Here is a 122,725-nt window from a genome sequence, read left to right on the forward strand (position 1 = left end):
CAAGTGAATATTTGTGCCAAAACGGAATTAACTCCTTTAAGGTGTTCTTGAGATATCACGTTGACGAAAAAGAAATGTACAGGTTCACAGTGACCTTGACCTTTGACCAACAAATTCATATTCATATTTCATGCAAGAGTCTGACAGCAGCAAGTAGCATCTTAAACAGTGTGTCTGGGGGTGCAGTTGCAGGTGTGTCCTGTGGAGCACTGAGCTCATCAGTGGTGACAGGGCAGCAGAGCTCACAGAGCTGCAGAGAAACAGCTTGGTCTGCAGGACGGGCGCTCTGTCTGTTGAGCTCACCGTCATTCCTCACATTCCTGCTGCCTCTGAGCACGAACTGTTAAAGGGCTAATCCGTCTAAAAATTACACTCAAAGCGAACTCTGACACAAAATCAGCTTTCATTGTATGCACACAGAAATGATCAGAGATGACTTTTTGCTACATCACAGAACATTAATAGCATGCTGAGAAAAAGCAAAAAAAAATCTATAAATATGCTATTTTTGAGCTTTGAGTGTCCGGTGTGAACATGGTTATAGGAATACATGTTGGTATAAACATGGTATAATGGAATTGAAATTTCACTTTTTTTAAATCTCAAAAAGTATAAAAGAGATTAAAAACAGTTCATTTTACTTTGTTACATATTAACCCATTGAAACCGGAGCAAATTAGCTCGATATCATTCAAAAACATGACAAAGCCAGTGAGGAACTTGACCCAAAAATTAGCAAAAAATGAGTAAAAGTTATAAGAAAATTCCCTGAGAAGTAGCAAAAATAGAAAAAAAGGTAATAACAAAAATAGTTGAGAAAATTATCTGAGAAATAGCAAAAATATAAAGAAAAAAGCTAATAATAAAATAAATAAGAAAATTCCCTGAGAAGCAGCAAAAATAGAAAAAAGTAATATTTGAAATAAACAAGAAAATTACCTGAGAAATAACAAAAAATAGAAAGAAAAAAGTAATGGCAAAAATAAACAAGGAAATTGCCTGGAAAAAAGTGCCGTATATTAAATATATAATTGTAATAATTAGAATCACAGTTTGCCAAACATGTTCCTTATTTATTTGATAATTTTGTAATAATTCTCTCACCCTCTTTCTTCATCTTTAACAAATTTCTTTACATTTTGCACATTTCTTGTCAAATTGCTGATAGCTTTCCCCCCATGTTTTTGAAAGAAATCAAACTAATTTTCCCACATAATAAAAAAAAGATTATACTTCACTTTACACATTTTGCTGTAATGCAACCACTTTTATTGTTTTAGTGCAAAGTTTCTTAATGAATGTGACAGCCTGTACTGTGCCAACATACCATCATATATTACCTTCAAAGTAACTTTCTTTTGAAGTATTTTCTTTTAATGTGAAATTTCTGCATGACTACTTTTTGTTTGAAGCCTCTAGGCTCTATAATAACTATATCTCTTGAAAATCATATTGCTTTGAGATGTAGGGCACATGCCAGAGGTGTGGTCTCAAGTCACATGACTTGGACTTGACTACTTGGACTTGTTAACACTGTTCATTCCCACTTATCCTGCCGTCACATGCTCCTCGTAAATATTGTATTTACCATATTTACGAGTTATGAGCACATGAACGTCCCTCCAAAGGTTTAGTTGGAGTAGAAAATTGGGAAATTTTGATGATACCTGAGTTGCTGAGTTGTGACGTTTGCATAATGTTTCAGGGCAGCAGAAATGGCGGAAAGCATGCAAACAGTGTCAACAATTGATGGGAAAAAAATATTTTGTTATTTTGTTCCTAGTAGTTATCATTTACTTTTAGTAGCTGCACATTTTAGTATCTGCATCTATTAGCTGCAGCAAGCAAGCAAACTTTAAACTCTCAAGCATGCCATGGGAGTATACTAACGTTGTTAACGCTAATTTTATAACCAGAGTTGCCAATTTGACGCCATGAATGCATAAACATGGACCAATATCACTTTTCATATGCAGTGTTTACAAGTATTTAAACCTTTTAAATCTAAGCAGATTGGATTGTTTTCTTTAAAAATGTTAGAAAAAAAAAGAACTGTACCACAAATTGCAAAAAAAATTGGAAAATTACTTTTAAAAAATGCGTGGGAAAAATGCTATTTTCAACATGATCATAATTACTTATTTAGATTTAGTTTATGGAATTATTATTTGTTTAAGCACTTTTTAAGTTATTTCCTTGTTTGTTTGGGGTTTTTTTTACCATTTTCATCCTATTTTTTTCTCATTTTAAGGAAATTTGTTGTACAAATTTCTTTTTTTTTTGCTGCTATTTTTTGGGATAATTTCTGTGGACACTTCTCCCTGTTTTTTTTTGTTTTTTTTGGATGATATCTAATAATATTTTCAGATCAACTCCTTGTCTCCTTTTACTGTTTCATTTGCAGCCTGCTGGACGTTTCTTAACAAGTCACCATGTCCTTATTTTTTTCTGGTGCTTTTGAAAGAAATCAAGAGGTTTAAATGCATGTCAAGGATGAGTGAAACACAACAAAAGTGATGTCAGTCTAGGTGTTAAAGGGTTAAACAGGGAGCTGAAGTTGCTGATGTCTCCTAACACAGGGTGGTGGGTTCAAACTCAGTCCAACCACAAGCTGTGTGTGTGTGTGTGTGTGTGTGTGTGTGTGAAACCAAATTACTGCAGAGCATGTCAAACTGTTGTTGAGGGGAGCTCTGGGATCTATAAAAACCTCTGCATCGCTATGGAAACTGAAGCCTCGCATCCAAATGAACCCGGTCCTTCACTTAAACCGCACACACACACAAACACACACACACACACACACACACACACACACACACACACACATACCTCCAGTGAGATGACTGTTCACAGAAACAGGCCATGGTACTGACGCTGCTGATGATCGGAGGTGCTTTTGGGACAAATTCTCTCCACGTCATTTGTTTCTCCAATTACCCACAAATCAAAGCAACGCTCTCATCACATCCTCCACTAATTGTTTCTTCTTAAATGGTCTGTTTAAAGATGTTCATCAAACCGAGCATGAAATTAGAAAAAGATAATTTTTTTGAATATATTTTGTGTACTTGAAATAAAAAAAATTAAAGCTATCTGTCACTAATTGCTACATTTTTTGCAGATATTCTTTTGACATGATTTGAATTTCAGCTTCAAAGATTCAGAGACTAACAGCATTTTACCAAATAAAACGTATGCACTCCACATCATGAATTTTAACAATTAAAAAGCATCAACACTACAGCTCACCACAGAGCCACAGAGCTCCATCTTTATCAGAAACCCATCAGTGAGCCATGCTGTTGCACTCAGTGACATCTTTCTACATCCCCATGAACACACACTCTGTAGTTTATTTTTACTCAGCCCCACACACACCGTCCTGCTCACCACAGCCCCAAACGTGGATTAATTCATGTTTGGGGTTTAAAGTCGTGCATGGGGACAGTAGAATGTCTTGAAATCAGAGCATATTGACTTCACCTCTTTCAAAAACATGTCTGAAAATGACCAACTTCACAAGAAATAACCCCAAATTAGCAAGACATTAGAAAAAAAAGTCCTGATGATTAGCACACAAAAAGAAAAAAAAATGGCAATAGAAAAACAAAACAAGGAAATGGCTCTAAAATGTGCTAAATGCTCAGGTTTTAAAGGTTTTAAATTTGCGGGGATTTGCTTTAATGCGTTAATCACCGTGTGATTAACCCTTTGAAATTGGAGCAAATTAGCTTGATTTCTGTCCCAAAAAATGGATAAAGGTCAACGAGCAACTTAAGAAATGATCAAAAATAGCCAAAACATTGCATCAGAAGTTAGACCTAACTGAAAATTACCTGAAAATGTAAATCACACACACAAACACACACACACACACACACACACACACACACACACAATTAAATAACAAAAAAAAAACCCTAATACGATAATATTATTAAATAGAAATATATTTTTGTGTAACACAATATTAATTATATAATTTTCATAATTATGAAAATTGTTTTTATTTTTTGGGATAATTTTCCCAGTGATTCTCTTCATCTCTTTTTCACTCACACTCTCGACTATTTTTCAGGTCAGTTTCTTGTCACCTTTAATTTATTCTTGCCAGGTTGATTACTGCCTTCACTCCCGTGTTTTTGAAAGAAATCAAACCAATTTGCTCATGTTTCAAAGGTTTAAATGCTTGTGAAGATGTCTGATTGCATGTCTGATTATTTTTTTGTTTTGTTTTTTTTAAATTGTGTTTTTCCTGTCTTAAAGAGGCTAAACTGGGCTGAGTTTTAAAGCTACACTGATGATACTGGTATCATATGAAACTAGAAGACCTGAGAAATCAAGTGGTACCAGCCATAGCTTCTCAGTAAGGGGGCTGAATAACGCTCCAACTTTAGGCTAAATTTTGCTGATGGAAAAATGGCATTACCATTTCGCAGGGTTCCCTTGACCTCTGTCCTCAAGATAAGTCATGAGTCATTGGTGTAAAAGTCCAAGTCAGGTTGCAAGTCTTCTTTGATTTTGTCAAGTTAAATCTAAAGTAGGGCTGTCAGCTTTAATGCGTTAATCTTGTTGGGATCAAGGTCTGTAATTAATTAATTAATGCTTTTTCTTTTTTTAATTGCTGGCCGACATTTCTGTCTTTAAGAGGCTGCACTGGGCTGAGGTTTGAAGCTACAGTGACGATACTGCTATCATCTGAAACTACAAGACCTGAAGCAACCGTGTTACGCTAGCTTCTCAGTAACAGGCCCGAATAAAGCTCCAGTTTTAGGTTAAACTTTGGCAAAGGAAAAATGGCTGCCATTTCACAGGTGTCCCTTGACCTCTGACCTCCAGATATCTGAATAAAAAATGGGTCCCATGGGTACCCATGAGTCTCCCCTTTACAGACATGCTCACTTCATGCAAGTCCCATACAGTTTCTTGCTGTTATTTGATTCCTGATCAAGACAATCTGGTAAGAATTGCTTCACTTCGTTAGTTTGGACTTCATGGATGTTTTTAATACAAAATAATAGCATTGAAAACATGTGAGTAAATAATATGATTGATCACATTAAGTATTGAAAGTCTGTGTGATTAATGGCGTTTTGAAAAGATGAACTGTTTGACAGCCCTGGTTTAAACGCATGTGAAAGGCATCCGGACGTAACACAAGAAACTGATGCCAATCAAGGTTTCCAAGGGTTAAAAGCTGGATGAGAAAATCAAGCCATGGGACCACCAAAGCAACAATAAAATGAATAACCTGCTTTAAATGAAGTGTGAGATGTTAAAAACATTGCATGTAAGAAAATGCCAACTGATTTTCACTTTATACCCTAAAATCAGATTAATTACGACCCTAAAGATTGAAATTCTTCATTTGACACTTTGAGTAATCTACAGTGATAGAGAAGAGCCCTGTCAGTTTGATCTGAATGCAAATACAAATAATGTTCTGTATCTCCAGATAGAGACAGTCCAGTGTACATGTGTGCTTTCAGGAGGCGACCGGCTCGTTCTTTTTTTTCCCAGCTCTCTCAGGCTACCCATGGATCCATCCTGAGAACACGGTGTCCCCCCTGCTGTGCTGATCTTAGCTGCCAGAGGAGCTGTACAAATCAGTTCTGGCTATTTATAACATCTTGACATTGAGAATGTGGGCTGATCTGAATCCAGCCGCTCCGAATGAGACCCGAGAGGTGCCTGTCTGTGGCAAACTGATAAAGTGTAGCAGCTCTGCCAGCTCCCGCCGGATTACACTCGGCATTAGGAAGCGTGTCGTACCTACTGTCCTGTTGGGATTGGCCTCAGCACACTGCAAACCCACCGCCTCCAAATACATTTGATTTTCATTCAGTCAAGAATTATTCTCCACTTAATCCCACTTATCTCTTTCTGTTTGATTGTGATTTAATGTCATGTAAGATTACAGAGGCCACTTCCTTTTGTTCTTAGTGCTGTCAGATTGTTCAAAACGGGATTATCAGTTCATATCATTCTCACTAGAATATTGTGAGTTTTTCTGGTGTCAGACAAAGTAAACAATTTAGGGACTGTCCTTTATCATAGGAGGGGGGTGGCTGAGGTGCAACTTTTGTTCTTTTTTAAAAAATTTCTTCACCCTTCCCAAAGCTGGCAATATTCTTCCTTGAGCCACTTTGCTCCTCCACCATGAATAACTATATATATATATATACACACTCTCCTAGGAACAATATAACCAAATATATAATTTTTTTCATGATCAATGACTGTTAACTCAGTTGTCATCGAAATTTCCGAATTTTCTACTCGTCAAAACCTTTCATGCCGTTCATGTGCTCGTAACTCGTAAATATGATATTTCTGAGGAGTGTGTGAATTGTACATATAGTCTATAATGCTCTTCTGCTCTTCTAGCTCTTCCATCCAGCTCTTAAAGAACAGTGAATCCAGTTCACAGAATAATGTAGCTTTCTATCTCATTGGCCCTCTAAAAATTTGGTGAAGTAAGAAAGCGTGTTCCGAATTGTCTTTTACAGGCTGTGTGTAAATTTATTTTGGATATTGCATCATGAAAAAAAAGCCAATAATAATAACAAAAGGTCCATTCATCCTTAGTTTCATGACACATTTTCCATCATTTCATGATCATGTGCACACCCCCTTCCCTCCTCCCACCCCTAACAATATAGGGCAGGAGGAAAACCACGACTTAGTCTGAATCCTTCAGGAATTCAACAGCATCAGTGGCCGAGGCATCCCTCAGGGATTCAGAGACTCTGAGAAATAAGGGGCCACCTTGAAGAGGCTTCAAGGTTCTAGTTTGGAGTTTTTAGCTGGCTGTCCTCTAGGATGTTTCAAAGGCCATCAAATGATGAATTTCACCACTTTAATTAAGCAAAACATAATTCTTATACATTGGCCAGAAGATTAACCCCTTGAAACCTGAGCATATTGGCTTCATCTCTTTCAAGAAATGTAAGGCAATGAGCAACTTCACAAGAAATAACCAATGAATTAGTAAAAAGTTGCAGCAAAACTACCTGAAGATTAACATGCGAAAGAAGAAAAATAAAATGGTTTTAAGAAAAAAAGACAAAACATTAAAATAAAATAACAATTTTCAAAGAATTGGTTTTGTTTTCTTTTTTGTATTGTTTTCTTGTTTTGCTTGCTTCTATTACCATACATACATACATACATATATACATACATATATATATATATATATATATATATATATATATATATATATATATATATATATATATATATATATATATATATATATATATATATATATATATATATATATAAATGGGACTATGGGTCAAAGACGTGACATGTCCATTTTTGTGTCTGCTTCAAATGAATTTAACATAATATTCCAAATATATATAAATAATATATAAATCCACTCTACCATATCTGAATTATTGTTTTAGATAACTTTTTTGGAAGATAAAATATGGCTGAAATAATACTAAAACCTGCAAAAATGTCATTCATTGTAATGGTCCACTCTTCAGTTTTAATATTAAAGTATTTAATTACAAATAGTTTTTCTATTAGGAGTGTTGGCTATGTCATACTAAAAACACAGCATCCTGCTTTTTTAAAGTACCTGGGGGACTGGTCCCCAAAAATAATTGCTTCAGAAGTAATTCAGTGTAACAAAATCAAATTGAAATTGAAACTGAAATCATATCAAAAGTGATAATCATGTGACAGTCTGTGACATCATTAAGAGGACGCCAAAGACCCCTGTGGTGCTGCAGAACATGCTGCACAAAGGTTAGCTCTTCTTCTTAAATATTTCTCCCATTCACAATGTGGTTGTCCAGGGCACAAAACAGTGCAGTCATTCAGTGAAATGTAAAAAAACACTTATAGTGATAGATTTTTAAGAATTCATCTTTATCTTGTGAAAAATTATGATGAACTTTGTTGGTAAAAGTCATTGTTTGATATAGGTGGCCATGTGATTGCCTGCAAAATGTATTGAAGTAAAAGTTTTGTCATTCAGTGTCATGTCTAGTCATTCATTGTTCCACAACTTTTCTGTTAAACCACAGCATCTTTCATTACATTGAATGACTCATATGTGTACTCATATGTGCAATTTTAATATATTGTTTTTATTTCAAATACATTTTATTTAAGACATTTAATGCTTACATATATGTGTTAAATATAATAAATACCGTGATTATTAATGCATTTTTATTTATTCTTTTACAATGCCCTCTGATAAAGGCAGGGTTGCAAGGCACAGGAAAAAAATCATAAATCAAAACTAAAGCTGTTATATCCACCTCTGCTCTCTTAAAGCCACCAAACTCCTCAGACCAATAATACATCCATGCCTCAGACAGAAACAATAGTTTTACCTGACAGAAGGTGGGAGTTTCTGGCATTGCTGCCTCAGTTGGTTAGTTTTCTTGTGTTATTGTGAAACTTTGCTGAATCCAAAATAACTTTTAAGACAAGAAAGACATGTAGGTCAGGGATATTCTATTTTAATATCTGTAAGGCATTTATTTGCTCAGTATTAAGAGATGATAATTTAAAGGTTAAAATTATGGGGGCGCCACAAATGTGTACCTGTAAACCTGGTGGACAGAGTTTCACCAAACTTAGAACACATGCTCTGGGGACCGGTGTAGAGAGCCCCACAGGTGAGTAAGGCTACAAACAAACTACACCACAGTCACATGACTGAATGTCTTCACCACAGCGAGGCTGTACAACTGTGTTCAGCCTGATGATCTTCTGTAGTCTTATTTGGCCGTTTGTTAGCAATCGTCTTTTTCAAGACCCGTAAAAGCTTCAGAGTTAACATTGGGGGATTTACTGATGTATTTTATATCAGAGAATAAAATGTGAAAATCTCTTCAGACTTTCCCATATCCACAGACCTTATTTCACACATCCAGCCAAAACACATTCAAAAAACACAACAACTTTGAGATGAGGGAAGCAGAGATGCTGAAATGCGAATGTTTTAGGACTCATTCCTGGGCTCTCTATTAACCACGATCTGATTCATCTGAAGGCTCATAATGATTGGTGCATGTAGGCACCGGCCTTGTTAGCAATTTGCTAATGCTTTCCCAATGTTGGGGATCAGGTTTGCCTGATGGTGGTGTATGAATATACTTTTTTTTTATAATTATATATTATTTTATCTCTGTATTTAATGGTACAGACTAATACTAATAGCAATGCAATGATGACAATAATGATACATTTTTATGACATTTACACAAAAACGTCATTCAACGTCAAGCGTGAAGCGTCTTTGAGTTCCCTGAAAAGCGCTCTTTAAATAAATGTATTATTATTATTATTATTATTACTATTATTATTCAGAGTCACAAAATGGTCAAGCATATATTTATGTAAAAATGAAAAATATACTTATTTTGACACAAAATTATAGAAACTCTCTGGCTCAATAATTGAGCAAACTAATTTTGATGGTATTGTAAATGAAATCCAATCCCTTATAAAAACTTGTGAACAGACAGGATAAAACCAAAGTATAAAGGTCTACAATAAAATAAAATAATTTTCGGGGGTTGAATTGTGATTCTCAAAATGTGTATTTTAAAATGCTATCTAATTGATGTAGCTATTAACTTACCTCACATGATTAATTGGTTCTAAGCTGTTGTTACACTGTATGACATTTTAGTGGGGTGGTTTTATGTAAATCATGTTATAAACGTCTAATAGTTATTATTTTTAGTTAAAAATAATAAAATAGCACATATTACATCCCAGTGTACTGTAAAAAGCTGAAATGGTAAAATGTGTTTGACTTTTAATTTTTGGGTGCTTGAAAACCCAATTATGTCTGTGACTCATATATATACTGTATATATATATATATGTTCGAAAAATAAATGTTTGGTAGTAAAGCAGTGAGGCTGTGTGTGTCGTAGTGAGAGCAGCATCCTGTGCACCGTCAGGCCGGGGCGGGGGGCTCCGGCACCGTCAGAGCAGGGGGGCTCGGCCGTTGTTGTGAATGAGGGCCAGCATGACGTCAGGAAGCCAATGTCAACAATGCAGCTCCTAGAGGAGAAAAGGCGTTTCATCCTAACACACACACACACACACACACACACTGGAGACCCTTCCACCACACACGGACTGATGCCTGCGGTCCACTAAAAGCAGCGGTTCTGCATGTCGGAGGGCTGCGGGAATAAAACAATGTGGACTCACTGTTATTTCTGAGGAATTGAACGCAGACGAGCAGGAAAAACGGGTAAGTGAGTCCCGGCGTTACCGAGATAATAAGCAGGCACCGGGCTTTACTACGCCGGGATAGAGCAGCCTATGGGAGCCGCTTGTCAGCCGTGGCTTTGCTTAATCTGTCTGCTCCTCACTTGTTTGTGTTGTCTGCTGTTGTGTTTCAGCACGGTGTGAGTGTTACTCAGGAGTGTGTGTGTACCCGCTGTGGCTCGGACACCGCGCTGGTGTTCTCGCAGGTTAGCAGGGATGTTGTGCTCGGCGGCGTGTTCAAGCTAGGTGTTGTGTTTAAATGTGTTTCCCTCTAAAACGTGTCGCCGTACGTCGGCAAAGTGCAGCTGCAACAAAGTGCTTTGTGGACTCTTGAGCTAAGTGTGTTGCTAACGACTTTTTTTATATATACATAAATATAATACAAAAAAAATCAGACATTTTAAAGAGGAAATATTGATAGCAGCCGAGGGAAAGTGTGGTTGTGGTGTCAGCGAGCGGCCAGCCGTGTTTGTGGTGTCATTAAGACAGACCGCACGCGATTGTTACATTCACAAGGAAGTTGTCGGTCTTTATATTACTCCGCTTATCATTTTTAGCTAACTATATGTCACTTATGTCATAAATAACACAACAGATATTGGCTGAAATCTTACAAAAGGGGGCACATGTTTTGCACGAGAGACAAATGCCACAACCGGGGCTCGCGCTGCTGTCACGCTGGGGGAGGAAGGGGCTGCAGAGGGACAAAGGAGGCAGCCTCCCACCCCCTTATTCCCGCCCTCAGCCGCTCCACAGCCGCTCAGTAAACACCCACCGCGGAATAACGCAGATTCCTGCATGGATGGACTATATCTTTGTGTGTGACTCTGAGAATATACGTGACAAAATGCCACTGCCGTTACCCAAATGACAGTTTGCCACCTTAAAGGTCTAAAATTAAGAAGATACATTTCAAAAATCGAGGTTTTTCACTGTAGCTCACACAGAAGAGACCTACCCTTTTAGTTTAGTTTTACCTGGCTACTATATGGTATATTATTTTATTATTTTTATCTATTATTATTTCTGCTATTTAGAGTATTATTTATTTATTTATTTATTATGTATATTATATTTTTTTCTTTTTATCTGTAGCCTAGATTTTAACCTGCCTCTGGTGTTTCATTACTTTTGGTAGTTTTCCCCAGTTCCCATTTTAAATGAGTATTTTTTATTTTTAGTTCTTTTATTTTACCCATGTGCCTGTGTACTGAAATATTTGATATCATATTAACACCCGTTTCTTTAAATGTAGGCATTATCCTCAGTTATTGTGTTATCTTATGACTGGAGGTAGTGGCTGATTGTGTGACTTCTTTGAAACCTCAGCAAATTGGCTTGATTTCTGTCAAAAACATGGGAAGACATGAGCAACAAAGGAAGAGATGACCCCAAAATTAGCAAGAAAATATCAAAACATACGAGGAAAATATCTAAAATTGGTGGTAAAATGCACAAACAAAGCCAAACAACTTGGATTTGGAAAAAGTGCTCAATCCTTTAAAACCTGGAGCCGTAATGCTTTTCTTGTGCTGCTTTCAGATGCCTTTTACAAGCATTTTAACCTTTGAACTTTGAGCTAATTGATTTGAGTAAAAAGTCAATGAGGCACTTGGGAAGAAATATTCCTGGAATTACATGAAATTAGCAGATTCAGAAGATGCTTTTTTCTTCAAAAATGTGTTTATGATTAAAATGATTACATATTTAAAATTATATTACATGTTTTTTTTTTTTTATATACATTTTTAACCCTTTTTTTCTCCTTATTTTTTCTTTTTGTGTGCATGTGTGTTTGTTGGTTTCTTTTTGGTCATTTTTAGTAATTTCTAGGTAATTTTTGTGTACTTTTTACTAATTTCTTGCTCATCTTTTGATCATTCCTTCTTTAATGGCTCATTGCCTTCTCGTGTTTTTTAAGAACTCAAGCCAATTTGCACATTTCAAAGGGTTAAAATATTTAAATAATTTTGTAACATCATTTAATTATGATAATTCTAGTTTTTCTCATCTTTTTCTTTTTTTCCCCTCAACATTTTCCCTTCCTTTTTTTAAATATTTTTTTTAATATCTCAGTCTACTAGTTTCTTGCAATTTGTGGATCATTTCTTGCCGTGTTGCACATTGCTCTTTTGGGATTTTATTCCTTTATTGAAATTTGATCTGTTTTTTAGGTGTCTTTTTGTGTATGTATTGAAGATTACTTTTGTTCTCCCTTAACCTTAAATTAATACAAATTTGAACGCAAGAAGACTGATGATGAATTTAAGTATGTTGATATAAAGATAAATTTGATAAAATAACAACAACAACAACAATATTTTGTATTAATTGAGATATGTTTGTTTGGCCTCAGCGTCATTGTTTTTCTTTTCCTACATACTTCCATGTGTTTCATATGTACTTTATTGAATTGCTGATTGTCAATTGTTTTACCACCCTGAGTGGTTCAGATGGTTAACCACACTGCCACCACAGAGCTTATATTGCTGTGCATAATGAATAAATATAGGTGTGGTTTCATCCTTTAAGATTAAAGATGAAAGATGGGATGAAAAAGATGAAAAGGTCCAAGCAGGATCGAAACGTTGACTTCACTGAAATTGTGTGGCATGGGGTGAGTGTGCAGGCGTCACTTTTTTCCTCAATGCATGTTTTTTTAAATAAAATGCACACATTTCCTTAGATTTCAAAGGGTTTAATATTTATGAATGGCATCTAAAAGCAGCGCAAAAAAAAGTGACATCGCCCCAGGTTTCAGAGGGTTAAACATGGCTTTATTGTGAACAGTTTGTTATCCTTCCTCCAGAGCCACTCTCTCCTCTTCTCCCCTGATGTGAAACAGCAGCATCAGAGTTGCCCCACAGTTGATCTGAATGGAGCACATGAGAGGTGACTGAGGCCAATGAAATATTTACCACCACCGCTTCCAGACAGTCATCTTGAGCAAAGAGTACTGATACAGCTCTCTTGCTTTGCTGTGGATATTGCCTGCTTATTTAACCATAACACACAGAGAAAGAAAGAGATCATGTACAGAATTATTGAAGTAACGCTCAACTGATTTTTAACATCAAGATCAGTTGTCGTCTCATGGAGGGACACTTGGCCATCTTGTGAACACAGTTAATGTCTTGTATGGGTCATTAAATACCATCGCCTTGTCACATGGCGCACAGGATAGCATCCCTATAGCCCTTCTCTATGCCACCTTTACATTTTTACATGGAGCCAAACAATGGCGACATCATTTACAAAGCCCATTATCACAAATCACAATTTGCCTCAGAGGGCTTTACAGCATACGACATCCCTCTGTCCTTAGACCCTTACATCGACAAAGGACCCCCCCCCCCAAAAAAAAAACAAAAACCTGATCAAATATAACTCTGAGGTTCCTTACAGTAGTGCTGAGGGCCAAGGCAATGCCATCTACATTACCCTGTGGTTCGTCTTGTTTTCCGTTCTAAGTTTTACAGTTTAAACGGGGCTCAGCGTTGGGTGGCAGCAGCATTCACGTTGTATATCAAAAAAGCTTATGGTGCAAACAACAGATCGCAAATGGACAACAACACTTTTTGCTTCTGCTAGATGTCAAACAAAAGCCAGTGAAATTTCTAGCTATTTATATATCATTTAATCTCAGTGTAAAGTCTTGCTGTGGATAGGTTTACAGTGGGGTTAGTTCAAAGCCGGTTGCATCTTAACATGCTAAAGGCTGCCTTTGGCGTCGATATTACACACGGAGGGGCGTGACAAATTATCTATAATATTATCTATAACTGATGACCTGATAATGGGAACAAGCTTGATAGAAGATTATGGGAGGTGTATGGTCAAACATTTTGGACCCATACTAGGAGCTACATACCATAAAGTCTTGGCCTCTGCTGCACATATTTCTATGTTTTGGGTTTTTTTCTCTTGCAATACTTACCATAACTGTTGGAGTGCTCCTCATAGCAAAGCAATGTCAAGAATTACAAAGTAAAAGCACACACCTGAACAATACGTCAGTCATTCTTGGTGCTGCCACCTAATGACTCCAGAGAGAGCATAAAAAAATGCACATGTGGCTTCTAATGGATCATTGTAATTAAATATTATGTAATTACTTTGACATATTTTGTGTATTTAGTTGTCTTTTTGGCCTGTATTTGGGCCAAAGAGGCAGCTAATGGTGTCCAAATTTTAGTTCAGCCTACTCAGATCAATGTGCACGGCAATCTACTCATTTCATTTTTGGGAGCTGTTCCGGTTCCCTTCAGGAAGGACCCAAAAGTTACTACAATCATTAGGAATCCTATTGAAAACTGAATACATCAATTTTAATATCCTTATTGTTCAAGATGAAGTTTTGTCCAGATAACTGACGTTGAAAGACCATTGGTGTCATTAGGAATCCTCCTCTGGGGACCATGAATATCCGTTGCAAGTTTCACAGCAGCTGGTCAGTTCTGGTTGAGATTTCTCACTCTGGAATAAAGTGTTGGATGTACTGAGGGACTGTGGTGCAAAGAGGAAGATTTTATTTTTAGGAGTCAGAAGAGAAATGTTACTCCAAGAATCTACTCAAGTACAGAGATGCTTTTGTGTGCTTTCATTTCGTGATTGATTTAAAGTGACAAGAGTTGTTTTTTAGTGTATGGATGTATGATGCGTTTGTGTGGGCAGAGTGCCATTTTTGTCATTCTGTGTGTGTGTGTGTTTGTGTGTGTGTGTACCGTCTGTCTGTGGACGATCTTTGCTGAATGAAAGGACAGTCTGTGGTTTGCATCCTGTGAGGAGTGTGAAATGTGTTTTCTGCGGTCTGTGCGGAGGCGGTCAGTCCCGAAAATAACTGCTTTTCAATCTACTGTGTTCATGTAACACATGAAGAGTAAGTCATTTATGAAATGAATAAAGTCTGGCCTGCTGGTGAGCTGAGACATTAATAGGGGTGTAAATCACAAGTTTCATCATGATACGATATTAGAGTCATTATTTAGACAATGATATGATATTTGCTGATTCCTCAGAGTTTCAGTTCAGGGGATTGTGTTTTGAATGTTTTGCATCTTTTGCCTGGTACTACTGAGACATAGATGTCTCATGGGGATTTCAAACTAAAGGCGTATATTAAGATGACGATGAGTATCGTTGGGCCTCATGCAAGAAACGAGATAAAAGCAACTTATTTTTGTTTGTATCCGGGATTTGTTTTTATTTTGATAGTACCCACTGATTTTTTGGATTCATCAATGTTTTTATTTATTTTTGCTTTTCTCTTAGGGAAGAGATAATTTGACGAGTGGTCCAGAGCACTCATACCAAGATGAGAGAAAAACATTGCATCTTTACAAACAGGAAGCGGGGGGAATTTGCCTTTTCAGTTTACTTTTGATAGTTTAAAAACTAACTTAAATTTCTATATTTTGTTTCAGCAACACACCAGCTTTAGTTTTTCCACATTTCCAGAACAGAAGGGATTTTAGAGCTGTGACGGATTCGGGAGATGTGCTCTCTGACCCTGTAAAGACATCTTGATCTGTTGATGCACAGCTGTGTAAAAAAAACAAACAAACAAACAATAGAATTTTAGAATTCAGCCATATTAATATTATGATTTTACCTCTGCTTTTCTTCCTGTGTGAATTCAAGATGTATGCAGGGAAAATGGTCCCCTGCAGAAAAAAATAATATTAAAAATATTTAATATATATATTATATATCACATGTTGAAAGTTTATGCCATAGTGTATATTTAATCAATTAATTTGATGCACTGATTTAATTTCACCATCTGCTTCTGTCTGCACCCATGTGCCATGTTTCTAAATGCATGGACTGCACATGCCAGCAAGTGCTCCAGCTGCATAAGTGTGGAACACTGTGCAGATTGAACAGATCTGCTGGTGGATCTGCTGTTCACCCTGCTGTCTGGGTCCAACCTGGTGTCTATCAAGGATTTAAAGGGATAATTTCGATCTTTTGAGGTGGGGTTGTATGAGGTACTGAACCATAGTCAGTTGGCAGGTTTCAGTCTCAGATTTGCGCAAAACTTCAGCGATATTTTCAAAATGTTAAAAAAACATAATTGCAAGAGGACTGCGTGTCCTTTGAGTGATGTTCTGCGACTTCTTTTCTGGAGATAACATTCCAAAAAGCATGGGGATGGATGTTCAAAACATTAGCAGTTTTTTTTCTATTGCAGCCACCACACTAGCCGTCATTATTTCCAATCCAAGGCCACATAGGTGTGTTATGGAGCCATAATGGAAAGAAAAGCCCCTTATATGTGGGAGTGGCTTCATATAAGGGATTTCTAGGAGGTGATAGTCCACGATTTCACAGAGGAATTGTGGATTCAAGACTTCCATATGATCCGTTTAACTTTTGAAGAGTTATGTGATGCAGTTACACCTCTTGTAGCTCCTGCTGCATAATGAGGGAACTGGTTCCTACCATAGACTGTATATAAAGATGGACACATGATAGCTCCCCCAAAGTGAGGTTAGTCAATCTGGATCGCCCCCTGGTGTCTGACTGAAGTACAGGTCCTAAGACCCGCCCCGTTAGTAAATGGTCATAGGCCAAACTAAAAACTCAAAGTACACGCCAGATGAACTTTTCCCAAAGATGGTTTCTGTCTCTGAAGGTAGTTCTCATCACACTGATGTTTGTTCAAGTGTTTGTTTTCATGATCAGTTTGGTTTTAATGAGTTATTAAATTATATAATCAGCTTTTCTGCCATGATTGACAGCTGTGACAGCCAGTCCGTGCGCTCACATTCAATGGAACTGCTCTCAAGTGGTCGGACGGGTGTTTGGGCGGGATCTCCGCAACTGCGGATATCGCTACTGTGCAAATACAGGGCTCCCAATAACATCACCCTCGCAAGATAGCAATGCTCGTATCCGGGACATTTTAACCTCATTCAGCATAGCGGGGGTAAGCGAGTTTGCATCATCCATCTTTATTTACAGTCTGTGGTTCCTACTGACAAGCACATAGCCATAGCATCATGTGACCTAGAAAAGCCAAAAAATTGTTTCCTTTGCAGTTTGGCGAAATGTAGCTTTTTCAAATCGCCTGAAATACTGCCTCGTGTGAGTGTAAAAACATTTTGGCAACAAATCTTTTTTTTTTCTAAATTAACATGTTTTCATCAGGTGGAATTTCTATTCACAATTTCAGTTTGCGCAATTTGACGGTTGATGGAAACCAGCCTAGTGTGTTACATAAAGATAGTAGCTGGTAGGTCCCCAGTTTAGAGAAGCAGACAGGAGCACCGACTTGGAAGCTAAGCAATGTACTACTGTTGATGGGAGCAGAGGAAAACTATCTAAAACACCTAAAAATATCAGTATCAGTTCACGTGTATCCCATATTGAGAATATTTTTACCGCTTTACCCTGCGATCATGCAGCTCTTTTTTAAAGTGGAAGCTGTAGTGGCTTAAGTCCTCCAGCTATTCTGTATCTTGTTAAAGCCACCAGACTCCACTGGAATAAAAGAAAGAATGGAACACAGGAGCTGCTATCTGTTAGATAGTTTGTATAATTGTGGGACTTTTGTGAATCCAAAAAAACAAACAAACAACAAAAAAACAAAGGCGAAAGGCTAAAGTCACAAATTAACACAAACTAACTAACTGATGGAGTCAGCAGTAGAGCAGCAGCTCCCGTGCTCAGTGATGTTAAATCTCTGTTTTTCTCAGTCTGGCTTTGAAGAGGGCGATGTACCAGCTACAGCACTGTCTGAAGGCAAAGTAAAGCAGGGAGCGTATGCTTAAACTGATATTGATTTTTAGGTGGCTAAAATATGTTTTGCTGCTGACTCTTTTACAGCAGTATATTGCTTAGCTTCTGTGGAGCAGGTACCTCATCCAAGACCACTTCAAATGATCTGTCAGTAACACGTATGTGCAGATTGTTCACAGCTTGATCGTGATTTCAGTCCCACTTCCATAGGATTGCAGGATACAATTGGAACGTCACTGGTATTGGCTGATATTGTCTGTGGTATGCATTATGATGCCAGTTGGTAAAAAAAAAGAAAAAGTTTGTATGTTTTTTTGTCATGAAATAGAATAAGTAGACAAAATTTGAAGAAATAGAAAAAAAATATATATTTTTTTTGAGGGTGCACTTTTGGTATATTACCTTAAAGCAAAACCATACCAATGAGAAAAGAGAGTTATGGTTTAAAATACTTTTGGAAAATATTCAAAAACCTTAAAGATTAAAATTCATATAATTTGAAATAGGAAAAAAAATGAAAAAAGTACCTCTTGTCATAAGTTTGTGTGTCTGACTGTTACCTTCACAGTGGAACGGCCCAGAGAAAAATGTTAATGAGAGTAAGCATTTTTCAGCAAACTGTAAAGAATTTTAAGAAATAGAAATTAAACTTTACTCATCTGTTATTTGGAATCCTTTCTTTCCGATTGTAAAATGACAGAAAAAAACATTTACAGACTATCACCACCAAAGTGGATACGTTGGTATTTGTATCTGTTTTCGGCCAGATGAGTTGTTATATATCTGCATATTGGATATGGGCAAAAAAATCCAACATCGTGCATCCCTAAACTCTTCCTGTTTTTTGTCTGCGAAAGCACAACTGAGGGTTAGTCATGAACATGGAAGTAGGAATCTGAGGAACGTGGAGAGTAGAATGAGGAGCATGCTTGGAGCTTACAATATTTTCACACCTTTGCACACCTCATAAATCACTGTTTGAAGCAGCAGTTACAGTCAGATTGCCAGTTTTGCACCATGTGTTGTAAACCGAGACACAGATGAACCTAACTTTTGCAGACTACCTGAATATGCACGTCTGAAAGGGTTTGTAACCTTTACAGTAAGTTAGGTAACCTGTGTAACACCCGATGAAGATAAATAGATTAAGACATACAGTGAGAGTGAGAATGACGTCATTTGTTGGCTTGGCATATCTTCAGTCTAACAAAGAAGCTTTACTGTGAGTCATCACCTTCACTCTTCCCATCTTTTCTGTCAAAATACCTAAAATCTGTAAAAACAGTCATATAAAGTGATGCCACTGTGTTTTATAAGGGGTTAAACACAGCTAGCACTCAGTGTAACTCCATCTATTTTCATCCCCACTACATCATGTGAGGACATACTCCCTAAGGGGTGTGTGTGTGTGTGTGTGTGTGTGTGTGTGTGTGTGTGTGCTTACTCACATGACTATACTATGTGTTTGCTGTATGCTTATATGTTCCCTATATTAACATTCTTCTGTGTGCATACACACGTGTGCTCAGTCAGAAGCAGTTAGTGGTGTTTCAGGATGTTCAGCACCTTGAAAATGGGCCTCCCACCCAGTGTGTGACAAACACACACACACACACACACATACACACACACGCTACAGCAGGAGCACAGTGAAGTCATGTCAAGTGAAGCACAAGACAGAGCTGATTTTAGTGAAGTGTCTGTCAAGGGGCCTCACTGTACTCTGCTGCTCCACATTCTTCTCTTCACAGACAAAATATAACAGCACAGTTGGGCTGGGCGATATGGCTTTAAAATAATATCACAATATTATAAGGCTGTATTGCTATACAAATGTCCTCTCAACAAATGTCAACTACTTAAATGCAAAATTATTGAATGAAATGCAGTTACATTAAAGTTAAAATACTGTCATATAATAATGTTGAATACACTACTGTTATATAATATATATAATAATAATAATATAATATATAATAACATTTAATAAATACTCTTATAAGTATCTTAAAGTACTTTTATAGTGATTTTTTAAAAAGTGTTGTTATAATTTAATAAATAAGAGAGGGAACCATGATGCTTTTAATTTGAAGGACCTGGTTAGTCTCAGGCAGGAAGTGTTGATGTTTTTGTTGTGGACTTGAAGCTTTTGGTTAACAGTTGGATGTTAGCAATAGCTAACGTTGGCAATAATGTTAATGTTAGCAATAGCTAACATCCAACTGTTAACCAAAATACCGTTAAACCTGATGGTGTATTTTTTGTAAGCCGGAAACAAACTAAAAGCTCTTCAGTTCATATATTAATAGTATTTGCAAATCAAAGTATGGTGGCAAAATGTAACTAATTTGTCACGGTCTGGGGCTCTGCAAAAGCCCTGCTTGTGTGTGTGTGTGTGTGTGTGAGGCAGAGAGCTATTGAAGAGAGCAAGAGAACCCAAACGCTGGTGACTTTAAAAAAAAACGTGACGATTTATACCTGATGTTCGCGATAAAGTCATTTTATGTATTGCATGTGGAACAAGCTGCAATACATATTCAACATATATTCGATGTATCAGCCACACCAACAGCACAGCCTGGCTTCCTCCACAATGTAGTTATTAGAAATAAATAAGGCTTTGTAAAAACTTCATTTTATTGAGTTTTTTTTTAAAAGAAAAACAAAGAAATTAACAAAATGGTAAATTGACTTGATTTTTCTAGATTTCTACTATACCAGGTGCCACATCCCTAACAGTCACACAGAGACTCACACCGATGCACAGCCATCGGGGACAATTTGGGTTGAAGTATCTTGCCCAGGCTAAAAGAGAATCGACCTGGCAATCTTTTAATTAATAGACGACCCGCTCTACCTTCTACATTCAGCCTGAGGACTGCCACTAAAACAAAGCTGAGGCCTCCTTTCATTGGGAGTGTGTCAAAGACAACATAAATGAGCCCTTAGTAAAGCCCCTGGGAGTTTTTTTTAATGTGACACAGATTTGAAGTACAGGTAGATTTATCAACAGTAACTTTACAGCAATCAGACCATGAATTATCAAGCGAAATAATTAATGAATGAAAACACTATTTCAAAAAAAGATGAGAGAAAGAAGACAATCAAGTGTCCTCAGCATAGTGGTGACATGTTGTCAGGATCAGGTCTGTTTGAAAGTTCATGCAGGGATTTCTGAAAATGGACATTGATAAAGACAACAGGTGAACATGAAGGATATTCTGAGTCTTGAGGTTTGTCAGATTTAAAGTGACAGCATGGCAGAGGCATTGAGTGACTGACGCTGGATCAGTGTGGAGTGTGGAGACTCTGTCATGCCTTACAGTGACCACCAGGGAGCAGATGGACTAACCCTGGCTGACTGACTGACTGACTGACTGACTGACTGAATGAATGAAGTAATGTCTTCATTGTGAGCTTAACATCACAGCATGTATAGAAATGCAGAATGAAAAACAAGGAATTTGGTTGATGGAGTTGGAACATCTTCCTATTTGTAAGACTGCATCTCCATGGCAGCATGTTTGCTTCAGTGTGATGACAGCTGGTTGAGGTCTTCTTCACTGCTGTTGTCTGTCTGAGAGACTGTTTGTGTAAAACCGATACATAATTCACACAAACAGCACTCTGTGTGTGTGTGTGTGTGTGTGTGTGTGTGTGTGTGTGTGTGTGTGTGTGTGTGTGTGTATGTGCAGGTGAGAGGAACTGATCAAGGGCAGCCTGACCATGTGTGTGTGTGTGTGTGTGTGTGTGTGTGTGTGCGTCTGTGAAGGTGATGAGTACAGACTGTCCCATGAGGCGCAGCACGGCTCGAGGGCAGACAGAGGAAACTAGACTCAGAATGTCTGATGGATTTCTTTCTCTATCGCTCTCTTTTCCTTCCTCTCTTATTGTCCATATCCCCCTCTCTTTCTATCTTTCTCTCTACCTCTCTCTCTCGCTAAATTCTTTCTACTCTGTACACTCACTCTCTTAACACGTCTATTTTTATCACCTTTGCCTCAGCAGTCTGTCATGCTGGAGGATGTGTGTGCAGTTGGTGTGAAGCAGGGCTTTCTGTCTCGTCCTCTCGGCACTATTCTTTTGTGTTTTTTTTGGTTATCACCCGAGGCTGAGATCACTTTATGATTCATTGATTAGGCTGTGAACTGATCAGTTATGGATTCTTAGTCATTAACAAATAAATGTTCTGCACACTAAAGACACAATGTGGTTTTGAAACTACACTTTGTTTCTTATTGATGATACAGTGCATGGTATTTATAGAGGATTTTGATTGAAATGTTTTTTGCTGCGTCTCACTTCTCTGGCGTAAAGTAAAGAATATGAAGATGTTACATATGTAGAGTTAAAATACAGGGTTTCCCACGTAATCATTTCATTGTTGTTTGATTTGCCGCCACAAATACTTTTTCTATTTTTTGGGCTGGACTGTTCTTTAGAAGTGCTCTTGAAATATATATATACCAATATCATATTCAGTTACTCATTGTACCACATTCCTGGACCACTGAGCGTACTCTGGGCACAGATGGAGCAGCTGAACATCATTGAAAGTAAAACTTAACCGTTTATTCTGCTGGGTTTAAAAGTTTGTATTCTCTCATAGTAGAGGAAATATAAATCTTTAAAAATAATTATCTCTGAATATAGGAGGATATCTCATAATTTGTAATTTTTAGGCACAGTGGCGAAATAAATGCTAGCATCAGCTTGCTAACATGCTCACAATGGCAACATGCAGATGCTTAACCATATTTACCATTTTATTTAGCGCATTAGCACACTAGCATCTTCTAATTTGCACTGAACACCAATGTCATATGTAGACATGAATGGCATTGACCAAGTGGCAATATTTGATGTTGGGATGGGAATGTGTTGTTTTAACGTATATCAGAGTCAACTTGATCTGAAATTCCACTATAGTGCTGTGAACAAGATTTATAATCAAATGACTTCAGTGGGGACGCTTCTTGAATGAGTCTGAATTGTCTTTAGGCACCAAAGCATATTTTAATTTTGCCACCATTCATGGCTGAATTCCTCTAACTGCTGCCACAGACATAGACAATGGATTCTGTAATCACTTGGATGTAGTGTTTTTGCATGACAGTGGCCGTGCATGTAGACTAATTTCACTGCTTTCACACAAATAATTGACACATTATGCCTCACTCATTGTCTCATTAGTCCTTGAACCAATGTGCAGCTGCATATTCTCCAACATTTCTTTTGGTTTGAAATTGACATGGTTTGTACATAGAAAAGAATACACAGCTGCCTTTTTTGTACTATTTTGTATTCAATATTTCATAGATCCATCTGTTCACACCTTGCAACAATAAAAAGTGTCACCAGCAGCAAATTTGTCATGGCAGAAAACCATTTTCTAATCCCAGTGCGTGAGATGGCGTTCCTGACACTAGAGCGCTTCATGGAGCGCCAAGCCGCTGCCATGAATTTGTGTCTTGGAACAGATTTGAACAGCCATTGTTTGGACTTCTGTGAGACACACTGAGAATTCTTGATGAGGAGACAATCTGTACATGAGAACAATGTTTGTATCCTCACAGTGCAGAGGACGTTACTGTAATTAGGTGATGATATGTGAAATTTTAACAGTTTATTACTATTGAACCAAAAATCCAAACCAAATTACCAACAACAAAGAATGGAGACATGTCTCTCTGTTCTCACTGCTGAGGGTGTTGTTGGCATTTCTGGTTTATCTGGTGCATAACCTTGCCACAGATCTGGCAACCCATCTGGCATGGCCGGCGGTGATTGGTGTAGACAGGGGGGCAGATGGTGAGATGATGGTCAGCTGTTTTGGGCACTGCTTAAATCCACATATGCCATGTAGGGGTTGCTAAAGTAAAGCTAAATCTGTTATTGAGCTTATAGAGTGTCCCATCAGAGTGTCTGAGGGACGCAGCTCATGAGGAATGAAAGTAGAATTAATGAAGTCAGTGATACCATTCTTTAGCTGCATACTGCTGCCTTAAACCTGCTCTGTGCTTTTGTTACAGCCATGAACTCATCTCTTTTGTTGAGCTGTGGCCTTTAACATGTGATTTTTCAAGGCTTATGGGAAATTGTGTTTGTTAAAGCTGAAAACAAAAAATATTAAATAAAAAAATAAAAACCCTTAGGGAATGTTTGGTGCGTTGGCATGCTTTTCATTCTTCATTTTGATCATTTTGGTTTTGTTCATGCATATGGCATACATTTTGGAGATTGTGTATTTTTGTTTAATCTTGGAATTTCCAGCTCAGCTCCTACAATAAGTCTAAAATACACTCTGGAAACGAAATTGTTACATTCAGACTGTTAAGAGCAAAAAAAACAACCCCAAAAAATGCACCATCGAAACCCATTAAAACTGCAATTTTTGATCCCACAGCCATCATAAAAACATGCATTGTATTGCTTTTGCCTTGGAATTTGTCATTTTACTAGTTTCTACCTGATGATGTCATTTTTTAACCATATTTGGCATATGGAGAAAATACATGCTATTTCCACTGGGTGCAGTGTCACAAACAATGTTGCTGCAAATTACTGACATATCCCATGATGTGATGATAATAGTAATAATAATAATAACAATAATAATAAATCTATTCTAGATTTTGGTTACTTTGCATGTAGTAATGTAGTAATGTAGTAATTTAATTTAAAAACATAGTGGCATCATGACAAAAAGGATTAAATTCTGGAAATTGCTGAATATTTGATATTTACGATTAGGACTGATCTTGGTTAAAAAAATGAACTCAGTGAAAGTGGAAAATAATGTTAATGTCATATTTTGATTTTGAAAAGCACATTTTGTGCACAGAGTAATACGAGTGTATGTAATATTAAAACAGGCCCTAACCTAAAGCAGCATTTTGGTAGACAGAGTACTTAGACTGGAAGGGTCTGTTCAAAACAGTACAGAACCCTAACTGCAGGCCGAAAAATCAGTATTTACTTTGACATCTGTTTCATGTCACCTTTAGTGTTATTTCTATACTTTTTCTTCTCAATGAAAGCCATTTTTGTCTGATAACTCAGCAGCCTGAATGTGTGATGTAATCCTTTTTTGTCAAATGACCAAGTAGCTGCAGCAGCTCTGGTGAATGAGGTTTACTCTTGAAATGTGTACAGACTCGCGCTCAACACCCACTGACTAAGTGAAGCCATTGAACCTGAAGGGACACGAGGGAGGGAGCGGACGGCATTACTTCACCTCCATCTCTGCTGCTCTGCTGCTCTGTAGGGCTGATCCAGGGAGGACGACAATGAGCTGCGCATCAATACTTGACAGTTTGTCGTTGCCCACGCAATCGAGGCACACACACACCCTGAGTTTGTGATGGGGCATCATGTGTTGTGCTTTGAGGGTTACTGATCTTAACCAAGCGAACAAAAACACACATAATCCTTGGCTTTCTTTTGAGCACACAACCAATCAGCTGCGTCTGCCACTGTAGAGGAACCAGCTACACACATTCAGTAATTCATTTTATTCAGACTGATGCGGAATTTCAACATTTGAGCTTTCAACATTTATCACATTTGTGGGAGTGAGCTCCAAACTTCTGCTTTCAAGCTTAAAGGGAGAGAGTTTTTAACTGTTAAAGCATTGATTTTATGTCCCCCCCGATTCAAATCTTGTGTTGTGAGTTGAATTATTAGCCATTTTTTTCACCACAGGGTATTTAGAAATCCCAAAGGTATGTTTTTCAATACCATAAATACAGGTGCAGCTCTCTGTAATAAACTCATTGTATGTAGTGCACAGCATACCAGAGCTCAGTCTGCGGTCTCTACTGGTGGAAGAGGCAGCTGAGCTGATAGACACAGCAACACCTAGTGGTGGAGGGAGTTACAGGACTGTGAACAGCTGGTGGCCAGCAGGCAGAGAGAGACTGTGGGGAATAGCGGCATGTTTTTACATTTAACTTGCGGAATTAAGGATTTATTTGGACCAAACCAGAGCTGTTGATTGCTGGAACAGTGGACTTACTAGATTACTATCAAGAATAACAAAGACAGTTTTGGTAAGTTTTGTTTTGTTTCTGCAGAGTTTGAATGAAGTGTGTTTTATGATGAATTAACAGGTCAACTTTGCCTCATCAGTCTTCTGTGACTGAGAGAAAGTTGAATTCAAAACAGGTGTATTTATATCTTTAATTAGAAAAAAAGTATTGAGAATATTATTTTTCTTTAATGTTCTTAATGATTATACTAATAATAATAGTTAATGTTCTGTATCAGTCCAGTGGCCTGTGTTTTTGTATGCTCAACCAGCAATACCAAGAATGGCGAGGTGGGGTCGATGCTACACCGTATGTGGGTGTAGTGTTCAGAACTACAATCACGGTTTGATCTCATCTTACAGAATTTCATGGATATTTAAAATGTTTTTTTGGTTAGCTGCCTGAAATAAGGTCTGTGGTTTACACAAGCTGAGGAGAGTTTCACGTTTTGTTCTACGACTTAAAATATGTCATTAAATACCCCACGGTTAATTTTGAAGCCCTTACATGTCTTAAAAAGATAAAAAACGCCTAAATCTGACTACAGAACGTCATCACACCGAGAATGGCAACGTCATGCCACCGTGCTGTAGTTTTTTCATAGGCTAACATTAGCTTTTTACCTCTGGCAATTGCAATTGTGGTTCAAAAATCTTGAAATTTGTGTTCATCTGTGAAGATTATTTTGATGAAGAAAACATGCAAGTATTATAACATTTGTTTGCCATAGAGCTTATTTTCTGCATTATTTCAAAATCAAGTAGAAAAATCCCATTGGCTTTTTGATGCTAACTTTTGTGTTGGCCTACAAAAAAAAGAAAGAAAAAAAAGTCATCCCTGGAAAACTCTTTTTAGTGCTATCCTTACAGTTGTGGTCTTTACCAGTCTTGAAAATAGATCCTGAGTCCTCTTTGTTTGAGACAGAGATGAGATTGAGTAAAAATGCAGCTGATTCTGAGACAAGTTTGAAAATTTCAGAGAGTGACTTTGAAACAGATCTCAAGACCAAGAGCAGTCTTGGGTACTAAAACAGCGAGAGAGAATATCGTAGTATTGGACTTATTAAAACTTAGTGGTGATAATGGCACAAGATGGAAGACTGAGGGAAGTGATTCATTCATTCACTATTCATTCAGACACTGCAGAGAACACAATCTTCAGCCAAAACTGGCAACTCAAAACTTGGAAAACTGCACTCAGCCACCTCCCTCACAAACTGGTACCAGTGCACCTGCAGGTCAGCCGCTTGAGTATCTCCTGGCCTGAGCGGGGCTACTGAAGCAGTTTGTGGGCTGATGTAACAGTGCCAATGAAGCTGCAAAGGCTGCTGGATGTTGCGGAGGTTCCACCTGTCGAGACAGATTAACGTGCTCTCACATTCATCTCCGTGTCGGCTGCGGAGGGAAGACGTGGCTCCGGCTTTGATGTGATGCAATTAGGGTCTGTGTGCTCTGAAGGATTACAGCAGCGGAGGTGATAAACAAGCACTCTGTCATGCTTTGCAACCACGTGGCTAGCTTTGAGTTAGCGCTCAGACCCAACGTAGCACTACAGCAAAACAATGCTGCGGGGCTGCTGCTGTGAGTGTTTGTTACAGGCTACCAGTGAGCACATGAAACACAATTGAGAGATGACTGTGTTTCCACTGACTGATATTAAGCTACTTCTCTCGTGATGTTACACGACCTTCCTCTCGCGATAACATTCCCAGAGGTATGCAGATAGATGTTCAAAACATTGGCCAGTTTATTTCTATTGCAGCCACTCAATAAAGCCAATCTAATATAGCCGTAATTTCCTTGTCTCGTATAAGAGTTATGAAGATCTCGGTCTCTTCCTCTATCTGAACATACCGAGTCATTGTTTTCCAGAGTGTCTTGTGACTCTGTTGTACTTTTTCTTCTTTGGTTTTACTGGTGGTTGGCATCCATAAAGTCATATTACTTTCTGCCGGTGTTGCACATCATATGGGCTATAAAAGCATAAAAAGTGTTTCCAGTGCAGTTTTGTGAATATGGCTTTTTCCAATGACCTGAAATGCCACCTCATGTGAGCGTAAAAACTTTTTTGTGATAAACGGGAGTTTTTTTTTTGAACTGACGTGTTTTTATGAGGTGAATGTTGTGATTGCAGTTTCAGTTTGTGCAATTTAATGGTTAATGGACACCAGCCAATAAGATATTTTTCGATATTACAGAGTCTGCAAGTATACGATTTTGATTCAATTAGATTTAGGGGCTAGCAATCGATATATTATAATATGTGCTCATTTAACACAGTCAGTTACAGAGGAGGCTGCTACCTCTTTCATTTTTGCTTTAGGCCAGAAAAGATTTTAAAAAAACATACACATAACTGTAATTAATTAAAATTGGTTCATTCAGTCAGAAAATCCTTTCTGGAAAAATGTTTTCATTTGAACTCCAGCCTTGATCTTTTTCCTGAAATTTCATCCATATTTGACTTAAATCCCTGAGGACAAAATTCTCCCAATGTCCTCAAAACGTGGATCTTTTAACAAAGGTATAAATCTCAGCGATAACTGTCGAGGTTCACAGACAAATCAACTGTCATTTGTAAGTCATGTTTCCCCACACATGCTAACCTTATTAGCATAGGCCCAAGGCATTTTACATTCCTTAAACTAGCTGTGCAGCTTGCTCTACTCATAACCAGAATTGGAAATTAGCACCAGCCACCAGCCAAATCCTGGAAATGTGCGTGTGGCTGCTAGATTTGCATCATTCATAAGCCAAAAACAAAACAAAAAAACAACTGGCAAACTATTGAATGGCTAAACCATTGTTGACTCCAACAGCCACAGTTGCAGGTGGACATAAGAAGTTAATTTTAAACCGTGCTCATAACTTCACCAGTTTACATGTATTATTTATGCTTTCTCTAACTCACCGCTGGTTTAAGTTACTGCATCTCTCGACAGAACAGCATGGGTGAATTTCAGTCTGCATGCATGTTTTTAGTAGTGCAGCTTTTGTTTACATATGCCACATGCTCTGTGTTGACTCGCAGTTTGTCCAAAAAACAAAACATTTTCATCTTCATCGTCTTTGTCTTGTCTGCCCACTATCGTCTGCCTGCTGCTGTATGACGGTGACAGAATTTCAAAATTAAGGCACATCTGAAGGAGGATGATGTGGATCAGTGTTTTCACTTTGCATTGATGATGCAGATTGTTGCTCATTGAATCAATATATTGATCCAGATTGATGAATTGTTACCCCTACTTTTTATTGACCATTAGTTTGTTTTTGACCTCCTATTAATTCATGATTTAACTCGGTGTGTGTGTTCCGTGTACTCTCATGTTTGTCTCAGACTCATTTCCTAGATGCCCTAACTGCAAGCCCATCCAGTTCTTGGCTCTAAGAAACTGAAGCTTGTCTGAAACTAGACCTATCCTGACAGGCACAGACATGGATTCTGTGCAGACTTGGGGGTTTTAGTCTCAGGTCAAAGAAATTTGTGTTACACTTGCAAATCCTGGCAAAAATCTTTTAGTGTGCACTTGCCTGCAGGCTCCTTCTTGTCTCAGTCAGTGCTCTGAGAGCCTCCTCGTGCCCTTTGCTCTGAAAATATCAATTTAAAAAACAGCAATGATGAAACATTACCACACATTTCATCAGTTTGTTAGTTGGTTGGTTTATTGATTATTATTATTATTATTGATTGGATGGATGCTTTAAGGTCGGGGCCAATCACTTGTGTCCTCTCTTCTGTTTGTCTATTGTCTCAATAACCAGCAGCAGAAGTGTTAATTGCATTAAGCACCATGTTAGTCATTCCTGTTTGACACTTAGAGCCCGCTGCTCAGGGTCTTTGGGGCTTCTGCTAATTAGCTTCATCATGTCCAATTAATGCTCACCAAACTGCACAGTCTGGTCCACATATGCCTGTGTGAGTGGCTCCTCACACAGAGCGGGGTAGTGACAATAATTAGCAGTACACTTTAGGAAGCTTCGTATAATTGATGCTCTTTTGATCTACGTGTGGGAGAGAAGAGGCCACATACAGCCTGGCAACATGATCTGCTCACAGATTTGTTCTTCCTCATGGTGTTATGACTATTGTCCATCCAGTTTTTGTGCCAGGTTATTTTTTGAAGGGTTGCAGGGGAGCTGAGGCCTGTGGAGCATGTTTGTGGCTGTAGGGCTGATGGCACTGAAATTAGTTACTATCAATCATAGTGAAATAAATCACTGTAGTTTCTTAATCATTTATCAGGGGGCAGGAACATAGAGATATAATGGCAATAGAATGCACATCCCCATCCAAATGAACCCTTTGAAACTCGAGGAAATTGGCTTGATTTCTTTCAAAAACATGGGAAGAAGGCAACAGGAAACAAAAGAAGAGAAAACCTAACTAATTTTTTTAAAGAAGAAAAATGATATAATAACAATAATAATAATAACAATGTAGAAAAAAATCAAATAATTCAAACAAGACTTGGAAAAGGGGCTTAAAATGTTTAATTCTCTAACATAAATTTAAGTTTGTGATTATGATAATTATAAATTTAGTTTTTTTTTACCCTAGCTTTAAAAAGAAATAAATCTAAATATACTAATTTCTTGCAATTTGTGGAACATTTATTACCAAACTGCTCATTGCTTCTCTTCCCATGTTTTTGACAGAAATTACACTAATTTCTGTTTGCTCAGTTTATCTAAAGTTTATCTTTTGCAGGTTTCAAAGGGTTAACATAGCAGGATGGTCTGTGCCGTTTTATGTGCACAGTTGCCATTGCAACTGTTGTAGCGGGCTAATTTACAAATGAACTTGTGTACACAAACCAACTTGCAGCAAGCTGAGAAGCTACTGAGATGTAGTTTTGCTGTGATGAGCAGCCGAGAAGCAGCTAATAAGCAATCCATTACTTTTAATGGGATAACAGGGTGTGGCTCCGCATTTCTTCACATCTGACTTGGTGAAATAAGATTTTATTTTGACTAAACCAGAGCTGATGTTGTTGAGTTTGAATGAAGTTTGTTATTTGTTGTACTTCTAAGGTGACCGAGACTCTGCCATCAAGGCCCCTTGTCTTTGGAATAACCTGCTTTCTCAAAATCCATTTTTATAGACTTACTTTTATGTGATACATTTTATGTGATTTATCTTTCGAGTTTATGTTTTATCTATTTTATTTCCTCTTATTTGTGGTTTGATTGTGTTTTTTTTTTCTATTTTTTGGTCTATTTCTTTGTATTATTTTATACTGACATAATGCGTCCTGCGTCTTGCTTTTTTTGTCCTCTGGTTTTAATTTTATCCTCACTCTATAGTTTTATCATGTTGTGTTCATTAGGTTTGGTTTTCGGTTGTATTGCCATCTATATTTCCCATTTCTCCTTTGCTATGGTTGTCAAAACACTTTGTAAACTCTATTTTTCAAGGTGCTATAAAAGTCATTGTTATTATATATGATGCTACCTGAATTTCAGCTTCATGATCTCGTGTTGGTTTTTAGCAGATAGTGTCTAAAGTAACAACAGTGGCAGCTGTTTTGGAGCATGTTTTTAGTCGGGTATTTGGATGGAAAAGCTTGTTCCTTCTTGCGCTCAGACTGTAGGCTGTATCACATGCAGTATAAAGCCTGCAGTAAGCACTGAGCAGTTAGATGTGCTCCTTTTGTTTTGATGCTACCTCCTCATCTCTCTTTGATTTGGCTGCCTTCCCACTGTAGTGAATTTAAATTTCTGGATTCCCATCCTGAGCATGACTCTCACGGCAAAACCAGGCTCACTTTCCCCGAAACCTGACAAGCCTGATCCAATTTACGCTTCCCCGGCAGCCAGGAGCACAGTGATGTCAGCCCAGCCTCCCAGCCGAAAGCAGGGAGAGGAGGTGTAAGGAAACACAGATGACCACAGAGCAGCTCCCTGGGGATGGAAAGCCCTCCTCTTGCTGCATCAGTACACAGGTGAAATCAAATCCACTGAACTGGGGCCGACTCCTCAATGGTTTTTGGGTAATAAGGGCAGTGGCGTCACCACAACGTTTAGTATAACAACAGGAGAATGATAATAAACCAACACAACACTCTGCAGAGAATCATGTGAACTTGTATCCAGGGCAGCCCTGAGCCTGGATGAGATCAACATCTGAGTCACGAATGCTTCTTTTCTTCTTCTGTGGTGTCATGGACGCCATGTTGTATGTCACACCGAGGTATAATATCCAGCACAGTGCTGCTCTTGCTTTTGCAAAACATTTGCGGCGCTAAAATAATTCACTGTATTTCACAAAGGTGATGTTAATCTTGTCAGTTTTCCTCTATGGAAACTTTGTGGGCGTCTAGCAGCCCACATGTGTACTTTCATTTTTACGCCTACACTGTGTTGCCTTGTGAAGGAGATGAAATAATCCTCTGCTCAACATCCCTGCCTTTATGACTCATTTGGCAAGCGAGAGCTTTTGCACCCTCTCAAAATGATTTGTTTATTGCACAGTTTTAATGTGACACATTTGGCCTCGCACCAGATAGGAACATATTATTGATACTGTTTATTTTACAGTGCCATGTGAGGCATGGAGGTCTTTGTTTGACGCCTGTCCATGTGAAAAGGAAGTAGAAAGCAGTTTATAACTTGCACTGTTGACCAGCGCTGGTAGCCTCCTAACAGTGGAGTTCCCTTTTTCTCTGACAGTGCTCACCACTGTTCCTCTGCTCTGTAAACATCTGCGTTTGGTTCAGGAAGAAAATACAGAGGATCTATATGAAAGTGTTTGACTGAAACTACAGTTACTGCCTTGTGGTTGTTTGCCTCCACGTGCCAGACAAGAAGTTGCATTTGCAAATCCCCATTCAGCAGGGAACGTTCCAGAACATTGGCTAACATTACCTACAAGTTTCAATAGTGTTTAAATAAAAGATTTTAATCTAGTGTTCAAGGAACATTTTATGGATGTTTATCTTTTCAAATAATGTCCCTAGAAGGTTAAAATACTGACTACGATGTAACGTTATAACTGCAACATTCTGAGGATGTTTTGGTGATGTTGAGAGGTGACAGATCATATAATGGTCTTTTATCTACATCAGAACAAAGGGAGACCACTTTAAAAACAACATTCAGAACATGTTTTTGAGAACTGAGATCACAGAACATTTCTTTTTTTCTGAAAATGTAATGTAAGGTGATATGTTAACAATTAAGAGATTCATAAAGAATTTCACCCTAACTTTAAGAAGAACATTCTGGGGACTAACAGCGAAATTTGCCACTGATAACGTTACTAAAACATTGCATTGATTGTATTGTACCATTGTTGGAGTTTTAACAACCAAAATTTGCTAGCTGGGTTACATTCATGTCCATGAAAACATGGATGCTTCAAACATCTTCCACCTGACAGCACAGTCGATTTATACAATACAGTTTCAAGATAAGTGTCACCAGTTCAGTATCTGACCAAATGTCTCTTCTGCTGTTCCTAAGGTATGATTTAGAATAATGGATAGAAAAGTGTTTTTGCAGAACACTACAATGTCAAAGTGAGGTTGAGTTTTGACCTTTTGGATATAAAATCTCACAACTTCATCATTATATCCTGTTAGACACTTAAAAAAATTGTAAAGTTTTGTCAGAATTAGCATATGAATTCTTGAGTTATGGCCAAGCAATGGTTTTGAGATGTCACAGTGACCTTGACCTTTGACCACCAAATTGTAACCACTTAACCACTTAACCACATAACCACATATAATTACCAAGATGGCGCCGCGCGAGGGGCAGCCTGTTGCAGCAGCTCCTGCTCATTCTTGAGTACTTTTCGGCTTTTCGTGTGTTTTTCTAAGTGTTTTTTTAATTATTCTTGCATGAGTCTTTTACTTTACTTACGACATGATGGAGACCAAAGCTCTGAAGTTTGCTCTGGTTCTCCTAACTACTTTTTCTCTGCTTACAACTGCGTCCGGAGATCACAGCCGTGCGTCTGTTGTTTACACACGGGATCAGCTGTTGGCCCTCCGTAACTCAGCTGTCATGCCTCACGAGAGACCCGATGTTCCCCGAGAGCTGAGGAGGAGGAGACGGGGGACTCAGGCCGGAGCTGAACGCAGGGCTAAGAAAAGACGCTACAGACCCATCCTCCCGTCCATCATTATGGGAAATGTAAGATCTCTCCCAAATAAGATGGATGAGTTGGCGGCTCTGGCCCGGCACCAGCGGGAGTATCGTGAGTGCAGCATCATGCTGTTTACAGAGACCTGGCTAACTCCGCAAACTCCGGACACTCACACAACACTGGACGGCTTTCACCTGGTGTGGGCGGACAGGACCATGGAGAGCGGTAAGAGGAAAGGAGGAGGGCTGGCTGTGTTTGTTAATGATAGATGGTGTAACTCTGGGCACATCACTATTAAAGAGCAACTCTGCTCTAAGGACATTGAGCTGTTAGCCGTTAGCATGAGACCCTATTACCTGCCGAGGGAATTCTCACACGTAATTACCATAGCGGCGTACATCCCCCCCTCTGCTAATGGCGACGCAGCCTGCGATGTCCTGCACTCTGTCACCTGCAGGCTGCAGACACAGCACCCACAGGCCCTTCTTCTGATCTCTGGGGACTTCAATCATGCCTCTCCGTCCTCTACTCTGCCTACTTTCACCCAGTATGTCACCTGCCCCACCCGAGACAATAAAATGCTGGACTTATTTTATGCCAACTCCAAGGAGGCATACAACTCATCACCCCCGGGAAGATCAGATCACAACCTGGTTCATCTCCTGCCTGTGCACAGACCCCTTGTACACAGACAACCAGCCGTCACTCGCACAGTGAGAAGATGGTCTGAAGAGACTGAAGAGGCTCTGAGAGACTGTTTCGAGACAACTGTGTGGGAGGAACTTTGTGATCCTCATGGGGAGGACATTGACAGTCTCACAAACTGCATAACCGACTACATCAACTTCTGTGTGGAGAACACCGTACCCATCAGGACTGAACGATGTTTCTCCAACAACAAACCCTGGATTAATCCTGATATAAAGGCTCTCCTCAAGGAGAAAAAGAGGGCTTTTAAATCAGGAAACAAGGAGGAGCTGAAGGCTGTGCAGAGAGAGCTGAAGTGGAAGATAAGGGAGGGGAAAAACATCTACAGGAGGAAGATGGAGGACCAGCTGCAGAAAAACAACATCAGGGGAGTCTGGGGGGGCCTTAACACCATCTCCGGCCACAAGGAGCCCAACACCCAGGCTGTGGGGGATCAGAAGTGGGTTAATGACCTGAACCTGTTTTTCAACAGGTTTGATAAGCCACCTGCCCATCCCACGGCCCAGTCATCCCTGCTGCACCCCCCCTCATCTGCGTCCTCAGTAAACTGCTCCACCCCGTTTCCACTCCTGCCCCCTCCACACAGTTCTCACCTCTCAGCCACCCCCTGCTGATGCTCCTCCTGTTGAGGGACTGACCACTCCACCCCCACCCCCCAGCACTCAGTCCCCCTGCTTGTCCCTCTCAACAGTCCAGGTGAGAAATGAGCTCAGGAAGATCAAGACAAAAAAGGCAGCCGGTCCAGACGGCATCAGCTCCAGGCTCCTCAAGTCCTGTGCAGACCAGCTGTGCGGGATAGTGGTGCATGTCTTCAACATGAGCCTGAAACTTGAGAGGTGCCTGAGCTGTGGAAAACTTCCTGTGTGGTACCAGTTCAGAAGAAAAGGTCACCACACCTGGAGGACTTCAACAGCTTCAGGCCCGTGGCTCTGACATCACACCTGATGAAGACCCTGGAGAGGCTGATGCTTGTCCATCTGCGCCCCCTGGTGAGCTCATCTATGGACCCACTTCAGTTTGCGTACCAGCCAGGCATCGGAGTGGATGATGCTGTCATCTTCCTCCAACACAGAGCTCTCTCTCACCTGGAAAAGCCTGGGAGCACTGTGAGGATCATGTTTTTTGATTTTTCCAGTGCTTTCAATACCATTCAGCCTGAGCTTCTGAGGGACAAGCTGGAGGACTCAGGCGTGGACTCCCACCTTTCATCCTGGATCTTGGACTACCTCACGGACCGACCGCAGTACGTGAGGGCTAAGGACTGTGTTTCCGACATGGTCGTCTGCAGCAAGGGGGCCCCGCAGGGAACCGTCTTGGCTCCTTTCCTCTTCACCCTCTACACTGCAGACTTCATGTACAACTCCACCAACTGCCACCTGCAAAAGTTCTCTGATGACTCTGCAATTGTCGGTCTCATCATAGATGAGGATGACAGTGAGTACAGAGAACTGACTCAGGACTTTGTGGACTGGTGCCAGCGGAACCGCCTCCACATCAATGCGGGGAAAACCAAAGAGTTGGTGGTGGATTTCCGCAGGTGCAGACGCTCCCCTCTGACACCGGTGAACATCCAGGGAATGGACATTGAGATAGTGGACTCTTACAAGTACCTGGGTGTTCACCTGAACAATAAACTGGACTGGTCAATCAACACAATGTCACTTTACAAAAAGGGCCAGAGCAGACTATACCTGCTGAGGAGACTCAGGTCCTTTGGAGTGCAGGGAGCACTCCTGACCTTCTTTGACTCTGTAGTGGCATCAGCCATCTACTATGGAGTGGTCTGCTGGAGCAGCAGCATCACGACTGCTGAGAGGAAGAGACTTGACAAACTTATCAAGAAGGCCAGCTCTGTCCTGGGGTGCCCCCTAGACTCAGTGCAGGTGGTGGGAGAAAGGAGGATGATGGCTAAGCTGTCATCCATGCTGGAGAACGACTCCCAACCCATGCATGACACCCTGACTGCACTGGAAAGCTCCTTCAGTGACAGACTGCTTCACCCCAAGTGTGTGAAGGAGCGTTACCGCAGGTCCTTCCTCCCTGCTGCAGTCAGACTGTACAACCAGCACTGCTCCCGTAGACCACATACAACAATAACTGACTGCACTTGTACAGCTTAATACCACAAGTGCAATTTCACTTTCACCCATGCAACTGTGAACATTCTTTATTTAACTGTTGAGTTTCTCTGCGTTGTAAATACTGTATATATTGTTTGTTTATGTCATCCTCTGTGCTCATTTCCTTCATCTTCATCCTGCACGTTTTTGTACTTATTTATTTATTAATACAGTTTATTTTGCACAGTATTATCTTGCTATTTTGCTATCCCTTTGCTGCTGCAATTGTTGGAAATTTCCCCACTGTGGGACTAATAAAGGATTATCTTATCTTATCTTAATTTTTGAGTCCAAGTGAATGTTTGTGTCAAATTTGAGGAAATTCTCTCAAGGTATTTATGAGATATTGTGTTCACAAGACGGTCACATTGACCTTGACCTTTGACCACCACAATTTAATCAGTTCATTGTTGAATCTAGTGAATGTGTGTGCCAAATTTAAAAAGAATGAGAAGAATGAGACAGACGAGGTATAAGTGACCTTGACCTTTGACCTATGACCACCAAAATTTGAATGTATGCCCCCGTTTAGTCAACACCCTTGGCCGAGGCCATGAAGTGTTTGGGTTGTCTGTCCATCCATCTGTCTCATTCTCGTAAATGGGATATCTCAGGAAGGCATGAAGGAATTTCCTCATATTTGGCACAAATTTCCACTTGGACTCAAGAACTAACAGATTAGAATTTATTGGTTAAGGTTCCTCATCACAATGTTTTATGTTGTTTGTTTCACACTGTTTAAGAACACTCTGAGGGAGTTTCCCTGCATTTGACACATAGTCTGCTTGGACTCAAGGATAAACTGATTAGAATTCAATGGTCAAAGGTCAAGGTCACTGTCACCTCACAAAACATGTTTTTGGCATACCTCAAAAATTCATATGCTAACTATGCCAGTAAGGCGCCGTGTGCACCATTAACAGAAGCTGAGGGCCATTGACCAAGACTCCATTTTTGACGCCCAGGGAATGAGAGTGGGTGGAGCACGTGAAGCCAGCTGGAGAGGTAAATGTGTCAGAAAAGAGTGGCTGAGGTAGTCTGACAATTTACAAGCTCTTAAACCCTCATAACGGTACAAAAACCTTCTAATAAGCTGTTCACCAGCAGGTGTTAGCACTGAGATGGAAACAGAGGCAGTGAATCAGGAGAAAGGGAAATGTAGACGGTACAAGGCGTCAGACAACGAAGGCCTTTTAGATCAGCAGCACAACTGCTCAGTGATGCCTGGCAAATGAAGGATTTTTCTAGTTCAGTCAGGAATTGTGTTCTCACCTCACAGTCTGTAGCCAGCAGCGCTGCTTCTCCACGAGCTAACCACAAGAGATTTTTTTTTCTGCAGCCAAGAACATGCTGGCCTTTAGCCTTTTGTTTAGTTTTTTACTGTGTTAGCAAAAAACATAAAACTTGTGAGAGACTGAGTACGGTTTATTACAATGAAGTGGTACATAAATAAGGGACAACAGTGAAATTACTGTAAAAAGACTGCCAAATCCTAACAATAATGTCCAACTTTTACCTTAACATTACATTGTAAACCCATAGACTGTCACTGTAGAATACTGTAATAATTTAACGGTAGTATAATATAGAATATGGTAGTATGGTATGGTAGTGACACTGTAAAATAGCAGTAGAATTCTGGTAACTACAGCTGCCAATAGTTAGTGTGTGTGTGTAAGTGATGAGTAGGTCTCACCTTTAACAGGAGCCTTGGCCACCAGCGAATGAAAGTGTGTGTGAAATGTGCAGTGAATGCAGCAAGTACTGTAAAAGTTCTTTGAGTTTTCAGAAGACTAGAAAGGTGCTATGCAAATGCAAGTCCACTCTTCACCCATGTGGTGTTAAGAGGTCATGGTCATTTCATACACAGTACACACAGATGTGCAACTGAAAGAGTTATTTAGCAGCCTGTCTGCTCGTTTTAGAGCTCTCTGTATAACATTACGTTACATGGTAGTGCCATGAAGTATGTTAAAATTACTTTTTCAGCACAATAAAAATAATGCCAATGGAAAGTCAGTATTGAACACTCATAGTTCCAGTTAATGTTGTAAAAGGGTTGCAGTTTGGTTGGGTTTGGTTTGCTTAGGCACCAGTTTTGTTAGACTCTGTATGCTCATTTTAGAGGTCTCTGTATAGGCCTCTTTATGTCTGAAATGCTGTGTGTATCAATTCTTATTCTATTTTTCCTTTAAGAATGGCCCCAAAAATTTTATTTTTATTTCTGAAAGAAAAAATGTTGATGAGTTTGAAAGGCATGTTTCCCTGGAAAAAATTCCAAAAATATTTAAAGAAAAAATGGCCTAAGAAAGTGACAGAGAAGGGACTGGCTAAATTTAAAAAAAAAAAAAAAACACCCAAATTTAAAAAATAAATACATTTAAATAAAACAAAAAAATTGCCTAAATTTTAAAATCAGATGCTTTATTTGTTTGTAATCCTGAGTTTTGCATAATTATACTGTATCAATGTTCCTATGTGGCAGTAGAGTTGAAAGCAGGGAAATGTCTTAGTGTGCTGCTCCTGAAGTAGTAGAGTGCTCCTCTCAGGGTTACAAATGGTGTCCTGATGGAGGCAGATTAGAGTGGTGAGTGCTCCGCATTAGTGCTGCTTGACCCATGTGTAGTCTGCAACACTGTGTGTGTGTGTGTGTGTGTGCGCGCACACTTGTAGGATAAAAGGTGAAGGTATTGATGGAGTGAGAAGGCAAAGTACCTAGGTCAGCTATTCAGCATCTATAGATTGCAACTTAATCCCTGGTTGAACACACACACTTACACACACACACATGCAGATATTGCCCTCACCCCTCTCCTGCTCATACCAACACATATGTCTTTCCTCTATAAATGTTCCATGTGCCATTTTCCCAGTCCTATAGTCCATTTACTCCTCATAATCCTTCAGTGCTACAGCAGGCCACTTGCCCTTCACACACATCCGCAGCAGTCCTCTGACATCCGAGCACTCTGTCAGGAGGGCTGGCTACACGCCTGAGGGATGAAGAGGTTTCATTTGCACTAAATCCAATTCCACTTGACAATAGCAAGATGAGTTACAGGGCTGAAGGAGGCTGAGGGTTGAGCAAACAGTGTTGGCGATGACCTCAGAGGTCATTCATCAAGATCTCAATGACCGCAGTGCAAGTGAGAGCCTCCCCAGAGCTGCAAGCTCAACAAAGGCTCATTGTTGAATGGGAGACGCTGATGTCATGGCGGTATATTTCCGGAACTCAGGAACTCCCGAGGGAGGGCCCCGGTAATGTAGCGAGCACTGAGTGCTATCTTTAGCTGTGAATTGTTTTGAGGACATTTCTTCCTGAGATAAAGTTTCATCTCTCTTTGTTGGCGTGAGTTTGATCAGTTGATCTCAGCCATGACAAACAAGCAGGCATCTTTCTGTAGAGCCAGTATGATTTTACTTTTAAGTCAGATTTCATGATTAAATGAGAGGTGATCTGTCTTTTCAACAACTTTTTGATGGCTTGGCACACATTTTTGTACAAATATTTTTGGCTGCCACAAAATAAATCCTACTGACTTTGCTGGCAGGTTTAGAAGGCATGTTTTCTTTAAAAATAAAAACTAAACATTTTTAAAAAAGAAAAAAAAGACTTAAATAAATAGAATTATAATTTATTTATAATAATAAATAAAATAATAAAGGAAAACGAGAAAATGACCAGAATCCAGAATGGCCAAATGAAAAAAATGCCCAAAATATAGAAATCGCCAAAAAATTTTAAAGAAAAAAAAATTTGTACATTTCTTTCTCTTTAAATTTTCCAAAAATGTTTAAGGATGACATTAGTCAACATGCTTCTAATATATAAACCTCTCTGTGAATAAAAGAAGTTTTTTCATGTTTAAATTGAAAACGTACGCAAAATTCTCAGGTGAAACCATGCTGTAGATGTGAGTTTTCGATTCATTGCTCCCTGCGGTTTGGGAGAATATTGATTTGCTTCAGAAACCAGAACTGAGTATCAAGGATCCAACCATTTCTTTGTCACAACTCTCGTCAGGTCATGTCTGTTGGACTGCCATGGTGTGTAACATCCATCAGCCGGTCTATAGAGTATCACATTATTTGGGTCACACACTGGAGGCCTCAGACAGGAGAGGCAGTCACAGTACAGTGTCCTGAGAGGGACAATCTAGGCAGCAAATGTGCTACAATTGCAGCTTTTCTGAGGACTTGACAGATGTGAAGAAATGGGAGGGTGGTGTCATTTGATGAGTTGACCAACATCAAGATGCCATCAATGTGTGAAGGCTCACATAGAAAACAATGGGTGTGGGTGTTTCAGCATGCATCCTACACCACCTGCAGTTAATGAAAACCTTTTACCTGGGCTAAAATCAATAGCACACAATCCGTAAGACACTGGGTGGATTCTAACTTTGAGGGCGCGATATAATGATGTGCCGCCACAAACGTTGTCTGTCTCTGTCCAAGTGGTTCTTAAACAATATTTCAAATTAGTTAGCACTGAGCTTCAGAAGGAGATAGGATAAATAGAAGAATTTAAAAAAAAATAGTAACTACTGTAATGCTTTCACTGGCCTCCATGCTGCTTTCTAATGTAATAAAAACACAGAAAGGCATACTTGTCAAGTCTGTTGCGTAATTTTATCGGGTTCTCAAGCTTTGAAAAAAACAGCATATATGCACAAATTCGACTGAAAAGGGGTATTAGATAGACATGGCTTTGACAATATTGAAACAGTTCACTGCAAGACTGTAATCACCTATTTAAAATTGGGGGGGGGGGGGCTCTGGGATCCAACCCTACATGGGCACCTGGGGAGGATTTCCCCTCCAGGACAATGTTTCAGAAATTTAGAATCTAAATTGAGCCTTCTGAAACAAAAATCTTGATCAGGGTGTGCCAAATTTAGAGAGTGCTACAACACATTCTCATTCCAGCTGGTCACATGGTGCTGCTCTGTCAGTGACCTTCCAGTTCTATGTAGGACATTGTAGGTGTCCTTCTGGGATGCCTTCACCATGATGTCAACAAATGCACATGGTGCAGCATGTTTGATGTTTACACAACATGAGCAAAGGGCAACCAACACTGTCCGTTATGATGGTGTCGTCACCAGCAGCATTATTACCGGACATTGCATGTGCACATCACTGGTTCCAGCTGGCTGCTTTCTCAAGTGACGCCATCCAGGCGCATTACAGGTGGAGGTGGGAGGGGGGGTTTGGCGTCACACTCATAAGCCGTAAACACAAAAAGAACAGATGTATTTCATGAGTTCGAAGTGAGAACAGGCTGGAATGCTATGACGTTTTATAAGACATATTATACTATGATTTTTTTTAAGTTTCATGACATTCATCTGCGGGAAACCTGCAAATTGGCTTGATTTCTTTCAAGCACATGTCACACAAAATTGCCAGAAAAAAAGAAAAAATAGAAAGAAAAAAACAAAAAAAAAAAAGAAAGAAAGAAAGAAAACAAGCAAGGCAATGGGTGTGTTTTATGTTTCAATGAAAAAAATACAGTTATAAAATAAAATGTTTTTTTCCCATAACATTTTATTAAGTATAAAATTAAGATAAGAACTAGAGTTTTTTTGGACTCTGCAAGAAAACTCTATCCTAGTTTGTTTTTTATTTTGGACAATTTTCTAATAGTCCCCTCTCTTTTTTTTCCTTTTATAAATTTCTTGCATTTTGCAGGACATGTCTTGATGTCTTGTAAAATTGCTGATTTCCTTTTACCTGTGTTTTTTTTTTAAAGAAATCAAACCAAGTTGTTCATGTTTCAGAAGTTTAAAGGCTTGTGACAGGCATCTAGATGCAGCTCAGAGGCACTGATGTTGATCGAGGTTTCAAAGAGTTAATGGCATACTTCTAATTTTTAATCTTATTACTTTTTATGATATTTTATGGCATATTAGACCAACATTTTTATGACATACTATGAACATCAACTCGATATTTGTAGTTGTAGACATTGTAGTTTTCCACTTTTGAGCATGAAACATTTTAAAGAAATAACGTGAATAAAAGTTATTTCCAATTTGTTGCATCCTTGAACTTTCACTTTTACTGAATTACGCTAACTTACACTGACTGTGTTTTGTTTTTGAGTGCAGGATCAGGATTATTTGTAAGACATTTTGATGAAATCACTTTTCTTAAATGATTTAAGCTGGGCAGAGCTTCTCTTAGCAAACAGATGTCATCAGATGTTTTGACAGAACTCGCCATCCTTTATTTATCTTCTAAATGCACACACACACACTCTATAAGCGCTATACCCCACAGACACCATCAGATGAAAAAAAGACGTAATCAGGGCAGAGGAGGAGGCAGGAAAGGGTGGAGGAAAGTAGGCCATAGCAGTACATTGGACTGTACCTACACACACACACAAACACACACACACACAGTGGAATTGGTGAATTATTAGTGTTTGTTAATTAATATTTGTGTGTAGCAGCAGCAGCAGCAGCAGCAGCAGCAACAGCAGCAGCAGCTCTGGGGGAAGGTCCCTGCCTGGTCCTGGGCTCTGCTGCTCCTGTGATGAATAATTCACTCCTGGATGTTTCTACTCCGCCTGCTGGGCCGCACCGTGTGTGTGTGTGTGTGTGTGTGTATGTGTATGTGTATGTGTATGTGTATGTGTGTGTGTGTTTGCTTGCCCGTGGCTACCTTTGCTCGTGTCAGGCTGTCTCAGGGGTTTGGATGGCGTTAGATGTGTGTGTTTGATTGATGGTGGTGCCGGGGTGAATGTAGGCTAACGGAGCAACTGGCTGATGGGGGGGAAAGTGCTGAGCTGCATTATGGGAAATACTGGCAGTGCCAATTGGACAGGAGGAGACTCCTGCTGCTCTGCTTCTCTGGGCTTTTTCCTGTTGATTGTGATTTTGAGGACTGTATCAATACAACGGCATAGTGAAGACTCTTTTGATGGCTTCTGTGTGAAACAACGAGCTTCTGTCCCCAAAAGTTTTGTAAAGTATCTTTGGATTTGTCTTTGCATGTCTTCGCCTACGCTGCACTCACAGACATGCAAAAGCTACTGAACCTAGAAAGGGGATACAGCATGACAGAACACCGGTCACAAACATAATGGTAGAATAATGAAAGTTTGCTGTCGTCCTCCTGTGGTCAGCTACCTCCACACATAGACTGTAATTCTGTGGTAACTGTGCGAAATAAAAAAAATTGCAACAGCCAAACACAAACACACATATATTTAAGTTGAGAAAACAACACAAAATAGCTTTTGTACATACACTAATAAGATAAGCAGTGTTCACACACCTGCTGTGATTTACAGTGAGTGGTTCAGTATTTCATCATTCATAATAAGACATCCCCATATGTAGAAAACACACTTCTAGTTTTCTCTTAAAGTATCTGTCAGTATTTTTGTTTTTTTCTTGCATCTCTTTGTATATAACTGGCTAAACAGAGAGTGAATAATATGGTCTCACGCTGTATTTCAGCAGCTCCAGTTTTTCACTCCAGCTCTGGTGTTCCACTCTGAGAAACTTCTCTGTGTTTTCTCCTCTCCTCCCTCCTCCCTCCTCAGTTGTAATTTTACAGTTTGGGGATTATGGATATCAGTTAGCTGCCTGTCAGCTCAGTCTGCCGCTGAAACATCCCAACCTCTTCTCACACATATTAAAGCACAGCCCAGACGAGATGATGAAACCACTGGCAACGTCTTGTTTACCGAAGCCCCTCAACTGTCTCTGAACAATTTACCCAGCGTGGTCGGGAGGAGGAGAGCAAAACACGGAGGAGCATAGCTTTAAACGTCAAAGACGGGGCTAACTCAAAGTGAGACATGGGGAAATGTGAAAAGCAGGAGATGTTTATGCAGTTTCTCAAAATAATGTCTGTATTTTGTTGTAGTGGTATCGTCAAAAGTCACTGCAGAGCTTCTGCTGGAGCTCACATCTCAAGTATACATGCTCACAGTGTGTTTGAAGTTCAACTGTAAATGCGTTTTACTTCATGACTGGAATGAATTCATTGTCACCCTTAATGATTTTAAAGTGATGTCTCATTTTTATGATTTATAGAAACCAGTGGTCACAAGCAAACACATCAGTCTCCTGAACAAAATGCTGTCACTGTACACTTTTGCAAACCACAGATAAATTATATTTGTACGTTTCATGCGTATCATACCAACGTTTCCAAAGTGACATAAGAGGTTGAGGAGATGGTGGATGTGAGATGCTTGCCATGCTGCACAACACTCAATATGTTCACATGATGTTAGAAATAGTAGAATTATTGTGTTAGTCCGACTAAAACCAGACTTTTGACATAACTGTAAACATGTTAGTCTGACTGAGATCAGGTGATCAGGTGTGTATCACCGTCATGTGCACACCTTATTAGGACTTAAACTGGAGTCAATATTCTGCACGTGCTCCTCGTCACCGAGCTGGCCTCGCTTATGAAGGAGTGCTTACATTAAAAAAAATGTAAGCAATAAGGAGGTCTTGTGTTTTAAATTTTGGCTTAAATGAGAGTAGAGATGAAAGTAGTATTTAATAGCTTTTATAAATAAAAAAGTCACACCTAAAGTACATTTACTGAAGTAGAATAATTCAGTACAATTTTTAGGTACTGGAACTTTACTTGAGTATTTCTGCTACTTTAAATTTTATGCAACTTCATTTAATTCAACTTCATACTTTCACTACATTTCAGAAACATAAAATGAAAATCGACTCAGAACTAAGTGAGTTACAGTCAATTTTGCAGTGAAATCTACATCTCTAAATATACATGTATTTGTTTACAAGCGGATCTTGACCTCCCCAGTATGGCTCCCGTACAGTATCTATGTTTCTACACTCACCGGCCACTTTATTAGGCACACCTGTCCAACTGCTCGTGAACGCAAATTTCTAATCAGCCAATCACATGGCAGCAACTCAATGCATTTAGGCATGTAGACATGGTCAGGACGATCTGCTGCAGTTCAAACCGAGCATCAGAATGGGGAAGAAAGGTGATTTAAGTGACTTTGAACGTGGCATGGTTGTTGGTGCGGGCTGGTCTGAGTATTTCAGAAACTGCTGATCTACTGGTATTTTCACGCACAACCATCTCTAGGGTTTACAGAGAATGGTCCGAAAAAGAGAAAATATCCAGTGAGCGGCAGTTCTGTGGGCGAAAATGCCTTGTTGATGCCAGAGGTCAGAGGAGAATGGCCAGACTGGTTCGAGCTGATAGAAAGGCAACAGTAACTCAAATAACCACTCGTTACAACCGAGGTATGCAGAAGAGCATCTCTGAACGCACAACACGTCGAACCTTGAGGCAGATGGGCTACAGCAGCAGAAGACCACACCGGGTGCCACTCCTGTCAGCTAAGAACAGGAAACTGAGGCTACAGTTCGCACAGGCTCACCAAAATTGGACAATAGAAGATTGGAAAAACGTTGCCTGGTCTAATGAGTCTCGATATATGCTGAATTTGGTGTCAACAACATGAAAGCATGGATCCATCCTGCCTTGTATCAACGGTTCAGGCTGGTGGTGGTGGTGTAATGGTGTGGGGGATATTTTCTTGGCACACTTTGGGCCCCTTAGTACCAATTGAGTATCGTTGCAAGGCCACAGCCTACCTGAGTATTGTTGCTGACCATGTCCATCCCTTTATGACCACAGTGTACCCATCTTCTGATGGCTACTTCCAGCAGGATAACGCGCCATGTCATAAAGCTCGAATCATCTCAGACTGGTTTCTTGAACATGACAATGAGTTCACTGTACTCAAATGGCCTCCACGGTCACCAGATCTCAATCCAATAGAGCACCTTTGGGATGTGGTGGAACGGGAGATTCGCATCATGGATGTGAAGCCAACAAATCTGCAGCAACTGTGTGATGCTATCATGTCAATATGGACCAAACTCTCTGAGGACTGTTTCCAGTACCTTGTTGAATCTATGCCACGGAGGATTAAGGCAGTTCTGAAGGCAGAAAGGGGTCCAACCCGGTACTAGCAAGGTGTACCTAATAAAGTAGCCAGTGAGTGTATATCTATGGCTCTATAAAGCTAGGGCTGAGTAGTCAGAGGTCAGCAGCTGAGTACAGTAAAGTATACAGAGTTATTCAGTGATAGCAAATGAAGTCTGAGGAATACAGTAGTGCCTTTTCCTCTTTCTTTCATCTTCACTTTCAGCAGGCATGTGAATGTGTAGTGCAGCGGCTAAATAGTGCTGGATAAGAATGTGCAGGCATCATGAGAAGCAGCAGCGAATGGTCTGAGCCCCAAGTGTTCCTGAGGGGCAGCGGAGATGATCTACAGTGTGGAGATGATTGGCCCGTGGGCCACAGGGAGAACAGCCAGAACACTACTTCAGCAAGCCCCCAGCACAGGGCTCTGCCTGCTCAAAAGCCTGAGTCAGCAGAAAGAAGCCCCCTCCTCTTTGCCTGCTGACACACACACACACACACACACACACACACACACACACACACACACACACACACACAGAGCCCAGGGCTGATGAGACAGACAGACTGCGTGCTCAGCTGTCTGTGTCGGGGCTTTATGTACTACAGCATTGAAATTAAACACAATAGACAGAGCTGCCTGCAATCAATATGGAAAGCTGCTTCATATCTCACTATGTCTACCTCTTTAATATCTTTTTCTAGATATATACATGCAGACACTTTAATACACATAGCTTACAGAATGCTACAGTTCAGCACAGTAACCCTGCAGTGAAAAGATGAATATTCCTCTGCTGTTCGGGGACTGACACTGGGGATGCATGATGATATCGGCATGTTATCTGTATTGGCAGATATTAGCTTTTAAAATGAAATATCATAATAGGCCAACATGCTGATTTCTGCCATTGTCACAGACCAATATATCTTTTCTTTCGTTTCTCAAGTAAACATGTACAAAACATTTTCTCCTTTTGCACAATGAGTGAATATTACATACACAAAAAAACAGTGTATTTTGTGTCTCCATCTGCTGGTGGGCCATCAGGATAACAGTATGCATGATGTGACGTTAATTCCACTAATAAAGAGACTCTGTGATCCCTAAAATTGGCTGGACATATTGATATTGGTTAACGGCAATATGAGTTGTTATATATCGACAAATGGGATATCAGCAAAAATCCAATATTGTGCATCCCTAACTAAAACCATTGCTTGTTCAATATGCCTAATCAAACACCCCATTTTACAGCCTGGCTGTGGCGGCAACATTAGGTCGTGACGGTAGCTTACGTTAGCTTTTTTACTTCTGGCAATTGCATTTTGGCTTCAGAAGTCCCAAAAGTGGTAGATAAATGGATTCTTTATTTATTCTTATGGACATTTCTGAATTACTTTGGTGTCCAAGTATCATAAGTGTTTGTTTGCCACAGAGTTTATTTCTACAGTAATCTAAAATCCAATGGAAAAATCCGTTTGGGTTTTGGACGAGGGGAACCAGGGCCAATGCACAGTGCCAGGATTTGGTTGATATTCTCTAAACATTAAATTGAAAAAGCAAACATTTCAAATTTGTACTCTTGTACCTGTTCTTTTCACATATTCCCTTATATGTTCTGTTAATATTTCACCATTGTCTTAAGCACACTCGTTTCTTTGCCTGTGTGTGTCATTGCTGGCTGATAAGGGACTATCAGTCGACTTGCTTGGCTAGCATCCGCAAATGATGTTCCGGATGCTAAAATGGCAATCTGACTTTGAAGCACACACATATTGCAGATCTTACACACTAAAGACTGCAGATGTTTGCAGACTTTTCATCTGCAACAAATTCACAATTGTTTTAAATTTGTTTTTTTATTTATATAGTTTTTTGATAGGGACAATGCAAAGTGACATAGTACGACTTCAGCCTGTGACAATCAAGCTGTAGTAACTGATGTTTCACATATAGAGATTATAGCCATTCCAACTCCAGTCCATATTTAGGCCTTTTGTTAAATATGAAAGTATCAAGGTTACACACATGTATAATCGTGTGCATACAATAACAGGCTTATACATTAAAGAAGATAAAAAGGTAAATGTTTACATCATGATTACATAGAATTACAATGCAAAAAAAAAATCAAGGTTATGTGCTCTTAAAACACTCAGCTAAAAGACATTATATAAAAAGATAAAAACTGCTCCCATCTTTTGGGGGTTTTGCCTCAGCCAACCTTTAACACCTTGTTAAACATATCTTGTGTTGCTCTTATTTTAGTTAGTTCCACATTTTAGAACATTTTATGGAAAAACTGACTGCCCCAAGGAAGTCTTGCGATGTGCGATATTTCCGTAGCTGCTTGCTGTGTCCCTGGTGTCCCTACCACCATTTTGCCTGTTGATAAATTTACATAAAATATCTGGTTTTTGAAGGCATTTAAAAAAGTTTGAGGGATGAGAATTTTAGGAAATGATCAAAGGAGAGCAAATTGTACTGCTTCAGTATGTTACAGCATAATTCTAGCAATTGCATTCTTTTCAGCTGCTAACTCATTTGCATTTGTCATAGAGCAGCTTAAAACTTAAAATACCTCGTAACCTCTTGAAAGAGTGTAGAGGTAGCCAATACGCAAATATTGTATACATGTAGCTTTCTGACATGGTCCCTTCTTTTATCTTTTTTTCGTCTGTGCAGGGTGCTAGAGAGAGTGATGTCGGCAGGCGAGGAGCGGGGCGATGAGGCGGCAGCGCCCGTGTACGTGTACGAATCCAAGGTCCACTGTGCCAATGTGCTGTTGAGCCTGGAGGAGCAGCGGCGGCAGGGCATCCTGTGCGACGTGACCGTGTTGGTGGAGGGTCGGGAGGTGCGCGCACACAGGGCTGTTCTCGCTGCCAGCAGCCGCTACTTCTTGCAGGCCCTGCTGGGCCACAACGGATCACCAGGCGAAACGGAGCCCATCATCAACCTGCCAGACAAGGTAAGGGCCACAATGACAACACACAGCCTGAGGTGATCATTAAGGCTAGTCCCAAATAAATATCCAGTCCCATTTACTCGTCAGGTGTGGTGACACAATTTGACAAATAAAGGCCTGTCTCAATTAAAGGTGGTTACCAAGCAGTTCATTTTTATAGAAGTTCTTTGTATGTTTTAAACCCGAGTTGTTGGCTATGGCTGGAGATAACATTAGCTGCTGACATCACACATACAAATATGTATTTGTGTTTAAGTGTTTGTCCATATGGACGTGCTACACATGTCGTTAGATTGGTAAAATTCTCTACAATGCAGTTACTGAGTTCATTTAACTAAAAAACAATAAGCACCAAAGACGGTATTGTCGGCATAGTAACCATGGAATACTCAAAAAAAAGAGATACATTTTTTACAAGTGAGGGAAAATGTCCAGTGATTGATATTCATAATTGCTAATTTAAAATTATTTTATAGAATTATTATATATTTTTTTCTAATCATTTTCTTGCTTATATTTTTCTGCATATTTTCTTGTATTTTTCATATGGTCATTTCTTCTATTGTTGCTCATCACCTTCTTGCCATGTTTTTGAGTAAAATAAGTCCCAGGTCCCAAAAGGTTAAATAAGTAATATGCTGAGCAAGTTTTGTGTTAAAGGAATTAAAAGCCTGTCCCATATGGACGCCTGTCCCAAATATAAGTCTGTTGAGTTCAGTGATTTAAGCAAATAATAGCCCAGGCTATTAATATAAGTTTTATGGTAATAACTCTGATGAAGTCTTCAGGGTTGTCCCAGTTCGGTCTGGGAAACAACAAAATTATAACAGAAAGCCTGATTTACAAAAGTTAGAATGAACTGGGTGTACATCTGGATCATTATGACATATATATGATCTTTCAGCCCCCCAACGTGGGTCTTTTTTGAGGACCTGTCACTGTTTTCCAGTGGGAATTGTGCCCCAAAAAAACATGTATTTTAAGCCAAAACATCTTTATACAAACAATAACTGATTTTTATGTTATATAAGCCTAAAGCTAAGCATTTAAATCCATATCCAACATGTCAGACATGGATTTAAATGCATTTACCTTGTTAGTTGGAGTTGCTTTTGTTCACTTTGTGATCCCAGTGGCAGACATTACCATATAAAGCCCCAGATCTGTCATATTGATTAATATGTCTGTGACTCCACCTTGTACAGTAATCACTCGCACAGGCCTCCACCCGACTACGCCACTAATGACTCCAAGCATGGCTTTATCTTTCACATCCTCTCTGCTCTCCACTCATTCCTCTCATAAATTACCAGAACTCACTGTGGCTCCGAGGTAAACAGGTCCAGGTGTGGAATTTAGTATTTTCAGGACAAAGGACTCTGTTGTAGTACTGTTACAATCCGGCATTAGAAAACCTCAGTGGACTTGTTTTTTATTACATGGCAATTAAGACTACTGAATTTCAGGCTGTATACACCTGACAGGTTTTTTGGTCCCTCATGTGCACCTAATAAAACTGATCTAACTCAATGTTAATCAATAAAAAAGAAGTAACGAGCCGATCGTCACTCCAACTTTATTTACGTAGCTGTAACCTGAAGCTTAATTTTTATCTTTAAATCTATGTCTTCCTAACCACATAATTAAAACCTATTGATTATTTTTATGCCTTGGCACTGGGGACAGCTGTGGGCAGAGACATTATATTTTCAGATTGTCCTTCCATGCATATGTATGTCCGATTCTTGTGAATCAGATATCTCAAGAGCACCTTAAAGGAATTACTTCGAATTTGGCACAAACGTTCGAGTAGACTCAAGGATGAGCTAATTATATCTGGGTGGTCAAAGGTCAAAGGTCCCAGTGACCTTGCATTTGTCCCATTCTCGTGAATGCAATATTTCAAGAACACCTTGAGGGAATTACTTAAAGTTTGGCACAAATGTTTGCATAGACTCAAGGACGAATGGATTAGGTCGAGGTCACTGTGACATTGTGACACTCACATTCATCTAATTTTCGTGAATGCGATATATGAAAATGGCCTTGAGGGTGTTTCCTCAAATTTTGCACAAATGTCCACTTGGTCTCAAGAATGAAGTGATTAGAATCTGGTGGTCAAAGGTCAAGGTAATGGTGACCACATACAACAGGTTTCTGGGCATACAACTGCATGGTAGTATATCTAGTTTAAGGTTTGGTCACACCAGTAAGTTTGACAGTGAAATGTAGGGACTACCCTGAGAGGTATTTTGAAAACCAGTGTACATGGCAACCTAACCCCGAACATGCCAGTGCCATCAGCAAGTGGCAGCTTCAGGGTTTGACAAATTGGCACAGGGGGGAAGTTTGTCTAGCTTTCTAGCAGAAATCTATTTATTTTTACCCAAATCATGATTTTGTGGTTTTAAATTCTAGTTAATATCCCATATTTTTAAGACAGCAAGGACTGTATGTCAGGCTGAATTTGAGGAAAAATGGAAATAAAATTTATGGAAATGACAAGAAAATGATACTTGAATATTTCACAGTTTAATACAGAATATATATTGCACTGGCAGACAGTATGGAATAACATGTTAACCTTAAAGCTACTTGAGGGAAAATAAAAGATGAAAAACAGATGTTAAGGAGATACTTATCGATCAGTTTCATTGATTAATCCAGTCTCTCTCTTAGGCAATGTTCCTCTCTCTGCTGCTTCTCATTAGTAAGCTTGGTAGCTCCTGGCTCCTGTCTGTGCCTGTACACATGTGTTTCTGCACAGGATGCCGCAGCTGCTGATGCCAGCTGAAAATAGGCTTACATGCACACCAATATACACACACATATATTGCATATACAGCAATATAGTGTAGGCACAACATCCCCTCTTACACATACACATATATGAACACACACACACACACACACACACACACACACACACACACACACACACACACAAGAAGCCATGCTGACTGTAGTGAAGATGAAGAAAGCAGCAAAAATGAGAGGGTGAAGGGTAGAAGACGGGGATGGAAGAAGAAGACGAGACAGAAAAGATTTATAAGGCCAAGATATGGCGAAATAACAAAGAATAAAAAAAGTGGATTGAGTGCTTGTGGGGTAAAATTCAGTTTCATCCATTACCAGCTCACCACCTCTTTGTTAGAGTTGCAATGTGTATTTTTACATCTCCATGCATGAGACAGCTGAGGCCAGAGGCATTATGTTTTTGGGTTGTCGTGGTATATTTCAAGAATATCTTGAAGGATTTTTTTTGTACAAACATCCACTCGACTTAACAATGAAATGATCAGATTTTGGTGGTCAAAGTCCAGGTGACTATTACCTCATCTGTCTCATTCTCATGAACACGAAATCTCACTAAGACCTTGAGGGAATGTTGTTAAATTTGGCACAAATGTCCACTTTGAGTCGATAATGAACTGATTAGACTTTGTTATAGATCAAGCTCAAGATTGCTTTGACCTTGCGTCTGTCTCATTCTCGAGAAAGCAATATCTCAAGAATCTTGAAGAAAACTTCCTCAAATTAGGCATAAACATCTGCTTTGAGCAGATGAATGAACAGATTAGACTTGTATCGATCAAAGGTCAAGATTGCAGTGATCTGGGGTTCATCTCATTCTCTTAAAAGCGATATCTCAAGAATATGAAGGGAATTTCCTCAAGTTTGGTATAAATGTCCACTTTGAGTCAAGATGGAATTGATTTGACATTGGTGGTATAGAAAGGGAGACATTTGGTCTGATACTGAATTGGTGATGCTAATCTTGATATTGAGCTGATGTTGAGGTTACTGACAGTTCAGTGCACAAAAAAAATAATCTTTTTGATGTATCATTAACTCAACATGAAGGTGATGCTTGAAGGCATTGACAGAAAAACTATTCTTTCATCTCACACTTCTCTCCTCTACAGGTGACAGCAAAGGGTTTTGCTCCACTGCTCCAGTTTGCCTACACAGCTAAGCTGGTTTTAAGTCGCGAAAACATCCACGAGGTCATCCTGTGTGCCGACTTCCTGGGCGTTCACAACTTGGAGGACTCTTGCTTTCGGTTCCTTCAAGCTCAGCTACAGAACGACAGCCAAATCGCCACTAACGGCAAGGTGGAATATGGTGATGACATCACCGAGGATGCAGCCTTTAACGAGGCGATATCTTCAGATGAGACGAGGCAGCAGACAAATCACGTAGCAAGCACTGCGTCACTTCCCGCTGACCTTTCTCAATGTCCAAAATACAGGAAGTATCAGTACCAGATCTGTGATAATAAGCACAATGGAGAAACCCATTATGGCAGTGATGATGCCAACCATACCTCAGTCAGCCCTGTGAGCTCACAGCTCAGAGACAGCCGTGCCGCTCCACAGACTCTCCTTACACCCTCCAGGATCAAGGAGGAACCATTCATGTTTGAAGAGGAAGGAGATGAAAGGAGCGGTTGCAACCCAGAACTGTGTACTGAAGAAGTACTGGAGATGGAGCTGGAGGTAGAAGGGGTTCCAGTAGCAACTGAGCACTCTCCAAGCCGAGGTTCACCCTCTTCCTGCCTGCGCTCTTACCTCCAGAGAGGCGGCCTGGATCTCAGTGGCGTGCCCAGCACCACCATCCAGCAACTACTCACCAACAGACTGTCCCTCAACCACTACAGGGAGCTGGTCAAAGACAGGCAGAGGGATAAGAGGGACTTCAAGACCGGCATTGCAGATGTCATACCAACAGCTCTGACTGGCATTGGCAAGAACATGGAAAGGCCATTGTCCAAAGCCTCCTCCTCTAAACAAGAGGGGGAGCTAGACAGAGCCAGCGTCATTTTCTCTTCAGCAGCTGGAGAACGACAGATGTTGGCCCATTCTTACATGGACGATAAGTTCAGAGAAAAAGTCTCAACCCTGATGCAGGTAGAAGCTCCCTCTTCCGGACGCTCCTGCCTCACCACCAGCTGCCCTCTTCCCATCAAGACTTCAGTCCACTCCCCTTCCCCTTCTGAGCCCCGGACACAGACCTCCAGCTCCCGTTCCTCATTCTCTTACCCAGAGGACGCAGGCAGTGGTAGCTCCCCTTCCAGCCTTCCCCAGTTTGACTTCTCGTCATCCCCACTCTCAGGCTCCACCTCTGGACTGTCACACTGCCTGGCTGGGGTAGTGGAGCAGAGGAACCCCCACAGCGGAGAGGTGGTCTTCTCTCAGGGTTGCTCCAGTATCAAAAGTGAACAGGGATTTGGTGCCAGTGGCGGTAACTCCAGTGACGAATCAGGCTCTTTCTCAGAGGGGGACAGTGAAAGTGGTGTCTCCAGAGTCTCTGGCCCTGAGGTTAGTAGGAAACTGCTTGATTTTTGCTGACAGCCAACCACAAATTGCAATAAGATTGAATTTCCCTTCATTTCATAGATCCTCAAGAGTTGATTTCTTGACATCGTCATTGGTGACCTAATCAGGATGCAAAGCAAACATCACTACAGGAGCCATTTAGATTAAACTTGCAGAGTACACCTGCTAGTTTGGTTGGGTCAAATTCTGATCAGGTTCCCAAAACAAACCTTCAGCTTCAGAGTGAATTTTGGACTGGACCAAGAACACCTTTTTGTGCTTAAACTTAGACTAAGGATGTTTTTACACCTGCACTGTTTAGTCTGGTTAAAATGGTACTAATGGTCTAATTTCCTCCTTGGTTCGATTTGTTTGGGCAGGTGTGAACACAGAGAGAGACTTAGCATTGTAGCCCATAAGCTCCTATAATGAAAAACTGTTGCAAGTAGAGAAGAGGACTTTTAAGAGGCTCGATAGTAACTCATGCACAGGAGAAAATGGCAGAAAGACAAAGATACCTGCAAAACTTGCACTTGATGACAGTGAGTCAATGAAGCACTACAGATTAGATTGTTCAGGGATAATGTCTGTGGTTGATCTCATTAGAGATGTGCTCAAATCTCCAACCTAATGGAATAACAATAAAACACCAAAAATAAAGTAGCGGTTACTGTCACTCTATCTGTGGTGTGACTTTAATATCCGACGTTTTTGCGGGTCCGTGAATGCAGCGCAGCAGGCAGAGTTCTTTTTATCTCCTTCGCAGCTGAATGTCACGTCTGAGGTGGATAATTGATCTGATGATACGTTCACAGCTGATCAGATCGATGAAAGGGGGTATTTGCAGATTTTTGTAAGTGAAAGACAGATTTAGGCCCAGCAGAATGAAAGGTTCAGTTTCATTTTTAATGCGCCTAACGATCTGCTGTGCGTCTCTACCGCTACTGCGCTACAAATAACTCAACAGTATTTTAATATGGCTCTTAATTAACAGTCCAGCTCCATTGAGACTATGGCAGGACAACACTTTGTAATTAAAGGGAAACATTGGGGCCGGAGTGCGGATGGTCTGTCTGCGCTGTAAAATTACATTGTTGATTAGAAAAAACAGTGGAATTCAGATTTAATCTTTCTGGGCGGGTCTCAGTTTATCTGGGCGGGACTCCCAGGGAGAGTATATGTATGGGAAACACTGCTGGCTACAGCTAATAGATGCAGATACTAAAATGTGACATCAAGTAATGATAGCTGCTATGAACTAAAAATGTATTTTTTAGCATCAACTGTTGTCACTGTTTCCATGCTTTTCGCATTTCTGCTGCCCTGAAATTTCAGGTATCATCAAAATTTCCCAAATTCCCATTGGTAATTATGACTTTGGAGGGCCGTTCATGTGCTCGTAAGTCGTAAAATATGATAAATCCGATATTTCTGAGGAGCATGTGAAGGCAGCAATAGTTAAGTGTTTTGGTTTGCCTGGATTTTTCTTACTGTAAAACGAAACAGAGCCAAGTAAAAGATGCCCTAAGTTTAAAAATTCATCCACTGATATAGACCAGAGCCATTGAACCCTAGGTGTGAGGACACCCTAAGGCTCTGAATGTCCCATCACAATGCTTCTTATATTCCTGAAACACAGACACTCTACCCTGTCCATGCATGTACACATATTTTTTGTTTGGTGTGGATGTTCAGGCAAACGTTTTCAGAAACACATTTTAGTGTATTGTTTAACTGTTAAAGGTATTTGTATTTGATCAGTGCTGTCTAGCTTCAGAGTTTGACTGTAGTTCATAAGCAGTGTTAGAGACTCCTCAACTCTGATTGCTTGTTTTCGTTCACATGCAGTAAAATTTTACAAGATAAAAGAATAGGCAGAGGAATATGATTTTGTTTTTCTTTGATTAGCTGTCCCATTTAGTGCTGTATGAATATAGTATGTATTTTTAGCAAATATTAAAAAAAATAAAAATAAAAGTTACCTACTACAGCTTTAAAAGGACATGTTCAGGTGTAAGTAACATGTAGCAGTGCTTTTTTGAAGCATATTCTAGGTGCGATTCACAGCTGGGACTATTCTTAGACATTTTTTTTCTCTCAGGAGGAATTACGCAAACCCTTCCAGCAGATACGGCTTGAAGTTAAAAGAGCTGTATGGTTACCATGGTGACGCCTAAGCACATGCAATATGTGATGAGATGTGAGAGGAGTTTTATACTGGAGCTCACACACATACACACATGCATACACAGGATATTATCTTCATGAGAAGTGAGTGGCTGTGGCCTGTGGCCCGTGGATGAGTCAGTAAACTGTGTTGCAGAGGTTAATGTATCAGAAGGTGCTCAGCTATTCTGAATAGACACAGTGGAGCAGACACTTGGAGGGGCATTTTACAGGGGTCACTACCACAGAGTCACTTTATTTGTTTCAAATGCTGCTCTCCTGACGATGATACATATGTATAGTGTATTTTGTGGAACTATATTTTGACCCACTATAAGCTGTTGATGCTCTGACATCTTCAAAATGCTCCATCTGCCGCCTCTGTTGGCATGTAATTATATGATCACTGGGCCGACTGAAGTCATCCTGCTTTTTAAGTGACCTGTCAGCCTCGTTATGTATTATCTTGACTAGATAACTACGAAGCAAAGACAATCAAGCATAGGGTGCAGCTTCACATTTAGTGCATTTACATGCACAGTTAAGTGGTGCTACCATAGACTGTATATAAGGATGTGCCGATGTTGTGGGACTGTACTTTTAGTCGCACTTACATGTTTACATGTATTTTAAAAGTCCAATTTTATATGGACTAACACAATAATTTGACTTTTTTTAACATCATGCAAACATGCTGACTGTTTCCTGTTGAAACAATTGTAGTGGTGGATGTAAGCATAAAAAAAGGAAAGTAAAAATCAAATTAAGAAAAGATTATGTTAAACCTCAGAAACAAATATTTGGATTTTTGGGTAATTATGACCTTTTTGACTAACGCTATACAGTTTCCTACTCACCTAAAACAAGTGAGACCTTTACCAGTTGTAGAAGAGTCAGCCATGTTTCCAATGAGTTTTGAGAACATATTTTTTTATGAATATCAGCATACATCAGGTAGCTAGACCCAGCAATATTGACCTGTTCACAGTCTTTATTTACTATAACTTCTGGGCATAAAAGTTTAATTCACAGAGAATCAAATGGCGCTTATGTTTTGGTTTACAGCCACCAAAAAATGGCCCACCTAAAAAATCAAAATTATTTTAAGTATACGCTTTATTTATTTTCACTGCTTACATTGCTGTGTGACAGCCCTACAGATGGAGATTTGAAGTGGTCATATGAAAATCCCCGGACTCCATTAGAGAAAACAGTAATTTTAGTCCCCCAAACAGTGGAATTGCTGGCTTTCTGCTGCCTCAATCAGCTATTGTTTAAGTTAAAGAGGAGCAAATATTCAAATATAGTGTACATTTAAATGGAATTTTTTTTTTGTTTTGCTGCAGCCCCATCCACAGCAGTGCATTTTTTAGCTCCCGTGCCACTAGATTTGGTGGATCAAAGATGTCAGCAAAGCATCACAGTGGATAAAATAAGCAGAAACATCAGACAGGTCGGACCACCATATTTACCTCTTTAACTTTATATGTTAGTTATGACTGATCAGAGTCGCTGCTAAAACTCACAGTGTTACAGTTCACTTCAGCACATTGGGAATATACATAATTTCAAATAGAATTTGGTTGAAGTCCTGTTGTGTTTTATTGATTTTGTGTGTTTGTATGCGTGTGTGTGTACCTACATACATCCGCCTGTACATGTATGTGTCTGTGTCTGTCCCACTTCTTTGCCCTAGTTGTCTCCCCCATATAGCAGACACACACACACACACACACACACACACACACACACACACACAGAGAGAGAGAGAGAGAGACCCTGGGGTGCCCTGTAGGCAGGTGGAAGGTGTCCTGGCCACATTCCCTCCACCATCTGCTGCTCCTGACCCCAGATCTGCCCTCTCCAATTAGGCCAGCCCACCAAGACCCTCTCCACCCACTCTGCATTATGCCACTTTGCATTTTACTCCTTATTTAAAGAATTTTGAAGTAGCATTTCAAGATTAGTAAGTTTGTAATAGTTGAATATTTTCAAAATTTACTTTTCTACTAGTTTTTTTTTCAACAAATGATTGAGTTTTAAGTAAAAAACACCCCAAACAATTTATATATACTGTAAATGACTGAGAGTAGAGGCCTGTCCCACAAAACATTGTACCAACAACCTCTATTCAACCTGTTTTTTCCAATCCAGCTCCAGTCCATACACAAAGAAGCCAGTTTTGTATCAGATATCCAATCACATATGACATCAACAGATCCAGAGCAGCGTATTTAACATGTGGTTAGGTAAAACTGTTGCTGGGATGCTGGGAAACGTGGTCATTGAAGGGAAAGTAACACGTGAGATAAGTAAAAGATGCATGGGAACACTGTCACTGTTCTGTAAATTAAGGCAAAAAGCCCCCCAAAAATTCTTTAAAAAAAGTAAAAGAAACAATTTCTATAAACTATTAAAATCTGCCAATCAAGCAGAGTATTCAAATACTACAAAACTACACATTTAAAACAAAAGACTATAAATTATTGTGGAAGTATTTCATAGGCTTTAATATAGTTTTGAGATAGGGTTTGCTAATTGTGAGCATTTTCCTTAATCAATTAACTGGTAAAAATGACAATTAATTAGTTGTTATTTGAAAAAGAAAAAAAACTGAAAATTTTTCGTATTTCAAAATATACAAAATGCGTTTCATCTCAATCAAAGCCCACAGCAACACACTGCATATATTTTACCAGCATTTCATAGCCTATCGATTTATCGATTAAATTTTACATGTTCCATTAAAGTCTTAATGACCGATTAATCGATCACTGATTTATTGTTAACATCCCTAATTTGAGATGTTGATGCTTGTAAAGCCATAAACCAAACGACTCTAATTTCTTTTCATTCTTTTGTTGTGACTTGGAATTATGTAATTTAAGTATTAACATTGAATAATTTTGCTTGAAATTAAAAAGTTAGAGTTGAAATAATTTAACAGTTATTGCAAATATTATTTAATAACAAGCAAGAGTTTAAGTATTATTTAAAACAAAGCATTATTATTTAAAAATTGCAATAAATGCATTCATGAAGTATGTGTTGCAGCATGATATTGATTATGTTAAATATGGTATTTAACATTTTAAAACAATGTTCCTATTAAGTTATTTGATTGAAATCAAATAAGTAGTTTGCGGCCAAGGTGGTCAGAAATAACACACTACTGCGGGCAGACAAATCACAAGCCTGTATGTGAACATGAAAATGAATATCCAATAAGACAATATAAGATTTGTCATGTTCCATGTAAATGTCAGAGTCAAAAGCAGGATGCTGGGACACATGTAAGTGATTGATCAGAGAACATCATCTAGCTGTAACCCTCCTCTGTAGGGTTAAGAGTACTATATTAGGTTTGATGGTACAGTTATTTCACATTTTGTTTTATTATTCTTTTGAGTTATGATGTTGCAAATGTTAAACCTTTAACCCCTTTAAACCTGGATCGACATTAGTTGTCTCGTGCTGCGTTCAGATACCTTTTCTTGAATCATTTTACCCTTTGAAACTTGAGCAAATTGGTTTAAATAATTTTGAAAATATGCAGAAAAAAACAGAACCAGAATGACCAGAATGCCAGAAATGTCCCACAAAATATATAAAGAATGGTAAAAGTCCACAAGAAAATTACCTGAAAATTAGGCATAAAAAGAGGTGAGGGTTGGGGGTGGAAGAGTCATTAGAATTTTTATTTTCTTCAAATACAGAAAAATGTACAGAAAATTGTATCTATAATTATCATGATTATACTATATTCTAATATAGATTGTATTAGAATTTATTCTTACATTTACATGTTTACTGCTTATTATTATTATTATTATATTTATTTAATTTTGTTGCTTAACAAAACCACACATATCATTACTTCTCAGCACTATTTTTCATTTTCTCTTTTTTGTTTGTGTTTTTTTGTTTGCACATTTAGCAGGTTATTTTCCTGTAGCTTTTGAATCATTTCTTGCGCTTTTTTGGGCCATGTTAAATTGCTCGTTGCCTTCTCCCTATATTTATATCCCTATAGAGAGAGAGAGAGAGAGAGAGAGAGAGAGATTGGTGAGGGGATTTATGAGCATCCAGGGCTCACTTTGTCATTCCAACCTTATTATGTGACTGCTGAGAGTCATGGAGCTATATATAGATGTCTATACAGTAAAGGACAGGCGGCACCTAAACACAGCACACACACACAGACATGCACACACACACTTGCCTCTCTTTGCTCTGTTGTCAGAGCGGTGAATGATGTCATCGTGGTGTGCTGGCATCGCTGTGCTGAACACTGCTGTATGAAGGAAACAGCATGGGCTGCTGCAGCTCTCTGCTCTCATGTTCACTACTGCAGTGGAACACCGAGAAGTGCTCAACAGAATACTCACTTATTATTGGATTAAACAAGCAATATTTAACAAATGAGATTTCATCTTTGGATGGCCAAAGATGCAGCTTAGGAATCAAACAAACCAGTGAATAAATGACAGAATGCCTAACAGGAAAAAGCAGATCAGTAGAGGCAAAAACAAATGTATTGCTATGACACAACTGTGAAGAAAGAGAGAGTGAAAAAAGTTGGAGTTAACCAAAATGACAAACAAAGACAACATGATATGAATCCATCTGTGCTAGAGTGATATCAGTAAAGAAAAAAGTCAATGTGCTGATCCACATTTGAAGCTGAGCGGCTGAGTGAAACAAAGAGCTCAGCCCATGCTCTCTTTGTGTCACAGCTGCTGGCTTCAATAAACAGCATCACACTGACACCTAGTGAATGTTACACCACATTGACCTCCATCTGCCAACATGGAGCTGAAGCTGAATGCTGCTCAGTTGTGTCTGATGTATTCAGATGCTTCAGAACAAGTAGTTGTTACAAACTACAATACAGTAAAAAGACTACATTTAAATTGAAAGTACATCAGCTGAATGTACTTAAAGTATCAAAATAAAATTCATGATGCAGTAGAAAGACTTCTTTCTCTTTAGATTGGAAGATAGGAAAAATAAATATTGAGTAACAATGAAAGTAACTATATACATGTATATGTTTGCTGGTTGATGTCTTCTCTGGGTTTTGGCCTGTGTACTGTGAGTGGCCACACTGAACTTTTTTTACCCTTAAAGTTCCTGATCTTCGAAACCTCTATTTAATGAAATAATCCTAACTCAAGGTCCACTTACTGGCTTTTTCTGAAGCTGTCAACCACATGTCCTGGCCTTCATCAGCAAAGTGATCTTGCCCAGTTGTCCTGGACTTGACTCAGTTGTTATAACTTGATCAAAGTACATATGATGACAGTGATTCATTGTTTCTTTCAGGTAAAACTTCCCTTCCCCGTAGACCAGATCACCAACCTGCCACGCAACGACTTCCAGATCCTCATCAAGATGCACAAGCTGACCTCAGAGCAGCTGGAGTTCATCCATGACATCCGCCGCCGCAGCAAAAACCGCATCGCCGCCCAGCGCTGCCGCAAGAGGAAGCTCGACTGCATCCAGAACCTGGAGTGCGAGATCCGCAAACTGGTATGATCATAACTCAGACATACACACCAGTCAAATCAAACACTGCAGCAAACTACAGGGGTTTCAAAGGAATCAGTGCTTTTAGGAGGCAGAGCACGCCCTCTGGTGGCTATAATGTGAACTGTAGCTCCTCTGTTAAGCAACACTGATTGATCAATCCATGCCAATCATTTCAGGGTTTTTTTTAAGTTCCTGGAGCTGGGTTGATTTGGGATCACATAATGTGGATAAAGACAATCAAAAAAGTCAGCTGTCAGCTGATACTAATTTAACACGTCAAACAGAAATCCCTCAATGCTCCTTTCAATAGGCTGCGTTCAGAAACACTCATTCACAAACTGGACCATACATAAATTCGGAGCACTGTTGGAATGTACCATTCTGTTATCTAGAGCAGTGCACTCTGGGCAATCTGTCTGAAGGAGCAGCAAAACGCTGAATGGAGTGAATGTGTGATGAACTTAAATGTTAGTTAATTAATGGAGAAACAGACCGCTCCGTGGCTTTGAACAACAGCTGTGTGCAGAGCGTCAGACTGGATTTAGGAAGGCAGCCAGAGTCAGAGGGCTGGAGCAGATAGAGCTGTACCATGCTGACTCTGCTTTGCTCCGTGGCTGTCGTCATGGAGACAAGAGACAGTTGACAAAAGTGGGATTGAAGGATCCCAAAAACAGAAAAAGAGAGCTGAACCAAGTAAAACGGTGCACACAGCTCGACAATGAAATACATGTTCATGTGTGAGAGGTTGGGCAGTGGTTACTCCATATGTTGAACTAATATGGATGTCCAAGTAACTTTTCACATGACACAAACTGCAGTCTCCAGTCTAAATGCTGCTATAAGGAGGGCTTGATTTATTTATTTACATTTTGCATTTACCAATCCAGCAGCGTAGATGGATGATACACTGGTGGCGTTTTGTTCATGTGTGTTGACATCAGTCATAGCCTCTGATTCAGTAGGTGATGTCATTGTACAGTCTGCATATATCAAACTTGATGTTGTCCCCAAGTTTATTAAGATCCATGTCAGACAGTGTAGCTGCACTAAACATTTTTAAGACTGCAAAAGTCTCAGTCTGCAGGAGGCTTCAGGAGAAACAGTGAGCAGCCACGGTTGCTTTGATGTCAAACTCAGCCACTGACCCGCTGATGCTGATGTGTCTTTTGAACTCAGGTGTGCGAGAAGGAAAAGCTGCTGAGCGAACGCAACCAGCTGAAGGTTTGTATGTCCGAGCTGTGGCAGAACCTGTCTTTCCTCTCACAGCAAGTGTGCAGGGAGGTGCAGGGCAGCCAGCCGCCACCTGTCTCCGCCAGCATCGACCTCACATCCAACCCGCCATCGCCTTCTTCTGACGGGGGCTCCTTCTCACGGCCCAGGTCACCTGCGTCACAACACAGCGACATTGCGTTTCTGTCTGACAGGGGTCCCAGTCAGGGGGGGCTGGAGGATAGGCAGGCGGGGGTGGAGGTGTCAGGTGAGGGGCAGGAGAACCCCGAGCTGGTGCTGGGATCCACGGAGGAAGTATGTAGCCCCACTGTAACAGTGGACTTCTGTCAGGAAATGACTGAGAAATGCACCACAGAGGAACAGAAGAGACAGAACTGTACTTAGAGTCTGGTGGCTAACACTTTAGTCTGTGACACACTCCTACTCGTCTTGATATTTGAAGTATTTTTTGTTTGTTTTTGTAATGGATGACACAAGCGTTGTCTTATCAGCAATACTGTTCAACAGGTATTTTTTGGACTGGCGATCAAACAAAAGCACTGGCAGCTTTCCCTCTCTTTCTTTCTGTCTCTGTCCCATCCTTCTTCTTCCTGTCAGCTCTCCTCCCTAATTTAGTGCATCATGGGAGGTTCAACTCAGGAATTCCTCAGAATGATCACCAGTGTCCCTGTTAACATGTACATGCACTTTACTTTACAGTCCTGTCAAATCTTGACAGTTACTTCTCTACACACAGCTGATTTGTAGTAAATATAATGAATCATGTAGTAATGTGTACATTATAACAGGTCATATTTGACCTCCGAGTCTGACTTGTGGCGGACTAAAGCACTGGTTCATTGCATTTAGTAAAATGTACTTTTTGTAGTTCTCTCTGAGAGTGAGATGTTCAGATGGCACCTGTTTCTGTCAATTCAGAGTCTGACAGGGAGTTTGAAGATGAGTATTAAATTGACCATCCGCCAACTCCAACCAAGCCCGTCAGCAGCCAGCAACACATTCTCATCCCAAATCGTCACATATCGCAGCTTTGTCAGCAGACATCTGCGTCTACATATTACATTTTAGGTATCTATAACACACAAGACATCTCACCTCACTCTAAAAAGCAGAACAAATGTGTTGGAAGATTTTGAACTGATCAATCACCTTACCTTTTGTCACATGACTTTTTATCGATCTGGTAATTGTTGAGTGACACAGGACTTTAAAGTAAAATGTGACCAAAGGTGTGTATTTGTAAAATTTTACATTCGATGAAACGGTCAAATGAACTCTCATTATGCAAAGTTTCTTTTGTCAAACTTCACTTGTACTTTTTCTTGTACTCAGATGGATGTTTTTACACAATTCTCTTCTGCCTTTTTTTCATATCTGCGCTAAGAGACAGAACTACATGACAAAGTTGAAGCACTGCCCAGCACCTCCAAGAGGTGACACCTGGCATCCAATACGAGCACACGCATTGTGACGCTGGCACCTAAAGCCCGAGCCAGTCAAAGCGTGTCCAAATGAATTAAAGGACCACACCGGTGTCCATTTACATTTCTGCTCATCATTCTCCAAAGCATACTGCAGTTTCTCAGTTGATTTAATTAATTTACTCTTAATCAACATGCAGAAAACTGAAAAAAAGGGTTTCTGACATGACTGTGTCTTTTGCTTATAATTATAGTAAAAATGGGGACAGATTCCAATTGGTACAATTCCTTTACATTTCAATTAATTGGTAGCGTAAACTGTCTTCTCCAAAGCAAACAAAAAATGTAAATGATGTCTTTTTACTTGTAAATGGCATGCAAGCATACAATTCAGCAAATATGAGAAGCAATGTTTCTAACATTTAAACTGATCTTCAGTCTTTTTCTAGATATTACAATGGTAGCAGTTTATCAAGAAAATTCCCGAGGTTATTGTCTTGTATGAACAGGTTATTATCTTTTTGTGTACACCTTAATTGTCTTGTGGGAAAAAGTTATCTTGTTGGGAACAAGTAACTATCATGTGGGAACAAATAATGTTTTGCTCACAACTTAATTATCTTGTGGGAGAAAGTTATTATCTTTCGAGCTCAAAATAGGATGTTGTGGAAACAAGTTATAATTGTAAGTTAAAATCATCTGGGAACGAGTTATTATCTATTGTGTACACCTTATTTATCTTGTGGGAACAAAATAGGTTTTGCACACTTGAGTTGATAACTTTTTCCCACGAAATTCTTAACTTGTGTGCGCAAAATAATAAATGTCAACTTTTGGGGCTTTGTACGATTACATTCATTCCTGATTCTGTCATCATCTCCATTTCCTCTCCAGGAAACTTCCCTAGAATTTTTTTTTTTATTTATATAAATTTTATTGGAATTAGCATGACCTGACATGTAGTCTAAAATGTTGACTTGAAAAGTCTGCACATCAGGACACTCGACTAAAACTGCAAATGAAAGAGGTGGATAGCAAAAGTAGCAACAGACATAATATTCACTTGGACAATTTTACACACATTTTACATCACAAACAGCCTCTTGGTTTATTTATATATTATTATTATTATCATTATTATTATTATTATTATTATTAAAAGAATGGAAACCAATATGCCTCAAAGGTGGGAAAAAAGCATACTAAAAAGCATTCCGTTATGCTTTGGAAATGGATGGTAGCAATGTAACAAGCCACATTTAATGGGCTAAAATCTGAACACACTGGTGTGGTCACTTAAACAACAACTTAAACAGATCTTAAGTGCTCTTTTTTGACTCATTTATTTATTGTCTTAATAGTTGTGAGAATTTAGTGTTTGTACTTATGGTAATGATGTATTTAGCTGCACTGTTCTTGTATTGTACATAAGACAAATAGCCCTTTTAAAAGTATTTGGTACAGTATGTCGGTGTGGGACACCTACATTTTCAAATCCACACATCATATGTGAATTTGTTAATCAAAAAAATTATCAGTTTCTACTTACAAATCAGCATCTGTAATAGTGTATGGTATGAAGTTCAAAGCTCCAAACAAACATGCTGGCACATATTGATTTAGGGACATGCCAAATTCATCTGCTGTTGAATAGTCGATAGCGATGCACGTGGCTGGGGTGAGTGCTGCTGCCCAGCACTCTGCTGCTGCGCGGTCAGATGCACAGTGGAGCACGGCCATGGCGTTTGATGTGTTTTTTGGCTTCTTATGTCCACCAGGGTCAGGGTGAAATCATTTTTAGCACATGAAGGTCAGAGCAGAATTTGAAATTCAATCAATATTTCATTGCACTTGTTTTTTTTTTTTTGTTTTGGTTTTTTTTTTAGAAATTAGCTTTAAAAAAAACTCAAAAACCATTAAAACCATGTGGATCAGTAAATAATGCCAGCTGGACCATGCACTGTAAAAAAATAACCTTTTTAGTTTTAACTTTAAAAACAAACATGTCCAGGCCTTAAAATTTTAAGTTCACTAAATTTGAGAGGACAATTTGAGGTCATTTTGGGAATATTCAACTTGTCCTCTCAAACTCAGTCAACTTGAGAAATTTAAGCCAACCTGGATACTAACATTTATTTAGTATCTGAGCTGGCCTAAAATGTTACGTTGACTGAATTTTAGAAGAAAAGTTAAGGTAACTTTGTAATGATAGAATTTGTCAGACTTGAATTTTAAGTTCACTGAAATTCAGCAGAAAACTTAACTTTACATTATTTTATAATAATTTAAGTTGTCCTCTCAAATTCAGTAAACCTGGAAAAAAATAAGGCAGCCTGTTTTTAAGTTAAACAAATAGTATTTTTATTGTTTTATTTTTTTACAGTACATGCACTGTAAAAGTAAGTAAGTAAGTAAAAGTTTTTAACTTCAAAAGTCAGTGTCGGAGCTGTCTTAAAATTTAAGGTGACTGAATTTCAGAAGAAAGGTTAAGGTAATTTTGTATTGATTCAACTTGTCTTCTCAATTTCAGTCAAATAAAAAATTTAAGTCGCAGACATGAGCTTTTTGTAGGTTAAAACAAATAGTATTTTTTACAGTGTGCTAGCTTTAACAGACTACAATGAGCTCAAATTAAAAAAAAAAAAAAATCAAATCTGCTGTCATCACTGTTAGCCAATGCTAATCTCAAATGTGCTAAATGCTCAGAGTACACTGAAGAACACTGCTCAGCTGATTTTCATCGGCTGTAATTCCTAAATGTGAACTTGTTAATTTATTTATTTGGACTCTCATTGTTGGGCGTTGGGGGATGGGTGTAGAGAAAGTGGCATAGATGTAAAATGTAGGTTGCTACCCTTTCTTAGAGTTGATTTGTTGTATTTTTTTATTGTTGTTAATTTCATGAGAAATAAGTCTTCATTTCAAGGTCTCACGTGTGCTTAAGTTTAATATTTCAACTTAACAGGGTGTGAATATGTTTACAGTTTTGTGTATGGCATTTTTTGTTTTGTAAAGATATAATTAAGACCTTAGAATTATGTTGAATAGAAATTCTGATAAAGCTTTTTTTTTTTAAATTTTTTCGTAAGTTTAAAATGTTGATGAAAGAAGCATCTGACAAGTGCAGCTACAATTTCTTGCCTTAGAGGTTACAGAGGCCAAACTATCAAGTAAGGGAACAAAGGATTTTATTCAAAGGAAACTGCACTGCAGCTTCCACAAACTGCATGGCAGCATTGTCATAAAATGTGGACATGGCCCCCTCCTAGTTTCGTTTCACTATTAGTAAAGCAGTCCGGTCCAAAAACATAAAGGTTCATTTTTGACTCTAAATTGCCCGTATGTGTGAACGCGTGTATGTGAAGGCTTGTCTGTCTTTATGTGTTAGCCTAATAGATGACTGGTGACCTGTCCACGGTGTCAGCTGGGATCCGCTCCAGCCCAGCTGACACAAAGGAAATGTAGGAATTGTATTTCTGTAAACCACAAATAGAGTCTGTTGCATTGCAGGTTATGTTACAATTTTATCAACATTTCTTAAGTGTTCACTTATCTGCTGAAATAATAGCATACGAATGTAACATATCTGTGGTTTGCAGAAACTTACATTGTAAACATTTATTCTTGCGACTTGGTTGCCCCCCATGGCCCTGTAAAGTAGAGGATGGATGGATGGATGGATAGACATAAAGCTCCCTTTTTTGTAAGTGCGAAATCAACCAAGTACATTGCCCCCCCAAAAAAAAAAATGGAGACTCAAATTATTCAGTATGAATAAATTCAAAAACAAAACAATCCTATAAATAAATACAAAAATAAAAAGTAATATAACCATGGGACTCCAAAATAATCACTTTTTAAAATACATTGCGTGAAATGAAAATAAAAATATTTGAAATTTAAAACTGCTGGAATACAATAATAATAAATTGTTACCGAGAAAAGAAATAACATTTCATTTGAACCATGCAAGTTTTAAAAGTTTCACAGTTTAATGGCTACTTTATAATATTTGTGTGTATTTATTCATAGGATTATTTGTTACGTAACTGCTTGGTTATTAGTTAAATACTGGCCACAGTGGGTCTCCATATGCTCTTGTAGATGTCACCAAGGAATAAACCATAATAGAGGAGCAACTGTTTGAAAGATGAAATGATGAAATGATGTATTAAATCAGTTGCTTCTCTGTAATTGAGTTAAAGAACATTAAAGCAAGCTAGAGAAAGCAGGTAGACATCAAAATGAGGCATCAAATCCTTTATTTGAGTTTAAAAACCTGTTCTAAACAGCACAGTGCAAAAAAAATTGTCCCAAACTAATATCAAAACATTCATCTTTTTGGTACTTTTTTGCACCGTACATGTTTTTTGTAGCACATAACACATGCTAAAATGCTGGAATTGCAGAAACAAAAACACATGGTTTGGGTTAAATTAAAGGCTGCACTTCAGAGATGTGGAAAAATTGAATGTTTTAAGCTGGTTGGTCTGCATTTAGCAGAAGTCCAACCCTGAGAAGGCAGAATATGGACATGCATAATATTCCCCATGTATTGAAAACCTGTAAAGCAAAATAGTTAGAGCTCTGAAGATATGTCATTTGTTAAAATTTTAAGAAAATGTTCTAAGTTTGAAAAAAGGTTAAAATTGGGAACAAATCAGAAGTCTGACAACACTGAAATGATGACTTATTACCTAATTAATGTTAATTAAGTCAAAATGATGTCAGAAAGACGTTGGATTTTTATGCTGGACAGATGTTATATTTAAGCTAAAATGAAAATTGGGTTGATGATATTTTAAAGGTGAAATGACTGTAGAATCTGTCATTACATTAACATTATGACATTTTACAGATGTTGGGTTTTGTCTGTATACCTTATGACTGAATGTCGGTATTCTACATCAAGATGATGTTGGCATGAGACATTTGGAAGATTTTGGATTGTTTACAACACAACTAAAAACCAACTAAATATCAATAATAAATTTTGGTCGGCATAACTTAAATTAAACCAAATATATATATGTTGGTGAAATATTGGTGATATTAAATTTCAAAGTAAATATTTTGGCCAGGAGCTTCTTTTGTTTCTTTTTTATTTGTAGCTCACTCCTTTCTCTTTCTGCCAAACATATGTACATACTCTTGATTTTTGAATTGGGCCTGATGATTTGGCTTTATTTCAGTATGGTACAAAAATTAACATGTGGAGACTTGAAACTGGCCCGAGTTAGGTCATTCATGATAGACTTTTTTTATAGTGTGGTAATGCAGCACAGATTTTTAGAACAGTTTACACTTACAGCTATGTCTCCACACCACTAAAAAGCCTTTGTGGACAGTAAAAGCTTGTGTGACATTCACTGTGACAGATTAGTGAACACAAGCAAGTGTCAAGTATCTGCGACAGTACTGAAAGACACAGAAACCTGCGGACTGGCGGACCCATGCCAAACATATTTAGAACCGCTGGTTTACAGAGTATGCTGAAATATTAACATGGCATCCGATTACTTAAATCTTTGAGTAAATTGGGCTGATTTCTGTGAAAAAACATGGGAAGAAGGCAATGAGCAACTTGAAAAGAAATACCCAAAAAATTATTAATACATTTATTGACAGACATGGAAATAACTTTAAATAAAATATTCAATAAATAAATAATTACGATCATTATTATTACTACTATAATGATTTTCAATATAAAATGATGCTAAGATATATATATATATATATATATATATATATATATGATTTTTGGCCATATTTCACAATTTTATTTTTAATGATTTTGTAAATATTCAAATTTCTCCCTATATGTATGACATTTATTGTTCATTTCCTTGTTTTATATGTATTTGAAGAAATCAAACTAACTAACTTGCTTTGGGTCCGAACATGAAAATACTTGTGAAAGGCGTCTGAGCACAAAAAAAGTGATGTAGATTCAGGTTTGAAAGGGTTAAATCAAAGTACTACTTTTAATCATAAAATGTTGCAGCTTTTCACCATCTCTGAATGCAGCTCTTTCCCAGCACCTGTTCTCGCTACAGCTGTGGTGAGCAGGGCAGTTTTCCCTTAAGTATTTTAAAATGAAATGCTTTTTTTCTTTGAAATTACCGCACATGGTGGCCGACTAAAGGAAGAACTTATTTATTCCAATCTGTTTACAGAATGCGTTGATGACTTGAGTCGAACAGACTCTAAGCACTTATCTACCTGGATAATTCAGCATACCTCTTCTTATGGGTAAGGACTGTATGATAGACATGTAGACCGTTTCTGTGGCGTTGTTTCTAACTTTTTACAGTGGTTTCTTCATTGTAGATTTTGGTGAGCCATTTTTTAAGTGTTCTTTTTTTTGAGTACCTGCAACATGACTGTTAAATGCAGATTGAGCATTTTTGATTTCCTTTTTTATCTTTGAATGTTCAAATGACCTTTGTTCTGTTTGGATTCTTTTGTAAATATTGTGCAACATGTCATGTTCTGTTTATTTGATATGAAGAAAAACAGCATTTTGTCTAGGCATTTCTTTTCTTGAGAAATAAAACAAAAAGCATGAGAATTTACAGCGTGATGTCAGTGTGGGTGGGTTCTGATTCAATATCCGCTGACAAAATGATTGCTGTTTTGTTAAGAAGCATTTAATCTGAATACAATATAAAGTATCATAATCCCTCATGAGATGACCACATATAAATGACTATATACACAAATTCTAATCAAGTCTTGGACTTATAAAAAGTATTTGAAGCTTAAAAGTCCAGCAAACAGATCCTCTGAGGAGTTTGCTTCATAATCCATTGTGTCGTCTCTGCACAATCTTCAAAATTCAGCCAAGACATTTAAAAAAAAAAAAAAAAAAGATCTGTCCTTGTTAGTACCCACATGGAGACGTTCTAAGGTGCTTCAATACCAGAAAATGCTGGGCTTTGGCACTGAGTCCACTGCCTCATCATGGCTGACTGCGTCACTGCTTTTGGCTCCATGTGGCTCAAGTCACATGGGGCCAAATCAATGTTGATGGGTGGATCACTGATAAAGTTTGTGGAACACAGCTCCTGTGGCCATGATGTAAGCCTCGTCTCTTCACTTCTTCATGATAGAGGAGATATCCAGAAACATGCTCTGAGGAAGACAAGAGGACACATTTGACTTGCTGTTGGACAAAAAAAACAGAAAAAAAACATTGTGTACATGGAATTTAATGAAGCAACTTTTTTTTTGTTTGTTTGTTATTACACTTTAAACGTTGTTACTGATGAGCAGAACATGTAGCAATACTACAAAATCTATGGAGGCCAGCAGAGGTCATGTAGAAGAAAAAAACACATTTGTCAGAGCAATAGGTGCAAATTAATTAATTATCAGGAAATTACATTAAGTTGTTTGTCAACATTTTTTACATGTTAAAGCAATGCTGAAGATAACATAGCATTGTGTTTTTTGGCATACCTTACTGTAAAAATTGTAAATATTAATACAGATATGCTCTGTGAATTGTGCAATAATATGAGCGCTTAAATTACAAGTGAGTGAGCACAAATAATTAATGTAAGAGCATGTTTTTAACAGTATATTTATGTTTATTAGTGATAAAATACATCAATACAATACATGTGTGTATTTTAACATTTTTATAATTATTCATCAGTTAATTTGTGTCTATTGCCTGTTTTAACATATATTTGATTTAGATTACATCTTATCATTGGTATATTTTTATGTGTTAATTAATTTTTCTTTTGATTTTTAACTTATTTATTTGACTTTTTTTTAATAGGTATTACGTTCACTGAGGACATTGAACAGACAGGAGCTGCCAGTTTGTCGCTATCGGGCTCCTCCCAATCAACAAAATGACCGTTTTCTCTCTCTCTTTCTCTCTTCAAAACCCCACCTCATCTCTTCTGCTGTCTCTTTGAGTCTTCATCATGCATAACTGTCTATCACACGTTTTTTTTAAGTGTTTTTGTCAGATTTGTTGGTTGACTTAGTGGACAAAATGCTTAATGTCCAGTGTCCCCATGGCATTTATTTTGATTTTTTCTCATCTTTTTACAATTGTTTCCTATGATGAAAGACTGTTTGCAGCCACCTTTTCAGAAGGGCACCAATTATGTCATTGCCACTTCTTAGCTTAACTTATGTCTCCTCTCACAACAAAGACATAGAAGTCATTTTTGGGGAGCAGAGCAGCCAGAAAACACCAGATGTTGCTGTCATCAGAATTCGTTTTTAAAGCTTGTTAACTGTATAGTCAAGCCTCTGTTAACATGGCATTATGTTAGCTACTTAGCTTATGCTGTTGTCAAGATACTATTGTTGTTCTAGAAACTAAACTAACATATGGAGCTCATTTAAAAAAGCAAGCAGCGTTCCTCTTTTCAGAAAATAAATAAATATATATATTCATATATTTGGCTGGGACAAAGCGCTCCCTAGTGCCCTGCCACTGCTCTTCTGATGAGGCTTCATGTTTTGTACATGTAACTGATAAAGATTTTTGTGTGCAACCCACTGCAGGAGGTTTAAAAGCAGCTGTTAGGGGTGCCTTGTGGCTCTGTTGGTAGAGCAGGCGCCCCATGTACAAAGGCTGTGTCCTTCCTGCAGCGGCTGCAGGTTCGAGTCCGGTTTCAGCCCTTTGCTGCATGTCATCCCTTCTCTCTCTCCCCCTTTCACGCTATATCTGTCCTATCAAATAAAGGCAATGAAAAAGCCCAAAAAATATCTCTAAAAAAAAGCAGCTGTTAGCACATCGCCTAATTTAAAGAAAGAAGAACGGTGGCTGTAAATGTCCACAAATGGAAAAAACAAAGATATTAGCTCCTTACCCTTTGAGCATTAAACAAGATCAGCCGCCATATAACATAAATGGAAAATGTTTTTGACTGAGATGTCATGCCTTTGTTTTTGTTTAGAAAGTGCTGCTGACACATACTGTATATGTCACACTAAAAGCAGACACACTTGTTAAACGTAACATAAAAGGGGGACTTTGTTGCGACCCTATAGCACCATCTCTGTGAATCAGAAGCCTATCTGTGTTCTCTACTTGCCATTGACATTCTTCGGCCACCAGCAGGCGGCATCATGGGCATGTCTCCCTGCAGGGAGCCCAGCTCATCCGACTCTTCTGAGGTATGTAAGGAAGGGTTTGTGGAGCCACTGATGGAGGACAAACTCTCAGACGGTGGCCTGATCATGAAGCTGGTCTTCCTCGGGTGGGGGAACAGGACCTCGCTCCCTAATGACTCCCTTCGCTCATCCTCGTCCAGGTCTCTGATAGCCCTGGGCCTTAAGGTAGTACTGGATAGCAGAGCTTCCAAATGGCTGGGCTGAGGGTGTTCTTCCTCATGTGAATCCTCATGATGGCCCATTGCACTTCTGTCCACATTGGATTCAGCAGAATCCCAAGCTGGATGGTGGTCCACCAAAGCTGTGTGGCCCTTTGGCCCTTCATGGGTTTCAGAGGCTTGGATTTCACAGTCCTGGCCAGACCTGGATGGCATCCTAGGTTGGGTACAGATATAACTGGTCTGACTGTGTCCCAGATGAGCCAAACTGTTATGTCTTGTTGCAGTCTGGTTGGCTTTGAGCCCAGTGTTGTAATAAGGAGGCTTCATGTCCGCCTCTGGAATCACTTTGAAGGTCTGAGTCAAAGGCCCGTTGTGAGGTGATACATTGCTCATTACACAAAGATGTGGTAAGGACGACTTCTTCTTGGACTTGTAAATCAAACTGTCATCTTCCGTGTACCTCTCTCCATATAGTGTCTGTTTGATTTTCCTGATGCCCAGGTGGGATATCTCCAGAATGTTGAGAAAAAGTGACACACCGGCAATGACGATCATGAAGATCATGAAGATGGTCTTCTCTGTGGGCCTGGAGATGTAACAGTCTACACTATTTGGGCAAGGCAGCCTCTCACACTTATAGAGGGGCTCCAGTTGGATACCATAGAGAATATACTGGCCCAGGATGAAGCAGACCTCCACCACAGAGCGTGTTAGGATATGGATGATGTAGGTTCTCAACAGAGAGCCTCTGAGAGGAGCCTTCTTCACCTTCCTCTGCTCATCCAGCCTCCTCAGCTCCCTCTCTAAGCGCTTATGCTCGTCCAGAGCCATCTCACCTTCATCCATCTCCTCCTTGAGCTGGACCCGTTTGCGATGGCGCTCTTTCTCCAGTGCTCGGATACAGTAGAGGGCATGGCCCATGTAGACCAGCGAGGGCGCAGAGACAAAGATGACCTGCAGGACCCAGAAACGAATGAGGGAGATGGGGAAAGCATGGTCATAGCAGACTGCCTTGCAGCCCGGCTGATCGGTGTTGCAGACGAACTCAGACTGTTCGTCGTCCCATACGTCCTCAGCGGCTGCACCCAGGATCAGCATACGGAAGATGAAGAGTATGGTAAGCCAGATCTTGCCCACGATGGTGGAATGAATGTGGACCTCTTCTAGGATGCTGCCCAGCAGGTTCCAGTCACCCATGGTCAGCTTCTCACCACTTCACTGCCACATGTCCTCGAACTATGGAGATGCAGCACATACAACACATTAGTCTCACAAAACTACATGTTAGGTATGTTTCTTAAGGAATTCTTAAGGAAATCCACAGTTTACAGGCTTTCTTTTTTGAAGCTCAGGCCATTAGCTCTATTGGTTATAATAACTACTCATTGAGGGTGTTACATTTTGAGGCTTTCTCACCAAAATAAATCTAACATGGCAAGAAACACAAGCAGTCAGACAATCAGACAGATTGGAAACAAGGCGATAGTTTAGCCAGAATAGCTTCTGCTTCTTTTAGAGGAATAACCAGTAGTTGCTGCAGCAGTTACATTACTAATATAACCTCACTGCACAGGGAAAAAGAACAAGTGTAACAACTACTGTGAGTTTAACAAGACAGTTGGGTTGTATGCTGTTTTGGATGTTTACAGCAGATAGTCTGCGTTGGGTTAATATTCATTTCCTATTCCTGATAGATTGCTAACCTGGGAGATTTATTACATTCAGTTTAAACATCAAACTTCCTGTGCTTGTTGCCCAGTTTTTCAGCTCTGTCATGACATTCCAAGACCCAGGCAGAGTGTTGTCATAACCAATTGGTGGCCAGATCTATGACAGTACAACCCATGTTGTGATGTAACCCTTAATTACATTTTTAAAAGATTACTTCACTTGAAAAATAACCTTTTATATATCAATTAGTCTTTGCATGTTACCTTGAATTGCTGAAGAGAACTTGTTTTTCTGGAGTACCTCTACAGTAACCAGAGAATCCAAAAAAGGTAAATTCTTCATGAATTCAAACAAACGGGGTGTTATAGCAAAACAATATTAAAACTTTGCTCACAAACTCGCACACAACAAACGCGGTATATTCCAATTCTCATTTATACAGTCATATTCTCAGTACTTCCCAAACACACACATTTTCACCAAAAACATTATAATATAAAACACTTTCACCAACAGCGGTTTACTGAAGGGTATGTGTAGGTACACCCAGGTAAACCCAACTTTTTTCTGGACTTCTACAGTATACCCACCCAGCCAAGAAGCCAATGGAATATACACAAGACTATACCCTCTTTCCTCTGTAAACTACCCATCTACCCTGTAGTACACATGTATGAGGTGGTAGTTGATGAAGCGGGTATACTACTAGATAGATGGGTAGGTTGCCGAGGAGAAAATGAGTGTACACATATATTCCAAATTACTTTTTGGTTGATGGGTGGGTAAACTGTAAACTTGCAGATACAAAGTGGGTGTACCCCATATACCTACGTATACCAATGCAGGTATACGTACAGAGCTTGTAAAATCAGAATATTTTGATGAAAATGCATGTTTTTGGAAAGTACTGAGCATATGACTTGATATTTAAGATTATGAGACTTTAAACTAATGTTTTGATATAGTGTTACTCTTCTTAACTGCAGTCCAAGTTAATATTAATTCATGAAAAACGCTTGCATTTTGTTGGATTCTTCGTTCATGGTGGAGGCATGAGAGAAAAACAAAGTTGTCTTCCCAAATTCAATGTAACAGGCAATGAGTACATGATAATTTTGCGAATCAAGTATTCCTTTAATAATAAGGCTGGTGTTAGTATATATTTTTTAAAATCCAATGAAAAGACCAAAACAACAGTGTGTTAGTCCATCTCACAATACTTTTTGACTACCTTATCTGCTCTGTGGCTCTCAGCCTCAACCCCAGGGTTCCTACTCATGTATTCAAGACGTAAATCTTTAAGAGTTAACAAATATATAGTTCAATTTTCTTAAAAGTCTTAGTCATTTAAAATAACAGCTGGCCACTGTAGTTTTAAGCAAACCTTACTCAGACAGGAGGAAACTGATGGGAACTATTTTCAGCAGCAGATTAATCCACATTTGAAGCTGTGGTATGTGGAATGGAATTGAATCAATAAACATGGGTATGTTCATGGAAATGAAGGAACATGTCAGCGGGTGCAACAGTATGGCTCATTGATGTGTTTAGAACAACAATGGAGCTCACAGAGGAGGAACATACACTATATCAGGCTGTGATACACATAATACTTGTCAGTAGGACACATTCAATTACATAAATAAAATTAGGTAATATCAGCAGAATCAAAAGCATACAGATAATGTATTGAGATGCATACTGGACTAATCAGCAACCTGAGGGTCTACAAGTTTTCGACTAATGTTGCATCAGAGATGAGCTTTTGAGGTATTTGTAGGAACCTTTTATACCATTGTCCGGAAGTCAAACTGGTCTGGCATTATGATGCAACCTAATTACAACCTGGGTTGGGGAGTAACAGAATGCAAGTTATGTATTTAAAATACAAAATATGAGTAACTGTATTTCATTACATTTAGATTAAAATGGTTTTTGTTTGTTTATTTTTATTATTTGCTCAAACACAGTTACCTAAATGTATGCAACATGAGCTGGTATCATTTTGGTTGCATTGTTTTCAATTCCTATGTTCCAACGGGCCGCAAGTATCGTATTTGGGCTGAACTTTTGTTGGGCGCTCTTATTGCTGTTGCTCGCTCTGAAAGCTTCGCACTGTGAAAGAAATGGCTGATTCTTGTGGCTGAAATAAGGAGTTATCTCTATGATTCCTCCTCACTTAACAAAACAAAATTAAAAAAAATAAAGTGGATCATTACAAAATTACCTCAGCTTGTCTTTTCAAATTCAGTCCTATAAATGTTAAGGCAGCTCTGACGTTAACTCATGTTAAAGTTAAAATGATTAATTTCTTGCATGCTGTGTTGTCTGTCATTTCCATTAAATATCACATTATTAAACTTGTATCGCAAGATAGCAAGTGATTTTGTCTCAAGTCGAGTGAAAAGCTGACAGATAGCCTATGTTGTGTGTTTCCAAGAGCCTTACAAGAGAACAGAGGTGCATATTTAGTGCATTCAGTGTGGACCGCAAGCGACACTTGCTGTGAGATCATGATGTGAAATTAATATGAGGCGTATAATATTCCTGTGGCAGAGAAGATGCAAAGCTAGAACACTGTTGTGTGTTTTTGGCATGGAACTATGAGACCAAGACAAATGAGCTCAACAAGATGATCTCTAAAGTATTCCAAAAGATTAAATTATCCCGAATATACTACTCAGTTTGAGTAATCCAATGGAAATCAATACAGATTAAATTCAAGGCCATGCATTTAATCTGTTATGGAATACGTTTTAAAAGTTACCCTCCCACCACCCATTACAACAGTGTATGTGCATTTTATGTATTTATGCGCAGCCTATAACAGGGAAATCCAACCCTTAAAATGAATACAGAAGGTCAGTGTCTGGCTTTTATTGGCTTTTTGTTTTTTTACTGGCTTTTATTGACTTTTATTTGAGATATTCAATTAAAAGCATGTGATATGTGTTAAGGCCTTATTCTATACCCCAGTGAATCATTATGGAAACTGAAGAGCTCCGGCATTTGTCTACTCATTCAGCCTATGATCAGCCCAGTCACCAAGAGAATGTGTTGGCATTGTTCATTTCTGCAAATCACAAATGTATTACATTTGTATGTTTTATATGTATGAAATTAATTTTTCTAAAGTGGCGTAATGTATGAGCTGACTTTATCATCGGAAGGTTGAGGCATTGGTGGATGGTGTGTCACAGGAGAGAAGCGGGCCAAACTGCAGACCACAATTTGAGACCAACAAACAGAGTAAACATTGTGTTTGATGTGGCTTTTTATCAACAAGAATGGATGAATTATAGGGACCTTACGCTGTTTCTTCGGTGGGGATACTGCCCCGGAGAGCACTTGTTTTTTACAGAGACATCACCGCGTTTCCTGGTGGGATTGTGGCGTGAAAAGAAATTCATCTGTACCGATACATTGCTAATTTTCCAGTGGGTTATTGTGTTCCAAACACTGGGTATTTTTAAGCCAAAACACGATCTTTTCCTTACCACATTACAACCACAGTGCTGTGAAAAAGTAAACTTTCAACATATCCATTATGTAATAACGTACAACTGTAATATATCCATGTTGTGCAAAAACGTACAAAGCCAACATTTGTTGCCGACTATGTTGCTCTGGAATTCGTCTCTGGATGGTATAATCACAACTGTTTGAGCAATATACTAGACACTTGTTTAAAAAGTAGACGATTCGATGACTACGGTAATTTTATTGTATCACTGACATTTGAACTCCAGTTGGTCCTTTTCAAGGCCTTGAATAAAGTGTGCTTGAAACGTCAGCCCCAATGTTTCAACATGTGATCAAAACGTTGGTGATACAGCCCTACTGTTTGCACTTAGTGTGCGTCATTCCTTCGTCAAATATGCCCTTGCCATGACCAGCACCTGATTTTTGGGGTGTATTCTCCACGCAGTCATGCTGATACAGAGACATTTCTGCACACAATCACATGGAACTGTGCAGTGCTGTGAAAATAACATGCAAATTATATTTTATTAAGGATTTAGTATGATGCAAACGAAATGCATGAAGCTGGTTTTCTGTTATTTCATCTTGACCTTTTTATAGTAAATATAAATAAATGTATGGCTTTCAGAGTTAGATCAGAGAGACCTTTTTTGCACAAAGCATTCCTGGAACAATGTGGTGCACACCTAAAAACTTGACTTTACAGCAAATTCAACGTATCAACCATTTCAGCAGCACTTACATCACTGGTTTGGCTTCCCTCTTTGCATCTTGATGCACTTCATTGTGTGTATATAAGCGTCCCAGGAAGTGACTATCTTGGTCTGGCTACCCCATGGAGGTGTCTGGTGATCCTCTTGTGCTGGTCCTGGACTCCAGTCCACATCCCTCTGCTAGGTTCTTCTCTTCCTTTGTCTCTGTCTGTGGATGTGTGTGCTGTGGCTGCCTGTGTGTTTGGAGTGCTCTCCCGTGTTACATGTAGGGTTCACAGGATGTGAGCATCGATCGCCTCCCGACGGGACAATGCCCCCCACCTAGCACCCCCCTCCCTTCTCCCACGCCAGCAGTGCCAACTCTAACCAGTGCCATCAATATCAGCCTCTCTGACAAAGAGAGGTGATATTTGTTTGTGACTGGTCGTTTCACATAGGCCTCGCTTCTGCTGCCCTCAACATAAAGATGTAACTGAGCCAACAGGGAGGCCTCAGCATCGAGATAATGTGGTTAGTGTGGTCTGATGCATCATGCGCTATCTGCTATATTGCACACTACTTTTAATTTGGAATGTGGGGGTTATGACTTTCTAGCACTTCTCAATTTAATCCAACAAAGTCTTCAAGTAAATTTTTTTTTCCACAGTAAAAAAAAAAACCCATATGATGCCCACAATAGGGCTTGGAAAGCACTTTTGTTATTATTACGGCGCTTGCACCATGGCCAGAGGCATTAGTTTTTGGGTTGTCCCTCCGTCTGTCCATCCCATTCTCGTGAACATGAGGATTTTTCCAAATTTGGCACAAACGTCCACTTAGATTCAATGAAAATCTTAATGACTAAACAATCAACTGAATGGACTGTGGTAAATAGATCACCTTGAGGTAATATCTTTGAATTTGGCACAAACCTCCACTTTGAGTTTTTTGCTGTAACACAAGAATTCGTGTGCAAACCATGACAAAATGTAACACAAATTTTCTTACGGGATATAATGATGAAGTGATGGCATTTTATATCCAAAAGGTCAAAGGTCAACTTCACAGTAAGATCGTAATGTTCTGCATTAACACTTTCCTAGCGATTACTCAACTGCATATCTCAGGGGAGACATTTGGTCAGTTGTAAATTTGTGACATTAACTAAAAAAGCTTTGCTGATTGTAGACAAACTTAGCATCTTATAGTTCTTGTTTTGGTTTAGTACTGAGCCCCTAAAGACCTAAAGGTGATTTTTTTTTTATTTCTGTAATAAGCAGAGCTAAAAGAGAATGACTGCTTAAATCCATTACACATAAACACCGAATGAGGGCTGCGTGTTCCAATTGTGCATGGTAAAGCCACAACTGTTTGACAAAAATTACTTGACATATGTACTTATTGCTTATTCAGCTTAAACTGCAGCTTTATAGAACATGGTTGGAGACTGTCATATGGAAATCTTCTTGAATGAAACATTTTAAATACATTGTTAAAATGTTTTATAGTCAAAACAACAACCAAACAACCAAAATATAAGTACCCTAAACTGACTTAAAATAACTAACATTTTGTACTTCTGTGTGTTCATCAGTTACAACAGTTGTTATCTACCAGTAACATTGTACTTGATTCATTGCTAATAGAAAAATATGGATTAATGCAATGTAGATGTGTATATAAAAAAAATCAACAATTCTTTAATTGTAGACAATTAATAAGCAAAAAAGTCAACTTCAGTTTCCTTTATTGGGAAGTTACCTTATGCTATACATAAACTGTAAATGCGTTACACTGCCAAATAATTGTTAATCAGTTCTGTAGGCTTTTTTACAGTTTGTTTTTAATTCATTTGTGTGTGGTGAACTGATTAGTTGATTTTATACCAGAATACACTGCTGTATGTCAGAATTTTTAACAGTGCCATGACATAGGCATGAGTTTTGAACATATTGAATGCTGACAGTGTCCTGGTCAGGGAGGCCCAGAGCCCCTCCCTCAGCACACAGAGTAAAGCAATAGTACATATTACTGGCTTGATTTGAGAGCCCTGGTGCTTGGCTGCATAAATGACCAGCTGTGCCTCGAGGGCCTTTAATTAGGTTTCCATCGCACTCTGACAGAGTCAATGGAGCATTGATTTGATTTTCCCTTCAGAAGCTGTGGCTGTGGTCGCTGAGGCCAAATGCCAGATGTCACACCAGGATCATTGGATTACACAACCAAGGGCTGCTTCATCAGGAACACTGCCCAGCTGCCTGAGTGACACCTCAGCAGTGGGGGCAGGACTTTGTCTAGTCTGGTTTTTGACAGTCAACTGACCAACCGGGGGATTGTACCACTTAGCCAATTTAACAGAGCCAGACTTTCTTAAACTGAGCTGCTTCAACAAACCCTGCAGCATCAGTCAGAGATAGCAGGTACCGAGAATGTGGTAATCAGTTGTCTCTGTTGACTCAGGCTTTCTGCTTCTGTCTGGCGTGTCAATTGAGGCAATGATGTCATATGTGCAAAACCGGGGTGTTTTTGGTCTTTTTCTGGCTTAAAGCACTTTTGACAGTCCAAGCATTGGTAATAAAATTACATGAAAATTCAAAAAGTCATGGTATAGCATGTTGAAAATAAGTCATAGAAAGCATGTTGAAACAAAAGTCATAGTTTAGCACGTCGAAAAAAAAAGAAAAAGAAAAAGAAGTCATAGTTTGGTATGTCCAAAAAACCCCTGAAAGAAGTCATGCTATATCATGTCAAAAACACCCCAAAAAGTCATAGTATAGTGTATAAAAAAAAAAAGAAAAATTTCATAGAATAGCATATCATCTAACAAATATTAATATAATATAATATAACATAATATAATTAGTTAGGATTTTTGATTTTAAAAAAAGTCATTGTATAGTAATGGTAATAGATGAGACTTATGTAGTGCTTTTGTAGGTACCCAAAGATGCTTTACATGAAATGAGAAAAAAAAAAAAGTATGTCCTCCAAAAACCACAAAAAAATGTCATATGTGATGCCCCTGGGGCACTTGTCAGTTACTGTTGGGCCTGCCTGTGATCTCCCTCCCTGCCACAAGTCTGGGTGCGTTCCTAATTGCATTCTCTTTCTTTTTACTTTTAGTAGGTACTATGGCTGCCCTTGCAAAGTATGTACTGTGACATGCAGTATGCACACAATCAGGACATACTACTTCTTCATAATACTACACCCTGAACTTTGGCCCTCTTTCTCATATACCTGTTACCATGGAGATAAATCAAATTGCCATTCGCCAAACTCAACAGAGACGGAGGGTAACCTGGAGAGCTCTGCTATTGTTAACCTTTAAGTTATAACTGCATTCGTTGTGGATTCTAACATTATATATTCATTTTATTAGCCTACATATGCATTTCTCTATCGTTGTTATTTTCATTTATTTTTGTTGGTGGTTATCTGTATGATTTTTTTTGTTCACTTAAACCATATAGGCTACAGTATATTGCTATTAATACCATGTGACTGGTCATCAGTCACTTGATTGCACTGTCATTCATCATTGCGGCTTTGGTCAGGTGTGTATTGCTGTGTTTGATCACAAATACTGGAGTCATACATGTTTGATTAATATTTTAAATAGGCCTATGTATATAAAAAATTATGTAAATTATGTATGTATAGTTTAATTATGTACACTGTATTGTTTTTCTCAGTTTTACCCTACCTCAAGTCCATCATTAAATGAAGCTGAATTTGAATTTTGTCTTCAACATGGCGATTGGGGAGGAGTCATCTGCCTGTCAGCTTATGCAGAGCACAAGAGGGTGACAGAACACAGTGCGTCATTGAAACATTATAAAAATGCCACAGTATGATATGCCATCCAAAAATTAGGTACAGGACGACATATCATACTATGACATTTCAAATGATTTTAAGACGACATTCTACACTGACATTTTTCATGATTTTTGGTAATACTACACTATGATGTTTTTGATGATTTTTTCATGACATACTATGACATTTTTGATGATGTTTTTGATAATCTTTGGAGGAAATAGTATACTATAATGTTTTCAATGATTTTTGGATGAAATAATATAATATGGCGTGTTTTTTTTGGACGACATACTATACTATGTCCCTTTTTTTGCACAACATTTAATTCTATGATGTTTTTAGTGATTTTTGGATATCAAACTATACTATGACATTTTTGATGATTTTTGCAAATGATACGATACTATGTAGTTGGACGATGTTCTTTAGTATGACCTTTTTAATTATTTTTGGATGACATACTACACTTTGATGTTTTTGATGGTTTTTGGACATCAAGCTATACTTTAACGTTTTTGATGGTTTTTGGACATCGAGCTATACTTTAACGTTTTTGATGATTTTTGGACACCATACAATACTGTGTCGATTTTGATGACTTTTGGACAATGTACTATAGTATGACGTTTTTGATGATTTTTGGATGAAAAACTATACTATGAAGATTTTTGGACAACATTTCATACTATGATGTTTTTGAGGATTTTTGGACAATATACTATAGTATGACGTTTTTGATGATTTTTGGACGACAAATTATAATGACATTTTCATTGATTTTTGAAAGATATAGTATGACATTTTTCTATGATTTTTGGACATCAAGCTATACTTTAACATTTTTGATGATTTGACATACTATACTATGATGTTGTTTTAAGATTATTTTTTGGGGATTTTTCCCTTTATTGATAGGACAGGAACAGAATGACAGGAAATGTGGAAGGGAGAGGGAGAATAACACACAGCTTAAGGCCACAGGCTGAAATCGAACCCAGGCTGCTGCAAAGGCCTTGGCATATGGGGCACACACTATAGCAGGTGAGCTAGAGGCCACCCCACTATGACATTTTAGATGATTTTTGGACATCAAGGTACAAGGTAATTTTATTGTAATTTTTAAACTACATTGCTACAAGATAGGTTTTCAGTGATAGTAATTCCAAGGAATCTATAGCTTTTCACCTGCTCCACCTCAGCTCCACTGATGTAGACAGGGGTGTGTGTCTTTGCTCCTTCTTTCTAAAATCAACAATCAGCTCCTTGGTTTTACTGATGTTGAGCAGTAGTTTTTTCTGTGTGCACCACTCTGCAAGATTGTTGATTTCCACCGGTATGAACTCTCATCATTTTTTGTAATATGACCAATGATGGTGATGTCATCCACAAACTTCACAATAGAGTTGATGTCTGCAATAGATGTCTGGGAGTGCAGTCATGGGTGCACAGTGTGAAGAGGAGGGGGCTGAGCACACAGCCCTGGGGGGGCTCCAGTGTTGAGCACTAATGTAGAGGAGGTGTGACTGCCAATCCGAACTTTCTGGAGTCTGCATGTGAGGAAGTCCAGTATCCAGTTGCAGAGTGTTGTTCTGAAACCCAGAGTGTTAAGTTTTCCAGCTTCATGGGGGAGATTGTATTGAATGCTTAACTGAAGTCACCAACCAGCATCCTGATGTAGCTGTTGTTATTCTCCAGGTGAGTGAAGACTGAGTGAAGAGCAGTAGATATGGCATCCTCTGTGGATCTGTTGGCTCTGAAAGCATACTGGTGAGGGTCCAGGCTGGCAGGGATGTTGTCTTTGATGTGCTGGTGAAGCAATTTCTCAAAGCACTTCATAAGGATGGGGAAAAGAGCCACAGGGGGATATTCATTAAGACGAGACACAACAGACTTTTTGGGTACAGGAACGATGATGGCTGTCTTGAGGCAGACGGGAACAGTCTCCTGTAAGAGTGGGATGTTAAACATGTCAGTTATAATATTAACAAGCTGATCAGCACATGTTTTAGTACTTGTTAGGGGCACTGGCGTTGGCCTTGGCTGTCCATGTATCTGTGGGTTGTGGCAGTCAATTCAGTTCGACAGTTTGACTGGGGACGGTGATGTCATTGGGGATTCCCTTTCCGTGTTTCGGGGGTTGCCTTCGATCTGCTGCTGGTTCCTCCTTTCCACATCTTCCTGCTAATCAAATGGATGCCGTCAGCTGTCTCGATGAATGCTTGCTCCAATCATATTTTCTGAAGACAAATCAACTAATGAAGTCCGCTGTGGTTTCGCCAGTGCGCAGCTGTTATTTCATGTGAGCAGTCCGCCTCTGTGTTGTATGCTCTGTGTAACTGTTGTTTGCTGTGGGTTGTGTTGGTCATCTTGATTGTTGTACATTTTGACTGATAGAAGGCACTCGTGAGTTGTAAAGGAGCTGGGCTATAGACTAGGTTCTTATTGTTTGATGTCACCCTTTGCCCTCTCCTTGTGTTCACGTGTTGCCTGCTACTGCTGTTTCGCAAAACATCTAAACAATAAACGGCTTTCCGACGAGTTTACCACCACGGAATTTTGTTACCTCCCTTTGTCCCTAGGCATAACATCTGTGGGTCGTAACATAATGGATGCTCGTCCTGGATCTTTCCTCCCGTAAATGGGAAGCCAAATTGTTTGGTGTTTGTTTGTCTGATTGATTGTTTCTGCGTGCATAAATGACGTAATTTGATTTGGCTCAGTTTGTGGAAAGTCCGTCCCTTGATCTGATTGACACTCTCCGCAAGGAGGATTTGTTAGCTGTTGTGGTCCACTTTAGCGTCTCACTCCCCAAACAGCTGTTAAAACAGGAGATTAAGGCTTTACTTGTTAAAAATCTAATGGAGTTGGGGGTGCTTGTTGTGCCGGTGTCCTCCTCAGTTCATTACCAGTCACTCAGAGCGATGCCAACCAAGTTTCCAATCCCTCTCTTCCTCGCAAGGGAGAGAGAGAATGTTTCTATTATCACAAACCAGGGCATGTCATTGCTAACTGCCTGGCGTCATAATGCAAGGAGTAGCAGCAACTGTCGCCGAGTGTGCAACAGCCGCAAGGCGTCAGATTGAGTAATTCCAGCCCTTGTCACTCTCAGGGTAAAGCAAGCGATCAGCGTTCAATTCAGATTTTGCGTGACACATCGTGTTCACAATCAATTCTTCTTGCTGGGGTGCTTCTGTTTCCTAAGCGGTCAGTTTATGGATGCAGTAGAGTTGTCAGAGGTGTGGAAATGGGCAGTGTTTTGCGTCCATTGCACCGCGTACAGTCTGTTCTTGTCGCCGTTTTTTCCCAGTAGCTGTTTGTCCAGCTTTGCCAATCGGTGGCATTGCCATTGTAGCAGTATGGCTGTAGCTGTGCGGTGCCTTAATTAGTGCCGCAGGATCAGCATGTCTCTGCTGGGGGCACAGTCTATAAGGGTGGGTGGTTGTGCCCTGGGAGCTCTCTTGCCTTGAAGCTTCCGGGTGCGCCGCTTCCACCAGTAGCTTCACCTGATTGCCTCGCGGCCGGATCCCTCGGCTCGCCGATCCCGGGTATGTGCAGTGCTGCATGGTTCTGTGTGCTTTTCATAAAGTTTCGCGGTCATCATCAAAATTGGCTTTTGTCCCTCATGCAGTGCCTGGACTTGGGTTTTCCTCTCCCTTGTCGGCGTTAATCGCCGGGCGGTGAGTGTCTCTCTCCTGCACCTCATCTCGTGTGCTGCAGCGTGGGAGAGTGATCCACAGTCTGCCACATTTGTAATTATGCCGCTGTGGCGCAGAGTGCTTCTCTTCCTCACTTTGTGATGCTCATTCAACTCCTGACGGTATGTAGTCATCGTGATGCCAAGTTACCGGCATAGTTAATTTTTAGATCCTAAAATATGTCTTTCAATGGCAGGGTACACATGTGTGCGATCCTTTCCACCAGCTCTAACTCCGCCTCCCTCGCACGCCCCGTCGGCCTGCTGCTGTTTTGCGTGCCTGTTTGTGTGGCGATTGTTTATTCCCATTCATCCAACTCTACATCTCCAACCGTGCTGTTGCTGGCACTCATTAAGGTGATTGCTGTCCCTATCCTGGGCTGTGCATATCTTAACCTTTTCCTAAGCATGGACTGATGTTTATTAGTAATAGTTTCTTTTTCTTTACTATTGTGTTGCATGTGCACTGGGGTTTAGTTACTTTTCATAGTTGTTATTTTATTTTTTTGCTTTATGTTTGGGTTGTTTTGCATGTTTGTTTTGGCTTACTTATCCTTGATTATTTTTCTTTGGTTGCCTTGCATGTTTATTTGGGTTTATCAGTTTTGATGAATTCAAGATTATTTCTGATTATCTTTATTTGCTTTGGGTTGTTTGACAGTTTTCTTTTGCTTGCATGTGTTGGGTTTTGTTAAGCTATGTGGGTTCATTAATTTAACCCTGATGTAAAACCCAATTTAGTTATTTGTCCTTTTTTTGTGTATTTTGCGTGGGGTTTTGTTAATTTATGTGTGGTTCATTAATTTAACCCTGATGTAAAACCTAATTTAGTTATTTGCCTTTCTCTTTGTGTATTTTGTGGGGTTTGTTTAGGGGTGAGTGCGTGCGTGGTGTGTGTGTATAACGATTTTATTGAACTGTGTTAAGTAAAATAATATATTGTTAAATAAAATTAACTTAATTTTTTACGCTGGACCCGGTCTCAAGCTTTCATCAGTGAATGAACTTGTGTGCTTTAACTACTGTGGAAAGGGTTAGTACAATTCTCCAGGTGAAATGCCTGGGGTGGCGTTGTCGGTAACTGATAATTAATTTGTCAAATACTAATTCCTCTAATAGCGGTTTGGGTGTGGTTGGCCTGATCAAAATTCTCTTTAAAAGAATTATTAAACTCTGTCCATTATTCAACCTAACACCGCCCCCCGTGTCGCCACACCATGTTAATGGGAAATGACATGGCGTGAGGTAAAGTAACACTGACACTTGTTGTGTTAAACACACCGCCCTTGTTTCTATGCTCTGATCCTATGGATGATTGCATCCAGGCTGGCTTGTTTTCGTGACGTGTTCTCAGGCACAAAAGCTTGGCTCCGTGGATGAAAATCAGAAACAGACCGAACTTGAATTGTCTGATAGTGTGTTGTTTGAAGTCTCCAAAACAGTCGAGTCTGATGAACCTATAGTAACTACATTGGATTAGTCTCCCAAAGCTCATGATGAGCTGATAATGTGCTCCAGTGTCTCTCCTCCTGCACAGCCGTCGCTGCCTGTAACTTGGGAGCGACTTGTAGCGGCTCAGCAGCCAGATCCGAGTCTCCGGCGATGCTCCACTGTTCTGAGTACAAATCATGTTGAAAGCACGCCTGACCAGCGATGCAAAAACAGTGTGTCACACAGAGACATGTTAAAGTGGCATCATTCCCGTGACAAAACCACTGCTGAAAAAGCTGATGAAACTACTTCTGTTGAATCATGTTCACCGTTTGTCCAAAGTAAGCAGAGTCCTGATGTTGAGGATGGTCTGCTCGTGCATCATGCCACTCTTCAAAAGTGCACGCTACCGAGTCCCGAAACGAACAGACAAAAGTACAACAACATAATTCACATAAAATGCAATATGTGTGTCATATGTTATATTTATTGTATTTTAGATACATTTTAAAAATAAATTTGTTTCTGTACCTCATGGCAATAATTGGAACTGTGAGGAAAGTGCTTTTTTTACAGCCTAATTGATATGTTTGACAACAAAATATAGGCAATTATTCAGTTATTACATAAACACAACACACACAAACAAACAAATAAAATACCATACACCTGAATATTAAAACATGTAGGTAGTCTCTAATGGACAAAGAATGTTATTACATCTCAGTTTCTAAATTAGACACAGAATACAGTTCAGATTTTGCTTTGACATTTCTTTACAGATATTCCTTGATTTTGGCAAATGCATCTGCCTATTCTGGTTTTACCTGTTTCTGGACAACTGATTTATCGTCTAAAATGATATATCAGTCAACTTTAACCCTTGTGCCCTCCTCAAATTTACTACCCTCTGGACACCTTCGTGGCATAATGGACACGCACAGAAAAAATGCTATTAAATCATCATACATCAATATTTTTTTCTGCTTTTTTTTTCAGAAATCACTTAAAAACAATTTAAGACTTGTTCAAAACTACCAAACATTAAATGTTCACACTGATGAATCAGATGATGATTTAAAACTTATTTCACAAACACACACACACAAATCACTCTTGGGGCCACCTGGTAGTCACATGGCTCCATAATATAATGGCAAAAATACAAGAATTTCATGCATCTGCCTACAATGGGAAAAGAGCTGAATCTGGTGGAATACAGTGAAAATGTCAAATATCACTACTTTTTTTCAAAATGAAATGCTGACATTACAGAATGCATGATTTTATACTGTAATGGCAGTGAGATTAAAAAATGTGTTTATAATGGAAGTCAATGAGCCATTTTTGGCCACGAAGGTGTCCAGAGGGAGTATCTGGTGCTACAGAAAAAATACTAATGCAATCAAATCAATTTTGTTGCTAATCTTTGACACATCCAAGACTCTAATCACCACCAAAGTCCCATCCCCCTACTATTTATTATATGGAAAATCCTGAAAATGATTGAATGTTTGGTAGTTTTGAGCAAGTCTTAAGTTGTTTAAGTGATTTCTGAAAAAAAAGCAGAAAAAAATATTGATGTATGATGATTTAATAGCATTTTTTCTGTGCGTGTCCATTTTTGCCACGAAGGTGTCCAGAGGGTGCAAAATGCGTCAAGGGCGAATGAAGGACATGTAAGAGTAAAAGACACTGGATTTCAAAAAATGTACACAAAAGAAAAGTTCTTACAAAAATTCATGCCACAAGCTGTAACACAGCCAAAATGATCACCAAATGAAAAAAAAAAGTTGTGAGAAATGCCCGAGGAGGGCATAAGGGTTAAGTGCCTTAATTTGTTCTGCAATATCACAATCAGTGTCTAAACTGTATGAATCTACAGCCAAATGATATTTTATGGCATGAATAAAATAAAATATCAGCTGATATATCTGGCTGCCACCCAGTGGTCTATAATCTACTGTCTGCTATATGAAGTTCATAACCTAATGCAAAGAGAGGATCATCATTGTTTTCCAAGATTCTTTCCAATTTTAAATCATAACAGACCCGAAAGTGATGAAATCCATAAGTCCTTCTGACACATTTCTGTACATCTAAAAAGTGGTATTTGGGGCTTTTGGTAAGCCAGTGTATGCTTTCTGTCCCATCCTCTGATACAACAAAGAAATATTAAATTGTCTGTTAGTTTAAAGCTCTGTTACTTCTGGGACTTTTTATTCTTAGTGGTAGCTGGATATTCACCCAAGCCTTCGTCACAGTGAAGAGTGGGAAAGCAGTGGACTTTTCTTGCACCTACTACTGCACCAAACCCAAAATGCCACCGTAAGGTTGTGCAATAAATTACACTTCCTCTTTTTGCTTTCGTTTTCCTGTATTTTTAATCAAGCAGGGGCGTTAAACGGAGGCTACGTGCACTACAAACCTTCAAAAAGAAAAGCTCATTTGATGGTGACAGACGTCAAAGTTAGGGGTTGAGGGAAGCGGAGTGTGTAGTAAGTCAGGGATGGGTGAGTGGCGGAGCTTTAGAGGAGGCTACTGTTAGTCATTGTACATCACTGACAACACGTCCGACTTCACTGCACTAGAAGGAGTGTGAAATCTTGTCAACGTTTTTTGATGATTTTTGGCTGACATACTATACTGTGAGGTTTTTGATGATTTTTGGACGATCTACTGTACTATGACATTTTTGATGATTTTTTGACCACATACTATACTGTGACGTTTTCCATGACTTTTGAACATTATACCCTCATAGGTGAATCCACATGCAACACGCACAGGTGGCGTCACTTAAGAACGTGGCTGGATGGAACTGGTTGCATGTGCATAAGCACAAAAGGACAGCGACAGGTAATAAGGAGGTGGATGGGTCTGACTTTTGTGCGGGTGTCTGGAGTTTGCTTCCCGCGTGGATTTGTATTTTTGCTGTTTTCCACACCTCACCATGTGCCTCTTTTGCCGAAACCTTACCTTCCGTGACTTTGTGTAAACATATGGACCATGATGCTTCATCCCACCACATGTGCATTAGTTGAAATTATCATAACGGCATCCCAGAGCGTAAACAGCTCGTCAGATGTTTACACTCCGGGATGCTGTTACTGATGCTGTTTTAGGTTTCCTTCCTCATCAAGAAGGATAACTAAAACGTTATAAGTAGATTCAAAATATTTTGACAGACGTGACGAGTTGGGATCGAAATGTGTTGGAATTACACATCTGAAACTTATTTGATCACAGCTCAGTCATTCTTTACGAAACACTAAAACAGATAAACAGTGGTAAAATTATAATCAAAAACATCAATGACTTCCTGCAGCCACCCCTATCATTCCAGCAACTTAAACTCATCGTCCCTTCAGAAAAAGCGCATTTCAAAGATATTACAAACTTCACATAAAAACAACCTCTCACGACCAGACCTCGACTGACATAAAGATCTTGCTGTAACCATTGCTATAATGTGCTATTGATTCCAGTCTATGCCAATCCTTCTTCATCATTAGTCACTGTCAGGGTGCATGGGCTTTCTGCATTTTCATTGGTCTTCAGCTTCTCAAGCTCCTCCTCCAGCATGCTTATTTGCTGCAGCAGCTCCTTATTGTCCTGCTGGGCTCTGAGCTCCGTCTGCTGCTCCACCTCCATGATCTTCCTCTCGTACCAGCGTTCCAACTGAGTTGACACCGTCTCAAAAAAACGCTGAGTCACCTGACAGGTAGGCAATAACACACAAGTTGTTGAAATTCTCAGAACAGCTTTTGAAGGTTTTTTCCCTCGATGTAGATATTTTGTTTTCCCTCAGCGAGAAGACTGATATCAGTCTAATGTCTGTGTTTTAATCCTTGGAAACCAGAACAAAATGACTTAATGTCTTTGAAAAACATGGCATGGTAAATAGCAACTTCGGAAATAAAACAAAAATGAACAAGAAATTTAAACTTGAAATTAAATTTAAATTTAACTTGAAAATTAATTTTAAAAAATTGAAAAAAAAAGAAAGAAAAAGGTGAAAACAAAGGAAATCACCTGAAAAATGTAAATAATTCTTGTAATATTATTTAAAATGTGTTATTGGTAATTATAAATAAGGTGCTAGCCTTTTTCAGATATACTTATTTTAATCTACTTATATATTTAAGTTTTAAAACATTCATTGCCAAGTTGCCATTTGCCTTTTTCCCCATAGTTTATTTTTTATATATAATTTGAACCTATTTGCCCTGTGTGCAAGGGTTTAAATACTTGTGAAAGGCATCTAAGCAGGGCAAAAAAAAGTGATGTCGCTATAGGTTTCACAGAGCTGGTAGATAATTAGCCTAGCTTAGCATTACGGCTGAGAACAGGGTGAAACTGTTCGCCTTGTCCTGTCCACCGTTCACAAATACATCTGCCAACACCTCTACAGCTTTAGTTAATGCACTGTGTCTCAGTAGTTTGCCTGAGATACAATGATGGCACAATGGTGCAGATAAGAAGGCTCACTGTGGAGTTCACATGTTCTCCCTGTTTCTTTGAGGGTTTCCTCTGGGTGCTTTGGCTTCCTTCCTCTGTCCAGGTTTGGTTTACTGGTGACTCTAAATTGTCAAACAAAGAGAGGCAGCAGGTGCGCCTCTTGTGTCCGTCAAATTATTGGTGCTCATGGAAGCAAATACTACTTAAAAATAGGAAGGACTTCTGACAAAAAAACTGGTGTAAAAGATCCAGACACCCAGAATGGTTTGAAAAGCATGAAAGTTAGTTGATCGTGTCAGTCTATTCAAAGAAAAAGAAGGTAAACTACTTCGCTCGTCATACATTTTTATCTTTGGTCTTTTTTTAAGTCAAAAAGTTCAAATCCAAGTCCAAGTTCAGTTACAAGTTTTTTAAAATTTTTATTTTAGTTCAGTTGAGTCTAAAGTCATCAAATTATTGACTCAAGTCTGACTTGAGTCCAAGTCCCCACCTCTGTTAACTTCATTAATAGAGATTGAAATAATGGCCAGAAACTGCTAAAATCAGACTCACGTTGTAATGAAATGGAATTATCCTCTAAGGCTTGAAGTGAAATGGGGTTTGGAGCCCGTTTGTGTGTTTGACAGGTCTGGTCCATGTCCCTGTCACCGTCTGCTGTGGTGGACACTGAGTATACTCACCTCCATGGCGTGCTGATTGTTCCTTTCCTGCCTGAGTGTGGGCTCAGCGGGACGGTCGATGAAGAACTCCAGTGTTCTGCTGCCCTCAGTGTGCATCGCCGTATGCCTGCTTGCACACATCAGCTCTCCAAAGTGTTTTCTGTCTTGTCCGTCAGAGCCGTGCTCCTGATGTTGGATCAGTCTGCCTCCCTGGTTGCTGATGCTGGACTGGCTGCTGCTGCTTGAGAAACCCTCCGCACACAGAGGCCTCAGTGCTGCTGTGCAGCTGTCCTGCACTGCTGGAGGCTGCCAGACGGGGTCCACAGAGCCCAGCAGGAGGCCTGGGGTGGGGCTGGCATGGAGAGGGAACAGCGCTGTGTTCTCGTAGTCGTCTGGTGACATGTGTGGGGTTTAAGAAAAAAACAAATCATGCATTAACACAAAAGCAATAGTCTGTTCAACTGTAATGTTTTTCTCCATATAAATAATCACAGTATGCAAATGACAAACATTCATCCAGCAGCTGAGATCTGTACAAGTTGATTTTGACAGCAAGCAATCTTGCATAATTCATAAATATTTCAAAATTTTGACTCATAGATGGAGTTTGCTTATTTGCAAAGTAGATGTCTGTAAGTTGCCATCAAGACTCGCCACTACAACTAAACTGTCTCCATGGTAAAATCTGTGGGACGAAAGTCATGAGCCGAACTTGAAACTTTTTTTTGTCAAACTATTACTACTACACTATACTATACTATTATAGTATTATAGCTTTAGTATTATCCATTCAAATAAACTTAATTTCGTACCCGTACACAAATCCATATTGGTTTAAAAAATAATACAATACAAGGACAAAAACACAGAGATATTATCATTGCTAGCTTCATGGGCTCAAAAGGTTTTTGTTAAAGGGGACCAATTCTGCTCATTTTCAAGTTCGTACTTGTATTAAAGGTTTCCACCAGGACATCTTTACATGCACTAATGGTCAAAGAAACACTTAATGTCCTTTTACTGTCTGTTCCCGAGTAGGTCTTTACCTCAGGTACATATACCAACACCATATCAGAATGGACTACTACCTGTAAAAATGTAAAGTGGTTAATCCAGAGCCGACCTATTCCAAGGTGATCCATCTTTTCTGTGCTCATGGGCTTGATGCTCTCAGACGACAAGGAAATATAGGAAGTGTTGGAACTAGGTTAGGATCTGTCATTAATACAATGATGTGTTATTCTTAAATCAGGCTTCTTCTTTGTCTTTTCCTTTAATGTTTTATGGGATAGGTTACCATGCTGCTGTTGACTGATGTTTGACATTAACTGTTCTTTAATCCAAAAAGTCTAATCCGTTTGGTTGTCTTGGCATGTGATCAAGTTCAGATGTCACATTTTGTTCAGTTCCTCACTGGTTTTCACTTCATTTATAAAAACACTTGACATTGTGATGTGTGTGTGGAGTCACTGTACACCTGAAACAAGAACTTTGTAGCAGCCTTCATTTTATCAGAATTTTTAAAATTCTATATTCTAATGTAAAACTCATTGTTTCTGATAGCCAAAGTTGAATCCCATTACTCTACTTCACCTTTATATCGAGCGAGTCACAATTTTGCATTATGAGTTTTAGTTACATATTTTGGTATTGATTTATTCATTAATAAGTAATTCTTTCTCTCTCTCTCTCTCTCTCTCTCTCTCTCTAAACACACACACACACACACACATATATATATATATAAAACATTTGCGGCTGAAACCTTGGACGCCCAGGCTTAATGCTGCCAATATTGTTCCGAAGTTGTAGCGATTTATATATGACTTCTCTGTTTGATATTTCTGTTGGTTCTCATTGTCTCCTTCACTGCTCTGTCCTGTGAAAAAATGTCTTTATATTTTTAATCCCTTTGAGCTGTGCCACTGACGCTGCGTCAGCAATACAACCATAAATCATGGCTCAATTGCCCCTTTAAAATGGTCTCTATTGGTGCTGTTTTTGGACATACCTGGTGATCTGTCCACCTTCATCTCAAAGTACGTCCTGCTCCCTATCTGCTCCTGCTCCGGGCCTCCCACGCTGTAGGTGGATTTAGACGGCAGGATGTTGACGTAGGTGGCCAGTGAAGTGCTGCTGTCTCCGGACACTAAAGACAGCAGGGGGAGTGATTCCAGGTCAGCGTCTGCCACAGACTGCTCCAAAGACTGGGACGGGAGGAGCTTGTAGTATTGGCTTTTGGCTGAGATGTGGACATCCATGTCCTTCAGCTGGGACATACACCATCTCTTCAGCTCATGACTCACTGCAGCCTGCAGGAGATACAAACAAGGTGCTGGATTATCAAACTTTACCTGAGTAACAGCACAGCAGCTGCTATCCCTCACTCTCATTTCACTTGTTCCTACATGGAGTGAAAATCATGACAAAAATCCACTCAGACTAAAGCTCCACTTCTGACTTTTATCCTGATGACTCTACTCTCTTATACCTTCTTCCATCTTCTTGGAAGTGTGTGTTTATATTCAAACATTATTTTTCATCTTCAGATCAGTCTCCTATTGGGTGCCAAACATGAAGTAAGATCTCTTAAAAAAATCTGGACTATTATCACATCATGATTTTGCCAAAATCTGCCATTATTCTTTAATTAAAGGTTTAAAGGTTTTTTACTTATATTTCTTACAGAATGCAGGAAGTTGCATCCATCTGACCTCCCATCTCATAATCAGAATACAATGAATTCGGTTCGCAGTTATGAAGGTTACATAAATAGTCATAAAATAAGATCCTCCAAAGTGGTCCGGTGTTGTCACAGATACCTGAGTCATGAGGGCTTCCTCTCTTCCCTGCGCAGCTCTCTGCTCGATCTTATAAATCATGTTCTTCCTCTCTGCTGCAGCTCTTTCCTGACTCAGCATGTCCAACACTTTCATCTGCCACAAGAAAAGAACAATCTCACTGTCAAAAAAAAAACAAACTGAAGCAAGCAACTGTGATAATTTAATGAATTGTATAATCATTTAAGTTTGAGTTTTAAGACATAAAATATTAAAGAGCATGAAAAATAAATAAATAAATGATGTATAAATACATAAAGGAACACATTATTTGGATACAAATACTTATATGAATAAAATGGGCATAAACATAAAAATAAATACTTTAAAGAATAAATAAATTCTGAAATAAATGTGAAAATAAATAAATGCTGAAAACAATGAAACTGAAATGATTTTAAACAGACAGATGCATTAATAAATTTAGGTAAGAGGTCCTAACCTCTGTCTTTCTTTCTTTCTGTTTAGTATCAAAAAGGAGACAGTGCACATTAATAAATACACAAGGTATAAAAATGCCAGAATTAGCCAGGAGGCTAGTTTTTATCTGTAGTTTCTTAGTCAAGGTTTCCAAAAATACAACTACGCAAAAGAACAAAGAAATAGAGCATCCAGACTTTAAACACACCAGAAAGAGAAAGAAAGACAAGACAAAACACAACAAAATAAGACAAGACGAGACAAGAAAAAACAAAACAAGAAAAAAAAAAACAAGACAAAACAAGACAAAACAAAATCAAACAGACTAAAAAAGAGAAAGACATGCAATTTGAAGACTAGAAAAAAAGTGTTAATTTCACTGATGTGAATTGTGATTACATTCCACTCTTTCTTTCTTTCTTTGTATTTATTTATTCCTATATTTATTTATACATGTATTCATTGATACTTATGTCCTCCATAAAATAAAGGCAGCCAGCAGTTTTTGGAGTAAAATCAAATGAACTGATCTTTAAGTGTGTGAAGTAAACTAAAGTAACGATGTGTGAGCAGAGACAGAGTGGACACAGACCTGGTGTCTGTTCCTGCTGTCCATTTTGCCCAGTCTGCAGTTGACCTGCTCCTGGATGTTGAGGATGTGCAGCCTCATCTCCTCCTGCGTGGCCTTCAGTTGGCCCTCCAGCTTCTTGAGCAGGGGCTTACAGTGGCATCCATAGGCTGGAGCCTGAAGGGGGACATCTCAGGTTACACACTGACTGCACACTCAGAAGCAGGATGGAATTGAACTCTGAGAATAATGGCTTTACAAAACATGTTAGTAGCTTCGTCATCACTGACCTGTCTAATGTTGCCGTCCTTGTCTCGGTATAGTGTGTACAGCTGATACATTTTTCCATTCTCTGCGAAATCTTCAAAATCATCCCACAGCAGATTCTCCTTAATGTTGAAGTCTTTTTTGCCTTTTCTCACATCATTTCCTTTCAAAGCCTGCACAGGAGTTAAAACAGGAAACTGTTGGTTAAGTTTTCAAAATGTGGTGATATCTGGTCCAAGTTGTTTTTAAATGATATACAGTGACGTTCTGACATGAGAGTTAGACCAGGTGGAAACTGGACTGCATCTGAGTTCATCTGGTCATTATGTAGTCAGTCACAGTAGGCAGGTTACCATTATAAATTTACGCAAAACTTAAGCAATATTTTTAAAATGTCATAAAAACACAATTGCGAGATGACTGTGTTTCCATTGAGTGATGTTCTGCGACTTCTCCTCTGGTGATAACATTCCAAGAAGCATGCTGATGGATGTTCTAAACATTAGCAGCTTTATTTCTATTGCAGTCACCACACTAGCGGTCATTATTTCCAATTCAAGGCCACATAGGCATGTTATGGAGCCATAATGGAAAGGCGAGCCCCTTATACATGGGAGCGGCCACATATGAGGGATTTCTGGGAGGTGATAGTCCACGATTTCACAGAGGAACTGTGGATTCAAAACTTTCAGATGATCCACTCAACTTTTGAAGAGTTATGTGATGCAAAAAAATAATGAGGGAGCCAGTTCCTACTGACAAGCACATAGTCATAGCGTCATGTGACCTATAAAACCCCAAAAAGTGTTTCCATTGCAGTTCTGCAAAATATGGTTTTGTGTGGAATACCACCTCATGCAAGCGCAAAAACTTTTTTGCAATAAATAAGAGTTTTTTAACTTGTTGTGTTTCTATTGGGCATATTTTATATTCACAGTTTCAGTTTCCAGAGGAGAAGTTGCATAATATTGTGAGAATGTCGTATAACGTCACTCAGTGGAAACACATTTCATCTCGCAATTGTGTTTTATTTTACATTTCAAAAATATTAAATTTGTAATGACCCGCCTATTGTGGACAGCTCAGCATGACAGCTGTGGTCTCTCTGTCCTACCTGTTCCCTGGCTCTCCTTCTCTTTCGGTGGCTGTTGGGGCTGCTGATGGCGGCTGCAGGGGTTTTGTGATGATGAGGCGGCTGCTGGTGAGGAGCCACTTTAGTGATGGTTCTGTTCTCCATTTTTTCACTGCTGGGGGTTTCCTCCACTGCAGAGCTGCTGTCCTGCTCAGGACAAACAGATAACAGGTACACAGTAAAATCAAATTCAAATGCAACCTGAGAAGAATTCTCCCTACAGCTCAGCAGACCTCCACATGCTGTATAAATAGTTTTTTGTATTTTCTCACTTTGTTTGGTAGAATTTCTAATCTGGTGACAGATTGGCTCCTGCGATCAGCTGTGAGTCTCTCTCTTCGTTTCCTTATAGTTCTTCCGCGCATGAAACGATGCACCTGAGGACAAATACAAGACCTGTTGCAGTTTACAGTAATTACATTTTATTCTAGGAATAAGCCTTAAATACGCAACAAATTTGCTCCTGCAATCATAAACGCTGATTATAATATCTCTGCTAATCATATTCATTACACTGTACTTTTTAACACTAGAAGGGCCAGAATGCCATGCCAGCTAGAGAGGCCTTGCATGGTCATTTAATGCCAAAATTTCTTATGACAAATATCCAGTATAGAGAGTAATGCATTTATTGTGGTAGGTTATCTTTTAAAAAATTAACAACAACAATAATAATAATAATAATAATAATAATAATAATAATAATAATAATAATAATAATAATAATAAACACCAAAATGTACATTATAATATATTAACAAGTTCATTTAGACTTTTTCTATTTTGGCTTTTTTTTTATACGTGCTATCTAATCATATTATTTTTCATATGGTGTGTTCTGTATAGCCTAATTTTTCCTTTTTTTAAAATACATTATTTAGATGGAGGCTTCAAATAAGCCCAACAGGTTTTCTGTCTCTCCCTGCACTGCATGTATTTGTTACTCTTGTGTGTGCATGTGTGTATGTTTTAATTTTGCGAAAAATAAAACCAAAAACGTTGCAAACATTTCTCTTTGTTGAAGCCTCCGCCAAAGAACTTGGTGTCAAAATTTGAGAGCTATGATAAAAATTATCAGCTAGTAATGGGCGCTGCAGCACTGTTATTTTAAATTCAACAGAGTTATATGACATATGAATGTGAAAACAGTCATGGCCGTTCTAGTGTTGATGTTTTGGTCTGTCGATAATAGAAGAAGTCATAAGATCTTAGTGAAGTTATTGATACAGATACAAACCTGAGGTGCTCTGGCCAGGAACTGTGCCAGATCTTTGTGGTTGTTATCTCTGGCTTTGTCAAGAGCTGTTTTACCTGCCTGGAAGTGAACAGGGAGTCATAAACATGAGAAAACACACTGATGTTTCATATGAGCCATAGCACAACAGTAATGTAATATTCATCCTATATTACACTGTCTAAATGAAGGTGCTTTAAAGAGGAACATTTTATCCATAAGTTTAGTAAACAGAACGCCTGCAGTCAAGAGGTGCAGTTGTGGGGATTTTTAGTCAATCCCAGAACCCATCGGCTATCAGTCCGGTGGAGCTGGGATGTATCAAGTTAATTTATATTATGTGATGGCTGCTTGCTACACCCATGCACAGAACTCATATCAGGTAACAGATTTGTGGAGTTGACCTTAAATAAAGGATTTTGGGACTCTATATTGCAAGTTTGAGCTGTGATCAGAGTATGCCTTTTGTCTGTAGGCATATTGTAGGCCTGAACACACAGCATGTGAAGTTTAGGGCAGATTGGACCATTCAAAGTCATATTACAAAGGCTTCCTGTGTGATTTTGGCATATCAAAATTTGCTATACTGTTTGACGAAATCTAAAATGCTTTGCAGGTTAGCATCAACACCGCCGGGAGATACTACACCTGGATTTGAAGTCAGTCTGTAGGAGGAGTTTGTTAAAATACAAGGGCTAAAAATGAAGAAAAAAAATTTTTAAAAAAAGAATTCGCTTAAAAATAAAAAACAAATTCCAGGACAAAAAGTTTTTAGCAGATATCACATTTTAGGATGTGTGTGTCTAATGTGTGTGCCAATTTTCATGAGCTTGTAAGCATCTCTAGCCCCTCAAACAGAGCTTCCTCTTTATGGCAAATAATGCGTCACCATGGCAACGGCGTTTGACTAAAACTCATAAGCTTCGATAATAGTAACCTCTTGCTATTACCTTCACTTGTTAACGTGTAGACAGAGATGTATATTGTTAGTGAGATATTTTGTGATGTCAGAATACATTGTGGAGCTGTGACTAAGCAGTCATCGAGTAGATGGAACTTACATGATTTCTGATTTTGCCATCAGTCCCCGCCTCCAGTAAGAGCTGGACTGTCTTCTTATGGTTCAGAGCAGTGGCCACATGGAGAGCTGTGTCCCCCGTCTACAGGAAAACGCACAGACACACATGCACACGCGCATGCCCGCACACACACACACACACACACACACACACACACACACAGAGAGACAGATACATAAACCGCACAGTGCAGTAAGTGTGTTTGCTTGCCTGCAGATTCTTCATACTATCAAGAGAACATGAAACATCATTTGTCCATCGGCAAGCATACAATTCAACTAATAATACACAAATAATGAATGAACATGAACTTAAGTTTGAAGGAGCAGGGATTGTGGGATTTCGGGGGACATATTGGTGGAAATGGAATAGGACATTTATAACAAAAGGGAGGTTTACATTTGCCTTTAAATTGTGCAAATTTTTTGTCTTTTCTAGGTCACATGATGCTATGGCGATGTGTTTGTCGGTAGGAACTGGCTCCCTCAGTCATGATGCAGCAGACACCCTTAGAGGTGTTGTTGCACCACATAACTCCATAAATCCACAATTGACGCCTAGTGTGTGAGTGATTTCACCTGCATGAGATTCTCAAAACACAGACACATAGTACCTGGTTTCTCTCTGTCACTGAGCACAGAGAACTGAGCAACAGTTTGACCAGTGTCAGGTTGTTGTAGCGAGCCGCTACATGCAGACAGGTGTCACCCACCTGGAACCAGAACACAGCTCTTATCATGACACCATCCCTTACTTTTCAACAGCGTTCATGACTAAAGCTTTGTAGAATCATATTGACACAGCAAAGAGTCTACCACTTTTAAAATCATGTGTTAGTGTCTAAGGAGAGAGCTCAGTGCATTGTGGGATGATGGGGGACTCACGTGGTTCTTGGTGTCCGGTGTAGATCCTCCAAGCAGCAGCAGGCGAGCGGTCTGAGCGTGTGCATTTTGACAAGCCAGGTGGAGTGCCGTGTTTCCTGCCTGAATCAACACACACAGGCCAGGGGGAAGAGCATATAACATCACAACTCAGTGTTGCAATGTGCAATAAGGTTTTTGAGGTGCAATAATTCTTTATATCACTGTCTACGCTGCAATATTTGGTGCAATATTCCTATTTCAACGACAGCAACCCTTTGTGCTGTTACTCGTGCAATATTCTTCCAACTCTTGAATGTAGTCTATATTTTACATCTATATATACACATTCTATATATTGTATATGCTGTTATTGTTATTCTTGTTATTCATTGCAAACATATTTACACACACATACACACACACACACACATATATATATATATATATATACATATAAAACTTACATACTAGTTTCAAACATTCATTGTGGGATAAGGCACAGATTTATATTTTACATACTTCATACTCAGCACATTATATACAGTATAATCATATATTAGTGCTAATTGTCTATCATTGTATTTCTTACATTTATATGTTTACACATTTACATACACAGCATATTTACATAATTAATTTTAAAATGTTGAAAAAAAGTCATACTATAGTGTGTCACAAAACGCCATACTATAGCATGTGGAAAAAATGGTCGAAAAATGAATTGCTCCAAATGTTAAAAAAAATTGTATATAGTATAGCATAGTATAGCACTTTGAAGAACATTATAGTATACAATGTGGAATAAAGGGTCCACAAAGGGAACACTCAAAGTGCTGAAAGATCAGGACAGCCTCTAGCTCATCAGGTCCAGTGTGCACCCCACATGCCTAAGACGCTGCAGTGGCCCAGGTTCGAGTCCGGCTTGCATGCTTTGCTGCGTGTCATATCCCCTTCTCTCCCCCTACTTACCCATCTCTCTGTTTAACTGCCTTATAAATAAAAGGGAAATGCCCCCAAAAAATATCTTTAAAAAAAGGAAAAGAAAAAGTTGAAAAAAAGTTATAGTTTGGTATGTGAGCAAACGGCATACTATAGCATGTAGGAAAAAATGGCTGAAAAAGACATTGTTCCAGATGTCAATAAAACTTATCGTATGACATTTAGAAGAATATTATATGTAGAAAGCCAAAAGAATGGTCCAAAAAGTCTATATTTAAAATGTTGAAAAAAGTCATACTATAGTATGTCGAAAAAATGGTCGAAAGATTCATCATTCCAAATGTCAAAAAAAGTCAGAATAGCATTTTGAAGAAGTATTTGGTGTAGAATTTCAAAAGAACAGCCCAAAAAGTTAACATTTAAAATGCTGAAAAATGTCATACTATAGCATATGTTAAAAACAGTCAAAAAAAGACATTGTTCCAGATGTTGATTAAACTTATGGTACAGCATTTTGAAGAAGTTTATAGTGTAGAATTTCAAAAGACCGGTCCAAAGAGTCAACATTTAAATATTAGAATATTTACATACTTTGCTAATTGCTTACTCTAACTGTATTTCTATTTAATATTTTTATATACTTGTGCTGGTACTTATTTCTACTCACAATAACTCTCCATGCTAGCATCAGAGCCACTGTAAAGAACTGCAATGAACTGCAACGATTACTTACGATTTTCCGATTAACTATTTTTATTAATGGATTTGCAATCAGCAACACAGCACAGATTGGAATTGTGACTTGACAGAGGTTTCTGTAAATGTATGATGTCTATAATGTGATCATGTTTCCTATAGTGTTTGTCAGAGGGGCATCTGGACGTTTATTGTGTAGTCTTTCTGATGAGCGCTGGAGGGCGACCTTACAGATGTTTTTAATATGTTTTTTTTATTGGTTTCATGCTTTTCTTTTGATTGCTGAGAGCTTGAGAATACAAGACAAATATCTGTGAAAAGGGACAATAAAGTATCATCTCATCTTATTTCATCTCACCAAAAAAAGGGGGGGGGGTTCTTCTTTGATCACAGTGGTATATTTAGGTGAAATTTTTAGCTCATGCAGAATATTTCTAACAGCCACAAATGCATTTTGTAAGTATTCAGTGGCCTGTACAAGTGTTGCCGCGCAGCAGGATACAACAGTGTCATCAGCATAAAAATGGAAAGTAGCATTTGACACATTTTGACCTAGATTATTCACATTAATAGTAAATAAAAGTGGACTTAATACAGAGCCCTGCAGCACACCCTTGTGGACAGATACAATAACAGAGCATAGATCATCATAACTAATGCACTGAGACTGATTACTAAGATAGTTTGGAAACTAAGCAATTGCTTCCTCTGAGAGCCCTAAGCTCAGAAATCTAAGCGTTAAAACATCATGGTCAACTTTGTCGAACACCTGGATAAATCAGTCAATAGTGCTTTGCAATGTTGCACCTTATCAAGTGCTACAGAAATGTGATTTACTGCCATCTGTGCAGCTATGATAGTGCTGTGCTTTTTTTCTAAAACCTGAATTATTTGTTAATAAAATATCATTGGTGTATAAAAAGTCTTTTAGTTGATTACTCACAAGAGATTCAAAAACTTGAACTAGTACTGACAAATTAGATATTGGCCGATAGCTGTTTAAAATACTTGATTCGCCTCCTTTTTAATAAGGGAAAAACAAAAGCAGATTTCCATATCCTTGGAATTAGTTAGAAAAGATCTGCAAGAGGCTCTACAAAAATACAAAATAAGCTGCCAGTTTCGAGGAGGAGGAATCTATGTTGTGTCTTTTTTTATGTCTTGCAGTATTTTTATCTTCATTTATAAGTATTATTATCCTACCTTGTTCCTGATGTGTACATCAGCTCCTGACTTGACCAGCAGTTTGACACAGTTAGAGAAACCATGCCAGGACACCTCATGCAGCGCAGTGTTGCCGTCCTCAAACAGACAATGGACACAGTATTCCTGTTACAAACTAATCATTTCATCAACCACACAATCTGAGAAGAGTGAATGTTGCTGTAGGTGTGTGGAAGACATATGCAGCGTGTCCATCACTCACTCTGTCCTGCAGGTCCACAGCACAACCTCCCTTGATCAGAGCAGCCATGGTGTCGCTGTTCCCCACCATGGCAGCTCTGTGCAGGGCCGTCTGATGACCTGGGCCCTGGCATGGTGATGATGGCAATGGCACCGGCGCCTGTTCACCCATCACTATGCTGTTCCCACCCACTTTCAGAAGAACAATGTTATTCCTGCAGTCCTCAGGCATGATGGGTCTCGCACTTCCTGTTTGGACAAAATAATAATGTTTGACCTCAAAGAACCTCTCCTGTGTTTTAAGTGTTTGTGTGTGCATGCATGCGCGCGTGTGTGTATTTTTGTTGACTGTATAGTTACATGGGCATGTGTTAAGCTGAATTAAATACAGCCAACAATATTTAATACACATTAACCTTTTGAAGCCTGAGGAAACTGCTCATATGCTCATTCACTTCTCCCCATGTTTTTAAAAGAAATCAAGTCAAGCAAATTACTTAAAAATAGCACATCACTGATAAGAGTATCTGAAAAATAGCATAATGATAATAATAATAATAATAATAAAGTCACAAATAAACAAGGAAACAACTTTAAAAAGTGCTTAAAAAGAATAGTAATTCAGTAACATATTTTTATATATGTAATTCTGATAATTATAAATATATTTTTTAATATGTATTTATATATATATATATATAATATATGTGTGTGTGTGTGTGTGTGTGTGTGTGTGTGTGTGTATATGTATATATATTTTTAATATGTATTTATATATATATATATATATAATATATATGTGTGTGTGTGTGTGTGTGTGTGTATATGTATATATATATATATATATATATATATATATATAAATTCTGACATTATTTCTCATGTTTCTGAAAGAATCAAACCAATTTACTGTGGGTTCAAAGGTTTAAATACTTCTGAAAGGCATCAAAAGGCAAAAACTTGTCAAAAACTGCTGCATGGTCAGTGATTTTGGTGTAAGACATTGATGCAGAAAGCCACCTTTAGCGGCAGTATGAGACACCGGTGGACGGCGTCAGTTTGTACCGTGGCCTATCACAGCAGTATGATATGCTGCCGGTTGGCCTGATGGCACCTTTGCTGCAGAACAATAGACCACTGGATGGCGCCAATTTGAAACGCTGCTGGTAACGACCTAATATAAGGGGCTGGAAAGTCCCCAAAGGCCAGGTGGAGGAAAAGGTGGGGTCCAAGAAACCCCAGACCTTCATTTGGGAACCTGCTGTTTGCTTCCCATATGCATGTTGAACCAAGTCATGATGTTTTTCAAAACACAAACACATGCTTTTGTTGCCTAAACCTAACCATGTGCTTGTGATGCACAAGGAAATAAATATAAATACGACTGTTACAAATTGTTGCTATTGTAAATTTATTTTGAAAGCGACTGTATGCATCTAAGGAGCAGAAACTATACTGTGTATTTTGACCTGACCCTGACCAGGCGGCGATGGGTTAACTGATGAGTTTGGATAAGAATATTTTGAACATAACTCGAAATTTTGCTCTTGACAACAATCAAGCACCTTTATCACCTTTTTTATATTGGTTGGGGGGGCATTTATATATACACCCTCTCTGACCTAGACCTCCAGGGGGATCTAAGGGTGATTCCCAATCACAATATGACTTTTTATGATCTTTTCTTCTGACATACTAAAACTTTAAAAATAAAACAGTCAATAGCTATTCATTTTGTTTTTTACAGCCTGAAACTTTATGGTTTTTCAGTCTCTCATCATTCTTGCTTCCAGCAGCAAATATTTTCAGTGAGAAAAGTCTAATAAAGCCACCATGCACAACCTGCTCAGCAGCAAACAGACATAGTTAGGCACACAGCGGATCATTTAGCTAAAGACAGTATCTGCATGTGACCCAAATGACAAAGGATTTCATGTCAGCGCTGCGGTATTTGAGCTGATAGTCAGATTATGCTCTATGCCAAGTGTGGAGCTTTAATCTTTGATGCTGATTAGGAGCAGCGTGGAACCCAAAGCATGTAAGCACTGAAACACTTGGGCGCATCATTCACGCTCAATCTGTTCTCTTCAGGAATTCCACCTGTAACTCATACAAGTGTTCTATTTTTTTCTATATAAAACATGTTTGGTGTTCTGGTTCTGTATATTTATTACACCACACTGACTACTGTATGAGAGGAATGCATCCAGCCTATAGTCACCAAAATAACATTAGCACTGTACATTTCTGCAAACCAAGAATGTCACATTTGCAAATTTCATACGTGTCATTTAAATGTTTCCGAAGTGATGTAGTATATAAGCTGGCAACAAAAACTGTTGTGTTTTAGTAGGTCACTAAAACACAACACACACACACACACACACACACACACACACACACACACACACACTGATCACACATCTGATTGTTTCTTTAAACCACTTTTTGCATCTCTCTTGTTTACTCTGCCGGTATTACTTGAATTGTGGAGAATCTTAAGCTAACCATGTATTTAGCATGCTAAAACTGACATTTATACTTGTATCATTAGCCATCAACCCTGTTTTACACATCCAAAGAATTTCTATAAAAATGAACAGCATGGCTTCTATTTGAGACAGGGCTTTTTTTGTCAAAATGTGTAACTACACCAGGCTACTAAAACAGACTGGCCGTGTAATCGGGGCTGAGCTTATATCAGAAGTTTTATGGTACATCTTCATGAACAGTCAGTGCTGTGACTTTGTGCAGCTTCCTTGAGTCTTACCGTCATAGTAAGGTTGTCAACTTTGGTACCATAGTGTCTGTACAGAGACCAAAACCAGTCCTATACGACAGAGTAAAAATAAATTATTAGCTTAAAAAATAATTCATCTTATCTTATCAAATTTTGTCAACTTAGCAATTCAAGACAACCTGGGAACTAACTTTTTTTTTTAGTTTATACAAATAGTTTATTTCAAACTGAAAGTTGCCCACCCTCCCACCTGCCCTGTAGGGAATTTCCAGCTCAGGGTTCACAGGGATGCAGCCTGGCAGTGTAGCACACTGCCTCAGAAGGTGTCTTTTTGCATTGTTGTCTGACTGGTCTTCCTACTTCCAGCCCAGTTATTTCATACTGCTAAACCATACTAAAAGGTTGACACATAGCACTTACACTAATCTTGAATCACTTTGAATAATGTTTAGATTGTGATATCAGAAACATAAAGCAAGCAAGTCTAGTTTAATAATAGTTTAAATGGATGTCTAATGGCTGAAGATTGAACAAATACTAAAGGCCTTCTGTTAACAGATATAACAACACATGTTCGGTAGATCTCAAAGAGAGGTCATGGCATTTGCTTCTCTTAAAAACATTTTTACTTTCTACATGAGGCTGGCTTTTGTTCTAATGTTTTGTCAGTTAGGTTCTTACAGAGAAGAAGTGTATGATCCAGTCAAATGTGTTTTACCTTGCTCTCCATAGCTGCTGCAGACTTGTGTCACTCCCTGCTGTGGCAAAAAGGAGCATCGATGCAAAATCCAAACAAGCCCCTTCAAAAAGTCACTCTGTGTGTGTTTGGGGTATGTAAGAGGATGATGCTGCTGCAACAGACTGGCTACTCAATGTGTGAAGATGTGTGCAGAGAGACGCCAGCTGTTGTAGTGCATTACAGCAGAGAGAGAGAGAGAAAGAGAGAGAGGCAGCAGCACATCCATCCACAGTAATACCTTCAACCCTCCATCTGCACATGCACACAGTCATGGAAAAGGTTTAATCGTGTTTATGACCGCTTCATCTGTGATGTGAAATTACAACAACAGAATAGTGTGCTTGAATCTCCATCTCTCTCTCACACACACACACACACACACACACGCAGTATTAGCACAGGCCTGCATGTCTTTGGTGAATCTTTGTGAAATGCATTCTGTGTGGATTAGGATCAGAAAGGCCAGATGATGTCTCTGCTCTGCCGGGGAATTGTCATTTTAATCTAAGCTTCTGTTGCACATGATATCAAAATAGGATAGAGAATAATAATCTCCAGCTGAAGTGAAATTCGAGTAAGGTCATAATGTGATGACAGCTGGATTTTGCACTGTGTAGTCCGTATCAAACATAAAAATCATCTGGTCAGACTTGAGAGATCAGCAGAGATTTTAATCACATGACACACTGGGTGACAGTCACTCTGAAGTGATCTGACTTTGACTACTTGTCTGTGTGTGTGTTCAGAATACTGTGAGCATTGAAATTGAAACATCAAAATCCATCAAATCAAAGCACTTATTCACCTTAAAACATAGAAACAGTATTAAATGTAACAAATATGCAGAATTTACACAATTAATGCCTCAGGCACATGGTCTACTGGAGAAGATGGACCACACGTAGAGCAACATGCTGCAGCAAACAAACGTTCAGCACAGATAAATCGTAACAAAACATGACTTTAAACAGAAACTGTGTGGTGTTGAACAGCACTACCTTTGAATAAGATGCAGTTCAATTCAATTCAATTCCAAGGTGCTTTAGTAGTGTGGGAAACACACATTTACTTTGCCAAAACAAATGTGAAATAAAAACAAAAAAAGTATGTGAAATGGGTAAAGATCTACCAAAATTTTGTACTTTCGTACTTTTAAATTTCGTATTTTCGTACCACGATACGATTTCGATTCGATTCGATTTAGAGGGTAGAAGGTAGAGAGTAGCCTGCAATCATTATGGGCTGATAATATCTGCTCATTGAACACAGTCGGTTACAGGACAAGCTGCCACCCCTTTCTTTGCTTTAGGCCAGAAGAGATAAAAACAACATGTACATAATTGGAAATTATTAAAACTGGTTCATTCTGTTTTAAAACGCTTTCTGGAAAAAATGTTTTCATTTTAATTCAAACCATGATCTTTTTTCCTAAAACTTTAGGGCTATCCGACTTGAAGACAAACTTCTACCAACAATTCTACAATTCTACAATTTCATTTAGCAGACGCTTTTATCCAAAGCGACGTACAACACAAGCAAGAATTTAGACTTCAGGAAAAAACCCTTAGTAAGTGCAAAAAGTGTTTCAGGTGTGATTGGTCACAGGTATTGCCGTCTAGTGGCAGAAGAAGTGCTGCACAGCACCCCCCCCCCTTTTTTTTTTTTGAAACCAAGTAATAACCAGTAGCGATCTCAGCATCTGAGATTCAACAATCTCAGTATCACTACTTACGATGAGAGTCAACATACAACATCACACAACTTTGTCAGTGCTAGATAATCATTAGGTGCTGGGTTTTGGACCTTCTGACTTAATTTACCCCAAAGGGCAAAGCGGAGAGGAGTCAGGTTAAGTGCCTAGGTGTTCTCGGAACAAATGAGTTTTCAATTGTCTCTTAAAAGTAGAAAGGGACACAGCAGAACGCACAGAGTTTGGAAGTTTGTTCCACCATTTGGGAACAACAGAGGAGAAGAGTCTGGCTAGAGATTTAGAGCCGTGCTGGGCTGGAAGCACCAGGCGTCTTTCGCATGCAGAGCGTAGTGGGCGAGAAGGAGAGTAGACCTGCATCAGGGATTCCAGGTAGGCTGGAGCAGTTCTTGTGATTGTTTTGTAAGCCAAGAGAAGTGCTTTGAATTTGATTCTGGCTGTCACTGGAAGCCAGTGAAGAGAAATTAGCAGCGGGGTGACGTGCTCTTTTGGGCTGGTTGAAGACCAGACATCTACCTACATCCTCAAAGCCTGGATTAACAACACTAAAGTATAAAACTCAATAATAACTGTCGACAATCATAGACAAAACAACTGTCTTTTGTAGGTCACATTTCCCCCACATATACAACATGCTAATGTTGTTAGCATAAGCCTATGGCGTTTTACATTGCAGAAATTAGCTTAGTGGCTTGTGAACTTTTCCTCTATTTATAACCTAACTAATTTACTATTATTTATGCTTTCTCTTACTCACTGCTGGTTTAAGTCTCTGCATCTCCCAACAGAGCAGATGACTTTCAGTCTACATACTGTTTACATATGACGTGCGCTGCCGGTTGACTCGCAGTTTCTCCGAAAAACAACACATTTCCACACTGATGATTTTTCCCAAGTAAACAGCATTTCTCTTCATCATCTTTCTCTTGGTTACTTGCCATTATTTGCCAGAAGCTGTGTGACGGTGACACAGAATTTCAAAATAAGAGCGCATCTAAAAGAGGATGATATGGATCGATGTTTACACTTTGCATTGATGTTACTTGATCATTACTCATTTAATCGATATATTGATGCAGATCGATGGATCGTTCCACCCCAATAATTACATTCAGTGTTTAAAAATATTTTAATTTTAAACACTGAAATTAATTTTTAATTTTTTAATTTTATTTTTAGGGTTTTTTTTTTTTTTTAAGAAATCAAACCAATTTGTGCAGGGTTTTTATGTACCTCCTATTATTTATAGTTTTCCTTTACTACTGCTCAATAGAGATTAGGCTTGATCTCACAGTAAAAGTGATGTACAGTGATGCACACTCATGCTGTACGATCTGTCTCCCTCTTGTGGTCTTTGTAATAAGAGCAGCTCACAGAGTTTTTAATAATAAACCGAGTGACTTAGAAACACAAAGATCTATGTAACATTTTGATGAATGGCTTTAAGAACAGAAAAAAAAATATCTGCAATATCTGATATACTGAAACAAAAAGAGAGATGTAATTAAGTGTCAACATGAAAATGCATTCATATAACCTCCATAAGAAATTTGACAAAATGACAGAAGTTACAGTAAGAGTTTATTTTGCTTTTTATTTTACATGAAATAAATCAGATATGAACTAACATACAGCATATCATAACAGAAAAACAAAGCTGTGATGACAATTTTAGCTGAAATGTAGACCGATAAAGGCCTAGTCTGTAATGTATTTCATCTGATTTTTGACAACATATTTGATGTAAATTCAAATCCATAACTGGCTTCTCAACGTATCATAATGAAATGAAATGAAATATCACAATGTTAACTGCAGCTTTTAAAGAAAATATTGATGGAAACATCATTAACGGCAACAGAAATTGATTTAACTCTGCTTATTTATCCTAATAGGTGATTAGATATTGATTCTTGGGTTGGTGCAGACATGTGTCACCGGTGAAAAAGGTAGGTCTACAGTTAAATAAACAATAACAGTGTAAATGTGATTATCCACAGTGTCCATACTGGTGACACAGGAAAATCAAAAATTCAGCGATGACAAAATATTTGCTCTCAGCAGCAGGAACTATTCGCTCCTTCACTAGGCCTAAGCCTTTGAAAAAGTACTAATACCACACTGTAAAAATACTCTGTTCCTAGTGAAAGCCCTGCATTTAAAATGATGATGCATTTATATAAGTAAATATTAGTAAATAGTAGTAGTAGTATTAAAAGTATAAGTAGTCATGGAAAAAGGTTTACGTAAATTTAAACAATCAAAATAATAATAATAATAACAATAACAAAAATAATAAAATTAAAAGGAAAAGCAGCAGGTCCTCATACATTTACTATATGACCATGAACAATGAAATGTGGGAAGTAGCATGAGATTAAAATACTCATAAATAATAAAAGTTTCTCAGATTTGTACTTAAGTACAGTACTTGAGGAATGTTACATTCCAGCATAGGTCAGCAGAGCGACTCTAATAATCTGAATCAGTGGGACAAGTATAAAAATCAAATTATTATAATTCCTCTAAAACATAAAAATCTAAATATAATTCTATTATATTTATGTAATTCAGAAATGTTCCTCAAATGTTAAACTTATTTTTTCTTGCTTGGCAACATTTTGTGAAAACAAAATGTCTCGGTTAATAAAAGTTAATAAAACATCTCGGTTAATAAAAGTGCTCTTGACCACAATTTTTACTTATCTCAGAAAAAAGTAAAAAATAAGAAAACAGTGGTGAATCCCTAAACCCAACAAAACAAGAACAAATTGTGGATGCGAACAGAAATAAGAGAAAATTTGTTCATATGTCATGTAAATCTGCACCAACGGTCTCAGACAAGATTCACAGTATTATACAACATCATCAATGCTACGCATAATTGTTTGAAAAAAAAAACTGTATAGAAAAATACATTACATTTATAGCATTCTAGCTATAAAGCAATGCAAATCAAATCCAGCATGATAAACAATGAAAAGGCAAACTGAGCTGCAAAGAAACACAATAGCATAAATAACATTAGAAAGTCGTGAATGTAGAAACACAGTCACGACTTCCAGACAGAAGGAGAGGCTGGATGCTCACTGTGCACTCCTGGAGAAAGGCAGTGAGCTTGCACATGATATTATTACTAATGGAAATATGATTATCATTAGAGGCTGCTCTGAGCTTATGTAAAGGTTCATCCTGCAGAGATGCTGCTTTTACAATACATTCTTGCTTCAGTATCACTGCTGCCTGTCTATTAACAATACTGTGATTGGTTGTTGAAGCTGTTGTTCTGCATGGACCAAAAAAAAAAGTTTAAGGAGTTGGTCAAGAAGCTGCTTTTAAAGTTGGATCTAAGTTAGATTTCAGCAGGAGTAATAGACCCATTTTGTTATGTTTAAACACATAATCAAAGCTGCTAAAAAATAAAAATATAATAAAAAATAAAAAAACAGCTTCTCACCTTGGCAGTCATCTCATCTGATTGAACCTCTGCCCTCTGGAAAGAGCTACCATAGACTGTATATAAAGATAGACAACATGACAGCTCCCTCAAAGGGAAGCTTTTCAATCTGGATCGCCCCCTGGTGTCTGGATGCAGTAAAGGTCATAAAGCCCATCCCTCCATGTTAGTGAATGGGACATAGGCCAAACTAAAAACTCAAAGTACAAGCCAAATACATTTTTCCCAAAGATGGTTTCTGTCACTGAAGATAGTTCTCTTCACCCTGATGTTTTTTTCAAGTGTCTGTTAATTAGTTATTAAATCACATCAAACTTTTCCACCATGACTGACAGCTGTGACAGCCAATCCATGTGCTTGCATTCAATGGAGCTGTTCACAATTGGTCAGACAGGTGTTTTATTGGGAAATTCCTCACTGCGGATATGGCTACTGCCCAGATTCAGTCTCTCAATGACATCACCTTTGCAAGATGGCAACACCTGTCTCTCAGATATTTTAACCCGACTTTAGCGTAGCGGGGATAAGTCGGGGCATGACGTCCATCTTTATATACAGTCTCTGGGAGCTACAGAACAATAAAAACCTGCACAACTAGACAATGAAACACCTTTTACCCAAGGGCTGTTGTGCAGTTGTATCAATCACCATGCATCATGTGTGAATGATTCATCCTATTACCCTAATTTATCATTATTATGCCTATTTGACTTTATTGCCTTGTTGTTGTTGTTTTTTTCTTTCTTACTGACATTCATTTATTTATGTATGCTGTACACCACAGGTAGTTTGCAATTATGCTCATATAATTACAAATTAAGTTCTTCTTTTTTTTCAAATAATATCAAGTATTCAATAAAATGATGGACAGTATCTTAAAGGAAAGAAATGTAATATTTTGGGGGTTTTTTGTAGTGAAATTCCTCATTAAAAGTGAGTTGTTGTTTTTTTTTTTTTGTATTGTTTCATAGCATTAACACAACCACCAATGGGTAAAATTTACCCGCAGCTGTTTTTTTAAGTATGTAACTTTGTTTCAATAAAATGTCCCTTCATCTGTATTTTTTCCTAAACGTGTGTAATGTAGATAATTGTCATGATGAAAATGAGTTAAGTGTTAGCTCATACCAACACTGTTTACCCCAGTGAAATTTCATGAAGGTATGACATATAACATACCATCCAAGCCTCGTTGAGAATACTGTTATGTTCTCTCTATTAACATTTAGATAACCTTGTATGTTGCTATGGTAACGCCTTTTGTCTACTATTGTACGTAATAGAGCAGCATCATAAGTCCGAGGCTAACCTTCACTATGGACAAGAGAAAGAGATTTATGGATTTAGGAATTAGAGCTTTCATCACAAGTTTATTATTGTCATTTTGTGATTACCATAAATAAATGATAAATTATACCATATGGTAGCATATAACTAACATAAGGAATACATTAACCTACTACTAGTGCAACATCTTGCACCTTGGAAACCAGTGCATTCTAAATGCAGGTGGATTTTACCCATTGGCAGTTTTAGATTTTGGGTGACCCCTGGTGGTTCTAGTATTAAAACAAGTAGCAAGTATTAAGTAGCTTTTGCTGAACAGCTGTCACTATGAACTTAACTGGCAATTACGCTCAGGATAATGACAAAATTAAAAAGAGCTGTGACCAGAAACACTCCCTGTTTGCTACATGCTGCATAATATGTGCTTTGGGCCTTTTTTTTCTTCAATTAATTAATCTCCAACTCAGTTGAATACAATCTAAATGTATTACATTTGAGTAAAGGTACTGTTCATTATGTTGAGAATGTTGGATGATATTAGAACTATTCTGTGACTGATGGAATTAGTGCAAAATGAAAGAGGCTGACAGTAAAAACCTGATGCTTATTTTTGATATTTTACATTTTTCTGTTTCTCCAATTTCAAAATCCTGCTTAACTCTAAGCTAATTATTGACCTGATGAGCAAAGTACTCTGTATCATAGTAATGTTGATCCCATAACCTAATGCTCACCTCCCACTGGTCCTGGAACTTAATTTGCCTCTTCTTCTTCATCTTATGTTTTTCTCAGCTTTCTTTACTACAACTGTATGCTGTTCAAATTGCTAATTACTGTTGATTTTTTACATTTTCTGTTTCTGTAATTTAAAATTTCCTGCTTAATTCCTCAGTAAACTACTGGCATGCTTAAACCTTATTAGCAAAGTACTCTGTATCATAGTAATGTTGATCCCTTAACCTAATGCTCACCTCCCACTGGTCCTGGAACTCTCTGTTTCTCTCTGTACTCCGGGTGAATGACACAATAATGGTCTGCAGATCTGGAGAAGTAACACTCTGCATGATTGTGGAAAACTTCTCCATCAGCTCTGGATCAACTCTCGAATATGGAGAGGACTTCTTTATCTTCACTACAAGGAGAACTGGACTCAGATTGAGAACACTTTGGCAGTGGCAGTTCCATCTCATTTAGCAAAAGCATCATTTAAGGTAATTTCAAGTGTTCTTCTCCTGTGACAATATTTTAATTTTAAAGCTTCACACTCTGCAGAAAAAAACAGGCACGGATGTCCTCTATTACCATCACTGTTTGCCTCATTTGTTGAACAATTAGTTGTGACAGTATGTCAAAATAACACCATAACCGGCATCACAACAAACTACATAACACACAAATTATTCTTTACGCCGATGATATTATATTTTTCCTGTTAAAAAAAGTAGTAATGCCTATACCACCTTGTCTGGCTTTTAAATGAACTTGAACAAATCAACCATCTTACTACAGTTTTAGTTGGAATACTACATCTCAAAAATATATAAAAAAAAACCCCAACAAAAAACAAAACACAATAAGGGGTGCGAGAAGCCCCTAACTTCCTGCACTATTTTGTAGTCAGCCACCAACAATATATTACCACACAGGTCCACAAAACCCAACATCATAATTCTTGACTGGATACAGAACAAACTATATGCCAAAAAAATGCAATCAAAGGTCTACCCTTTCTGAGTAAAACTATTAATATATACAACTGCTTTAAAAACACAGTAACTGCCAAAACACGGTCAGCCTGGTGGAAGGTTAATCACAAATCACAAACTGCACAATCTGATTTTCATGTTAACAAATCACTCATTGAGGCAACAGATTGTGGTGGGGAATACTTCCCTAAGTGCTCAAGAATGCTGTGTGGAGCATAGTGTCAGTGAATGCACCCTTGCACTGACTCCTCCCCTAACCTCTCTCAATCAAGCACCTGTGCCTATTATTCTCCCTCTGCCTCCTGAACTCTGTCCTTGCCTGTTTGGTTTTGCCTTAGTTTAATGTTTAACTTAATTGTGATTCTCTAATTTTCTTCATTATTTTGCCTTTTGCTATACCTTAGTTTCCCTTAGTTCAGTCCTATTTTGCTCATTTGTTTGCAATTTGTGTTGAGTTTAATTGGAATTACCACAGTTCTATTGTTTTGGGCCCTTTAATGGTGACCTTTATGATTTATTTTGTTACTGGGGTCTGTTGGTTTCTTACTGTATGTTGACATATTTTTCGTGAGTTGTATTGTAGTTTTATATTTTGTTAAGCCAACTAGGTTACGTTTCAGTAGTTCTTCCAATCCTTTTGTGTGAGTTATTTTCTTTTAGTAGCTGAGTTTCTTCTAGTAGTGAGGCTAGACACCTGTGGTGAGGTCCCTTTACTTGCACAGCACAGGGACACAAATATAGGCTGCACCAATTTTTTTTTTTTTTTTTGCCGTGAGGATTGCTGTGTGATTGCTGTGTTGCACCAAGGTGAGTAGTAGTGGCACCCCTGGACTCTCGAGTCTGATCTTAAGTGCACAGCTGATAGCTAGGTTGTTTCCATGAAGTTACAGAGGAGCATATTTTAATGAATTCAGTGTGGACACAGAGCTCCAGTGTTGTGTGATGTTATGTGATAGTCAGACACTCACTTTCTGATGGGACTGGTGTCATTATGTTCCACTCAGGATTGACTGCTGAGTAGGGATGAAGTGATGGATCAAGAGACAGTTCAAGTTCATTAAAGTTTGTGAGAATTCAAATCGGTGAGGTGAAAAATGAATTGCTGTACTCTTTTTAAACAGCAGAGGGCATGACCTAGTTTTGTCTTCTCTTGTTTGACTGCCATGTCATATGTTTAACATCCTGCTTCATCAGTACAAACACGAGAGTCAGCTAGCCAATGGGAAGAAGATTCAGCAATGGCAGAGGTTACAGGAGGTATGAAATAGAGGATGCAACCTCCAATTTCAAATCTAAACCATGGCAGCATAACAGTCTAAACTGTTACTTTGATTTCTTCCTCCAGTCAACTCCACAAAAGCAGGCCACAAATAGATAAAACCGTAATTTTAAGATTTGTGCATGCATGCCATTTTTCAAATTCAAATTCCCTCTTAAATCATAACCTCCTTCTTTGTCCAAGAGCATTTTTGTTTATTGGCAGGGATAAATTATTTCTTGTTTTGTACTTTTTTTGGTCCCATCTTAAATTCTACCAGATCCATGAATTTCAATGAATGTGAATTTAAAAAATAACCCAGATTAGCAGTATGTTCCTCGGTATCCTGCATTGTTTATTTTCCTTTTGGCTCTTTTTTGTAATATGCATATTGATTGTAGGGTGCTTTTGTTTTGCTCTTGCGTCAGACCTCCACACAGTGATTTAAATATGGTAAAACAAGTGAAAAATACAGTGTACAATGTTTTATGATCCAGAGTGCTTCCTTTTTTTTCCCCAGAACTGCAATGCTTCGAGCTAACATTGCTCAAATATACTTCATATGGTGGTTAAAGTGAATTTGTGGTCTAGTGTCGCACCCAAAAATGTATTTTCATTTACTGTTTCTAAAATAACATTGTCAGTCTCAACTTGTTTTTGTGTATTTATTTTACAATACCCAAACAAGGTGTTTGTTTTTGTTCAAATTTAGTTATAATTGATTTGTGTCAAACCACATTGTAAATTGACTAATTTAGAATTTAATTTATTGTAACTATCTCCAATTTTTTTTTCACAGAACAGAAAATATAAGGATTGTCTGCCAACAAAACAAATCTCAATATTTTTGCTACTTTACATATGTCATTTCTGTATAGAACTAATAGTGTCAAACCCTGTGGGACCCCACTTGTATTATCCAGACATTTTGATTTTTAATTGCCAATCTGCACAAATTGCTGTTAGTTACCTTTGGGCTTTCAGCCAGTTTAGAGCAATCCCTGTGATTCCATACCTATCAAATGCTTTTTTTAAATGTATAAATACTCCCACTGCATATTTGTTTTTGTTTATACAGCTGATTATTTCTTCTATCAGTTCAATTAATTCCATGGATGCTGACACATTCACCCTGAATCTATACTGACTGTGTATTGTAGAGCATGAGTGTATTATTCAGTCTAGTTTGTTAAATTTTGGAGCTTTAGAAATAAAGGGAGCCCAAACTTTCTCATTATCATCAAACCAAAATAATTCAGGATTTTTGTTCTGCATTCTTACAAAGGTGAACATGTAACTGCATTTAAATAGTGTCATGGTAATAGTTTTGTTTTTTTATTTCTTGGCTCAATGGCGTCCCCCATCAGAGTTGATGTATGCCACTGGCTGTGTCATTTACATTTACTTCAGTAAAAGAAAAAAATCTGCATCTAAGTACTCAATTACAAGACAAAGTCCTGCTTTTGAAATGTAAATGTCTTGCTTTGAGGGGAGAAGCAGTTTTATCTCTAAAATTTTATCCTGCATTATTGTCATCTTAAGCCATCAAAAAATGCTGTAATCATAAAAACACACCCCTTCTCAAATGTAATTATGCAAAACTACAATAGATGTGCTATTTCACTTAATATAGAGTATGCAGTTATGTTCTACCTTAACTTGTAAATGCAGAAAAAGGTTCAGGTTCAGCTGTCATAACACATACTGATGGAGGCAGTGATATTAAGAAAATTGTGACCAAAGTTTGAGATAAGTTGTCTACAAAAAAAAAATTCACTTTAAATAAAATTTTAAAAATCCTGAAACAAAACTGGTGCATTTAAGTTTTTGCTTAGTGTGGAACAAACACATCACTTGAGTAAATACCTGGTATTTAGTCGTTCTACCTTAACTAATAAATGCCAAAATGGAGATATTGTCCAGTAAACTCCTGTTCACAATATCACCATAAAGAAAAAAGATTAATCTGTTACAATAGACACACTCTTGGCTTTGCAGCTACAGTTCAGTCACAGAATGGCTCAAAATTCAGTGGTAGCACTGTTGAAATGTCACTTACTACATTCAGCAGCTGACAGCAGTAAACATGCAATAAAAAGTTCAATCCATTTCATCCTCATCTTGCAGTACCATCGTCACCACGAGTGTAAGATTGCACTAACAATCCTGTCAGCGTTGCTGCAGTTAAAAAGCAGTGCTCATCTGTGAGATTCAATGAACTAACTGGATGGACAAGTTTGAATAAGCTAGTGAGGGAAATGAATATTTAGCTTCCCTTTATCACACTGGCATATCTCACAAACAAATGAAGCTCTGTTTTTTTGTCTTTTAGAGAAGCTCTGTAGGAATGATATTACTCTGCAGATCTAATAATAGGTCTTTTCAGTTTTAAGTAAAGGCATGAATATGTAATTATTCCTGTACACCATGAAGATAAAGGACAAATGTTTGAAAGTGGCTTCAGACAGCTGGATTTGTTAAAAATTTCTCCCTGTTAAAAAGTGATGTTTTTTGTTGTTCTGTAGTTCTAAATTTCAGCTTTAAAACCTTTGATCACTGCTGGTTGCTCTTTAGTATTCAGCAGTAACAATGTGTTCTGTTGGAGCTTCATTCACTTGAACTTGGGCATGAAGTTCAGCAAATGTTAGGCCCAGAGCAGCTGCACTTCATAGGTCTGATAAAACCAGGGCCCCTTTCTCTAAAAGCAGGCTCAACAATCTCTGAGCCTGATCCCGACCTCTGAGTTGGCTGAGACTGAGCAGAGAAACTCTGAGTTTTTTGGTTTTAGAACAGCTGATCAGAATAAGATCAGTCAACTCTAAATATGTTCAGCCTGTGAGAGGCGCATTCACGGTGAGCACAGAGAGCCATCAGTTAGGAGTTAAAAGCACAGCTACTTATTTCCCCCTATCTAAAATAGAGATTTTAATGATCACGTATGTGGAACATGAAAATATTTTCAAAAAATAAAAAATTAAAAAGATAATATGGCAGCTTCAGCCTAACAACATGAGATAGCATGGGAAAAAAATGCATAGCTTTAAATACTACTAGTTTATTAAGTCCACTAATTCATTCGTTCAATTGATCAATCACTTTCACAAAATGATGGCAAGTCGTCAACACGTGTGTCTCATTTCTCATTAAGAACCAAGAAACGATTTTCTGGTTGAAAACTGGCTGATATTAAATATGAATAGCCTATTCAATATATCTGAATTCAGAATGAATATACATCTCTTTTCACCATGTTTTCAACCACCTAAAATGCGATCACAACATACGAGTTACAAATCACACATCTAAACATTTTGCCAATTTGTTCGATTGCAAAAAGAGATATTGCCTAGTATAGACATTTCCTCAAAATTATAACACAAAGGCATAATTCCATCGCATGTAATGTTTCTTAATATGTGATTAAAGACAGATCTGCATTCTCACTGTAGCCTCATTCACATACGCAAATACAGGTGCGAAGTTTAAACTATGATAAAGACATCACCATTACTGTAAGGAGATGGTGATGTAGAGGATCAGAAACTGCTCCTGTTATTGGGAGTGTGGAGTTTGGAACTGGTGGACGAAACATTACTTTAAGGCTCTGAATTGAAAATTGCCCATGTAG

The 122,725-nt window shown here is 38.7% G+C and overlaps 3 protein-coding genes across 4 annotated transcripts; 1 reads left to right on the forward strand and 2 right to left on the reverse strand.

The window, feature by feature from the left end:
* Positions 1 to 9,992: 9,992 nt before the first annotated feature.
* On the forward strand, positions 9,993 to 65,465 carry LOC121954026 (BACH transcriptional regulator 2a). Its single transcript, XM_088087418.1, has 5 exons — positions 9,993 to 10,243; positions 49,590 to 49,872; positions 53,796 to 55,190; positions 62,679 to 62,885; positions 64,062 to 65,465. Exons 2-5 carry the CDS (start codon positions 49,606 to 49,608, stop codon positions 64,497 to 64,499), a joined length of 2,307 nt encoding a protein of 768 aa, XP_087943544.1. The 5' UTR covers positions 9,993 to 10,243; positions 49,590 to 49,605; the 3' UTR covers positions 64,500 to 65,465.
* A 6,491-nt stretch (positions 65,466 to 71,956) lies between these two features.
* Positions 71,957 to 80,922, reverse strand: gja10a (gap junction protein alpha 10 a). The gene is made up of 3 exons (XM_042500835.2): positions 80,741 to 80,922; positions 74,605 to 76,080; positions 71,957 to 72,673 (listed from the first exon to the last, which is right to left on the reverse strand). The coding sequence occupies exons 2-3, from the start codon at positions 76,039 to 76,041 to the stop codon at positions 72,635 to 72,637; spliced, it is 1,476 nt and encodes a 491-aa protein (XP_042356769.1). The 5' UTR covers positions 76,042 to 76,080; positions 80,741 to 80,922; the 3' UTR covers positions 71,957 to 72,634.
* A 9,185-nt stretch (positions 80,923 to 90,107) lies between these two features.
* ankrd6a (ankyrin repeat domain 6a) lies at positions 90,108 to 109,794 on the reverse strand. 2 transcript variants are annotated; one of them, XM_088087768.1, is made up of 16 exons: positions 109,661 to 109,772; positions 108,973 to 109,032; positions 106,225 to 106,451; positions 106,002 to 106,100; positions 103,185 to 103,283; positions 102,914 to 103,012; positions 102,283 to 102,381; positions 101,225 to 101,302; positions 100,260 to 100,364; positions 99,970 to 100,134; positions 98,879 to 99,028; positions 98,613 to 98,765; positions 97,583 to 97,696; positions 96,772 to 97,072; positions 94,782 to 95,152; positions 90,108 to 93,357 (listed from the first exon to the last, which is right to left on the reverse strand). In XM_088087768.1, the coding sequence occupies exons 3-16, from the start codon at positions 106,432 to 106,434 to the stop codon at positions 93,130 to 93,132; spliced, it is 2,271 nt and encodes a 756-aa protein (XP_087943894.1). In that variant the 5' UTR covers positions 106,435 to 106,451; positions 108,973 to 109,032; positions 109,661 to 109,772; the 3' UTR covers positions 90,108 to 93,129. The 2 variants fall into 2 exon arrangements, with proteins under 2 accessions (XP_087943894.1, XP_087943895.1); XM_088087769.1 differs by lacking the exon at positions 108,973 to 109,032 and having other exon boundaries at positions 109,661 to 109,794.
* Between the last annotated feature and the right edge of the window lie 12,931 nt (positions 109,795 to 122,725).

Source organism: Plectropomus leopardus, chromosome 14, assembly GCF_026936395.1.
Source record: "Plectropomus leopardus strain MGB_pleo_1.0 chromosome 14, ASM2693639v1, whole genome shotgun sequence".
Taxonomy (NCBI): Eukaryota; Metazoa; Chordata; class Actinopteri; order Perciformes; family Serranidae; genus Plectropomus; species Plectropomus leopardus.

Coding starts and splice junctions, on each gene's coding strand:
- LOC121954026 (XM_088087418.1), top strand. CDS start 49,606: ATGTCGGCAGGCGAGGAGCGGGGCGATGAGGCGGCAGCGCCCGTGTAC. Junction 49,873..53,795: donor TCATCAACCTGCCAGACAAG/GTAAGGGCCACA, acceptor TCTCCTCTACAG/GTGACAGCAAAGGGTTTTGC. Junction 55,191..62,678: donor CCAGAGTCTCTGGCCCTGAG/GTTAGTAGGAAA, acceptor TGTTTCTTTCAG/GTAAAACTTCCCTTCCCCGT.
- gja10a (XM_042500835.2), bottom strand. CDS start 76,041: ATGGGTGACTGGAACCTGCTGGGCAGCATCCTAGAAGAGGTCCACATT. Junction 72,674..74,604: donor GTGGCCGAAGAATGTCAATG/GCAAGTAGAGAA, acceptor TGTCTTCCTCAG/AGCATGTTTCTGGATATCTC.
- ankrd6a (XM_088087769.1), bottom strand. CDS start 106,434: ATGCCTGAGGACTGCAGGAATAACATTGTTCTTCTGAAAGTGGGTGGG. Junction 103,284..106,001: donor ATGTACACATCAGGAACAAG/GTAGGATAATAA, acceptor GTGTTGATTCAG/GCAGGAAACACGGCACTCCA. Junction 93,358..94,781: donor ACAATCAGCACGCCATGGAG/GTGAGTATACTC, acceptor CCTACCTGTCAG/GTGACTCAGCGTTTTTTTGA.